We start from the raw sequence: 107577 nt of genomic DNA, 5'->3' as shown, positions 1-107577 counted from the left end.
GGGCAATCAACGTCGCACCGCAGCACTACTTCGTCCAGTGGGCGCAACAAAACATAATCACAACAAGCAGTTTCGAACAGAGTGCAACCACTTGCAGCACAGAATGATCGATGCCGTCGTCTGCACCGCCTCCGTCATCCCCTCGCAACGTCACTGCCACCGCAATCATCGACAATAAGCAAACGGCGCGCAGTCGAGTGGTTGATGAAAATTCATTAAAAGAGACGACGCGTAGCCAGCCACGAACAGACATCGCGACGAACTGGTACCCAGCGGACATCACCTCAATCGGAAGGCAAATTTGTGCAGTGAACGAAGCACCCAGACCGGAAGAACCAATCAAGTCAGTTTGGGTTTCCTAGTTGATACAGTAAACAATATTAAGTGTGCGGTGATTTGCCCTTTTCGGAAGCAAAAGTGTCCAAATCGGTTCCGGTGCGTGTAGTTCCTCAGTGGGTGATCTGTCATTAACGCAATCGCGCTGTTTGGAATTATCGTGGCAGGGCGGTCTACTTGGTGCAAGGTTCTAGAACCACTTGGACCTGTGTACGGTGCGCGACATTAAAAGTTTCCGCCTGTGCCGCTCGGTTTTACGTACGTGATAACGCACAAACAGTTTTGCTGAACGTGATCTTGGTGATTCCGATTGTCGATTGCAATCGATTCGGCTGTTGACTTAATTTCGATTCAAAGTAATAACCGCCGTACCGAAACCGCACGATGTGGAAGTTCATTGTCAGCGTGCTTATGCTAACCGTGCTCGTGGCGGCACAGGGAGATTGTAAGTAAACTTCTTTTTTTTTTGGTTCCGGTTTTCCGATTTTCCGCCTAAGGGCGCAATGAATCGATTAGCTTCAGGGTGGTTGGGTACGGTGAAGGTTCGCGGCAAAAATCCTACGCACCTTGGGTGTGAGCTATGTTGCTACTTATGACTCAGAACAAGGAAGTAAGGCAGTCAATTTTTAAAACTGCAATGAAGTTAGCAAGGAGCGTGATAGTCAAGGACTAGCTGAAGTGACTGTTACTCAATAGAGATTACGATATGCGATCTAACTGATCACGTGTGTTCTAGGACGATCGGTTTTTAGTATGACATTTAATCAGAAAAAATACTGAAAAATGGCATTGACACAGTTTCCAATAGTTCAAAGTAAATTTGGCAGTTGTGCTCCACGCTAATGGATTTTTTTGTTCAATATTGTCCTAGGCTTCGAACTGCAAAGATTTAGCAGTTTTTTGTCTGCCACCGGAATATTGTTGTTGAATAAATAACGTTATGCTTCGATGAGGAATAATTCAGCAGCTTCTATTTGTGGAAATGATGTGAATTCAAATGCAGTTTATAAAACGAAAATTGATCTTGCGCGTTTGATTTGGCAAGAGCTCGTCAGAAATTATTCTACTATTCGCTCAAGTGACAAATTAGTTTATTTTACATGTTTCTGTTGCTTAGTGGATCTTAAAAAATTTTCCAGTTATGCTTCAAGAATTTTTGACAAATCATTATAAATGTGTGTGACCTAGCGTTGTCCTGATGAAATGTGACACCTCTTCTGTTGGCCCGTTCTGAACGGTTCTGATAAAAACGATCGAGTTGCTGACAGTAGAGATCCAAATTTCGTGTTTGGCCATATGGAAGCCTTTATAATAAACTATTTTTTCTGGCCGTTAGCTGTCATTTGTGATTCTTATCCCCAGTCACATTCCGTTTAAGAAACTATTTGATTTCATTCCGTTTCGAAATCTTTTGTGGATTCGATCCAAATGATTATTTGTGGTCTTCAGTGTAGTACTTATACTTTTTTTTTGGTGCAGATTTGTGCAAATAAATTCTGAAAAATAGATCGAATCTTCTCTCTAATGGCTTTTTACTATTAACAAACTGTAGCTTACAATAGAACGCACCAAACAAAAGACAGCAAAAGAATTTGTTTAGTTCAAAATGTATCATTAACAACGAGTATAAATCTGAAATTTTTTGATCGACAGTGTATGAAATGTCGATTAGTACAGTTATCAATTGAAAAAATTGGGGTGCAAGTTGATTAAATCTTTGAGTAAATTAATAAGAAAATATTGAAACACAAACTTAACCTCTTAACCTCAAATCGATGAAACATTTGAAACAACTTGTATGCAATCAAGTGTTCTCTTTGTGTGGGTTACGTACCACATAAAAACACATAATTTCGAAAAGTCGCATAAAAATCCGCATAAACTTGAAAAGAAAAAACATGTTTTAAACCACCTGGTGGAGTTGTTATGCCTTTTCGATTAACATTTCTTTAGAAATCGATGCAAGTTCCGATAGAGTTTTTGACAATCTTTTTCCAGAGTCGAAACTCGGAGACCGTCACAGTTGTAAAAAGTTTTAGCGGCCATTCAAATAGCCAAGAATTAAAGTTTAAATAGTTATAAAATCTGCTTTGAAAATTTCGATCTTATCTGTGTTGTAAATTTTTTTACGATTAAACATTTTGACCAACATATAATAAGTTCAACGAAAAAACTATTGTTTGAATTAAAACTGGTTGATTAATCTCTCATGCACTATTTAGATTGAGTCAATTAAACGAAAAATGAGACGAAACGAAAACCTGTGCTCTTGTTACTGCTGTATAAGAAATTCAAGTTAAATCAGCAATAATACTTGTCAAGAGGCATAATGAAATATGGTTTGTGATTAGATTTTTATTATTATTTTCAATGTAATTACATTGTTTTTTGAAAACGTTGTAAGTTTTCGTTTTCTTTTTATTCACCCGTACGCTGTGAGCTTTGTTTACGAGGAAGTGGTGTTTTCTTCTTCCGTACCAGCGATGCGTTTGGTTTTGCATCGTTATTTTGTAAGACGGTTTGTCAGTTCTGACACTCATCGCTTTATAATTTCGGAACCGGAAGTCGGATCTGGATGAAATCGCACACTATCTTTTAAGACCATAGAAGCTTTAATTTGAATCAAGATTTGTGACAATCGGAATCACCGTTGCCGATAAACCACAGAGAGTTCCGTTTTTGGAGCTTTCGTAATCGAAAACTGGAGACTAGTAGTCCCAAAGTAGGTTTATATATTCATTGACTAACAAGATCTGCCCCGTTTCGCCATCACTTGTGCAAAAATACTCATTTTCCATTAAATAAAGATAAAATTTAAAGGACTGGTATATGATAAAGTCGGTTTTTCACAGTGATTGCATTCCATTTCGATATGAGAAAGGCATATATATTTGTCGCTAAATGTCTTAAAAATTCCTAAAACGTCAAGATCTGGACAAAATCTTTGAAAATGCATTACTTTGAAATTTAAGTTTGCATAAAAAGACTGCATAGCTTGAAAACTCATATTAAAAAAATTTCGCATAACTTTTAAAATTCGCACGAAAAGTCTGATAAAAATCACATAAAAAGAGGTTTGAGTGTACTACCACTGTAACTGTTGTGCTTAGATTATTCTGTGTGGTTTTACATATACTTTAGATTACTTAAATTTAGTCTTTGTACAGGGTGCTCCATATTTTATGTCTATATGGAAACCTGTTTCCAAAACATACTTGATGCTATCACTCGATTGGTAAATGTGAAAGTTATGCAGCGTTTACATACCGACATAAAAGATGGAGCACCCTGTATTTATACATTACTTTAGGAACTATCCAAACCATATAAAAAATGGATGTAAAAACCAACATGAGCTTTTGATTTGTGCATTTTTAGAAATGTAGAAGATACAGCTAAAACAATTCAAAGACTTTTGCTAAACTTCAAGAATGGGTTTCGTTGAATTGCACAGTGCTTTTCATCCCAATAGGTCTAAGTCGTATCTCATTTTACAACCTTTTCGGCTGTGAATTTCGTAGATTCCTCTCATAAAATTGAATTATTTGAATGTATTCTTGGACAAATTTGAGAACAGACACTCGACAGTTTTAAATTTGTTCACTCATGTTTTGTTATAATTGAAGATATATTTTTTCTAATTCAACATCTTGAATCGCTTCGTGACTTGCTATATTTATTGGATAAAACGGTTTCTTTGATCATCTATCAAGACTTTGGAATACAAAATTTTAGAAGACCAAAGTGAATAAAAACCATTGAAAACATGAAGAACCAGAAGTTTTAGAGTCTTGACAGTGAAATTTTGTTGTCAGATGGCAGACGCCTCCTGTCCGAGGGAACAAAAATACAAACTAATCGCAAATTTTCTCATTAAAAAATCTCCCAATGATGATATAGCTCTTGAGAATACTACAGTGGAAAAAAAACAGAAACTTGTAGAAGTAGGACAATTTTATCAACAATCCATTAATTAAAAAACGAGGAATGCGTCTTGCTTAACAACTGGCAGGAATCAATCTTGAATGTTTTTATACAAAATTTGAGTTCGCTGTTAAACATTTTTAGTTGAAATTTTTGTTCAGTTATACATTGAAAAATACATACACTGAGGTCTCTTTTTACGCGGGGGATACGTACTGCGTAAAAAGCCGTGCCAAATAAACCCGCGTGGCTTCGGAAATACGCGTTAAAAAAAATTCGTAGCTTCAGAAATCTACGTAGAAAAACAGCAAAACTAAAGATTTTGTTGATGCCAAATATCTTAGAAATGCATGAAACGTTGAGATATGGTGTAATCTCATTTTTTTTAAACAAAACTGGGACTTAGAAAATTTAAAACCGCGTAGCTTCGGAGGTCCGAGTAAAATTGAATAAACTTTTTTGAGTCAAAATGTCTTAAAAATGTCCAGCTAAGGTGAAATCTAAAAAAAAATTTTTGATCGAAAGTGTCAAAGAGACTTAAAAACAATTTCGGGATAACAAGTGTATCACAGCGTTTCGAAGACAAAACGAGAAAATCGCGCAACTTCGAAAATCCGTGTAAAAATAGCCGCATTAAAAATTCGCAAAAAACGCGTAATAAAAGATCTCATTGTAATCAGATGTCCCATATAACGCTGTCGGCTCGTAAATTAAGTTGTTCATTGAAGGAAGCTGTCGATTTTTCTGTAACCGACATGTTCCATGACTTTCGATGCCTTTGAGTTTTTAAATTCCTTAACCAGCAGGTTTAATCTTCGAATTAAAATCATAGCAATCAGAGCTCTATTTGTTTCTGCAAAAATATTGCTTATCCATGCCACCAAACAAATCTTTTGCATATCTTTGCTTTCCCATATTATAATATTGATTGATTATTAGTAGCTTCTGTCAGTTAAAAAGTGTTCACTACTATCCCATGCAGGAAATCGACATGTCAATAAAAACGATAATGTTTGATTTTCAATGCTACAAAAACGTCAAATATTCCTACCGCTACACGATGTATTCGTAGTTCCCCTAGCTGAATAGTGAAAATTGCATCATTTTTGCAAGTTTTCCAAAATTGTATGTCATCATTATTTTAATACTCACGTAAATCCTTTGCCCCAATTTTATTAGCTTTCCGCTCATCGATTTTCTCAAAGGAAGAAGAAACCCGACGCAACAAATGTTTTTGATTTTTGCTAGCATGAGTCTCAAAATTAAATGGATTGCAGCAACGATTTTTGTATTTTGAATTCATGTTTACACCGCGATCTTAACTGAAACGTTGCTAACAATAAACTGACAAAGTTAGGATTCGATCTGTGACGCGACATGTGTCGACAAGTTAAAGGTGCATTAGGCCGATCCGACCGATCCGAGCTCTCCGGCAGTGACTTTTTCTCTCCTTCGGCTATGGTTGAACTGGACATGCTCACAGCTGCATGTGCAGCTCAGCCATAGCCGAAGCAGAAAAATAGTCAACGCCGGAGATCTCGGATCGGTCGGATCAGCATAATGCGAATAGCCTTTTAAGCCCGTGTCCTTATTTGAAAGGTAAGGAAAAGACGCACATTTCATGTATTGGACGAATTTTTGTATTTTTATTAGATTTTACAGTATAGCCCGTTGAAAAAATGCTCTATTTTGAAAACGCGAAATTTCAAAAAATCATATCTCAAAAATTCCACGTACCATATTGAAATAAAAAATGGGTTAAATGAAAAAAATAAATTTGGGTGACTGATTTTGCGCGGAATGCCCGTTTAATAAAAGCGCATCTTTCATTTCTGTCTCAATATTTCTATTTTCAACCCGTCATGAATGGTTCAATATTGAATTTCATTTGGACTTTCGGTTCCGGAGCTATAGGGTATGTGGAAATTAGGTATAAAATATTCACTTAATTTTCTCGGGAGTGGCTTGACCGATTTTCACATACTGACACGGAACGACCGAAATTAGCTCTGCGCCTAATTCGTATTACTGTTTTCGAATTAGTTGATTTTAACAACAAAATTTTAAAAATAACTATAAAATTAGTTAAAATTGAGAGTTTACTTTGCTAAAAAAATCTCTTATTTTTAGAGAATGTGTTTAGTTGGCGAATATTCCGGACACAAACCAGCAATATTTCAATCCAACACGAAATTCTCATTGACAACTAATTTCGTTATTAAAATCAGAAACTTTGATTCTATTTATCTATCACCGTCATTACTGAAGGACAGTAGTGTCAAAGCAAAACAATCCATTAAAAAGCTAAAAGGGACAGTCTTGTTGAAACTGCTCGTAAATTGTTTAGATGTTTTTCGCATGTGTTACGATATATCCCTATATAAATTTCTAAACCGATATGTAAAAATTACGTAAACTGTTAGTGGAAAGTGTATTTATTCAGAATTTGTGCGCAGTTGAAGCGATTGTGGGTAATAATGTTTTTACGCGAAACAGTGAAGTGAGTTTCGAATGTTGCACTCTAATTGTACACGTCAAATGATGTTTTTTTGTATCTTCTCATTCCGGGCTACGCCGTCCGGTGTATACTTGTATTCGGTTTTTGTTTTCCGAGTGCTCAAAGTTTTCAGTGAGAGAGTCGATTTCGCGAAGTCGAATGAAGAAAACAGCGATTTAGAAGTAAAATTTTTCAAAAAGAAGTTTATGTTTCGCTTATGTCTTTTTCTTCAATACAACCTGGAAATATAGAAAAGATAACCGCGACTGACATTTTTTTCGGTAGTAGTGTGCCATCTAGTGACTAGTAGTGATTACGGTGTTAACGAGCGCCATATAGCTGCTAATTGCAAAAACCAATTCAACCATTTATGTTGGTTGAAAACAACGTTTTATTTCTCTAATTCAACTAAAAAATTAGTTGAATGGATATGAAGCGTGCCTTAGCTAAGAAATGACAGCACGTTTAATTGGTGAATTCAACTAAAAAAAATAGCCATTTCAACAAATATTTTATTATTATTAAGAGAATTAGAATTAAAAAATCTAAATTAGCAAAAGTAAGATTTTTTTAGTTGTCTCAAAAAATAACTAACTAAAATCAGAAAATCAACTAATTTTTTCGCCAAAATGCTAATTTCGATCTTTCCGTAGAGATTTAAACGAAAGGTCTTAAAATTATTTGAAAAATTTTAGAGTATTTAATCCAGATTCGAGTTCCGTTTCCGGAGCTAGAGTACGATAGGTGGAACATTTTCAATTTCATGAGTATTTTTCATAAACGATAGTAAAAACAAGTACGAATCCCATAAAACTGACTGATAAATTCTTCTAGTTGACAGAACTTATTAGTCTGTGGACATGTAAACTTGATTTGGCACTAACAGTTCCCCATTTCCTGTTTCTGAAGCACTGAAGGTAGTGAAGAAAACCTCCGAAAATAGAACTTACTTCGATTTCTCAGCGATGCTTGAACCGATTTTAACAAATCTTGATTTAAATTGAAGCTCATATTGTCCCAAAAACCAACTGTGAAATTTCATCCGGATGTGACTTCCGGTTCCGCAATTACGAGGCGATGAGTGTCAAAGCTTTCTAACTACTATATATAATGACGATACAAAAACAGTACGCACCGATAAGAGCTGGCACGAAAGAAGAAAACACAACTCGCCTTTACAAACAATGCACACAGCGATCTTTGTTCAATTTCGTACATGCCATAAAGAAAACGAAAACCAACATCAAACCTGATTACTTACTTACTTTCCTCAGATGAAGCGTGAGCGATTTTCTCAAACATAGATTCAAATAAAAGATCTTATGATTCCGTACAAAGCTTTGGAATTTCATTCGAATACAACTTTTGGTTCCGGTATTACAGGATGAAGAGCTATTATAAGCTGGGCTCGAAACTATTCCAACCGTTAGTCATTGTTAATAGACAGCCTATCAAACTAATTCCGGCTATCATGGCTCCCAACTTCCGATTCCGGAAGCATCGAGCATAGTGTTTAAATTCTTCAAAATAAAACTCAGACTATATATTTATAGATAGTTTGGTCGATTTTCATGAACTTGGGTTTAAGTAGAAGGTCTTATAATCTCAAATAAAATTCCGGCATTTAATCTGAATCCGACTTCCTGCTCCGGAGCTACTGGGTTAAGCATTAAAAATTGTATACCGCTACCTAATGCGACGAAGCAAAAGAGAGAAAATTTCTTTTCAATTTGTAGGTCATATTTGCTACTGGTGATACGAATCAACTTCGAATGCTACTGGTGATACGAATCAACGTCTTACGGTTTCATACTGAATTTGTTGTGGATTCTAGTTCCGTTTTCGGAACTATAGGGTTTTTTTTCATAAATTCTGCTAGATTCCGTTCGAAAAAACTTTCCTCTTACTATTCAATGAACAGTTGTTTTTAGAACTCCACAGTAATATTTATGATGCTATGAGTAATATGAGAAAGGCATCATTACACCACTAGGTTTTTTTTGTGAATAATTTTAATTCATTCTTATTAGACGTCAATTTTATCAAAACTGAAGAAGTTACAGCTGAAACGGTTTCTAGATATTTTCAAACATCAAATTTGTGATGAAAAATAATCATTTTAATCAACAGAATACGATTCAGCTCAAGAGCAAAATATTTGCTCAACGCAACTCTTCTTGGGATGATAGAACAAAAGATCGTCTTGGGATGTTTGGAAAGTAGTGCTCAAGACCTTCAAAGTTTCCTGATTTTGGTTGCATATCACAGTATCTGCAAGTATTATATAATTGCATATTTCATTCACAAAAAAAAACTGTTGTTGCATGTGTAAACTAGACGAAACGGCCCAACTAGTCGAATACCATAGCTCTGTTTTTATGTTTTTATTTCGAACTCAATATTTTCTCCACCCTTCCCGAAAGCCAGCCTTGAGTCTGGTTTGGATCTACATTTGTGCAAAATAAATGGTTTGTCGTACTGAAAATGAGTAAAAAGCTTCTCTCAGGTTGAAATATACGAGTACTTTGTATATGGAGTGCAGATTGTCACTTTTATACATGAAATCATATGGATACTGAGTACATATGTTTCAGTAATTCGTTATTCGAAAGAATTAAACTTATTTAATTTCAACTTTTCGTACTAAAGTCTAAAGTTGGCCAGGGTCTGGGCTCCACTAGGAGATTGATAGCACCTATTATCTTTCTCCGGACCAGCCTTGATGCCATGTGGAATCCGGCGGAGAAAAATTTATCCAAGAATAGATCCACTGTGTTCCTACTTCCATGTCGTAAAAGGCGACAAATGTAGGAGTTTCTTTTTCCCTTCAGTTATCAGATTTTTCCAACACTTCACATTAGATAACTATGATTTACTAAATTATCTCTTCCTTCAATTTCATTCAACTTATCAATTTCTGGTTAGCTTCTGAGAAAAGTTTTATTTGGTATTTTTTCTTCTTCCATGTTATTGCTTGTTTTTCACGGTTGAAAATTGAATGAAAAACTATTGCGGAGATCCGTGAATATTACAATGTTAATAACAGAGTTAACGTAAATACTTGTTTGTTTGATAAATTAATAGTTTTTTCTCGGTAGCCGGCTGCCCAGATCAACCAATATAACAAATTAACAACAAAAAATTAATTAAACAACCAAGACGCGCGTGAAATCTGTTGACCTTTGTTTGGTGATTTAAAATTATTTGATTTATAGATTATGTCACTACAGTGCATCAACTATTTTGTCTAAATCCTTGTTAATTTTGTAGCAGGCAGTTCCATTTTGAAAAAAATAGAGAAATTTTTATTCGTTACGCGAAAGTATTTCAATTTTTCCTTCAGTTTCCATGAATAAGATCTGTGAACCAAGACTTCCCGGGGGGACTTCAATATCGGGTGCTTTTGAAACGTCTACTCGGGAAGTCTTTGAGTTTCGTGGTGCATCCGAGCATCTTGAAACCGCAACATGTGGAGTGCGCAGTAGTATATACGGCCTCAAGAAACAACAAGTGTTGGACTAATATCCCTTCCCATCTCTTAGACGATCTACGTTCGGTGATGCCAACTTTACGGATCTATCCGTAGATCTGCGGATTTCTGCCTTTTCTACGGATCTACGGATGAACCTCTTGAAATCTACGGAATTTGCATTATTCCTCCAGATATCTACAGGAAATAATTAAATCTGGGGTTTTTATTCTGAAAACAGCCATTTGTCAAAATTCATTTTAAAGAAAGATTCTGGATGACTTGGCGCTCACTGGTAGTCAGTTTTTACAGTAATTGAAAACAAAATGTTTTATCTTCGTCTGGCTGATTTCAACACTTCAGAAATTACTCTCAAAAGCAGATGTTGACAAATGACTTATTGACCATTCTCCGGAAAAACACTTAAAATATTAGGAGTAGATGGGTAAAACGCACCCCCTAAGGAAATGTTGCTATATCTTAACTATAGAGAATAACACGGAAGAGTTTCACGCATGACTATCTTCCGTTATATCTGGAAGCCTGTCTTTATGGCTCAGAGCCCCATTTTACGTGCGGGGTCAATAAACGACATAAAAATAATTTTATGCAAATATATGAGTATGAGTACACTTGAAACAAAATCTACGAATTTCACCTCAGGAAAAAGTGGCATCACTGGACTTTCTATGATTGACGATGAAAGAAAAATATCAAAAAATGTCAAAAGTAAGTTGAAAAAAATAAGCAGAATTTATCCGATCTACTCATGCAACGCCTACTATTCCAGTTCATGGTGCATATCTAGTTTTTTTCAATAACTAGGGTAAGGGCTCCCTATTTCATCTCATTTGTAAGGACGTCGCCTTCAAACCCCGATTTAGCCACTAAAATCACTGTAACTATTTCATATTACTGCTTCATTCGCCTTGCTCTACGTTGAAAATTGATTCACATTTCTTGAAAATTCAACTAATATTTATAAAACAGCTAAAACACTAATGATGTTTTCACTACTCTGCTCCTAATTTCATCTCAATGGATTTTTATCCATCCTATCGTTGATCTTTTATTCATCCTATAAATTAGCAATGGCGACAGCAATCAAAACAAAATATTCCACTATTACACTCTCACCCGCATTCGCATGGCTGCCAGATGGCTGACTAAACGCTGCCAGCTGGAAAAATATGGCTTGCAGACATTCTGGTGACCGACTGCCTTACCGCTGCCAGATATACAACTCAAACGATACAACCGTACCCACCAGGATTTTTCCACATTATTATTATTGGTAAAAAATTTACTCGTTGAATTATCTAATTAATGGGGCAATGACTTACGGAGATCTAAAAAACTATATTTTAACGTCATTTTATTAGTGAAAACAGATAGAACAGATATGGACTTTCTATGCAAAGTAATACATATTTTCTATGAAAATACCTGGCATCTCTGTGCACAGCCGATGAAACACACGCACACTTCACAGCGTTATGTTGGCGTATAGAGGAATGAAATCAGTGCTACTAGATTTGCCACAATGGTTATTTCATTAGTATTTAACACGTTCTTTCTGGTAATATTCGAAGCAGAAACAGTTTTATCGAAATATTAATATCAATAATATAATTAAACTAATGTCACGGATACCAAAAACATACTTTTTGATGATAATTAGAAGAAGATAAACAATTTTTGTTTTGTAACATTATGAGATAACTTGGCAACTTTGCGAAACCAAATGAGATGAAAACAAAGCGCAATCAAGTGAACGAAGTGAAAAACTTTCATCTCATATTTTTGAAGACTTTTATTGCTTGTCGGGTAAATTTTGAAGTTTTTAATCGTTAACTAAACAAGTGGCAAGTGAACATAACTAATTATGAAGTCATCCAGCATTCAATGGTAGTGTAATTGTGCTAAATAGTGATCATGTTTTGAGACGAATCGATTAGTAGATATTCAGAAACATGACGAACTGTAAATCTTGAGACGAAAATGTGTCCTAAATTGAAAAGTGAGTTTATTTTATATGAAAAAAAACGATCACCGAAGAATTTAAAACCATTTCTTTCAATAGGAAAGTGTGACAATAGCTTTTCAAATCATTTTAAAACATTTCACAGTTTGCTTCCGGTAGGTTGTAAAATATTATTCATGTTTAAAGTTATGAGGTGAAGGGATGAGATGGATATAGGAGCTCAGATGAAATAGGGAGCCGTTGCCCTACATTTTGGAAGAAACTGAACTTCTGTCGGGACTGTCGAGTAAAGTAGGTCGTATTGTTTCAAGCATTCTAAAACAGTAGGCTATTCTAACAGAAAACAGCGGCAGCCAATGACCGAAGCAAATGCTGCTGAGACTGTCTACATTACGGCGCCTGTGCTGGGAACGATTGTCTGAGAAGAAACCACGGACAATTAATGTAAGACAAATCATTCGAGACACGTCTCCAAACGTCCCAACTAGACATTGATTAACGAACAACGTCTGCATCAATGGCTAACGGAAGGTACCAGGCATTATCGATGCAAAGCAGGAATATTGATACGATGTATTCTTTTTATGCTGCTCCAATACACAAGTTTTACGTCATTGAATTATAAGTCGAACGCATCACCCGCACCTTGCTGGGAGTATTGAATGGAACGACTAACTGCCTGTCAAATTGCACCAGTGTATTCAAAATATTCCATTACGTAGATTGCCCATGTTTTCCGTTTGTACAGTGCATTTAGAACATCCGATCTGCGTTGAACAAAATATGTGAATGCTCAATTTATTCTGTGTTCTTCTTACTAATAGCAGTTCACAGTCATAATTTACATCAAGATTATGATTACCTAGTTTCACTGAAGTAAAACAGAGAATCTAATTTGTTCATCGATAGGAAGCAAATTACGTTTCCAATAAAATTACTGAAATTAAAGTTCGATTCAAATAATACACTGACTTCATTCAACGTCATCATTAGTACAAGATTGATTGAATGCTTTCTGTTAAAACTGTTCATCCCTTTGACAGTTTGTAGAAAAATAGCTTAAAACTAACGGATGCCCGCCACCTGTTGACCTCTTCCGTAATCCATGATAGGAAGCAGTTTTTCACATCAAAGTCTTCGTGACGATCCGTTAATGATAATAGTTCCCAACTGAAGCTAAGGAGGGTTCAGTCAAATTAACCCTGCACTACTGCGGGCGATCAACCACAAAACACTTTTAGCACCTTTTTTCCACTTTATGCTCCTCCTGCCAGACAGTGCTGATATATTACTTAGGTTTCTCGATTTTGCAATTGTGGCAAACGGTCTGTCTGTGGCCAAGGAAATTTGTAGCGACGCGGAAAGACAGCAACAGTAGTGCAGTCATACAAACGAATTAAAGCAAATGTTGTACCAAATCTTACATAATAGAATACGGATCTATAGTGCTGAGTAATTGCTACTCGGTGCAAAATTGGTTGTATAATCACTCAGGGAAATAAACTCTACAACCAACAACCGACAGATGATGCTAATGAGGACTTCGATGGAATCGGATTGAATCCGGCACGTGACTAGACAGGAGATCAGAATTTGGGGATTTACAGTCGTTAATTCATCTATTTAATTAATTCAGCGCAACGACTGGTGCAGGAAGCTGGGGAAGGCGGGTACATTCCAGTTTTTTCTTCTTTGCTTTGCTGTTTGTCATCGTAGTTAAGTCACTTTTATAATATTCATACGAGAATCCGAAGCCTAATGTGTAACATATAATTTGGCACCTTGTTTCGCAGAACATAAAATAGCCTATCATGCCCCACTTACCCCTAGATCGTATTTTACATGATTGCAAATGCAAATCACCTCTCACCTTGCGGTTGATTCTTAATAGGGGCTTTTTCAGCACAGAACAGCTGAGCCGATCTGAGCAGCTAACCAATAAGAACTATCTACTATTAGGCGAATTACTTAACAGATAATATTCAAATGAACAATAGTGAGAACAATTCCCGGCGACCCTGACGACCCGCGTACGAGTTCTGTTATGACACAGACGCATTTTCTGACGAGTACTGTAGTTAGACATGAAGTTGTTTGTTTGTTTAGTTCCGGAAATCGAGCAACAACGGGCAGTAAAATATATTTGACCATTTTAATACAATCTACAATGATTGAAAATTTGCTTACTATGCGCAGAATCACAACAAACAAGCGTTTCAGCTCATCTTTGAGGTTAGGCTACACCCCCTCATTTTCCCTTCACGAGCTGATCCGAAGAATTCTCAATTAGAATTTGTTTTAATCGCAACGCAACAATCTAAGCTTAAGTTACATCCAGCATTGCACTTAATTCTATGGATTGCGGACACGCGTAGAGATTTGTGCGTCACTAACTATTGTCGCGCATTCAAATTAGTCGAACCATGAGAAAATGGAACTTTCCGTGGGCGTAGAAATGCGAACAGAATTGCTGTATGCATCATCTTGCTGGATTAATTTTCTTGATCGATAGCCATTATCGGGTATCTCGGAATGTCATTTCGGAACTTTTATATTGTGCCGGATCCGATCCACAATTTTAACTCGTCGCCATTTAAGTTGAAGAACAGTAAACTCACAAAAATTACTAGCTGAAAACATTGTCAAGAAATTACTCTATTTTTAGTAGACTTTAAGTAAGCTCCCAGCTTTTATTGATAAAAACTGATTACACATTTTCTTATCAAAAATTTTTATAAACCAAAAATACAATTTCCGTCAATTTATGAATTCTTTAAATTTATTACTCGCCTTTTAAGCCAAACAAAGAATTTTCGATTCTCTCAAATAAATTAATAAACGAGTGTATTAAGAGCGTCCTCCATCGATCAAAACAAGTAACAGCCGAATAATGCCAAATGAGGGTTATTCCAACATTTTCCATCGATGCCGCAACAATGGCCGAGCACTGTTGGAATGAAAACGGTTCTTATAATATATTGGTTCCGGAAATTGAAAAGTTACGTCGACATACTCAAGCAACCACAGTTACTGAAAACATCCACTTTCTTGTTGCTTAAGAGTGTGGTATTTTTGGCAACTTGAAAATACAGAACAAGTTCCGTGTGAACTGCCCAGATTGACGGTTCAATGCATAGGGCGCTGGTCTTACCAGCCAGTGATCATATGTTCGAACCACGACCTGAAAGGATTCTTAGTCAGTAGGATCGTAGTACTAACAAAGCAATGATCCTGTACGCTATGAATCGGGTGCAAAGTCTGTTAAAGCAGAAAGGACAAATACCACAAAAGGAATGTAATGCCAAGACATTTTTCCGTGTGAACTTTCTCGCTGATAAGGTCTATAATTATAGACGAAGTCTATTATATTTAAGAAGTGTATCGGAAATAAGCTATCTACAAATTTTTCTTCCAAATTATGATGAAAAATGATATTTTATTCAAAATAAAAATTTTTTTTTTTTAAATAACTATTTATTGGAATATGAGTTAAAATTAAATTATTAAGATTTAAATTGGGTGTTCAGCCACAAGTGGTGACTTTTCAGCCCTGTTATATATATATATGATTTGGTTATTACCATGAAGACATCATTTGCTTCCGCAATTCTAAGATTTTTGTGTAGGGAAAATTCTAAACCTACTTGTATTGTGTAATGGGGAAAAGGAACTTATATACTAACTTACTAACTAATACAGAGAGCGAATCGATTCAATTGAAGATTGCATCGATTTTTGTCGGAATTTGCTTATAATATTATGTGACATTACATCTAATGGTTCTATATTTGTGAGTCTGTGTAACTCATTTGTATTAAACCAGGGAGGACGCTTCAGAATCATTTTCAGAATTTTATTCTGAATCCTTTGAAGCGTTTTCTTCCTGGTGGAACAACAGCTTGACCAAATTGGTACCGCATAAAGCATGGCTGGTCTGAAAATTTGTTTATAAATTAACAATTTGTTTTTTAGACAGAGCTTAGAATTTCTGTTTATAAGAGGATATAAACATTTAATATATTTATTACACTTTGCCTGGATTCCTTCAATGTGATCCTTGAAAGTGAGTTTTTTGTCATACGTTAAACCTAAGTATTTAGCTTGATCAGACCATGTCAATTCCAAGCCATTCAATTTGAGAATGTGATTATTGTTTGGTTTAAGAAAAGAAGCTCTTGGCTTATGGGGAAAGATAATTAATTGCGTTTTTGCTGCATTTGGTTTAATTTTCCATTTTGACAGATAATCACTGAAAATATATAAACTTCTTTGTAGGCGACTGCAGATCACTCTTAAATTTCTACCTGTGGCTAATAGACTTGTGTCGTCACAGAATAGCGATTTCTGACAACCAACGGGTAGATTTGGAAGATCAGAAGTGAAAATATTATACAAGATTGGAGCTACACTCGAACCCTGCGGAACACCGGCTCGTACGGGTAGCAATTCAGATTTACAATTCTGATAGCTAACCTGAAGAGTACGATCAGTTAAATAATTTTGAATCATTTTGATCAAATAAATAGGAAACTGGAAATCAGACATTTTTGCTATTAAACCTTTGTGCCAAACACTGTCGAATGCTTTTTCTATGTCTAGAAGAGCAACTCCAGTGGATAACCCAGAAGATTTATTTGATTTTATCATGTTCGTTACTCTGACAAGTTGATGAGTAGTTGAATGTTCATGACGAAATCCAAACTGCTCTGGTAAAAAAATTGAATTCTCATTTATATGAGTCATCATTCTCAACAAGATAATTTTTTCAAAAAGTTTACTGATAGAAGAAAGTAAGCTAATTGGGCGATAACTTGATGTTTCTGCTGGGTTTTTATCAGGTTTTAGGATAGGAATTACTTTAGCGTTTTTCCATCTTTTTGGGAAGTAAGCTAATGAAAAACACTTGTTGAAAATTTTAACCAGGAGTCTCAAGGCAACATCGGGAAGATTTTTAGTAAGAATATTAAAAATTCCATCATTACCAGGAGCCTTCATGTTTTTGAGTTTCCTAATAATTGATTTAATTTCGTCAAAATTCGTCTCAATAATGTCATCGTGTGATAACACTTGGGTTGAAATATACTCATATTTCAGTGAGATTTCATTTTCAATAGGACTCACAACGTTTAAATTAAAATTGTGGACACTCTCGAACTGCTGAGCAAGTTTTTGAGCTTTTTCACCATTTGTAAGAAGTATTTGATTTCCTTCCTTGAGAGCAGGAATTGGTTTCTGAGGTTTCTTAAGAACCTTAGAAAGTTTCCAGAAAGGTTTAGAATATGGTTTAATTTGTTCAACTTCTTTAGCGAAATTTTCATTTCGCAAAAGAGTAAATCTATGTTTAATTTCTTTTTGTAAATCCTTAACTATGTTTTTCATAGCAGGATCACGAGAACGTTTATATTGTCGTCGACGAACATTCTTCAACCGAATGAGCAGTTGAAGATTGTCATCGATGATAGGAGAATTTAATTTAGTTTGAGCTTTGGGAACTGAAAGATTTCTAGCTTCGATAATATAATGATTCAAATTATCAATTGCTGTGTCGATGTCCGCAGAATTTTCTAAAATAGTTTCATGATCCACATGATTTTCAATGTGAGATCTGTAATACAACCAATTAGCTCTATGATAGTTGAAAATAGAACTAATTGGATTAATTATAGCTTCGTTGGAAAGTCTGAATGTTACAGGAAGATGATCTGAGACAAAGTCAGCATGAGTAATCGGTTCACTACAAATGTGACTTTGATCTGTTAGAACCAGATCAATTGTAGACGGGTTTTTCACGGAAGAGAAACAAGTAGGATTACTGGGATGAAGAACTGTGAAGTAACCAGCTGAGAGTTGATAATGAAGTATTTTACCATTACTGTTATTTTGCCTACAATTCCACTGGACATGCTTAGCATTTAAGTCCCCTATTACGAAAAATTTCGATCGATATCTTGTAAGTTTTTGCAAATCGCCTTTAAAGAAATTTAATTGTTCGCCGGTGCATTGGAATGGCAAATATGCTCCAGCGATGAAATAAATTCCATGAATGGTTTCAACTTCGATTCCCAAGCTTTCAATAACTTTAGTATTGAAAGAAGGTAAAATTCGATGTTTAATTTGCCGTTGGACAAAAATGGCAACTCCACCACCCATTCCAGTAAACCTGTCAAATCGATGAACCACATAATGTGGATTACTTTTCAATTTTACATTTGGTTTAAGAAAAGTTTCTGTCACAATGGCAATATGAATTTTGAGAAAATTATAAAATTCATCTTCACTCGATTTCAAAGGTCGAGCATTTCAATTTAAAATATTCAAATAATTATTTAACATCACTGTTAAATTTTAAATTCATTATAATATTATTTGCAAATTTCCATCCGATTTGAAATGCTTCAAAAAGTGATGAAGTTGAATTCATTTGGATGATCATTTGAAAAAGTTGATCTTGTAGGTAGATCATTTTATTTTCAGTTATACCTATTAATAAATTGTTTTCGTTAGAAGAAGAACTGCAAGGCGGTCCTGTGTTTTGATTATTTACATTAGAAGAAATAGGTGATAGATTTCTACCTAATATACCAGCATAACTGACATTAGAAGAAGATGATGACGAGGTCGATCTACCTGTCAATAAATTGTTTTCGTTAGAAGACGAATTGACAGGGGTACCTGTTTTTTGTTTCGAAGAAATCAGTGCCTTAGAAAAATTAGGCGTGGCATTTGTAACGGTTTTTTTGATTTTCAGGTATGTTCTGTAAATTTAAGGTCGTTGATTTGACTTGTTGTCGAAGCGAACGAGCGTTTAAAATTTTTTCCCTGACAGGACATTTCAAATAATTGGATTTATGATTTCCATTGCAATTTGAACATGAAAATTTATCAGTGGTTTCATTCATTGGACAAACGTCTTTCGAATGCGATTTACCACAATTCAAACACCGTATATCCATATGACAATTTTTGGTTCCATGACCGAACCCTTGGCAACGACGACATTGCGTTAAGTTTGCAATACGATTATGCCGTTTATAATGTTCCCAATGAATTTTAATGTGGGAAATGAAACGTACTTTTTCTAAAGTTTTCAAATTGTTTACATCACTTCGATTGAAGTGTATTAGGTAAAGTTCATGGGAAATTCCAGAGCGTGGTTTAGAAGTACCATTCGCTCTTTTTTCATAAGTATTACTTGGGAAGGGGCAAAACCAAGCAATTCTTTTAGTTCATTTTTAATTTCATCAATACTTTGATCATTTGATAATCCTTTCAAGACAGCCTTGAAGGGTCTGTCTGATTTTATATCATATGAATAAAATTTATGAAGTTTTTCGGACAAATATCGAATAAGACGTTCGTAATCTTCCAATCCATCCACCAAGACTCGACATTCTCCTCTTCGTCCGATTTGAAATGAGACTTTTACTTCCGGGAGAAAGGTAGAAAGCTCAGTACGGAATGCTTTGAAGTCGGAAATCATCACCGTCACTGGTGGCATAGATTGATGTTTCTTCCCAGAACGACAAGCGTCCATTTTGGGAATTTTTGAAGAATTTTCTTCTATGTCGCTACAATCGGATTCAGGAAGAATCTCGTAAATATTGTTAGACGGCATAGGATCAACGGAAGGGAAATCCGTCCGTTGTCTTTTATTTTTACATTCAGATTCTATAAGATCGTGAATGTTATTAGAAAAATGTTGAATAACGGATTGCGATTTATTCCGTATTGAATTATTTTTAGCCTTAGGCTTGTTGCCTTTCCGGTTGGACGCAGGCATTTTTTGAAATTAATGAAATTTTAAATTAAATTAACTAGGCTAAATTAGTCTTCGATTAGACACCTAGCTAGCCTTAAAAAAGGCTGATTAATTTCTTAGTCACTCTAATATCACTCTTTGTATCACTTAGTCACTCTAATATCACTCTTTGTATCACTTAGTCACTCTAATATCACTCTTTGTATCACTTATTCACTTAGTTAGTGATTCAGGTAGCCTTGAAAAAGACTGAAGCCTTGAATCAATGAAACTCTAGGTAGCCAGAAAAAAATTCCAGGAGCCAAGAGCTATACGCGTGCGGTGCGAACGACTGTTCAACACCGACTGTCAAAATAAAAATTGATTCTTTATTGTACGAGGTTAAACTTGAGCATAATGAAAATGATGAAATTTAGGTTATTCCTTCACGAATTTTCTAACTTTTGATCGAACGCTCTTCATCAAGTTCCGGACAAGTGTTGCATCGCATTTTTTGGACGCTTGAACCCAATTTTTTTGAACTCCTGCATGTTCCCAGCTGCCTTACCAGTCTTCTTGAAGACCCTCTTTATGATTGCCCAGTAACGTTCGATGGGTCGAAGCTGAGGGCAATTTGGTGGGTTGATATTTTTCTCAACGAAATGTATACCCTTTTCCGCAAGCTAATTGGTTTTGGCATAGTGAGCCGACGCTCAATCAAAACAGTGGAGGTGTACTATGCTTTTTATATAAAGGCAGCAATCTCTTCTGGAAACACTCAGATGGTTGACGTCAAACCACAGGAACATATTGCTTGCCATACCAGTACCTTTCGAACGAATTTCTCCACTTGAATCTACATGTCCGCATCGCTCACATCCTCCCCAACGACGACAGTAAAGTATTGTGGACCTGGAAGGGTTTTTGAGTCTCCCTTAACATAAGTCTCATCGTCCGTCAAAACGCTTCAAAAGACGCGAATACAATTTCCGGGCCCTTGTTGTTGCTCGCTTCTTCTGTTATACACTTTGTTTCGAGATTTTCTACTTCTTGTAGATCTTCAGGTGATTTCGCCTCTTGATACGCTGGATCATTCTGACACTCGTTCCTGCTTTTTTGGCCAAATCACGTATTGACCTTGATTTGTTCTTCATGATTATAGTTACCACTTTCTGGTCCAGTTTGGGGTTGGAAGATCCGGGTTTTCTGCCTCTTTCTGATATTTCATCCAAAGAATAGTGTTCCCCATACTTATTAATGATGGTTTTAACACTGGCATGATGAATTCCAAACCGCTTCGCCAATTTTCGCATAGTAATACCCTTCAGACTTAGCCATCCGTGTTTGTGTTTGTGATCTGAGTTTGTGAGAAATTGTAGTGATTTCCGGTTTTGAACACACGAGCACTTTTTTGGTACTTCTGAAACCAGGAACGATTTTCCGATATACTCAAAATCAACGTATTTGGTCATTAGCTAATACCTGCCTAATTGAAGAATTATACTGCTATTTGAATGTATTTGGCTTGATTTTTCCGTGTCAAGTATAAAAAAATTGTTATAATAAAAAAAAATAAAATAAAAATAAATAAAATTGTTATACCTGTAATTTCGGAACCGGAAGTCGTTCCCGGATGAAACTCGGTAAGATTATATGGGACTATAAGCTTATATAAATTGGATGCGTATGAGTGCACTTTCTTAATTTATTTGGCATATTTTACCCCCTAAATCCGAACCAGAAGTTAAAAAATATTATTATCCTACGCAGAAATAACAGGAGCGCATGATATCTCTACACCAATTCAAACGCTGCGCTTACTGTGTGTTCGAGACACGCAAAATCCTGCGCTCCTGTTGCTTCCATAAAACAAATTTATGCCAAATAGCTTTTTATAGCGATTTTGTTTTAGACTTTGTTAAGACGTAAAGCCGCCTTGAGCTAGTTTTAATATGATCAGTATCTAACGGGGAAACAGATTGGAAAACCGACATGCGAACACAATGATGTAATGAAAACCGCGAAAATGTTACCGCAGAGACGGGACTCGAACCCGTAGCTAACTCCTAACCGGGGAAATTGTTTTACCAATTAAACTACCCTGCATATGAAAACACATGAAGAGAAAGTCCAATTGATTGGACGAAACTAAGCATGCTTCGCTCTACTTAGCCACTACGGTATTCACTTACAGTCCCGTATCGACGGAAACAAATTCAACAGAAACACATACAATGATCACGAGTCTATTTCTACCCATCTGTTCTTGCCGCACGATACTGATTTGAGACTTTTGTTTTTGTCTATTTCGCTATCTACGGGATAACACACGATAGTTTCATCCATCGATTTAATGGATCTCCACTAGTGTGTGGTAGCAGCAGTGACGATTGTGTGATCTCAAACACAATGGTAAAGGTAGACAAACCTTTTATTGTCCTTCAACGATTTTGTTTTAGACTTTGTTAAGACGTAAAGCCGCCTTGAGCTAGTTTTAATATGATCAGTATCTAACGGGGAAACAGATTGCGGTAACATTTTCGTGGTTTTCATTACATCATTGTGTTCGCATGTCGGTTTTCCAAATAGCTACGGGTTCGAGTCCCGTCTCTGCGGTAACATTTTCGCGGTTTTCATTACATCATTGTGTTCGCATGTCGGTTTTCCAATCTGTTTCCCCGTTAGATACTGATCATATTAAAAGCTTTTTATAGGATTTTATTCAAACAGTGCATGAGTGTAAATCGACAAGCTGGAATTAAAACGAAGTTTTTTGTCGCTTTTATCACTATTTGATGTGGAATGTTTTTATCACTAATTTTACATTTGCGATTGCGTAATGAAAACTGTAAAATTTACGTTATTAATGTGATTACGATTATTTGTTTAAAACCATCAACCATGTCGTACCAAAACCGGTAGTTTGCCCATCTCAGGTGATAAAGAGTGCTAAAGAACCATTTCTGAAAGTTTACTGTAAATTTTCACCAATTTTAGTACCCGCCCGCATATAAATTGAGAGAGTACATTGTTTTACATTCTTCATTAAGTTTCCTTATCACCCATCATTATACTCTTGAAACAAATTAAATTTACGCTTCACGTAAATTTTAGCATGCCGAAATTTATTTCATGACACAATATTACATCATACATTACATCTATTAATATGTTAAAATAATTGTTGTGTCTGTATCGTTGTAAATTTCATCTATATTAACTGAGAAGTTGAAGATACGGCTTAATTTCACATGCTGTGAATTGTAAATTCAAGTCAATTACGACATTCCTTTTATGTGCATCTATAATTACGTAAATTTACACGATTTTTTCTAAGAGTGTAGATTCCCTATAGATACAAAATACAGTTTTTCATACTTAGGCATCCTACGCTCACCGAGAATGTCTAAAATAATCAAATTCAAACTGGGGCGAAATTTTGATTTCAGTTCCATCACACGTTTCGTGTTCCTTTTGGGTCCCATAGGAATAATGTAAGTTTTTAGTTCAGTCAATTAGTATTTTCGCATCCGAGGCTTGAAGTTTATTTGACTGAAGGTCACCCTACAGATTCAAAAATCAGTGCATGAAATATTTTCGTAGGAAATTTTACTTGGAAGAAAACCTTTGAAGATCACAAAACAATCCCTAAACATTCGTAAAAAAAAATTAAAGGAAAACCGAAACAAGGTGCGAACAATGACTTATTCCTCAATATATCTAGCACCACTGCTGCTAGTGGTCGTAAAATTATTTAACTATCCTTTTTATGCCATAACTTAGTATGAAGTATTATATTTAAGTGACAAACCATGGTCCAAAACTTATTGTAGAGACTCAATAAAGTCATGCGAATAATTTTTTTTGTATGCATAAAATAGCATCGTCAATATCTTCTAAACTAAATGTAATAGAGAGTGCATGTATTCGGAAAAGTTATTGGATTTGAGTTTATCTAAAACATTGTCGAAAAATCCAAAAACCTATTCCTTCTAATTAAAAAGTTATAGCATAATAAAATATAATCAAATCTGATCACGACCACTAGCAGCACTGGTGCTAGATATATTGAATTATTTGTCATTGTTTTGACTTTGTATCGGTTTCCTTTCAATAACTTTTTCTACAAATGTCGTACTGTTTGGCGGTCTTCGGAGGTTTGCTTCCTTGCTAAATTTGCTGCGAAAATAATAGGGTAACAGAGGTATTTTGGCCCACTTTAGGATTGATTTTATTTTGGCCCACTTTATAAAAATATCCACCAAATATTGTAATATCTTTAAAAACCCCTTCCGCAATTAGTAATTAAATGTGATTAGCTTCAAATTGATGTAAAATGAGTTACCTAACATCGATAAAATCCGATGAAATCGATAAAGTTTGTTAGGTGGGCCAAAATATATGAGATGGCCAGAATACCTCTGTTACCCTACATGCACTTATTTTTGGAGTTTATAGGTTTATCTCTAGCCGATTTTTTTTCGTTAAAAGTCAATTTCCCCAAACAAACTGTGCGAAAATATAGTTCCATCGATCGGGCAAAAAATTTACATTTTTCCTATGGGATCCAAAAGAAACACGAATTGTTTGGTGGAGCGAGAAAAGAAACCTTTTCTTTTTTTTCTTCCATACAACACTGTTCAACCCTACTGACCACCCAACGTGCATCGAAAATATCACAATGATTTTTTCTCAGTTGCGATTTTATTCAGTGGAGATTTTTGTATTGACGAGAATTTAAATTGATACTGAAGAGAATAATTATAATTTATCGACGAAAATAGTAATTAAATCTTGTACGAATCATACCAGTATCAACTAAGCGTAGTGGGCAGTACATTGAGCTAAATTTCCTTTTTCATATTATATGATATTCTAATAATTTTGCACTATTAGCATTTCCAATGATAGCTACTTGGTGTATTCAACATCATGACAAATATATAAGATAATCTTATAAAACATAAAACTCTTCCTAATGTTATTTCTACAAGATTTTCATATAACGAATGAAATTTCTAGTCTGAGTCAAATTTATAGGAGCGCCTTATAACCATTACTAGATATCCACACAACACACATTGGAACAATTTATGAAGCGCATATTGTATTCACTTCACGAGTTTATATTGATAGGTTCATCTATACCATATGACTAGTTTTATAAAATTTTAATATGACTTTCGATGAAGGTCATTCCAGTTCTATATAGCATTTATATATAGATCAAATGATTGCCATTTGATTGAACAAGTGATGTGTATATGATTCATATTAAAAATACTGGGATTAAGGTGTTTAAGGAAATCAAAAACTACAATAACAATAATTGTCTTATCAAAAACTTATTGATATATTTTTCGTATATAAAGCGTTTCATAATAAAAATTTATTTTAACATTTCAACTACACTTACTTCTTTGAGACTGGCTGATTTCATCGGATATTTACTGTAACCAAACGATTCAGATGCACTACGAATAGCAGATAATCACAAACTACTACTTTTTTCGAGGATTTAAGCTATACTAGTGGTCAGCTCCGTAAAGAAGCACCTCCTAATATTTGCGGAGGAGAAGTGAGATCCCGAAACTAAAAATAAAAAATTTCAATACTCTTACTAGACAGAGTAATGAAACGTTCCGGATATTTATTTCATGCTCCGTTCGGTCGTATCCTTGAACGAAGTTGAATGAGCTGTCTTGTCAGTGATTTAAAATAACATTGAGAACTTCCCAAAAAACTGTGTGGATCATTCGATGAATATCGAGGATACAACTCTTTTTTAGTTTCAAGCCGCATGATTCACAATTATTCTTTCGTAAAAACAAACTCCTTTATATGTCTAAGCTTAAGAAAACAGTGCCTCTATTTTTCCTTGTTGCAGATTTTATGTACGATTCCAATAAAGGTAATAAGTTTTCACATAACTTTTATTAAATATAATCAGCATGCGATCTATAGAAAAATATAATGAATAATAACATTATATTGGCTTAAGTTTTAGCGACTTTTTGCATAACTTGTATATGGTATTCTTATCAATATCATAAAGATTATGAAGATATAAAATTTATTGAACATCATTTAGATTTTATGTAGAGTTCCATTAAATGTCATAAGTTATCATATGTCTTCTATGAAATATCATCTGCGTACGATTCATATGACACATCCAATGAATATAAATTATGTAAAGAGTGAGGTTTCATAAATACGTTTATTTCTTAAGGCAGTTTACATAAGTTTTTCTTCGCCGTAGCATCACTTTTACATAATATTCTTATCCTAATTTAATTCTAACATAGTCACAACGTTTTGCATTTATTAAAACATATTCTCTTATTACTTAAATATCATCTTAGGTAACTCGTCATTAATTATGAAATCTACTCGGAAATATTATTTGAACCAAACGATTAACTTCTATAAATTATAAAATAAGCTGTTATTTTCAGACATTTTGTTAATAATTTCATAAACTGTTTCGAGTTTGTTTGTATCATTATATAATTTTTATTCTAATTTAGCTATTGGTTGAACTCATGGACGCAGCTGGGATCAGAACTAAGTCTTAAAAGGGGCCTTTATTAAATTGAAACTCCAGTTTTCTTTATGAAATGATAAATAAGTTTCATGTATGAAAGGTCACGACAAGCAAGAATGTCTCGAACTGGGATATTGGATAGTCTACCTTGGGTACGCAAAGAATTTATTAGTTGAGATCTGACATCACGATACTCCACGCATGTCCAAACGACATGATCAATATCTCGATAACCTTCGCCACAAGCACAATGATTAGTCTCGGAGAGCCCAATTCGAAGGAGATGTGCATCTAACGTGTAGTGATTGGACATGAGTCTAGACATCACACGAATGAAATCTCTACTCACATCCAGTCCCCTGAACCATGCCTTTGTCGATATTTTCGGAATAATTGAGTGCATCCACCGACCCAGATCATCTTTATCCCAAGAAGCTTGCCAGCTGGCAAGTGTTCTTTGGCGAGACGAGCTATAGAATTCGTTGAAAGCAATTGGTCTCTCATAAATTTCACCCTCAATAGCACCACGTTTGGCTAAAATATCGGCTCTTTCATTGCCAGGAATGGAGCAATGAGCCGGGACCCAGACTATAGTGATTAGATAATTATTGTTCAATATGTCGTTCAGGCACTGTTTTATTTTGCCCAGGAAAAACGGTTCAGTCTTGCCAGTCATGTTTGAGCGAATGGCTTCAATTGCACTCAGACTATCTGTGAAGAGGAAATAATGGTTTGGAATTAATGTGACGATTACACTCAAACTATATTGAACTGCTGCTAGCTCTGCTATATAAACAGATGCAGGTTCTTGAAGCCTAAATGAGGCCGAAACATTATTGTTGAACATACCAAACCCTGTCGCTTCTTCAATTCGCGATCCGTCCGTGTAAAACATTTTCTCAGAGTCAATATGCCTGAACTTACTTGAAAATATTTTTGGGATTTCCGTCGAACGTAGATGATCCGGGATTCCACGCACTTCGCGCTGCATGGATGTATCGAAAAATAAAGTTGAGTCAGGGACATTTAGGAGGCTGACACGGATAGGAATATATCTTGAAGGGTTGATTTCCTGTGACATATGGTTAAAATATACTGTCATGAATTTTGTTTGAGATCGAAGCTCGACTAGTCGTTCGAAATTATTAATTACCATGGGATTCAGCACCTCACATCTTATTAGCAGGCGTGATGAAAGCTCCCAAAATCGATCTTTTAATGGAAGAACTCCCGCCAGAACTTCAAGACTCATTGTATGTGTCGAATGCATGCACCCTAAAGCAATTCGCAAACAACGATACTGAATTCGCTCCAGTTTGATAATATGAGAGTTTGCAGCGGAACGAAAGCAAACGCATCCATATTCCATCACTGAAAGTATCGTTGTCTGATACAATTTTATTAGATCTTCCGGATGAGCACCCCACCAAGATCCTGTTATTGTTCGAAGAAAATTTACTCTTTGTTGGCATTTTGTTATCAGAAACCTAATGTGTCCTCCCCACGTGCATTTGGAATCGAACCACACCCCGAGGTATTTAAAAGTTAAAACCTGTTGGATCATTCTTCCCATCATATGGAGCTGAAGCTGCGCGGGATCATGCTTTCTTGAAAAGACGACTAACTCTGTTTTCTCCGCAGAGAATTCGATACCAAGATGAACAGCCCAATCGGACAAGTTATCTAAGGTATCTTGCAATGGTTTATGCAGATCAATAGCTTTGGGTCCAGTAACTGAAACCACGCCATCATCTGCCAATTGTCTTAGTGTACATGGGGTTACTAGACAGCTGTCAATGTCATTTACGTAAAAATTATAGAGGAGCGGACTGAGGCATGAGCCTTGCGGGAGACCCATGTAACTATTTCTGAGTGTTGCCAAATCGCCATGTGAAAAATGCATGTGTTTCTCTGACAAAAGGTTGTGCAAATAATTATTTATAAGCGCTGGGAGTCCATTTTGGTGAAGCTTGTCTGAAAGAACATCAATGGAACTGAATCAAATGCTTTTTTAATGTCTAAAAATACAGATGCCATTTGTTGCTTTTGAGCGAAGGCAATTTGGATGTCAGACGAAAGTAATGCAAGGCAATCATTCGTCCCTTTATTTCTACGGAAGCCAAACTGAGTATCTGACAACAAACCGTTCGTCTCGACCCAAGTGTCGAGACGTCGTAGAATAATTTTTTCGAACAATTTTCTGATGCAGGACAACATCGCAATGGGTCTATATGAGTTGTGATTGGAAGCTGGTTTCCCCGGTTTTTGAATGGCGATAACTTTCACTTGTCTCCAGTCAGGTGGAACAATATTTTGCTCAAGAAACTTGTTGAACAATTCCAACAAACGTCTTTTTGCGAGGTTGGGCAGATTCTTCACCAAGTTGAATTTAATTCTGTCCAACCCTGGAGCGTTATTGTTACAAGACAAGAGTGCTATAGAAAATTCCATCATTGAAAATGGGTTATTAATAAAACCATTATTTGGAGGAGATTCCCGTATAATGCTCTGCGTAGGAACAGAATCTGGGCAAACTTTCCTAGCAAAGTCAAATATCCATCGGTTCGAGTATTCATCACTCTCATTGCCCACGGTACGATTCCTCATTCGTCTGGCCGTGTTCCAAAGAGTGCTCATTGAGGTATCTCTTGACAAACCTTCGACAAAATGTCTCCAATAGCTACATTTTTTGGCTCGAAGTATGCTCTTGTACTTGGTTTCTAAAACCATAAGTTTTTCAAAATTCTGAGGAGTTCCTCCTCCCCGTTTTAGAAACGTCTTGCAAGCATTTTGTTTTGCGAGTTTAGCCTCTGAGCACTCTTTGTCCCACCAGGGGTTGGGAGGCCTTCTGTTAGTCGTTGGCCCAGGAAAGCGTTTAGTTTGGGATTGTTCTGCTGCCTCCAGAATCGAACAAATGAGGAAGTCATATTCTTCAAGTGGAGGGAGCTCTTCCATTGAATTCAAAATACTAGAGATACTACTTTGGTATTTAATCCAGTCGATATTTTTTGTCAAATCATATGGAATACTAGCGGAAGTAGCAATGCAATTGCTACTGCTAATTGAGATGATGATTGGTAAATGATCGCTACCGTGTAAATCAGGCAGTATTTTCCAGGTGCAATCTAGTCGAATTGATGTTGAGCAAAGAGATAGATCTAATGCACTTGGGCGTGCAGGAGGTCTTGGGATCCGTGTAATGCTACCCATATTTAATACCGTCATGCTAAAATTGTCACAAATGTTTTGTATTAAAGATGATCTGCTATCATTGTAAACGGAACCCCACATCATTCCGTGCGAATTTAAATCCCCCAGAATCAATCGTGGTGCAGGAAGGGCTTCAACCATTTCATTAAGCTGTTGCTGTCCAACTTGTGCTTTTGGAGGAATATAAACCGAAGCTATGCAAATATCTTTGCCTTTAATGTTTATTTGGCAAGCAACAACTTCTATACTAGAAGTTGAAGGGATGTTTAATCTATAAAAGGAATAGCATTTCTTAATTCCCAAAAGCACTCCACCATACGGAGAGTCTCTATCGAGACGTATAATGTTAAAATCATTAAAATTTAAAGCTATGTTTGAAGTAAGCCATGTTTCGCATAAAGCAAATACATCACATTTTTGACTATGCAATAATATTTTAAATGAATCAAGTTTTGGCATGATGCTTCGACAATTCCACTGCAGGACAGTGATTGTATCATTTGCGACGGGTGATAAATTATCCATCAAAAGATACAAAACCTGAGACAATTGGCCATTGAGCTGATAACTGCTTCAAAAAGGTTCTAGCTATTGGAAGGAATGCCATTATGAGGGTCTTTAAGGGTTCAGATATATTGAATGCTGAGAAAATCCATTCAACAATTTCCGAAAACTTCAATAATCCTGTTGGTGGCTGTGAAATGGAGCCCACTGGATTATTATCTTTTTCTGTACTAGATCCTGGATTGGTTTGTGAATTTGACAAACCAGGAGGCACAGTCTTTGGTTTTGACTTTTTTTGTTTAACACGGGGATCTTTTTTTGAAGATGAAATTTTAGGTGTCTTTTTTGGTAATTTGGAAGAAGACTTCTTTCTCTTAACTGACCCTTGGGTAGTGATAAACGAATTACCTTCACTATTTTCGTCAGAGTCAGAGTCCTCTGGTTCCTCTAGATTTGAAAACCCGTTTTCGGTTTCCAAAGGGGGGACATCAATGACCGTTTTAAGCATTTCTGCATATGTGCGCTTAGACCGTGCTTTTAAAGAAAGCTTAATTTTGTCTTTGTGCACTTTAAATGCAGTGCATACTGAAATATCATCATGAGGACTATTCCCACAATAAATACATTTTTCAATTTCCTTGTTGCAATCATTATCTTTATGAGGCCCTTCACACTTAATACATTTTGGTTTATTACTACAGTAAGTAGCTGTGTGTCCGAATTTTTTGCAGTTCGTACAATTCATTACATTTGGAACAAAAAGCCGAACAGGGAGGCGAATTTTATCGACATAGACATGGGACGGCAACGCAGACCCGGCAAATGTCACTCGAAACGAGTCTGATGGGCGATAAACTTTTTTTTCCTCTTCATGAACTACTGAGTACAGTTGTTTGCACTCCAGTATTTTCACACCCTCAAGCATAGAGTTCTTGAAACGACCAACACCATGCTTGAGTAAATCATCTACCGAAAGACTCGCTTCGGTAACAACACCGTCAATTTCGACATCTTTGGAGGGTATGTAAACTTTATACTCTTTATTGAAATGTCCCGAAGAGACAATATCATTCGCGTGTTTCAAATTATTTACCACAACACGAATTTTATCGTTATTTACTTTTATGATCTCTTTGATTGAAGAGTATCGTGATGTCAAACCTTTATTAATTTGAAAAATGTTTAATGGCTTTGATATACGTCTAAAAAAGACTATCCAAGGCCCAGAAGAGCTCTCCTGATATTTTTTCGTTCGTGGGGGTATCGGATTCATGCTAGGATTTACGTCCATGGATTCATCCATTACATTAAAATTTTTAACTAAACTTTAAAATAAAATTTGAAACCAACACTACACAGTACTCAATCAAAAGGAAAAGAAAAAACTTCTACCTTGAAATTGTTGTCTATCTCCGTTGCACTGCCGTGTAGATCCTCGTTGCTCTAGATGTTCTTGTTGGATGTATCTGGACGTTGATACAATGCTGAAGCTCACTGTAGCGATAGAATATGATGTGATGCTACTGCTACCTGACATCCAGCACCACTCGAATTCCGATTTGCTTTCGTCTTCGCCAGCTGTAACCAGCGCAGGTCACCGGTGTATACCTGCGTGTTGTATGGCAGTGGAAAGACCGAGTTGTCTTGTCTCCTTCTTTCTTGTGCTCCGCACCGATATGCTTCTGCACCGAAGTGCCTTCGCACCGGTGTGCCTTTGCACTCTCCTGCTTCTATGTGCCTTTGCACTCTTCCTCTTCGATGTGCCTTTGCACTCTCCTGCTCAGCACTTGTGGCTGTATATTGCGGCCTGGGTAGAGTTTGGGAAACGCCCTTTGTTGTTTCCTTCACCAGCTTGGCCCAGCACTAGGGCTCTCTTATGCAGCACGACTATACGTTTTAACGGCTGCTGCCAACAGGTTTCTACCTGTAGTTCAACCGTTGTCGTATTTAACGCGTGTAAACCAACCAGCGTTATTAAACTGTACGCTTCTATACACAACCTTCTCGGTTGAACGGCTATTACTGAATGATGAGAGTGAGGTTTCATCGTATTTCAATATAAATTATATAACCTTCATCATGGTATCGTCTATTTAGATTTAACGTACACTTCAAATAAAGATTATAAATTTCCATATAACTTCTATAAATTATATTTCACATATGATTCATATGACAAATCTGATGAATATAAATAAAATTTTCATTTCAGTGTAGAGATGGTTGGATTAGCACTTTTTTCAAACCTAAGCTCGACCCGCACCCAATTGAAAGTAGAAAATCTTTTCAAAATACCCGTCGGGTTCAGGTTTGGATCGACCATCTCTAGTGGGCAGCATCGAAATATCGTTGGAAACTCTTCTTCCTTTCGATTATCTTTTAAGCTATATTTCTTTGGTTCCAAATTCGTCATCAAGTTTCGCTGACACAAAAAACCACTTGTGAACTTCGAGGTTCAGAGTTCTATGAAAGCTTGTTTCATGAATGAGGATCCCGGAAGTGGTATTTTAAGTCGTTGATTTTTTTTTGAAAATATCTTGAACTGGTTCTTTTACAAGTGATAATAAAATGAACTTTTTCTGATCATAATTTTCCTAACACTGATGAGGTCGAAAAGCGAGTTTACCTTCAATTAAATAACCCATTCATAGAACTAACTTTCGGCATACTGAGCTGGTCGGCAAAACAATCCTAGGGTTTTGTGGAAAACCATACAGTAACTTATGTTCGATTTATTATCACCTCAATATTAGTACCATGTACACTTTCCCAGATCTAGTGTGCTCGAATAGTGCACATTGTATTGTTAACAAAAAAATCACAGACGACTAAACGAAACCCCCTAAACATGCTATAGTCCGGTGTACTAAATATTAATATGCGCGTGTGACTGTTCATTACCCGCTAAACGAGCCCGGCACAGAATGCCTAATTAGAGAAACTACGGTATCTAGCAGCAATTTGAGAAGTGTTCTCACATTACCACCTAGTCCTTGACCGATGCACAGAAGCAGCTCATAAAAAAACGCATTATTTGATTGCGGTACTTAACGATGACAGTCAACAAAACTGGGCGGCTTGATATGTCTATTGTGTCTTTCTGGATAATTGAATAGCCGAACCATGCAAACTGCTGCGGTATGTTGCGTTAATTATGCAGCAATATACCAATTCCGGTTAATGTACTTAAAGCCAGCGCAGTACAGTTCACGGTTTCATAGTAGTTCACTGTTACTGATATTGCCGGGTCAGGGGTTATGCAGCTAAACTTGATTGTGGCGATTTGACGGCCACCGAAAATTATGGTTCATGTTCGTTTATTGCAATCGTTATCCGAAGGAAACTTTGACTATTTTATGCTATGTTGACGAATGCACCGAGTTAGTCATAAAATGACCCGGACTCGTATGTGCCATTATCATATCGTCATCGTCTTTATTACAAAGTTTGAGTACAACAATGTTGGAACATGGAAAAGATACGAGTGTAGTCTAGATTGTTTATTTTTATTCTTGTTGATTGAGATATGGTTCTAGTTAACCAATTAATATATTATGTTTCCAGTTAGCTAAAGCGGGTGGAACTGACAGCAATGGGGTGAGTTGGAGTTCTCTTCGATAAACTGGTCAACGTGCCAATAAAGTTTCTCTTGGCTGTAGTGGCGGCAAAATCCTACCAAAACTCTTCCGGGGCTTTTTGGGTGCTTTTTCGAACTCGGGTACTTTTTCTTATAGAGTTTCTAGTTCACGGAAATATTTTAGAATTTTGCACATGGAGATGCCACATTTGAATGGGTAATTTTAGCGAAAAAATCAAAATTGATATACGCTTAAAAATAGTGACATGCAAAAAAAATTTTTTGCTAGGATTTTCTTTCAAAAGATTAATTTCTTCTCACGTTCATGGCTTCACCGCATCAGGATGTAAGAATCTCATTCTTTCATTGAAAAAAATTAAAATTTTCGATATTTAGGTATAAAGAGTGTCTAAAATATGATCGCACGAAATAATTACACCACTAAACCTCTTTGGAAACCAAAACTACTATAGATTCGAGCACAAACAGGAACAAATTATTGGGAATCGTTTTCTGTCATTATCGATTCTAGAAGCTTCGCTTGAATATCGACACTGCACAGTGTATGATTTTCACTGAAAACCTAAAATCACTGAAATGGAGGGTACACGAAAGAAGGAACATCATTTTGAATCTACTAACAAAACGGCTGAAAAGTTCGTATCGTTTCTATGAGAGGGCGCCACTAGAATTAAATCCATACCATTTTCAGTTAGTACCAACCTTCAAAAGATACGTGTATAAATTTGACAGCTGTCTGATTATTAGTTTGTAATATCTCACAAAGCATTTTGAGTGAAGCTATTTTTGTTATTGTGAAAAAAATGGAAAAAAAGGAATTTCGTGTGTTGATGAAACACTACTTTTTGAAGAAAAAAAGTGCCGCCGATACCAAAAAATGGCTTGATGAGTGTTATCCAGACTCTGCACCGGGCGAAAGAACAATTCGTAAGTGGTTTGCAAAATTTCGTACTGGTCATATGAGCACCGAAGACGATGAACGCAGTGGACGTCCAAAAGAGGCTGTTACCGATGAAAACGTGAAAAAAATCCACAAAATGATTTTCAATGACCGTAAAGTGAAGTTGATCGAGATAGCTGACATTCTAAAGATATCAAAGGAACGTGTTGGACATATTATTCACGAATATTTGGATATGAGAAAGCTTTGTGCAAAATGGGTGCCGCGTGAGTTCACAATTGATCAAAAACAACAACGAATTGATGATTCTGAGCAGTGTTTGGAGCTGTTATATCAAAATAAAACCGATTTTTTTCGTCGATATATAACAATGGACGAAACATGGCTCCATCACTTCACTCCGGAGTCCAATCGACAGTCAGCTGAGTGGACTGCACGCGATGAACCGAACCCAAAGCGTGGAAAGACTCAACAATCGGCCGGTAAGGTTATGGCGTCTGTATTTTGGGATTCGCGTGGTATAATTTTCATCGACTACCTTGAAAAGGGAAAAACCATCAACAGTGACTATTATAAAGCGTTATTACAGCGTTTGAAAAACGAAATTTCAAAAAAACGGCCTCATTTGAAGAAGAAAAAAGTTTTGTTTCATCAAGACAATGCACCGTGTCACAAGTCGATGAAAACCATGCTGAAATTGAACGAATTGGGCTTCGAATTGCTCCCTCATCCACCGTATTCTCCAGATTTGGCCCCCAGTGACTTTTTCCTGTTCTCAGACCTCAAGAGAATGCTCGCTGGTAAAGCAATGAAGAGGTAATCGCTGAAACTGAGGCCTATTTTGAGGCAAAGGACAAATCGTACTACAAAAATGGTATCGAAAAGTTGGAAGATCGCTATAATCGCTGTATCCCCTCTGATGGCAATTATGTTGAATAATAAAAAAGAATTTTGGCAAAAAAATGTGTGTTTCTATTAAATGATACGAACTTTTCAGTCGAACTGTTAGTTTCCCTTATATCGTTTACTGGCCGTGGATCTCATTCTCGTAATTTGCTAGTAATACTCACTAAATAGAAATTTGTGAGATTGTGAGTATCGCTTCAAACGAAAGTGATTGCATCATCCAGTTTCTGGTCGTTTGCATTGGAGAAAAAGAAAACGAAAAGTGGACAACGATGGGGAACATTATACAAAATCAGCCGTTCTAATGGCTAATGACTATTAAGATTACTTTCTTTGCAAATCAAAGGTAAAAATCATCAGTTTAGTGCAAATCTGGGGTAATTCGATTAGCTTCGAGCACTTTTCGCTGTGCGAAATTCGCACCAAACGAATGCGAATAAAGCTGGTCGTTTGCGTGCGAGTTACGGAAAAAATACATAAGATCGACCCGAAAAATGAAAAATTATAATTCGAAATAAAGTAGTCACGCTTAAAATTCTATACGTTGGTATTTTTGTAGCCGTTCTTTGGAACTTTTGATCTATTATGTTCATTGTTCAGACAAGTGTGAAAAGTTCATCACAGACTTTCAAATTAAAACTCAACAATCCCAACAACAGGAGTTATTTACACACAGTAGTTTTCGCTGTTTGCAACGATAGTCATCTTTTAAAGCACCTAGCACTGCGCGATTCATATATGGAGGCTACGCTAGCTCTTTGAATTACTATGAATGCAAAATACATATTATAATATTTCAAATGAACAACGAATCCTTTCAGCGCAGGAAGATTTCTACTGGTCCCAAACATGTAAGCATGTGGATACTCGGTTTGATAGCTGGTGATCACGTTGGGAACTTGCGACACAAGCTGATTCACCATTGCGTTTCCGCCTGAAATTTCAAACCAGATTTTTCCAACATTCTTCGTACCGAGCGAGCGTAAACGGAGTAACTATTACAGGCCAGCCGCTGTATTCCCCGTCTAGGGTAGTCAACTTCGGTTGAGCAATCACAACAAATACGTCAACTTGATGCTCTTGAAATGTGTACTTGGTTGTGCGGTGTTCATGTCGTGATGAATCAATTCTTATGCCATGTGGACACACTAGCTAGTCCAGGTGACCGACCGGTCTGCGGTTCAGATTGGGAAACTGGTTTCGTCGGTGGGAGTAGACTCTGTTGCATTTAACCGGCTACATGACGTTGATGTTCTCTCGCTCAAGTAGCCTTGCCTATGTTTACTTGGCAAATGAAGGCCGGGCGTAGATCTCGGTGCGTACCGAGATTTCCCTCGCGCAGCTGATCACAGTTATCCGACAAAAACACAAAAACAAAAAGCTCACAGAGAAATGGCGACACACATCAAACAGCTAATGGTAATCGTTTACCACCCGAGGAGTGGTTGTTGAGTTTCAAGCGAGTAACGCTTTGAGAATGTAAAATTTTCCGCTGATATTTAAATGTTGGGATTTTCTGATTCAATCTGATTGAATGTCTTTTTATATTTCTCGTTTCAGCTTATACCTATGTGATGCAGTGCAAACGTTCGGATCCGGAGCTGATTTCATGTCTGAAGGCTTCCCTGCACCATTTGAGGCCGTACCTGGCCATGGGAATACCCGACATCAAGGTGAGATAATAAATGGGCGTCGCGGATAATAAATGTCGGTGTCGTGTTCGAAATTTAGCAATGCTATTTTAGGACGGGAATTTTCGATGCGGAACACATCTCAATTTTCGGTATGAAATCTCTTAAAATGTTTAGTAATGTGATCAGGTATCGAATGAAAAAGGTTTTTAGTTAAGCATTTTAGGAAAGTTAGTGAGCAAAAGCCAGAAAAAGGTTTTCGTTTTAATTTTATCACTTTTCACAAGAGCTCAATACCGCTCGATGGGTTGCAACTCCGGGCAGTTAGGTGGATTCGCCTCTTTCGGAAAAAAAACATGGATTACATTCGCTTTATACCATTCCAAAACATATTTGGCGTAATGAAAAGATGCAAAATTAGGCCAGAATAGCGAGGGAGTGTCATGGTAACAATCGCTTCTTTAGGTATCCTCCACGATATATTTCCTTGTTTACCGTTCCGGTAGTGATGAAGCATTGGCTTGCTTGACCACAGCTGCATATTGCCAGCCGAATCAAATATTTATTGGAAAACTTGGCCTTTTTCTTCGTTCTGGAATGCTTTTCTACACCTTCCCGTTGCATGCACGGAACGACCGAAATTAGCTCTGCGCCTAATTCGTATTACTGTTTTTGAATTAGTTGATTTTAACAACAAAATTTCCAAAATTACTATAAAATTAGTTAAAATGTAGAATTTACTGTGCTGAAAAAAACTCTTACTTTTAGAGAAAGTGTTTAGTTGGCGAATATTCTGGACACAAACCAGCAATATTTCAATCCAACACGAAATTCTCATTGACAACTAATTTCGTTATTAAAATCAGAAACTTTGATTCTATTTATCTATCATCGTCATTACTGAAGGACAGCAGTGTCAAAGCAAAACAATCTATTAAAAAGCTAAAAGGGACAGTCTTGTTGAAACTGCTCGCAAATTGTTTAGATGTTTTTCGCATGTGTTACGATATATCCCTATATAATTTTCTAAACCGATATGTAAAAATGACGTAAACTGTTAGTGGAAAGTGTATTTATTCAGAATTTGTGCGCAGTTAAAGCGATTGTGCGTAATAATGTTTTTACGCGAAACAGTGAAGTGAGTTTCGAATGTTGCACTCTAATTGTACACGTCAAATGATTTTTTTGTATCTTCTCATTCCGGGCTACGCCGTCCGGTGTACTACTTGTATTCGGTTTTTGTTTTCCGAGTGCTCAAAGTTTTCAGTGAGAGAGTCGATTTCGCGAAGTCGAATGAAGAAAACAGCGATTTAGAAGTAAAATTTTCAAAAAGAAGTTTATGTCTCGCTTATGTCTTTTTCTCCAATACAACATCGTATTTATACCTGCAAATATAGAAAAGATAACCGCGACTGAAATTTTTTTTCGGTAGTAGTGTGCCATCTAGTGGCTAGTAGTCATTACGGTGTTAACGAGCGCCATATAGCTGCTAATTGCAGAAACCAATTCAACCATTTATGTTGGTTGAAAACAACGTTTTATTTCTCTAATTCAACTAAAAAATTAGTTGAATGGATATGAAGCGTGCCTTAGCTAAGAAATGACAGCACGTTTCATTGGTGAATTCAACTAAAAAAATAGCCATTTCAAGAAATATTTTATTATTATTAAGAAAATTAGAATTAAAAAATCTAAATTAGCAAAAGTAAGATTTTTTTAGTTGTCTCAAAAAATAACTAACTAAAATCAGAAAATCAACTAATGTTTTCGCCAAAATGCTAATTTCGGTCTTTCCGTGTGGCAGTATAGAAAGATATTCCAGAAAAGCGGCTTAAAGTCTATCAGCACAAAATTTTCTTCGTCCATTATCACGCCGGAAAACTTGTGAGCACAGGTTTTCGCCGTCACATTCTGTTTATAATTACGATGCAATACAGTTTTCACCTTGAACGACTTCATACCTTGCGCAGTTGCCAAATGTGTATCGAAAAATTTTAGAACTTTATGGACAGTACTTCCAGGAAAACCAAGTTTTCTTACTGACAGATTCGGATTTTCATTGCGACCGCATACAATTGCTTTTCACACTTGCTCTTCTTACGACAACATCTTCGATCTTAAAGCTTGTAGTATCAGCAAAAAATTATTTCAAACATTGAACAGACATACATTCATAATGTTGCGTAATGTTTTACGCGTTGATGAAATATTTCCAGAGATATACGTATTTAGGGGTGCCAAGATGTTGTCGCGAACAAGCCTTAAATTGAACAAAATGAAACATTTATCCATACTTTTATATGGTATTCAGGTATATGAGCATCTGGTATTCAGGTATTATTTGGAATTTTGCTTACTAGGATTAGAACTTTTACCACACATATATACATGTTTAACATTTCTAAAATTCATAGCATCATTTTTTTTTAACAGCTTACTGCAAAAGTTTAAAGAGAATCAATTGAAAACAAAATATTGTTCATGAAAAGCAATACACTTATCCATACAATCGAGCCGATTTCGGAAGAATTTTTCTCGCTTCGATAAAATAATCTAAAAAAACATGCGTTTTTTGGGGCGCATCAATCGCTTCCTCATGATTCGATGTTTTTCGACCTATGGGAATAAGAAACTGAATAAACCATTACAAAACTCAGTTACAATAAAAATTTAAAAAAACATGATATCTAATATAAAGAAAGTGGGATTTTCAAATTTTATGTACGACCTCCGATGTCTGCTCCTGTCTGCGCTCTTCTATGGCGGTTCATTTGTCAGTTTATTCTAGTGTATAGTCCAAAGGACCTGACGCAAACTGCCAATGATCACCCCGCGGTGCCACAATGCCAAGTTAATTCAGCGCGGATGAAAATTCTGTGATTTTTTCGTGATTTTTTTTCTGAGAACTTCTCGCAAACAAATGGTTTTAAAACCATTCCGATTTGATGTTTCTACGATACTTCACTTCATCGGTGGCGATATAGCCGGAGTTTTGAAAAAAAATCAGACGAACGGCTACTTCTTTATCTTCTCCTTTTACTACTACTTCTAGTTGGCGTCACCTTACGTGAGATGACACCGATTGATGACACAGAAAAATCTCATTGTAATAATCGAGTAAGTAATCGAGTAATCGAATAATAACCCAGATAATCGAATAAATTTCAATCGATTAGTTTCAAAATTATACTCAATTGTTAAATAATCGAGTAATTCGAAATTTCCGACATCCCTACTTGCGCGAGCCACTTTTGTTAGATTTAGCTCGTCTTGAAACAGTCGACTTATGTTAACTCTCAGTCATGTATAGATTTTTCGTCTGTGACAGTCTTATAGATGTCATTTCCATTACCGAGATTTTTTCAACAACCGATGGGACAAATTAATGACCAGCCTATACTGACCATTTGCCAAATAGTGCGGTATCCAGCTCCAACAAATCTTTTTGTCGTACAAATATTCTTGCAGTACTGAATGTATGGGATCAGTAAATGAAACCAATACCCGAATATACCTTTCAAAATCAGGTCACGCTCAGTATCAATGTTTTCTGGCACAACAGCTAATTTTTGCGAAATTCGTACTGAAGACGACCACGAGTGAATTCGGAAAACCGTCCAAACATAAGAACTTTTTCGCAAAATTAGATTTTTTCGGTGAATTTGTTACTTCTTGGAAAAGATTTCGACTTTTTCGCTCAGTGCATAATTTTTTAGAGTATTCAATAGATTTGTAGGCCTTTTTTTTTTGGATTCCATTTTGTACAAATAACGAAATACAAGCTACACCGATTAGAAGAAAATGGACGCATTTTCACAAAAATTTAAGTTTTTGTTCGAGAACAACCGCTTCTATGAAATAGGTTTCGATTGGGGATTTTATTGATTTAGACATATAAAATCATTTTCTAGTGACAAATTGGCTTTTCTTTTTTCATCAAAAACGTAAACTTTTGGAAATTACTAAATACTATTTCAGCTGTGACTGTTTTTTTTTTTCAAAAGACACTAGTCACATTAATGTCAATTGAAATTGTCAATGTACATTAATATTTTACATCAATGTTTTTTAATCAAATCGAACGGAAATATCGATTGCATTTTTTTCTAACTATACTTTTTCGGTCACTTTTTGAATTCTTAAAAAATTGTTTTTCACTTTTTTCAGCGTGTAGATATTTTAGTGTCCAATCGATTTCCAGCCATTTAAACGTGGAATTCCATTCATGATGATAAATAACTGCTCCAACAGTCCATTGGCTCTTTACGTTCAGAAACTTTTTTTGAAATATGGAACACTTCCTTTATCATACGTTCGTTACAAGCACAACTACAAGTAGATTTATTTTTCTCCGATTTATCCGCAGCGTTTGACAAGATCAGTCATCACAAAACAGTCAGTCAGTTTTAGTCTCTAAGTTAAGTAGATTGGGATAAAACGGATCATCAAACGGAATTATTTTCAATAATATCAAACAGATTGCGGGATAATAGTGAAAATGGGAGACTGTACAACTTTACCATTCGCTGTTACCTCAGGAATTTCTCGAGGAAGTCACCTTGGACGATTTATATTTTTTCTCGATCTCGACGATCTAGGTTTTTCAATCAAGTATACGAAACAATCGTTCACCGATGACTTCAAACTTTAGCTGACACGGAATTCTTACAACAACAGTTGAATAATTTGACTGATAGGTGTAATATTAACAGAATGCTATATATATTCTCTTAGTCGCATACAGTCTGTGACCAAGTTCTGCTATAATATGTTTCAAACTGTTCTGAAACGCACATCATCTGTGACGGGCCTAAGGTGGCGTTTGGGATTCTAAATTGAGTTTTATGAATCACATTGATTTTACTATCTCAAAAGCTTCTAAGCTACTAGGAATCATTTTCCGCGTTACCAAAGAAATCGATGATGTTCATTCGTCCTCCGTCGTCTTCCTAAATTCAATTCAAACTGATCGGTTTTAATTTACTATCTGTCTGTCGTGATCCCGTGTTGGCAGTTCAATGCATAGGGCGCTGGTCTTACAAGCCAGTTGTCGTATGTTCGAGCCTCGATATGGTAGTATTCTTAGTGTCAGATAGAGATAGTTGGCTTTCGGGTATTTTACCCGAAACCCGACCCGTACCCGTACCCGACGGGTTTTTGTCGGGTACGGGTAATTTTTTTGTTTTTAATCGGGTACGGGTCGGATACGGGTAAACAATTTTACTGCTAACTCGGGTACGGGTTAAATTTTTTTGATCGATCTGTACTTCACATAAATATGTTTACACGTTGACGAGAATTTTTTTATTGCACAACAGTTCTTCCGAAAAATAAACAATTTAATTCAAGGGGTTTTGACATTCGCATCCAGGATCAAACCTGACAGCTGGCATCTTTTTCTAAAAAAAGAATTTCTTTTCTTCATTAAAAAAAATGATCACATCATAGTTACGTGAAAAGTTATGTGAATATTTTCCACCCTACAATTTTTTTAATAATATGATATAATAAGACACACTACCTTAGCTCTAAAATGACTGGTTTGACGGCGAATGATACCAGGTGGTCGAAGAGAAGAATGCAGCAAGGGCGAGGATCCTAGAGCGCTGCACAGGATGATTTCTAAGATTTGAAAGGAGGAGATTCCACCGCAGAGATCTATAATAGATTCTACCGAGATCTATAATAGAACTGAAACTGGAACAAACACATCTCCAGCAAGCCGTTTTAGTTTTGTTTATTCGAACAGTTCTACTGTCAAATTTAAAACTGCACGGAAAGATCGAAATTAGCATTTTGGCGAAAAAATTAGTTGATTTTCTGATTTTAGTTAGTTATTTTTTGAGACAACTGAAAAAATCTTACTTTTGCTAATTTAGATTTTTTAATTCTAATTCTCTTAATAATGATAAAGTATTTGTTGAAATGGCTATTTTTTTTAGTTGAATTCACCAATTAAACGTGCTGTCATTTCTTAGCTAAGGCACGCTTCATATCCATTCAACTAATTTTTTAGTTGAATTAGAGAAATAAAACGTTGTTTTCAACCAACATAAATGGTTGAATTGGTTTTTGCAATTAGCAGCTATATGGCGCTCGTTAACACCGTAATCACTACTAGTCACTAGATGGCACACTACTACCGAAAAAAATGTCAGTCGCGGTTATCTTTTCTATATTTCCAGGTTGTATTGAAGAAAAAGACATAAGCGAAACATAAACTTCTTTTTGAAAAATTTTACTTCTAAATCGCTGTTTTCTTCATTCGACTTCGCGAAATCGACTCTCTCACTGAAAACTTTGAGCACTCGGAAAACAAAAACCGAATACAAGTATACACCGGACGGCGTAGCCCGGAATGAGAAGATACAAAAAAACATCATTTGACGTGTACAATTAGAGTGCAACATTCGAAACTCACTTCACTGTTTCGCGTAAAAACATTATTACCCACAATCGCTTCAACTGCGCACAAATTCTGAATAAATACACTTTCCACTAACAGTTTACGTAATTTTTACATATCGGTTTAGAAATTTATATAGGGATATATCGTAACACATGCGAAAAACATCTAAACAATTTACGAGCAGTTTCAACAAGACTGTCCCTTTTAGCTTTTTAATGGATTGTTTTGCTTTGACACTACTGTCCTTCAGTAATGACGGTGATAGATAAATAGAATCAAAGTTTCTGATTTTAATAACGAAATTAGTTGTCAATGAGAATTTCGTGTTGGATTGAAATATTGCTGGTTTGTGTCCGGAATATTCGCCAACTAAACACATTCTCTAAAAATAAGAGATTTTTTTAGCAAAGTAAACTCTCAATTTTAACTAATTTTATAGTTATTTTTAAAATTTTGTTGTTAAAATCAACTAATTCGAAAACAGTAATACGAATTAGGCGCAGAGCTAATTTCGGTCGTTCCGTGTGATATACACTGCCGTTCCTTTTTTTGTTTTTTGTTTTGAAACACGAGTAAAACGATGCTGGTGCAGCCAGTTTTTCTTGATATAATTTCCGGATTCAAATTTCAAAACTGACATAAATCATGCATTTAGAACTGAAACACTCCTGAACATACCCTAACCGTAACACTGAAATATAGTTTTGCACATATTTAGTATTACAAATGATGGTTTTTAATTTTTTTTTTGTTTCATTTATAGAGGCTTTAACATTAATGTCATTCGCCTCATCGGGTCAGAAAAACTTTCTGACCCTATGTGCGGGGTTGGGAATCGAACCCAGGCGAGCTGCGTGAAAGGCATCGACTTACCCATCACGCTATACCCGTCCCCGGGGTGGTTTTTAATTCATAATACACCAAAACCTCCATTCACGTAATAATGGGGGGTTCGTAAATCGAACTATGACGTTATTTGGGATTTTCAACGTAAAAAAAGTTTTCCCAATGAATATGTCTTATTGCCACGGAGAACCCTTCGATCATAAAATTGCGATATCGCAGTTTTTGATTTTTGCGATAGTTGATTTAACTAATTTCTTTTTGATTCAACCAATATGGTTTCTGATTTGCATATATTCAAACAGTTGAAAAATATGTTGTCTTGAATGCTGTCAAATGCCGGAGACAGTTGAAAGCAAAACAATAATCGTAATGGAAAATCAACAACTTTTTTAGTTGAAATCTGCTCGCGTCGCTTCTAAATGTCAATGAAAACAACATCGATGGTTAAAGCGTTTGGTGAAATTGTGTTCATTCGATTTGAGAAATTTATGATAACAAGTGTTTATCTAACAGCGGTGTTGTGATAAAGTTAGTTTAAGATGAAAAAGATTTGGTGACAAATTAGAAAATGTTAATGAATGATCATCTCGTAATCTTTCAGGTATGCGCAAAAATTGTATGTTTCAAATTCGATCATTGATTTACTTCCAGCAGACTGTTTTACTTCCAGCTGTTTGATACCGATGATGATGTTCATGCATTAGCAATAAAACGCTTTTTGACATGAATTTAATTTATAAAAGTAACAGGAGCGAAGGGTTTCAAACACACAGAACGCGCTGCGATTGAATGGCGCGTTTGAATTGCCGTCGCAAAATTCCAATTCCCAGCGGTTGATGCACCCAAGCTCATATAAATTGACTAAAATTATCAGTGCATAACTTTAGTTCAACCGTTTGAAGGCATCATCTTTCAATACTTATTTTAGGTAAATTTAATAATTCCGCTAATTTACTCGCCCCTCCGGGCACTTTTGCTGATTAAAAACGTTTTTCTACATCAATCATTTCCGATCGAATCAGAAGTATTTTGTTAGAATTTAGATCTTTACTGATCTCGACTTGACATGATCATGATCATACATAAATCAAAATCACTTAGAGCTCAGATCAGTTCTGATTTCGTAATGATAATTTATTCCTTGATTAAGATCACTTGAAATCAGCAGTGATCGGTGGTTTCCCCAGCCCTAATGATATTACATGTCAATATAAAATACTGTTTATATTTTAACAACGATATTTATTTCATGAATCTCAACATACCGAACTTATTTCAAATAGATCATGACGTGTATCAGTAAGTATATTTTGATTATTTTCGCAAATCAATAACATTGTTCGAGTTGATTCAACTATTTGCAATGTCTAAAACAAAGAAAACCGATTTATTTTTCAACTAACAGAATTTTGTTTCAATAACAACACCAGTTATTTCAACTAAAATATTTGTTGAAATTGGAAGGTATGTGTCCTCACTAATTGACAGCATTTTTTTTTTAAACAGTTAAATTAGTTGTTTCAACCATCGTTTCTGCTAATCGAAAAACAAAAATGACAGTTTAGTTAAAACAACAATCGATTAGTTGTACCAAATTTTAACCAATCGAATTCAGAAAATCAACTAATATTCTGGTTGAAATGGGATCGCGGGTGGTTCTGATGGATATGTATAATATAATGGATAATTTTGGAACGAAAATTAACAGTATTTGCAGGAAAAGGATGTTCTAAGTTGCATCAATATCCAAGATGACGACTTCCGGTTAATCGATATTCGTTACAAACCCTCTGAATATGGGTATTTTCGGAACAGTAGTACATGGCGGAAAACGATGTTTAAGGTGGTTCCGAAACCAAAATGGTGGCTTCAGGTTAATTACTATTCTTTAAAAACCCTTACAATTTGTGTCGATATAATTCTATTTACTCGAATACCTCCACAATTTGCAAACAAGTGCCCTAAATAAAGCAAAATTCTGGCTATAAAGAACTGGAGCAGATGGCAGGAATGCCATTCTGGAATTCGGAATCACCACAAACGTCATTTTCCTACATTTACTTATCTAATCCGTTCCGGAAATTTTCATAAAAACCAAAAACCGCTGCCATTTCGCAATGGTTCAGAATCTGTCAATTTTTATGGCTGCGTCCTGTTGTTTACACTTTTCTCTAACCACTTGTGCAGTTGTTTATTTGTTTTCATTAGTTTTTTTTCGAAATGCGTGGACTTTCAACAGAACAACGTCGAAAAATTATGTACAAATGGTGCACAGAATGCGGGCTGTCACTGAGAAAGATAGCAAAAATGGAAGGAGTAAGTGAAAAAGCCGTGCGAAATGCAATAAGGAAGTTCAGTGAGGATAACACTTTTGTGGATAAACCGAAAACGAGTCGAAAAAAAAGGTCCTGCTAACCCTCAGTTGGATAAACGTATACTGAAGGCCTTCGAGCTAAAGAAGAAGGTTTCAGTTCGGGATGTGGCCAAAAAAGTGGGCACTTCGAAGTCAAATGTTTTTCGTGTTAAAAAACGTTTGAATCTTCGAACCTATAAGAAGCAGAAACAACCAAAACGTAGTCCGAAACAAGAAGCATCGATCAGGCCGAGGGTTCGAAAGCTGTACAATACGATTTTTGCTGGAAATTTGAACTGCATAATCATGGACGACGAAACCTACGTAAAACTCGATTACAAATCCTTGCCGGGACCACAATATTATAAGACGCGAGAAGGGCAAGTTTTGAACCAGTCCGAGACATCGATTGAAGTCGAAAAATTGGTAAGAAAGCTATGGTCTGGCAAGCAATTTGTAGCTGCGGTAAGATTTCGAAACCCTTGATCACCACTGCTTCAATGAACAGCAAAATATACATCAAGGAATGTTTACAAAAACGACTTCTACCCATGATTTGATGCCACAAGGATCATGTTGTCAACGGTAGAATGGTATATTACCAAAAATGTCATTACCGCATTACCGCATTACCGAAGGCACATCTTAGGAAACATGTCTCGGCAGCCGAAACCATTCAACAGTTCGAAAAAGATTGGACAAAAGTGTCAAAACTTGTCGCCAAGAAGTCTGTACGGAATTTAATGAGGAACGTTCGCAAGAAGGTGCGCCAGCTAGTCTACAATGGCTAAGTAGCAAATGTTGAGAATAATATTCTGTTGTTGTAGTCTAATATTATCAGTACATCGAATAAAATTTGACTATCTAACACTTGTGAATTATTTACAGCGAAATCAAAGTGCGTCCATACTTTCTGGGACAGTCTTCATTGTAGTAATTTCCGTGGAATCTAAACGGGCCGGGAATTATTTTCATTGTATGTCAAAACCTCTTATTTGGGTTATTTGGGATTTGGTTCGCAAATAAAGACTACGTTATTTGAGATTTTGTTCGTAAACAGAGCTACGTAAAAAGTGGTAACGTAAAAAAAGTTTACGTAAACGGAGGTTTGGGTAAAATTAACGGAGAACAGACAATAGGTTGAAATTTGGTTAAGTGTACAACTATTTCACGATTTAACTAAATTAAGTCCAAATAACAGTGATATAATAAAAAATCATAAAACAAAACGTACTATTCTATGTGCTATTATATGTACTATTAATATTCCGATTGTGCAGAAATAATTGGGTGAGAACTCTGCTGGAATATAGCTATTTAGGCATTATACTAAAAAACAAACAGAAATAAGCCGGTGTGTTGATCGACGATCAAAAATTTCAGTAAACACCGCGCCGCAGCCAACCGGTTAGCGATGCTCGTTTATTTTTCTGACGGCTTGACATTTATCTCCCATTTCGCGTGATTTCTTAGTTTCTACCCGAACCCGTCCCCAAGGTGACGGCCAGTAGGGCATCTGACCTCTTCATTATTTGCAGCCAGATCGGGGTGTGTGTGTGTGTTCACGGGCAGGGATCTCTACTGAAGATGGTAGTCGTACGAAGTAATCGAAAATCACTCTCCCGCTGCAAGGTCAAAGCAAAAGTTTTGGTTTGGGTTGAATTTGGTTTCGTGTTTTGTTTTGCTAACCTCCACAGCTGGAATGGAGATAGGACCGAGATTTTCTGATTTCGGATCAGCAAGTTGTGCATGTGATGATGAATGAAATGCAGACAGGGTCAGTAGGTTCATTTGCCATGTGGCGGCTGACTGGTTTGTTTAGCCAGTTGAAGAAGGTGATGCAGCTGGTTGTGTTTTAAATGCTAATATCTCCGCCATCAACCACCGGCAGTACGAACCGCTTTCGACCAAAATTTGCCAGAAGTTCACTGCCAATGTCATTGATGGAATGATTAACCCTCACGGTTACTCTGTGAGATACAGATCCAATGACTTCAGGCAAGTGGTGGTGTATTAATTGCCACCGGTTAGCCGGCTTCATTAGCATACATATGAGCTTTCATTATCAATTGACGCATTTGATGCATGGGAGTATTTTATGTTTCGAGGCGAACTAAAGATTTCTGCGCTGGTTGCTAATGAGCTCGTTGTTCATTTTTTTGTTTTCAATCATTCTACCGAAAATATATAGTAAACAAAGTTTGTTTCAAAATACAAACAAACGAAAATCCCATCAGGTAGCATAAATGCAATCGTCCAAAAATGAATGGAAATCATGTTTTGTTTGGTGGTGTGATACGTTTAATGGATTGCATAACATAATCAGTCAGATGTCCGGCCCTTTCATAATAACGTCGGTCATAAAATTTCAGCTAACGTTTTATTGTCACAGTCTAAATTGTCATGATAAACAAGGGCCACTCAAACATAGTTTTTGTGGATAACAAGTTCGAGCACTTTTGTGTTTTGTTTGTTTGATTTAATAGCGACTTGAACCGTTTTAAACATTTACCGTTTCGTGTTTTCTTTTGAAAGATGGGTTGATGAAATTTGGAAAGCTAACAAAAGATAAGATTTCAATCTACAAACATTTATATTTTTAATTCAAGAGAGTGGGTTAAAATCGTCCGGATTTAATAGAATTCGCTTGACAAAGTGCTCTAGAGGAACAATTTTTCTCTACCCCATCGAACGATGGGAAGCGATGAGTAGAAGCGTGTTTACAGTTGTGACTGCTAGTAGAGATATGAGGCCACACAACTGACAAAAGTAAATGCAATATACAGGAAAACTAAAGAAATTGTGTGTGTTTGGAGTAAAAGCGTCAGCGGTTTAACACATTTAGTGGCTAACTTAAGTAGTAGCATTGTTTTAAACCAGAAAAGTCGAGCTGAAGGGATGGTTAAGTAGACACTATCAGTTCACTCTCACATCTCATCCAAGTCAGTCGATAAAACAAAACCGCTTACGTTCGGGACAGAAGAAACCAAGTACAGTATTGTGCAGTGAACAATAGAACGACCTCGAAATGAGTGAACCAAACGAACAAAAGCTACTGCCGACACGAAAGAATACAATTGTTGTTGACTCCAGGCAGTGCACACCTTTGATACGAGAACTTGAAGGTTTGCTTAAGAAGCAAATGCAATTTGACATTAAACGTGTGCATTTACTTCAATGCAATAAGACAAATAATGTTGTTTAGATCCAGTTTTATAAAGAGTTGGATGCAATTCAATTCGCAAAAGACAATAACAATGTGCACTATGTGGAGCACAAGAACATTAAATACAACATTCCAATATATATGGAAGATAGTGCTATAGAAGTGCGTGTGCATGATCTTTCCCCAGCGTCATCGATCCTCTCTATCGAAAAAGAATAGTGGAAGAACTTTTTCCCCGGTATTCTAAATGGCGTACGTTTGTTACGCATTCGCTTGAAGAGGCCTATACCTGCTTATGTAACTTTCGGTCAGGATACAAGAATCCCGTGAAAATCACTTGTTACCTATGACAATCAGATGGCCACATGTCAATATTGCCAAAAAGCTGTTCACTACGGTATGCCACGTGATAAACTGGACAAGGAGACAACAATACAAAAGGACAACGGTGCTTCCTTCACACCAACCCCAAGCAACACCAGTACACCTGTGACAGTCACCATAAACAGGGAAGTATCCCCTTCAACGAAACCATCCAAGGTAACCTCTATAGAACAAAGTACACCAGCTGCAGTTAACAGCTGCTCCAACCAACCAGTAACTGCAAACAATGTACAACAAGGCGCATCTACAGCAACTAGCAACGAAATCAACAACAATACCACGGCAATGGATGACGAGACGAACCACGAACAAAGTGCCCCTCAAGCATCGCAGGAGGGAAATGGAAGCTCCTCTCCCCCTAAAAAAAGGGTGACAACGAGATCCAATACAAAAAAATTTTTAAATTAAAAACTCAGCTCAAGCGGCCACGTAAAGCTTGTCCGCAAATAGGTCTGAATAAAAATATCGTTTATAAAAAAAATAGATACTATAGAGCAGTGGTTCCTACAGCCCACTAGTGGGCATTAGCTCATTTTCAGTGGGTGGTAAACTCAAAATTGTTAACAGGTGGGCAATGAGTCGCAATTAGTGGGTTTCGATACTTAAAAATCTTTCTGAGAAAGGCCCTGAGTAAAATGTATCCATGACAAGTTTATATAGACATGTGTGTAATATATCATTGCGAAAAACAATTCCATTACTAACTATCAGTTGGAAAAATGATGTGATTAGTGCGTATTCAATTCTTGTGAGATTTGTGAGAAAGAAAAGGAAAGTAAGAAGATGAAAATTTAAGTGCTATTACGACCAAGAATTGGTCAAATAAGGATGAGTGTAAATGTAAATTAGTAATTCATTTTTTGTCTATATTCCAAATTCAATTCATACAAAATACAGAAAAAAGTCCAGGTTCAGAGTCCAGATGGTCAGAATGACTTTCAGAATTCGAGTCCAAAATCTCCTGAGGTCAGACCCGAAATTCCGATTCATGTTCGGAATTCACGTCCAGAATCTTGCTTCCCGGTTCAGATCCATAATTTCTGTCAGGAATTCAGTTCCAGAATCTAGACTTGGGTTCAGAACTCATGTTCAAAACACACGAAATCGTATGTATTACCGTCAGGAGTTCTGGTCTATATATAATCCAGGTCCAAAATGCAGGCCTAGAATTCGGATCCCGATTTTCGCTCAAGAATCCAGCTCCATGCTCTGAAACTAGGTCCAGAATTCAAGTGCAGAATTCAGGTGAAGAGTCAAGGTTGAGAATCTAGTTTTAGGCTCAAAAACTCTGTCACTAGCTGATTCGGGGTCAAAATTCTGGCCAACAACTAAATTAAATTCCAGAATCCAGATGCAGAATTCAGGTTTACGTAAAAAATCTCTGTCAATAATTTTGGTCCAGAATCTGAGTCCAATTTCAAAATTCATATCCGTAGATCCAGAATTGAGGTCCAGCATACCGTTCCAGAACTCAGATCCAGACTAAAAATTTCGATCCAGAATCGAAGTCCCGATTTTAGGTTCAGAGGTTTGGTCAAATTAGTAAATTCAAGTACAGTTTCTGAGTTTCAATTATAGTACCGAATCCTACTCCAGAATTCAGAGCTTGATTTAGAACTCAGATCCAGAAACCAGGTCCTTAATCACGCTTCAAAATTATGACCCAGAATCCAAATCCAGAGTTATGTTTCTGAATCCAGCTTCAGGTACAAAATTTAAAATCAGGATCATGTTCCAGGTTCACGATTCTGGTGCATTCCCAGTATCTCTGCCAATTTTTTTGAGTAGAAATCTTGTTTGGGATTTTGAATTCTCAGAATCCTGCTCCATATTTAGACCCAAAACCTCCAACGGGAGTTCAAGCCTAGAAATCAGGTCTAGAATCCAAATCCATACTCAGTATCCAAGTGTAGATTTCTGGCTCAGGTTCAGAATCTCTGTCAGAATTCTGTTTCAAAAATCATGTCAAGATTCAGTATTCAGATCCAGAAACCTTGTCGGATATCTAAATACAGGTCAATCTCTGTCAATAATTTAGGTTCAAGTTAAGAATTAAGGAATCCTAGAGAACTCAGGTCCAGAATCCAATCCAGACTCACAGCCCAAGTGAAAAGTTTAGTTTCGGAAACTCTGTCAGCAGTTCAGAAAACAGTATTCCAAGTCTAGAATCCAGATCCATGTTTCGAATATAAGTACTGAATTCTGCCTCATGTTCAGAATTCATATTCGGACAATGAATCTCTTTCAAGAATCCAGGTTCAGATTCAGTATTCTGATCCAGAAATCTTGTTCGATAGTTCAGTATTCTAATCCAGTGTTCAGGACCAGAATCCAAATCAATACATCGCTTAGTTACTACTGGGTAAGAGGACTTACGAGTTTTTTCTAACAATCATAGAACCAAATACCAACAAATGTAGAAAAACAGTCATGCACATCTTTATCACCAAAACATAACTTTTGTCGTAATTTCACCTGTGGGTAGTCGCAAATAAACTGTTTGACTTTGACTTTTTAAGCGAGCTCTTCAAAAAATCATAGTGATGTCTACATACGCCACAAGAACGCCACGTCCAATGCAGAACTTTTCTCCATTACTCAACGAAAAGACAGTCTGAAACTATGACCGATAAAATGAAAACAATGATATCTAAAAACTAGCGTCATAAGCTTTCAGAGACAGTTATAAATCCGTCCGCAACCTTCTCCAATCCGGGGAAAACGTTCTGCCAACTGAACTACTGTGGATGTGATAATACACAAAGCGGAAGACTTCCGGCTAGAAAAGAATTTGGTATTTGTTCTGACTGTGCACGGTCGGTTAAGTTCACATTTTAGTTGGTCACCTGTGATCCAATTTCGCACTCAAAAACTTCATTCCTCTACCAGTCGATCTTTCTTTATTTCTCCAATTGAGCAATGATATGTGAGGTTTTGTTGTTGTTTTGTTTATCCAATGTTCGAACGATAGGGTCTTGAATTAACAATTAATTTCTACCGCGTTGGGATTGGGAATGAAATTATTTAAATAATATAGTTTGGGAACCACTGCTATAGAGAAATTCCAGAAATTAACAGTAGCAAATGTGTCAAAGTCAGAATCGACTTGTTCCTGTTTAGATGGAGCTTTACACATATCTTCATCTTGCATGGACGGAGAAACCAAGAGGTCACTGAGCCGACTTCAACCATTTTTGGCTTGTTCAAAAGCTACTATCAGATCCAACATTCAAATATCTGACACTTCCGGTTCTGGAGATATAATTGTAAAAGCGACGTAACCGACAAGCTCCGTTCGTTTGAGATGGCTCAACCGATTTAAACAATCTTAAGATCGATATAAAACTACTATCAATACATTGACCAAGTTGGAAAGACAAATGGCAGAATTTCATGACAAATGGCAGAATTTCGGAGATATAAAGGTATAAGTGACGTAAGCGACAAAAGGCATTTTAAAATATTCAAATCAGCCTTATTTTTCAAAGCTCCCAGTTCTTCGAGTAAGTGTTCTGTTAAATTGAACAATGCTTTGGTACGTTGCGTATAAGGAGAGGGCCTTAAACACTTTGGAAAACCATGTTTTACTTCTTTTATTATTTTGAGCTGGTTTGGTGTAAAGTCTCGCTATAACCACTATTTTACGGTGTAATCTGCAGGATCTACAGCTCCACAATAATTATCATACTTTTTTTGATTTCGGGAGGGGCCAGTGTCCCTTAACCTCCTCCCACCCCCTCTAGGTACGTGCTTGCCCGAAATGAGTTAAATGTGACATTCTGTTAGCAGGTGCGACTGCCAAGCAGTTGTGTGCTTCTGTGGCTCAGTCGCTTAACAGACGTGGTTCTCGGTTCAAGTCGCGGCGCTCACTATCAGTATTCATTTTTTTTATTTAAATGAATTTCATGTTATGGAATTTTGAACACAATATTAAATGTTCTTCCACGTAAATTTGCGTGAACTGCGTCGCTCCATTTATGTGCATCTAATAAGATGTAAAATCACAGGGGCTTTTCGAAGTGTGTATATTGAAGAAGCCAAATGAATAACAAACTCTCAGAAAGATGATTTTTTGGAAAACGATACGCTCAGAGTCAGAACTTTAACCTGTGTTCTTATGCAATCTGTGCATACGCGCTTCCAATTTCCGTCATTCTGTAGTAGACACAGTTTAAGATTTTGAGCACTCAAAATTCTGTATTTCTGGATGAAACCTTCCATTTGAATCCATTATATCATTTGTGAAAATCGGTCTAGTCATCTCAGGTAAATCTATGTGCGTTATGTTTTAGAATTTGAAGACGCTGCTTTTGGAACCGAAAAACTGGTAAAGTCAAGTTTGTGTCAAACACGAACTATTTTGGGATTATATTTGTTTTCTTTAAAAGCGATGCTTGTTTAAACGGCGCAAATCAACGAAAAAATTAAATGACTTCCATTTTTAATTTTAAAAATAATTTTAAAAATTTTAGAAATATTTTATTATTAAATTTAGTTTTCGGATATCTCCGGTGAACGGCCGCAACGATATAAATTAAATTAATTTTCGGAATTCTTGAAAAAGTTTTCAGCTTTTTTCTACAGTGTATATGTTATTAGGAGTTCCTAATCAATTTCCTGCAACTTCTTCTTGGACTCCATTTTCGTACAATCTACAGTTTCAGAGCTACCACGGTTTGAAGAAAGTGCATGCCGAAAAACATACGCCCTTTTTAATAATCAGTCTTGAGTCTTTATCCGTGCGAAACAAATGTTTTGTCATACTGAGTTGTCGTTTGCTGTCGTTTGTCGTTTTTGTCATACTCAGTTGTCGTTTGCTGGAAAATATGAAAAAACAGAAAATATCATTAGGCAGTTTTCCGATGTAAGGTTTCGCTTCGACTAAACAAGCATTTTAACCGTGTAAAACATATAATAGTCGGTTGCTAATTAGTAATTAACCTTTAGTAGTGCTAATGTATCTATTTATTGTACCGGAATCATTGCAAATTATGTTCCTCAGGTGCATTGTGAAGAAGAAGAATATATCAGTACATTTAGAAATATCACAATGTTTTTAGGAGGGCATATTATAACACTTTACCCTACTGCGTAATAATTATTCTATTCTTTCATGAACACGAGATAGCAGGGCTTGAAAATTGAAGCAACGAACATGAACAAAAACGTTTCACCAATACACCAATATTATAAAAGAAAATATATGATTTTTTGAAAATATTAGACCCTACGGGCTCCCTTGAGTAATAAATTGTTCCATTAACTATATAAACAAAACACTTTAAACGCGTTTTTCTCGAAAGCAGATTTTGAAAGTCAATCAAACAAAAACGTTGGGGTCTAGAAAAACTTCTACTGAACACCGCAATTCGTGATTTTTTAGAAGCGTCCTCAAAAATACCTCTTCATCAACTCATATCACCCCCCCTCCTCAAGTGTACGAACTCACTTGGTATTTACTTTATAAGTCAAAGCACAATAAATTAAAACCTTATTTCACATGAGTTTATCGATCACAAAGAAAATATTGATACAATAAATTGCGCAAACGGATTGCGTCATCGATGAAATTCATAAAGTATGCTATACATAATTTTGCCTAGATGGCTGATCATTCCATATAGTAACCCGCATTCGATCATGTAATTTTATCCTTGGCTCAGTGATTGCCGGCCGGCATTATGCTTCGGCTACTACACCGCCGATACGGAAATTGAGTTGTTTTCATGTTCTAACTAGACTCAATAACGATCGTCCAGTTTTCGCTCACCTACAAAAGCGTCACAATTGAATATCTAGATGCATAAACCTTGAAACTGTTTCCGCTGCCAACTTAGAATAGGAAACTTATTAAAACGATTCCTTTTTTCTTCTATTTCAGCTCCCACCCGTCGAACCGTTCGTCATGGATCAGCTGTCACTTCAGCTAACCGGTGGACCGCAAGGTTACAGGATTAATTTGAAAAACATGGAAGTATTTGGCGCTAGTAACTTCACCGTTAAAACTATCAAGTATGTATGGCACCCGGGACTGGCTTTGGGTCTATTGAGAAGGTGTTAATGTTTGTTTTTTTTTTGTTTGTTTTGTGGCGCAGATTGAGTGATGGCGACAAGCCGTTCGAAGCCAGACTCACCATTCCGAAGCTGATAATCAACGCGAAGTACACCTCCAGCGGGGTGCTCATTATCATTCCCGCCAGCGGTGCGGGTGATTTCGATGCCGTTTTCGGTGAGTGTTAATGTGTTTTGATGTTATGATAAGCGAGGGTTTGCTTGGATTTACGTGAAACGATGCAGGAAATCAGTTTTGAAAACCCATAATAAAATAATTAAGACTTTGCTGGAGTTTAATGATACTACCCGTGTTGCAACATTATATTTTTTTTCATATGGAAGTTGGTATTAGCGAAAATGGCTCACAACAACAATAGAAAAACGATCAAAGGAACAACAATGAAAAGAACAAAGATGTGATCATTGAACCAACCGGGCTTTTCAGTCGCTACTAATTTGCTATGAGGACCTTTATCTACATGTTCACATCTAAACGTCAGTTCGATCTTAGCATTTTTTTCCAGAATGAATAGTGCGAAGGCCTTGCAATTCGAAGTAGTATTTTGTGTCTTAAAAGTCTAAAATGTCCCAAGCGGCTACTGTTCAACACATGTATAGATTATAGGTGGGTGAATGTCGGTGGCGATTCAATTCGCGGTTCGCTTCGGTTAACATCGAAGTCGAATATGATAAACTCAAAATCATTCCGCAGGTTACAAAAATTTACATCCGGAAAGACATTAACAGTAACCAGTAACGAACTCAAGACTGCGAACAAGAATTAAGATGAAAAGAAAACTATTTTCACTTACAACTATACTTTTGACAACAACGAAAACTGACGATGAAGCGATGGTTGACAAGATAAGCGACTATCATAAAGTTTCGCGGTCCAATAATAAAAAAAGTTTTTTTTTTGATTTGGCGAAAAATTGATCTCGGCTCAATCGTACTTGAGAACATTGAGTACTTCAATAAAGTTTTTAACAAATAATAGGATAAGATGGTGTCATTGAAAATTGAAGTCTCTGCTTATAGTTGAACCAACTGACAAAACATGGCTTTAGATTTAAAAAAATAGATCATACAGCGAATCGTTACAGATGAAAATCAAACTTTGATGAAACTACATTGAAGATAGACCGCAGGCACCGTTAGCACTGTGTGAGCGAAGCTACAGATTCCTGCGTAGAGCTCGTGATTGAGCATTTGTGTTGATCTCGGGTCAATCGAATCTTTTAATAAAAAAATCAGTAACTGTCATAGCACGAGATAAATCTCGTTGAACTTACAATGTGTCAATCCCAATGTTAACATAGCTCGATCTTCATACTTCGGCAGCTGTTGTGAATCAACCCAGAGCACCTAACAGAGTTCAAGCCTAAAAAATCTGCATTCTATCGATTCAATCCGATTAACACCATTGAGGCAAGGAGTGTATCGAAAATAAGCTATCCACAAATTTTTCTTTCAAATTATGATAAAAAAACGATATTTTATTCAAACTAAACATTGATCCTTTATTGTGCGAGGTTAAACTTGAGCATAATGAAAACCGAATGAAATTTAGGTTATTCCTTTACGAAAATTCGAACTTTTGATCGAACGCTCTTCATCAAGTTCCGGACAAGTGCATTTTTCCAGCTGCCTTACCAGTCTTCTTGAAGACCCTCTTCACGATTGCCCAGTAACGTTCTATGGGGGCAATTTGGTGGATTGATATTTTTCTCAATGAAATTTATACCCTTTTCCGCAAGCCAATTAAGAGTGATTTTTGCATTTTAGATTTCTGCATTCATAGTTCCAGTAGTGTAAAAAATGGTTGACTTCAAACCACAGGAACATATTGATTGCCATACCAGAACCTTTCGACCGAACCTGTCCGCATCGCCCACATCCTCCGCATCGCCCACATCCTCCGCATCGCCCACATCCTCCCCAACGACGACAGTAAAGTATTGTGGACCTGGATTCGTTTTTGAGTCCTCCTTTACATCGTCTCATCGTCTATCAAAACGCATGCATCCGGACACTGCAAAAGACGCGAATAAAACTTCCGGGCCCTTGTTGCTGCTGGCTTCTTCTGTTCTACACATTGTTTCGAGATTTTCGGCTTCTTGTAGGTCTTTAGAGGATTTCGCCTCTTGATACGCTGGATCATTCCGACACTCGCTTCTGCTTTTTTGGCCAAATCACGTATTGACATTGATTTGTTCTTCATGATTAGAGATACCACTTTCTGGTCCAGTTTCGGGTTGGAAGAACCGGGTTTTCTGCCTCTTCCTGGTAGCACATCCAAAGAATAGTGTTCCCCAAACTTATTAATGATGGTTTTAACACTGGCATGATGAATTCCAACCTCTTCGCCAATTTTTACATAGTAATACCTTTCTTATTTAGCCATGTGACCAGAACCTTAATTTTCACTTCCTTTTCAATACGCGACATTTCAACCACACAAACAAGTAGAATTTCGACGCAGAGAATTTCAACCACACAAACAAGTAAACTGTGATCTGAGTAAAAAAACCATAACAAATACATGCGTACAACACAAATGTATGTGGATAGCTTATTTACGATACTCTCCTTAGTAAGGGTTCCATGTTACTGAGAAATAGTAAAGTATTGAGCCCACTAGTGAACAGTACACAGTTTTTCGACAGTAAATATCCCGTAAACGTCTTGAACTTTGTCACATGTTATTCTTTGTATCGAAGTATCACCAATACTGTAGTCAAATCGAACATATTTTTTTATCGTGTCCAGCAGTAATGATCGAATATTTGTAGGGTTAACTACTACCAATTCATTGAACTACGTTTCTTTACCGATTGATAAACTAGAAAAACGACAGCAAATCGATGCGACGTATTTTGATTTTTCTAAAGCATTGTACCGGGTTCCTCATCAGTTCGCTGTGGAAAAATTTAGGCGAGGTGGATTTCCTGATTGGTTAACCGATTGCGGTCTTCCGTAACGTTACTTCGGGTGTACCCCAAGGAAGCCATCTCGGTCCACTTCTTTTCGTGTTATTCGTGAACGATCTTTACACGCGTTGTGGATTGCGGTGCTCTACAAATGGGCATTGACTGAATCTTAGATTGGTGCAATAGAAACGGCAGGACAGAAAACGTTAAGCAATGTAATGCGATACCTTTCTCATGGGCACAGTCTCTAATTATATTCGAAAACTCAATGATGATGGCTTCAGTTGAGCGAGTATCGTTCTCGATTTCAAGCTTCGTTTCATCGAGCAGTTTTCATTCTTTACTACAAAGGTCTATGCAGTTTTGAGACGACGAGTATATCCTCAAGACAGTTTATATCACACTGGTATGAAGTATTCTTGAGTATGGAGTTATAATTTGGCTAATTTTTTACCTGCTAATTGATAACTTCGATTGCCCATACTACTGGTAAGATTTAGTTTAACGTTCCGGAAGCCATATCTACATATTTATCTTCTGTAAATATGTTTTGAAAATCGGGTTTTTTTTGCAGACTTTCGTTCAAAATTTACAGACTTTTCAAATTGTCGCGACCATTTTTTTTTTTGCTCGCCAAGTCAGTTTAGCGTATCATTAGAGAAATTGTTGCCAGCAAGGCATACTTACTGACAGCAGATTTTTTTCGGCTCTTGCAACTCTGTCTGAAGATATTTGAAAATTTTAACTAGTACAAAATTCAGTTGTAAAATTCAGGTTCGGAATCCAAATCAAGAAATTTGGTCATAAATTTAGTTCTAGAATTATAGAAATAAATCATTTTCAGAGTCCAGGTTCCGAATTTAGTTATATAAATGAATTCTAAACTTGAATTCCGAACCGTTATAAAGGAACTGAATTCAGTTCCAGAACCTAGCTCCAGAACACAAGTTCCAACTTTGGTTCTAGCATGCAAGTTCTGAATTCTGGAAATAAATTCTCAAACAGAATTTAGGAACTTTATTCTGAATCTTAACTCTGGAACTGGTTAAGAAGTCAATTCTAAAATTAAGGTTCGAAGTTCAGATCTAACATTGAGTTCCAGAAACCAGATCGAAAATTCAATTTTGTTCATAATTTAAAATCCCAAATCAAAATTCTGGACTCGAATCCTGAAAATAAATTAAGAAACTAAAATCAGTTCCAAAATCTGAACTGGTCTGCTGGTTGCAGGCGACTACTCACCATGACATCCGAAATGCATGCTTGTGGGGAAAACATAAAAATTGATAATTTTTTACACTGAATATTCTAACGAAGAATCCGGCCTGTTTGCAATGAATAGATTAATATTTTGTCCCTACTGCGCAAATTTGCTGCCCTTCGCGAAGGGGCTGAAATTCATGCAGCAAACTGTTCCTGCAACTAGAAGAGGTAGGACTCGCCTAAACAACAGGCGACGCCAGCAGCAAGATCTTGGCCAGCAGCAGCAATCGAACCAGCGGGAGAAGGAGAAGGTTGGCGAGAAGAAGCTGCCGAACCGCAGAAGAAGCGCTATTTAAAATACAGAAATAAAGATAAAAGTGAAAAAAAACAGCGAATGAGAGCTACGATCTGAGCGTTTGAAGATATAGAGCCTGAAGTTTGGTTGCTACTGATGCTGGTGGAAGATTCTCACCATGACACGTCCAGTACCATCTAATGCACTAGAATATATTAATGATTTTCGTTTGAAGTTTGCCATTTATACTCGTCCTGTAGAACATCGGGACAGATATGTGCCTACCTTAAAACCGTCGGCTCGGGTACGAGAAAGGTAAGCAAGCGTGATGCGTTCTCCTCATTGTTTCCAAAAGTTTGTGAAAACTTAGTTTTTGATTTATTTATTGTTATCTCACAATATTGGCAATTTAATCATTAATAATTGCTACGTTTAGCACAACTCGAGATAGTTCTACCCATTCTTTCACCACAAGGTGAATTTTGTAAAGGCGCCTCATAGAGAAGTAGGACGTATTTATGGTCAAAATTAAAAGATGCTCCCACCTTGATTTTCGCAAGTAAAAGTGGCTGAGTTACACAACTGTATAGCTCATTTGATATCAAAAGTGTCAGTGCAATGAGTTATGCTACAGAACATATCTTTATTATCTATTGAATGCTGAAAACGTGAAAATGTTTATTTTTCTTTCCGTTTCATTTTAAACTCGTCAGTGAAGAGCAGTTCAAATTGAACTACTCAGTGCAAACTTAAACAGTTCAACTTGACCCGCTAAGTAGACGTAAAGCTAATGCTATTTGCAAAACACTTATTAATTGACACCGAAGTGCCATGTCTTTGCTGACGTGCCGAACGAAAACATTATTTTCGGCTAATCCTGGCTGATTCAGGTATGGTCATTTATGGGTTAGGTTTTTTATCCATGATCTGTTTAGATTCGATCTGATGTTACGTTTTAGCTTCCAAATGAGTCTATGATTGTCAAAATCTGGTGAGCCATCATTATTCCATGCACTTTGTCGGTTACGTCATTTATAAAATTGTTTTACAAGAACGAACTGTTTGAACATAATCTGTGACCATATCATAGCTTTCAATCGAACTGAAGTTTATTGGAATCGGCTACATTACTCTTGCGATTTTCTCTTCGGAACCAGAAGCTTTTACCACGAACCATGAAACTTCTAAAAAGTCATATGAAAGGGCATAGACCCTGCCCCTCTGTTAAAGCGACCCTGGTCAAAGAAATAAGTGTTTAGTTACTCAAATAAACCCAATATTAAATATTTCACATTTTTCCATTTTCCTGCCGTACCCTGTAGGTTTGAGTTGTCCAAAAGAGTATCTTCAAAATGTTTTCCCTCTTTAACCATTTTTTTTCTCATTCTCAGATGGAGTCACCGCCGATGTAAAGGGCCGCGTGTCGTTCAACGAGAAACCAACTGGAACCCATATGCGGGTGGAAACGCTCGATCTGAATCTATCGATCAAGAAGCCCCGGTTGAGCGTTTCGAAGATCTTCAACAACAACCGTATTTTGAGTATGGAAAAATGCTGAGGATAGAATACTGCGAAACATTGCGTTTACTTTGTTCTTTCTGTGCTAGTCCCAAAGCCCCGATACTGATATGTGATGTTTTCTATTTCAGCCGAAGCCACCAATCTGTTCCTGAAGGAAAATGGCAACGAAGTGCTGCGAGCCCTGCAACCTCAGCTGCAGAAAAAGCTGTCGGCCGAATTCCTCAGTATCTCCCACCAGCTGATGGATAACGTACCTCTCAGCGCGTTCCTCATCGATTAAAATCGATTTTTTTTCTCGTAAGGTTCTATTCCGCATGTATGTTGGACACGATCATTAGATTTTGGTGTTTTGTTATACATTGTCTTGCCGATAGCTGAACAAATTTGTGAATTTGTGTATCATGAATATTATAGGGATACTCATTAATCGTTGAACGAATCGTACATAAGAATGAATTATATGAATGAATTTTTCCGGTACTAGTGAAAACAAAGAAAATATATATTGTAGATAATCGTGTAAGCATAAAAAAAAATAATTTGTTAAAATCTGAGGTCTCCGCAAAGGCAGACTAGAGTTAGTACGTTGGCCTTGTTTCAAGTTGATCATCAGGCGTCAATAAAATATAATGTTTTTCAAATAGGTCTTCTAAGTACCTGGAATTGTGATCACCTATGTACAACACTAATGAAAAACTTCGCTGAGTTGAAATTCGAACCTATGACGGCAGCTGCATTTGAGCGTAGTTTTATATGATTGTAATAAATATATGTTTTGTGATAAAAACCATCGCAGTTAATTGACTATATCACATCCAAAATAGAACTCGCATTAGATAAATTAAAATATAAACTAATAACCTTACAGTCCAGTGAACAATATTAAAAATTTTCAAACTTTTGCTTCTAGAAAGACAACAGACTCATTCATGAATCTTTCAGTGATCCAACAATTATTGCATCGCTGCTTTTTTTCAAATTTGCAGATATTAGATTATTTATTCGAAGGTTTTAAGATAATTTAGGTAAACATTGCTATAATATTCATCCCATTAGTAAACTCTCGATGTTGTTTCGTGGATTGCCCGACTTCCAATCCGTGAATTGTGATAAAATCGGAAACAAAGATCTGAGTTTCGGCTCTTGAAACCAGTTACACAGAGGCCCTTATTCTGCGAGTCGAGTGAGGTGACTCGACAAATCTCACCTCACTGTCACGTGACAGTAGTCACCCTATTCTAGGAGTCGACTCGGGTGACGAAAGAGGTTCATTCCAAGGTGAGTGAGAAGATGTACCTTAAGCGACAAACGATTCATTTCTCAAACGTCAAAACAATTGAAATGACGTCGAATCGAAGAATCGCCTGTTGTGAAGTGAATACATTGTTTATTTCGATTGAAACTTATTCAATGAAAATCTTCATATTTTTGCAGGGTTTGTTATTTGCATGCGTTATTCTAATATAAGAAATAATCTGAGTGCACTAATATAACAAATACGCTAGTGCATGCTCGCGATAAATATTCCAGCATCGAAAATGATTTGGAACTCAGTTGAAATTTGCCTAATGGGCCGTGGAAGCCGCTGATAGTTCCTGCCAAATTATATTTGATTAGTTTCCTTCAGGAATTTGGTTACGATGGCCGGTACACTCGATTTTACTACGTGTTTCGATAAACTGATAGCCGGTGACGCTGTGAAAAATTAAAAGAGCAAATTGTTGCAAAACACAACCGCACTAATTAGCGTTTCAAGTTGATTGTCGTATGTTGGTGAAGTACGCTTCTGATGATGGCCAGGTGGTGTGTACGATATGATTTTGCTTGCAATTTGTGGTAATGCACTATTACCAAATATTACATTACAAACTAACATTACATCATATGTGAATAGACCCGAGAAGAGAGAAATATATATGGCTGTACGAGTAACCGTGTGTACGTATGTTTGATTCGTCCGAAGATAAATACAACATATGGCGACGAGGATGGTTATTTATCGGTTCCTAATATAGCAGTATTGTCGCAGTATTCTCATTGGTGAGTATAACAATATAGAAAACAAATATTTCGAAGGTGATAGCCATAATTCCTCGAGCTAAAAGGTTGGCATACTTGATCGGCACTTTTCCGATAGCAATGGCGTCTCGTTTTGAGACCGAAGAAAACAAAAAAAAAAAGAAGAAAAAAACAGAGAATGTCTAAACAAATAACCATGAAAATGGTGAATCTGCGACGAAAGCAGATGGCTACTCCGGCAGGACAGGAGCGGGCTACTCCGGCAGGAAAGGAGCGGGCTACCCCGGCAGGTCAGGGGTTGATTACCTCGGCAGGAAAGAGGTTAGAAAAATGAACTTGAGAGCACCGCGGCAGGTCAGCGGTCGAATTTTCTCTGGTCATTGATAAACGTGCAGTGCTATCAGATGTACTGGTTTATCGGGTTTTGTATCGATTTAGTTGCGTGCTGATAAATATTTAATTTGAAATTGATGATTACACTTGAGAAATAATCTGGCATCACTGTTGAATGAATCGAGAAAAACAAAACAGAAAAACGTCACATGAGGTTTTTTCTTCTTCTTCTTTTCAAGATTTTTTCGCTGGTTTGTAGACGATACGATATTATTGAAAAATTCTCTTTGGAAGGAGATTGACGGAAACGAGGATGGAACAAATGCGGAGTCTTGCGAGTTTGCCACCGTTTACGCATAATAATGTGCCAATCTCGGATAGGCGGAATAAATGGCTCACATGGAAACGAGCTTTTGAAATTTGGCTTCGCGCTGTTAAAGTCACAGCACCGGTAGAAAAAAGGACATGCTATTGGCACAAGGAGGATTAGAGCTCCAAGAGATTTTCTTTAATATTCCGGGAGCTGATGTGGAGGGTGACGAAGAAAATGGTATCGATCCTTTTGCAGTTGCTGTAGAGAAATTAGACGAATACTTTGCACCCCAGCGTCACGAGGCACATGAGCGGTACGTGTTTTGGGGAACTAAACCAGAACCGGGTGAAAGTTTGGTAAAGTTTTTGATGAGAGCTCGAACATTTGCGGAGAGATGCAACTTTGGGAAGACATCCGCTGAAAGTACATCGATCGCAGTTGTAGATAAGATGCTTCAATTTGTGCCAACTGCACTGCGTGAAAAGATGCTTCAGGAGAAATCTATCACGTTGGATGACGTAGTCAGACAAGTGAATGCTTACGAAACCAGCCGTTCCGCTAGTGAACAGATAAGTGGAAAGTCAATTCTGCAGCAGGCTGTCGGAACTGAAGAGAACGTTCAGTTCGTTCGGAAGACCTGCAAGTACTGTGGAAGATCTCACGGACCGAATCAGGAATGTTCCGCACGGGACAAAACATGCTCTGTCTGCGGCAAACGAGGCCACTTTCATGCTGTTTGTTATTCGCGGAATAGGAATAATTCTCCAGCAAACAAATCGACAGTTCGACCTGGTAAGCAATCTGAGAAAAGGAATTTCAACCAAGCGTTTTCATCTGGAGCGAGATCATCTAATCAAGATAACAATCGAACCTAACAGATCTACTGGGAGGCCGCAACGGGTGATTCGTAAACCAGATAAGTTTAAGGACTGCGTTATGGAGTATTAGATGGAATCCTTCTACATTGAAAGGGAGATGTGGTAATGCACTATTACCAAATATTACATTACAAACTAACATTACATCATATGTGAATAGACCCGAGGAGAGAGAAATATATATGGCTGTACGAGTAACCGTGTGTACGTATGTTTGATTCGTCCGAAGTTAAATACAACACAATTAAATATTAGTGCTGACAGATCAAGCGGGAGTTGTAACCGCCAAAAGTAGCAAATTCGATAAGTTAAATGCAGGTATTATTTAAGTTTACATGAAAAACTTCAGCCCAACTGTCTGAAAGTGATTTACAGAAAAAAAGATTGCTTCATGTATTTTACACTAACATAAAAATCTACTAGATTCGGAAAGGTGAACGAACTTATGAATGATATAGGGCACAGCCGAACATCATTCGGTTAGACGAAATAATACTAATGGTCTTGATATTAATAATCATCGAAAAGTATTCCAAAATTATTTATGAATAAAATGATAAGATCGTGTAGTAACACAGTGTACTGTTAAATTGAATCTAGATCAAAATGGTTTTTGATTCACAAATAAAAAATCACATTAGGACTCAATTTGCATGAATACTTTTGAATTGATTTCCACAAAAGTTGGATATAATGAAAAGTCTCATGGTTCAATATAGCCTGCTTTTGTATCGCATCCGGATCTATGTTCCGTTCTGAAATACAATGTAAAAAAAGTACTTTTTAATCTTAATATATCAATATCAAAGTACACCTAGTTTGGCTTCTATGCGTCGTTTTGATGTGTGTGTCCAAATCTCACTATTGTGACTTTGAGAAAATTGAGTGACAATATTTGTCACACACAGACATTTGCTCAGATCTTCGAGCTAAATCGAATGGTATATGGAATTCGGTTGAAAGGCCCATTTTTACATTGATTGTATAGCCCTTAAATATGTGAGAAAGGTAAAAACTATAAACCTGTAACCGCATCATTTTCACCAGTTACTAAGTTATTCCGTACGTTATTACGCCATATAAAGTTCACATAAAACAGTTGATGAGTAACACGAGTTGTTTTTTAATGACTAAGAGTCAAAGACGAAACGTAAAAATAATAGAAACGGTTATGTGCCCTAGCACAAAATTTGGCTAACCCCTAAATGACAGTCAAATATGTTATTTGACTTGATTTAGTAGATTTAGGCAAGCGATTCCGATCGAGCGCATATTTTGAGAATAGCTAAAAAGATTAACTATTTCGGTTTTTCTGCCTTAAAAAACAATTAAATCCTTTTCCGTACATCATTTACCTTTTATAGCAGAAATTTTGAAAATATCGATTTTTCGTTTTATATTTCTGCTGTCACTTAACTCACAGGTATCGACTCTAAAACTCACCTCCGGTGACTTTTGTCACCCAGATTCGACTGCAGGAATACGATGAGAGTTTATCCTGGGGCCTTTTATCACTTCATTCGACTGCCAGAATCGCGTGACTCGGGTGACTCCACTTATCTCACCTCACTCGACTCGCAGAATAAGAGCCAGAATCTATCAAGCTTTTATTGGGACGTGAAAATTTAAAGCGAATGCATAAGCTTCCTCAATATATCGAACAGAAAGAGTAGATCTCCTTCTAATAAACGGTTAAAGTATATCAAATTAATAATGAAGCTGCGATAAGGTGGTAGTGAGCTCGCATCGTCCGCGTCCCTTGTCGTTATTTTTTTGGCATTAAAAATGCCTTACTCTTCATTATATGGGGCCGGGTGTCAATTAAAAGTTTCAAAAATAGTCCGTAACCTTTTTGTGTCATAATTTTGAACGTTAATAACTCGTTCATTTGTTGATGGATTATTATAATTTCACAACCAATCGATTCGGAAACTTTTAACTTAAACATGTATGACGACGTCTTTTCAGTAATTCAATAGCATACTATTGAAAAAATGGTTGGAATCGACCTATGTTTTCATCTACCAATCCCTGTTGTACAAAATGACGTCAACTTCTTGTTCGGCATAGGAGGCTTTGCGTCATGCATAAATAACACCGCATCGTTATGCGTAGTATGAATAGAAATCTATAAATATAGGCTGCACAATATTTCTTTGCCTAGTTGATGTTTGACTGTGAATGAAACAAGTAGCTCGTCCAGTGAGCTGATGACTGGATTGTATATGCGTTCACTTGCTGGATTGTCGCTTTTGCATTATGTGTTGGTGAAATTTCCTTCTATCAGCGCAACACCGTTTTCGCTTGAGTATCTTATAAATCATCAGTATTGAAGAACCGAATCAGCGCGGTGATTCTTTTGAAATATCCCATGTATTTAGCAAATTTTTGGTCGATTTTGCCATTAAAATGCTTACTCTTCGCTACACGAGGCTGGGTGTCAATTTAAAACATGCAAAACCAATCGCGTGACATTTTTCTGTCATAATTTTGAACGCTTATAACTCAGTCATTTATTGATGGATTTATATAATTCAACAACAAATCAATTCGGAAACATATAATTTAAACTTATGAGATAACATCATTTGAATATTTAAATTGCATATTATTGAAAATTGGTTTGAATTGAGCATTTTATTTTGGTTCTCTGGTAACTATCAGGCCAATTCAGAATTATCGGCGATAGATTTTCGGATCTAATTTGCAGCGCTTGTTCCTCGATGATTTGTTAATGGATTTTCCTAATTTAAGTGATTCCAAAACTTCAATATTGTAAACTTTAAAATGTTTAAATTGGCCAACGGATCGGTTTGCATGCTTAAATCTCCATTCCCATACGAATAAAACGTGACAATGTGACTGAACAAGTTGTTGTTCCACCAGGAATTAAACGCTTCAAAAGATTCAAAATTAAATTCTGAAACTTATCTAAAAGCGGTCTCCTCGGTTTAGTAGTATAAATGAGTTCCACAGGCTCACATGTACAGTACAATTAGATGCAATATCTTATAGTATCAAAGATAAACTCAAGGTAAGTTTACCTGCGATTTTACATGTATCGTTTGAATAGGAACCCTCGTAGAATTTGGTTAACCGCCAGTTTCAGTTTAATTATTATTTGCTTCAAAACAATAAGCGTCTGATGGCTACACGCGTTGTAACTATGACAATGTTCATTCATGTGTTAATAACATCAAGTTACAATATGAACAAAATTTCTGAATTTTGTTGCGTATCCATTCCGTATATTCCTAATATGCCAAAGCGAAAATCAATGTAAGTAACTAAATATTTTATGCGGATTGTTTCACATGTTTTCTTCCTCGTATTGTTGCCATATTATTTACCGACACTTTCCGAAGATTGTCGACGATTTTGAAGAAGGATTAATAAAATTACACTATTACTGAGTGTAAACTCCAACACAATATTTTTCGTTAAAATATATAAAATCTTCTCTTGTATCGATTAACTGTTTATAAAATAATAAATTTGCACGTTTCTCGAAAATTATAATCATAAAATAAAATAGTTTTATTTGTTCAGGTTCAAATCTTTAGGTTGTTTGAATCTAAACTTGAGATTTCGAGTAACTTTGAATTCATCATAATTGACTTCTAGTTAAAGGACGTTATTCAAAAACTTAGCAATGTAAAAATTTGTGGAAAGGGATCAAAATTGAATAGAATCAATTATCAAGAAAGAATCTAATTGTCAATTTTTTCATTCGCTAACACTCTAAGCGCTTAAACTAGAGCAAGTTTGTAATTAGTCAATTGAATAAGTTTTTAGTTTAGTGTATCATCATCATTATCATCTTTATTTTCGTATTTATTATGGGAACCCTAGAAACATTTCATTTTTAATGTTATTGTGCTCGGTCGTGTCTTGAATACAACCCTATAATTTTTTTGTCAAGTTGCGATTCGACTGCCATGTTATCGTTTCTCATCAGTTCCTCTCATTGCAAAATTAAAATGTGTTGTAATTTTATCATCTATAACATATTTTATGTAGTCCACTAGGAAATTGTTAGTACTTAGAAAAAATATTAAATTAAACTACAAAAATCAACAATCGCGAAGATTCGTTAATATTACAATGTTAATAACAGAGATAAAAAAGCGCTATATTAAATAAATGTAACTCCTAACTCTTGATAAACGATAGAAAAGGTTGCGTATCCTACTTCAGATTTAAAGAATCCAAATTAATTTTTTTATCTTGGTAGCCGGCTGCCCAGATCAACCAATATAACCAATTAACCATTTTCGGGGTACATAGTAATAAAATAGTGGAAATAATAAACAATGCCCGGGTTGGTGGTTCAATGCATAGGGTGCTGGTCTTACAAGCCAGTTGTCGTATGTTCGAACCTCGGAAGGATTCTTAGTGTCAGTAGGATCGTAGTACTAGCCATGCAATGATTATGTACGCTATGAATTGGCTGCGAAGTCAGATGAAACAGAAAGGCCAAATTCCACGGAAGGAATGTAATGCCAGGGCTTTGCTTTTAAATAATAAACAATCAAGACGCGCGTAGTGCCCTGCCACAAACTTATAGGTTCAAAAGAAAAGTCTTACAGTTTCATACTGAATTCCTTAATTTGGTGTAGATACTACTTTCGGTTCCGGAACTACAGGGTAAACAGGATTTGTAGAGTTTTCCTATTTCTATTCAATAAACAGTTGTTTTTGCGAATTTCACGGTTATATTTATGATGTAATGAGTAATATGAGAAAGGCATCATTACACCACTAGGTGTATTAAAATTGGTTTATTCCTTCTTAATTGCATCGTCACTTTGATGGTATGCTATTTTTAACACTCTTTATCCTGTAATTCCGAAACCGGAAGCTGGATCTGGAGAAAATTCAGGAATTCTGTATGAGACCATAAAACTTTTCATTTGGAACTAAGCTTTATGATAAGCAGTAGATCTGAGAAAAGTGTTTGGAGTTTGTGATAACTATTTCCGGAGCGCGAATGTAACTATTAATTAGTTCGTCTGTATGTGTATAATCATCATTCAATGTGATATGTGTTTTAGTTTTTCCGCATCCGCCGTACTCCGAAGATGAACAGTTTCCTGGTCATACTTACAGAAATATGGATATCTATTATTGATTATGAGAATATGTTCGAATTTTGTTTATTGTACCAAAGTGTGTTGTAATGTTATAACCACGTTTACACTAACATTTCACATAATGATTTAAACTTTTAAAGCTAAATCCCATTCTTGCCTGCCGTGCTTATTGCGGTTGATCGTAATCAAACCAACATTTGGTGGAATACTTAGCTCTCCAGTATAAAGGCATATCAATCATCTCATTTCGTGATGTTAAATGGAGCTTTAGAAAATATGCATGTAAAATGTTCAATCTGTCCAGTCACCGATTTATTCTATCCATCCTCCGAAACGATAACACTACATGATCCTAGTGACAGAAGAATTTCTAGCAAATGTCTAGCACTCCAGAGAAAGACGTATTCCAGCCACGTCATACCAAACTGTAAAAACTCGATGAATGGCTGAAATCAGATTCAAGCAATCAAAATATGAGTGATGTGAGAAATTTGTCGTACAAACCGTCACCAAAAACACTACGAAATAGATAAATTTGTCTGCAAAATACAGCACAATTGCTCCTGTTGAAATCAAAACGAACAAAGCCGCAATTGTAAGGAATTCAATTAATCGAACCGCCACTGGCATATTGTACTAATTTGATTAAAAGGATTTCAACGACATTGTCGTTTTGAACTTCATGACTACTAGATAGCAAAAGAAAATATTTCGCTGCAAAATGTACAAAGATGTTCATTGTTCGTTGTGTATGGCACCAAACTAGTGTGTGTGTGCGACTAATAATACCTTTAATTTGAAGCTGAACATGGGAAAATGAGTCCAGATGTCTTAGAAAAAATTGAGTAAATATTTTTGTCACACATGCAGTATCTTTTTGTCCAGGACCGGTGAAATAGGTGGGTACGGTGGGTAGTACTACCCACCCGAATGCAGGATTATCTTGATCATGGAATACTGGATGGACGAGCTCAACACCTTCCATCATCAACCCCAATACACTAAACGAACAGGGTTACCAAAATTATCAAAGAATTAATTTCGAAAATTCGTAGATACAAATAAGTTTGTGCGGAACACAAAAGACTGGTGCCTCAATATTCAAAACAATTAAATAATATAAAATAACCTGATTCGTACAGTCTTTGAAGCTAATTGTATTCTTCTTTTTACAGGTTTTTAGTTTCCTTTACAAAAGCGGATAAAAGTTCAACAAAAGATTCGAATTATGAAAATGATTGGAGTAAGCAAAGTTTTGGCATTACATTCCTTTCTGTTTCTACAGACTTTGCATCAATGGATGGCTGATACAACGATCCTACTGACACTAAGAATACTTCCAGGTCGGGGCTCGATCATAAGACAACTAGTTTGTAAGACCAGCGCATTGAACCGCCAAATCGGACCTGAAATGATAGGAGTACAACGAGTTAAATGGGCTAATTGCGTGCACTTGGATCGCTCGAGTTTTCTAAGTAATATAGATCAATTTTAATAGATCGTATTTGGTTTGCTTCAAGATTGGTAATCATAATTCTTTTTTAGATTCAGTTCTAGGTGAAAGCTCAAGTGAAGATACGAATTATGAAAATAATTGGAGTGAAACTGTTTAACATGACTTGATTTAAACATTTCTGCGGGCGCTAACTTGTTTTTAGTGAACAGTAAAGTCTAAGTGGTCAATAGGTGGACAATAAGCATAAAATAGTGAGCATTCCCATTAAATCTATCTGACAAAGGGTAAAAGTAAATGTTTTTATGACATTTTTTCATTTCAAGAAAACATTGCTTAATCCCGTTCAGGATCAAGCCAACATATTTATTGCAAATATGATGTTAATATTAAATCCCTCAATTCTTGTGAGATTTATAAGAAAGACAATAAAAATGTGAATTAAAAAATTGAATTAATTGGTGTTATGATCAAAAGTTTTTCAAGCATGATTCGAATCATGTCTGTATTCTAAGTTCAATTCACGCTTTCTTGTTAACAAATGCGATTATGCGGACCATTCGTTTAACTCTTTACTGCAAGTTTTGTACTGCATCCTCGGTAACTTCACACACCAGAGTAACTACATCTTGTCATTTTTTTGAACTGCAACTCACTGACAACAGTCTGTCGCTTCTTCTTGAGTTTGCACTTGTCAATGTTTTTATATTGGGCGTCTTGGGAGCAGTGATGGCCCAGCACACGAGCCAGCTCTTATACAATCCGTGTGCTGTACCTTTTCAAAAAAAACGCACACGAAGTCTGAAGCACACGCTCGTGTGCCGTGTTGCTACTAGATCGAGAGTCGTATGCTTCGAAGAACCAGCTCGCGATGCTGGCTCATCTGCTGGCTCATGAGCTAGAATGAGGAGCTAGCTCGTGAGCTGAGTTGAGTGTCCGTTTTTGGCATTAAAAATGCCTTACTCTTCACTATACGGGGCCGGGTGTCAATTAAAAGTTTCAAAAATAGCCGCGTAACCTTTTTGTGTCATAATTTTGAACGTTAATAACTCGGTCATTTGTTGATGGATTGTTATAATTTAACAACCAATCGATTCGGAAACTTTTAACTTAAACATTTATGACGACGTCGTTTCAGTATTTCAATAGCATACTATTGAAAAAATGGTTGGAATCGACCTATGTTTTCATCCACCAATCCCTGCTTTACAAAATGACGTCAACTTCTTGTTCGGCATAGGAGGCTTTGCGTCATGCATAAAAAACACCGCATCGTTCTGCGTAGTATGAAGAGAAATCTATAAATATAGGCTGCACAATATTTCTTTGCCTAGTTGATGTTTGACTGTGAATGAAACAAGTAGCGCGTCCAGTGAGCTGATGATTTAATTGTATATGCGTTCACTTGCTGGATTGTCGCTTTTGTATTATGCGTTGGTGAAACTTCCTGCTGTCTGCACAACACCGCTTCGTGTTCGCTTGAATATCTTATATATCATCTGGCTATTGAAGAACCGAATCAGCGTGGTTATCGGTTCTTTTGAAACATCCCATGTATTTAGCAAATTGTTGGTCGATTTTGCCATTAAAAATGCCTTACACTTCGCTTCCCGAGGCTGGGTGTCAAATTAAAACATGCAAAACTAATCGCGTAACATTTTTCTGCCATAATTTTGAACGCTCATACCTCAGTCATTTGTTGATGGATTTATATAATTCAACAACCAATCGATTCGGAAACATTTAACTTAAACTTATGAGAAAACGTCATTTGAATATTTCAATTGCATTCCATTGAAAAATTCATTTGAATTGAGTATTTTATTTTGGTTCTCTGGTAACTATCAGGCTAATTTAGTATTATCGGCAATAGATCTAATTCGGATCTAATTTGCAGTGCTTGTTCCTCGATGATTTGTTGATGGATTTTCCTCATTTAAATGATTCCAAAGCTTCAATATTGTAAGCTTAAAAATGTTTTAATTTGTCAACGGATCGGTTTGCATACTTAAATCTCCATTCCCATACAAACAAAACGGTGGCGCGAAAATGGATTCAGTATAAAGTTGTGTTATTATGATAATCATAGAAACTTCTTCTTCATTATATGTGACTGAACAAGTTGTTGTCCCACCAGGTATTAAACGCTTCAAAAGATTCAAAATTAAATTCTGAAACTTCTAAAAGCGGCCTCCTCGGTTTGGTAGTATAAATGAGTTCCACAGGCTCACATATACAGTACAATTAGATGCAATATCATAGAGTATCAAAGATAAACTAAAGGTAAGTTTACTTGCGATTTTACATGTATCGTTTGAATAGCAACCCTCGTAGAATTTGGTTAACCGCCAGTTTCAGTTCAATTATTATTTGCTTCAAAACACGCGTTGTAACTATGACAATGTTCATTCATGTGTTAATAACATCAAGTTACAATATGAACAATATTTCTGAATTTTGTTGCGTATCCATTTGGTATATTCCTAATATGCCAAAGCGAAAATCAATGTAAGTAACTAAATATTTTATGCGGACTGTTTCACATTTTTCTTCCTCGTATTGTTGCCATATTATTTACTGACACTTTCCGAAGATTATCGACGATTTTGAAGAAGGATTAATAAAATTACACTATTACTGAGCTTACTGGTACAACATTTTTCGTTAAAATAAATAAAATCTTCTCTTGGATCGATTAACTGTTTATAAAATTAATAAGTTTGTACGTTTCTCGAAGATTATTGTCATAAAATAAAACAGTTTCATTTGTTCAGGATTAAATCTTTAGGTTGTTTGTATCTAAAATTGAGCTTTCAAGTTACTTTGAATTCTAGTTAAAGGACGTTATTCAAAATCTTAACAATGTAAAAAATTGTGGAAAGGGATCAAAATTGAATATAATTAATTATCAAGAAAGAATCTAATTGTCAATTTTATCATTCGCCAATTATCTAAGCACTTAAACTAGAGCAAGTTTGTAATTAGTCAATTGAAAAAGTTTTTAGTTTAGTGTATCATCATCTCTTTATTTTTGTATATATTATGAAGACCCTAGAAACGTTCCATTTTTAATGTTATTGTGCTCGGTCGTGTCTTGAATACAACCCTCTAATTTTTTATTGAACAATACATATAATTTAATTTTTAAGCACACAATGTCCGCTCTTGTATTGTCTCTTGTCAGTAGGTGGACTAAACTAATAGCACACGCTCATGAGTCTGGTTTGAAAAGCACAGCACACGAGTTTAATAGGCACACACTGCAGGTATAGAGCAGCTCGTGTGCTGAGCTCGGACATCACTGCTTGGGAGGAGGGATGATTTCCTTGAGCAAGACGATATTCGTGGAATACCGTTCTATGATGCCACGATGACAAATCCAGCCAAAATAGAACAGAGCACATAACATATTATTGTTCATGAAGCTTTTCAGAATCCGATAGTCTTGATGTAGGTTTCATCTTGATCCGACTTAATTTAACTCATCTTTACATTTCGTCTTCGACTCGTCAATGCAGAACAGTTTAAATTGAGCTGCTTAGTGCATAATTGAACAGTTCATTTTGAACCGCTAAGCAGAGGTTAAGTTAAGCCCATATTTGGGAAACACTCAATTTGAACTGTTTGGCACTGACGACTCGAAGTCGAAACGTAAAGGATAGTGAAATCGGTTATGTGGTTATATTATCGCACGACTAGGAGCTATCATTTAACTGTTAGACGACAGTCCTGCAAGTTTTTTAATTCGATGCACGGTTGTAGATGACATTCCCAGCTTGTATGCGAAATCATGGATGGAGATGTTTGGGTTTCGCTTAAAACAGACGACCATTCTTTCCGACAATTTCGTGACATTCGGCATTTGATTTCAACCCCTCTCGATTCAGTCTTCCTGGCAATCGACACACGTTATCCGAATACTTTTATTACATTAGCAACAGTTAGTTTGTCACATTTATCAATGTAGACTATATCGCGTGCGAGTAGTTTGGAATTTGGCGGTGGACGAGCAAAATTTGGACACATTGTTACTCTTGACTCGATGCCATTTTAACAACCGAGAAGTAAATATCAAAATTAAACTGCAGACACGATGTTTATTAAGGTCGAAAGCGACATAACGTACTTTAAGCACGTAAGCCAACGTAAGCCGAAGGCCGCGAGTGCGCCGGCCACTGCGGGGGAGCAGCGCCCCCGCAGAAATCACCTCTGTCTAGTTGCGGGCGTTTGCCCGGATTACCCAAAGCTAGGAGCTATCCTTCAGTTAGGTACAAACGAGCGGTAGCGAGGTCGGACAGCAGGTCATTAAAAACGATGAGGCGTAGCTGCATTAGACCTTAAAAAATTTCAGTAAATAAAAACAATTTCCATTAAGCAATGTTCATCTGTTATACCAAATGACTGTTATGCCAAATGACCATTATGCCAAATGACCATTATGCCAAATGACAATTATGCCAAATGACTATTATGCCAAATAACCATTATGCCAAATAACTTTTATGCCAAACGGCGGCATAACGGCATAACGGTATTATGCCAAATGACTGTTACGCCAAATGACCATTATGCAAAATGACCATTATGCCAAATGACCATTATGCCAAATGACCATTATGCCAAATAACCATTATGCCAAATAACTTTTATGCCAAACGGCGTTATGCCAAACGGCGTTATGCCAAACGGTATTATGCCAAACGACTTTATGCCAAACGTGGTAGCCCCGTTTAAACGCAATATGGGATGTCGGAAGTTGACAGCTAACGGAAGTCCCTTTTCGTTAATATGTGAAGATAAATGGTAATAAAAATTTTCATTTATAAATCGATTACGAAGTCAAAATTATCAAACGTTCGCACCAAGGAATTAGCAAGTGAGGTGATTTGTAAATCTAAATTACTGACGGTTTGTTGTTTTTTCGGATGATGTGGAATTAGTTTAGCTATACTCTGCACACCCATTGTTTAGCTTTGATACTTTGCCCAACGATAAAGTTGACTGAAATATAAATGACAAAATGAAAATGACGAGATACGAAACCTAGCAACACCAATTCTCAAAGATATTCCTTAATTCGCAACCTTCTCCGGTCCGGGGATATCGTTCTACCAATTGAACTACTCTGGATGTGATGAAAGATAACTTAGAAGACTCCCCAGTAAATAAGAGCTGTGATCTGACAGTACACGGCCGAGTAGTTCAAATATTAGTCTCAAGTGCCACACGCGAACACTTATGAAGTCAATTTCCCATCGAATGTCTTTTTGATTTTCCGGCTGGGCAATGATACCTTATGATCAAAAAAGAACCGGAATTTTCATTTTAAAATTCCTGCGCTTGTCCGATCGGTGAACTTTTATTCTCTCAACGTTGGCAACACTTTTATACACATTCTGTCAAATTTTAACGCTTATCGTACGATTAGTTTTTGTTTGGCGTCTATACAAAGGAGTTGAAAAATTTTCGTGTGGCAAGGTATATTAGATTTTGATAGGTCGCTTTTGTCGTTTATTTTGCTTACTTGGAAAAGAACTAGCATTTTTACCATTGCTCTCCCTTTTACATTCGAAACTCCAGTTAACTACAAAAAGTGGACGAATAATGAATGTAAAGTAGGCATTCGACTAAAAAACCACTGATTTAAACAGATAGTCGAATTTATACAGAACATTGAACAGTTCTGGTTAACCATTATCGTCCGAAAACCCAACTGGAAATTTATTTGAGATGATAATTTTTGGTAAAACAGGATAGTGTTATTTGTGGTACTCCATTTGTTCGAGTTATTCCCATGTCTGGTAAACCTCTGGTTAAATTTGTTCAGAGTTTCCCAGTTAGGCTTCGGAGTAAAGCCAGGAAAAAGAGATATTAGAGTAAAATGACCATGACAATGAATTTTGCGGCTACTCTAACTACAATAAATCGATTCTACTATCATTTTTTGCATAAGAAAAACATACCTAGATTTTATTTTTGAATTTCTATAAAATTATTTAATAAAGTCTCGTCTATGATTATTTTTTGCATTGTTTCGAAGCTAAATGTTTCCTTCAACATCTCGATAAATTTGGTATTTGTTCGTTGTCACCTTATTTAGTATGCTGTAGACTAAAAAAGCATTAATACCTCAACTACAACCCTGCTCCAAGTTTGCTTCGTCGAATGGCAGACGGTCGGAAAGGTTTCATACTGCTGTTCAGTGTGAATTGCTACGTCGGCTAACCACCCGGACCTTTTTAGTCATCATTCAGGAGATATCCATGCACAAACCTTCGCAAAAGCGCTGCTCAAAAAACCACGCAACCTTGACCGGCGTCAATGTTGGCCGTTTATCATAAAAAGCTCTCCAGGGCTACCGCATTTCTTCCGTCCGTCCGTCTGATCAAAGAAGAAAGTCTTTCGCGGTCGGGCCACGGACTGTGAAAAATATAAAACCATCGCCATTCGCTCATTTCTCCAGCATTCGTTAGTCGGAGTTCGATTGGATTGGACCTTTCTCTTGCAACAAACCTATTGACAAAAGACTGCAGAGATTACGCACTGACGTGGATTAACTCATCAAGAACACAACAACCCGTGGTAGAAGAGGAAGTGTAAGTGTTTGGTAATTAGAGCTTGTATAGCTGTCAGTGGTACGCGGCGGCGGCGGTGGTATTGATGACGTTGTTGAGAAAGGGCAAAAATTCGCCCCGTAATCTATGTGCCGTTGGAGTGCCGCGAAAAAGTACCGTTCGCTCGAAACGGTTGATTATGTGAAGTTCGATCATGCCTAGAATCGCGATTTGAGGTGACGGCAATGCATGATAAGTTGAGTGTTTTGATTGATTTCACGGTGTCAGGAGAATTGGCAGCCGTCGAAATGTTCAGGTCAGACGACGGACGGAAGTAAACAACAAAAGTGAAATGTGAAATTTTCATAGCATAGCGTTTTTGCAACTAATTTGGGGGGAATGCCGCGATGGCAGTGAAAAGTAATTATTACAGGAAAGCAGTCGGAAGTCAGTCGGCGCTGGTCGGTGTTAATTGATTGTGGCACTAATGTAGATTGGTAACGCAGCGGCACGGCTCCGTGGGCACACAGCAGTAGTGTACCACGAATAAGGTCTTTTCTTGTTTCCTTTCCGATCGCCTGTTGATCAATTGATCGGCTGGAAGACGCCGAATGGTTTGTTGTGTATTTGGGTTGAGTGCTTTGTAGGACAGTGATGGTGGTTGCGCAACTGCGAACTAAGTGGGTGATTTCAAAAACAAAATAGTACCGTTGTTTGTATTTATATTCAAAAATTGAATAGTGTCATATAAACACGCTAACTGGGTTGGTACTTGAAGATTATGATAGTGAATCTTGTTATAAGGTTTGATGAATTTACTTTTGTAAAGATTTTATTACTTTTACTGGCTGTATGCGAAACCGACAATAACTGGAGATTTAACTGAACATGGTTGAATCGTGAGATTATGAACAACATAACGACCACTTTGTTGTAAAGTTAAAGCGCACATTGAATAACAAGCTCAATTTTTCTACTTCCTGCTGCGACTAGTTAGGATTTACTGATGATAATGTAACTGTCAAAATCTAAACAATATGTCCGTATAAATGTTTTGGAAGTTTCCTCTATAAATGTTACCGAAAGAAGCGGCTCCTTGTTATCAATGGTGTACATGGAAAACTCATCAATCACAACATATTAATGTGGCAATTGTTGATAAAAAATTCAAGATTATGTTATTGGGATAGTTATATTTCTGATATTGTATTATTGATAAAAGAAAAATACCAATCTGTTTTACTGATAAATCGTATAATTCAGTTGATCGGATGTTTGTAGGATAAGTTACCTGACAATAATAATTTTTAAAATAAATCTACATTGTTTTGCACCTCTTTAAGCAAAAACAAATTATTCATGTTTTGGCTGATTACTATTTTGTAAAAGGTATGGAATCATTCAGCCATTACTCGAAATGATTATTATGTTACTGATATAGAAAAAGACTAATGCGAATCAGTAAAGTCTTCAATTATCTGTAATTCCAGTTCTAGGCATCGATTTTTCTATATAGCTATAGATGAATCCGTTCTCCGTACTTTGGAGAAGCCGCAAATTTCAAAATCAACGTTCGTAGTCACGAAGAAACTTTCAATTACTGTCATGAGTGTCGGATAGAATACTCCACCAGATGCAATGATATTTCCAAGATTCTTATGCACAGTGACGTAACTTTACCGAACTATAACATCGGATCGTCAAATCTAACTTGTTATCTGAAGATTGACTTTGAATCTATGTGATTCCGGTCTTATTACGCATTAAGCATTATGTCACGTATTGTAAATATAGTATTAACTTTACGTTACACAAACCGGCACCCATGAGGTACTAAAACCCCTAAAATGGCAAGTCTAAGCGTCATATTTCTCAGGGTGCTTTATTTCACTTAACTTGATACTTACTTTAAAGTCAAAGTCTTGACATTACATTCCTTTGGTGGAATTTTGCCTTTCTGTTTCAACAGACTTCGCAGCCGATTCTTAGTGTACAGAATCATTACATGGCTAGTACTATGGATCCTACTGACACTAAGAATCCTTCCAGGTCGGGGCTCGTACAAACGACAACTGGCTTGTAAGACCAGCGTCCTATGCATTGAACCGCCAACCCGGGACATTTTGATACTTACTTACCTCATTTTAATTGCTAAAACTGTGCAATAAAAAACGCCTATCCGAGTACTAAGCAAACCAATAATCTATACTTCCATCTCTAAAACAATATACTAGAGTTGTCGAACAGATCTACACATCTTTCTCAAAAGCATCCGAATAATTTATAGTTTTGTTTTGCATCTGGAAATTATTATTTCGAATATTAAAGGACTTTTGTATATAAAACTAAAAGAAGGCGACTTTACAAAGGAACTTGTAAAGTGGAATTTGAATTATCATTTCATCATTTTGATTTCATTTGTATTTGGATTGTTATAAAATACTCTTAGAAATGATATAGAATGAGCCCCGAGGCTACACGCGACCAAGCAGTTGGTAGAAAAAATAGAACCTTTTTCGGATTTTTCTCGATACCACGTTTTATCAAATGGGTGTCATTCGTATTCTAAAGCTACTGCACGGATCAACATGAACCAAACGGTATTTCACTCGTTAGATATATCTTTATGGTCGGAACTACAAGCAAAAATATTTATTGTTATTTAAAAAAGTTATTAGCAATTAAAAGTTCACAAAAAGAGTCGAAAATCCAATAATGGCCATCATTTTGTTTTTTCTTGATATCATTTTTTTCGTGATAGCTCCGCTCATACCCAATACATATTATCAAACTGCTTAGCTTTTTGCTTTTCGATCATTTGCTACCAAGAAATGATGTCACCCACTAAAAAAGCAGCTGCTAACAGAGCCACCATATTGAGAAAAATAAAAGATTCTTCTATTAAGTTTATTTGTAAAAAGTATAATTATGAAATATTGTTTAAACAATAAGTGGAATATGAAAAAAAACACTTTCTTTAGATTTGAGCTATGTCTCTATGTTTATGTATATATATATATATATATATATATATATATATATATATATATATATATATATATATATATATATATATATATATATATATATATATATATATATATATGTTTATGTATATATATATATATATATATATATATATATATATATATATATATATATATATATATATATATATATATATATATATATATATATATATATATATATATATATATATATATATGTGTGTATGTGTCAAATATTGTTACTCATTTTTCTCGGGGATGACATGATCGATGTTCACAAACTCAAATAAAAGGTCTACTAGTCCCATAGATTGCTATTGAATTTCATCCGGATCCGAGTTTCAGTTCTGGAACTAAAGGGCAAAGTGAGTTTGAAATTGCACACTGCTATTCAGAGCGACGATGCAAAAAAGGGTAAAATTCTTCTTGATTTGTAGGCTATATTAGTTATTTACTAAATAAACCCAATCGAAACTTCAAGATGTTCTACAATTGTTTTAGAATGTTTATTTTTCATGCATACGTTTATTTCTTAAGGCAATTTACATAAGTTTTTCTTCGCCGTAGTATCACTTTTACCTAGAATTCTTATTTAATATAATACTAATATAATCACAACGATTTGAGTTTAATAAAACATATTCCTCTTATTTTTCAAATATCACATTATTTGAACCAAACGATTAACTAAAATTAAAAAAAAGCTGAAATTTGTATACATTTTGTTGATGATTTCATAACCTATTTCGAGTTTGTTTGTATCAGCACATCATTTTTAATAAAATTTTGCTATTAGATGAACTAATAGACGCAGTAGCAGCCAGAACTAAGACTCAAAAGGGTCAATTAATAAATTGAAACTTCAATTGTCTTTATGAAATTATAAAGAAGTTTCATGTAAGAAAGGTCACGACAAGCAAGAATGTCGCGAACTGGGACATTGGATAGTCTACCTTGGGTACGCAAGGAATTTATTAGTTAAGATCTGACATCACGATACTCCACGCATGTTCAAACGACACACGGGCAAAATTCCGATTCAAGAAATGAGCAAAACGAATCATGATTTGGGGAAAATAGTATATTTTCATGTTATGATAATACACCATGATTAAAAGTTCTCGGATCATGATCCATTTGGACTGATTTCGTTGAAATTTGGCGTAACGCATTTGACGTTGTTGGGTATAACTTCAGGCGTGTTTCTGCTACGATGGTAATCTTTGCAACATAAATTCAGGCGTTATGTTTGAAAATATGAAAATTTATATATGAATTAAAGGGAATGGTGTGAAAGTGTGTGGCGTATTGTTTATCCGGTTTCAACTAATGTCTCAAATAATGTACATTTGAATAGTAAAACAGTGAAAAGCACAACGAATTTCTTTCAATCTGAAGCATCAACAATTCAAATATATTTTGAACAACCACGTCACCTAAAATAAAGTGTTTACTTGCGTTCGTTGCTCCAGATTTGATTTTTTGTTTCAGAATTTGGAAAACATAAACCAACTGCATGAAAATACACGTGTGAATCAAACCTCTAAAAAAGATATTGAATTCTTGCAAATACCGCGGATCGATTTTTCCTTTTTTGTTTTCAAAACATCGTTTGCAAAATCGTCTTATTTGAAATATTTAGGCGAATCAATACAGCTTGTGTTCTTATATCTATAAAACAAATTAATCAAACTGGTTGAACAAAAAAAAATCTAATTTTCATTGGATGCACGGAACGACCGAAATTAGCTCTGCGCCTAATTCGTATTACTGTTTTTGAATTAGTTGATTTTAACAACAAAATTTTCAAAATAACTATAAAATTAGTTAAAATTGAGAATTTACTTTGCTGAAAAAACTCTTATTTTTAGAGAATGTGTTTAGTTGGCGAATATCCTGGACATAAACCAGCAATATTTCAATCCAACACGAAATTCTCATTGACAACAAATTTTGTTATTAAAATCAGAAAATTTGTTTCTATTTATCTATCACCATCATTACTGAAGGACAGCACAAAAAAACCAAAACTGAAATGGGTATTATTAACAAGTTTATTAGCCAAAAACTCATGAGAAGTGTCAAAGCAAAACAATCCATTAAAAAGCTAAAAAGGACAGTCTTATTGAAACTGCTTGAACATTGTTTTGATGTTTTTCGCATGTGTTCGATATATCTTTATTTAAATTTCTAAACCGATATGTAAAAATGTCGTAAACTGTTAGTGGAAATCGTATTTATTCAGAATTTGTGCGCACTTGAAGCGATTGTGCGTAATAATGTTTTTACGCGGAACAGTGAAGTGAATTTCGAATGTTTCACTCTAATTGTGATGAAGTTTTTTTGTATCTTCAAACCTTCCGAGCTGCGCCGTCCGGTGTACTATTTGTATTCGGTTTTTGTTTTCCGAGTGCTCAAAGTTTTCAGTGAGAATGAAGAAAACAGTGATTTAGAAGAAAAAAAATTCAAAAAGATGTTTACGTTTCGTTTATGTCTTTTTCTCCAACACAACATCGTATTTAGACCTGCCAATATAGAAAAGACAACCGCGTCTGAATTTTTTTCGGCAGTAGTGTGTCATCTAGTGGCTAGTAGTCATTAAGGTGTTACCGTTTCGGTGACAGGGCGCCATATAGCTGCAGATTGCAGAAGCCAATTCAACCATTCATATTGGTTGAAAACAACATTATATTTCTTTAATTCAACTAAAAAATTAGTTGACTGGATACGAAGTGTGCCTTAGCTAAGAAATGACAGTACGTTTAATTTGTGAATTCAACTAAAAAAAATAGTCATTTCAACAAATATTTTATTATTATTAAGGGAATGAGAATAAAAAATCTAAATCAGCAAAAGTAAGATTTTTTTAGTTCTCTCAAAAAATAACTAACTAAAATCAGCAAATCAACTAAATTTTTCGCGAAAATGCTGATTTCGGTCGTTCCGTGTGGTGTTCCTAATTTACAGTCGAAATTATTTTTCGGTTTACGTTATCTCTCGGAATATTATTTTAACAACAACAGTCACATCGAATATGTAAGAATACATTCAGATATATTCATACAAAATGTAAAACTTATAATGTCATTTTTCGGTTCATTATCTATATGTTGTCAATTCTCTGTCAGCCGGTGAGTAAACCAACACAATTATAAAATGAATATGCCTCAGGATCGAGCAAAAATTTTCAGTAGTTCATGCTTTTCAATGTCTGCTTTTTGTCTTACCATTAATCTATTAAACAATCCATCACATCACTTAAGGCAGAGGGTTCAAAGTGATATCCGGATAGAAAATTGGAGTTACGAATTTTAAAAGAAATACATTCCTGAAGTAACGCATTTTCGGACCATGATTAGTTTTCATGGGAGAAGACTTTTTGCTCATGATTTCATGAGAAGTTAAAATTATTGGTTTCATGGTTTTCTAATCATGACAACAGTAACGGATTTCTTTCCGTGCATGATCAATATCGCGATAGGCTTCGTCACAAGCACAATGATTAGTCTCGGAAAGTTAAATTCGAAGGAGATGTCCATCTAACGTGTAGTGATTGGACATGAGTCTGAACATCACACGAATGAAGTCTCTACTCACATCCAGTCCCCTGAACCATGTCTTTGTCGATATTTTAGGAATAATTGAGTGCATCCACCGACCCAGATCATCTTTATCCCAAGAAGCTTGCCAGCTGGCATGTGTTCTTTGGCGAGAAAGCAATCGGTCTCTCATAAATTTCACCCTCAATAGCACCACGTTTGGCTAAAATATCGGCTCTTTCATTGCCTGGAATGGAGCAATGAGCCGGGACCCAAACTATTGCGATTTGATAATTATTATTCAAAATGTCGTTCAGGCACTGTTTTATTTTGCCCAAAAAAAACGGTTCATTATTGCCAGCAACGTTTGAGTGAATGGCATCAATTGCACTCAGACTATCTGTGAAGAGAAAATAATGGTGGAGATAATGTGGCGATTACACTCAAACTATAATGAACTTCTGCTAACTCTGCTATATAAACAGATGCATGTTTCAAGAACCTAAATGAAGCCGAAACATTATTGTTGAATATACCAAACCCAGTAGCCTCTTCAATTCGTGATCCGTCCGTGTAAAATATTTTCTCAGAGTCAATATGCCTGAACTTAATTGTAAATATTTTTGGGATTTCCATCAAGCGTAGGTGTTCCGGGATTCCACGCACTTCACGCTGCATGAATGAGTCGAAAAATAACGTTGAATCCGGAACATTTAGGAAGCTGTCACGGATAGGAATATATCTTGAAGGGTCGATTTCCTGTGACATGTGGTTAAAATATACTGTCATGAATCTTGTTGGAGATTGAAGCTTAACTAGCCTTTCGAAGTTATTAATAACCAGTGGATTCAGTTCTTCACATCTTCTCAGCAGTCGCGATGAAAGCTCCCAAAAACGATCTTTCAATGGAAGAACTCCCGCCAGAACTTCAAGACTCATTGTATGTGTCGAATGCATGCAATTCGCAAACAACCGTACTGAATTCGCTCCAGTTTGATAATATGAGAGTTTACAGCGGAACGAAAACAAACGCATCCATATTCCATCACTGAAAGTATCGTTGTCATCATCTGCCAATTGTCTTAGTGTGCATGGGGTTACTAGACAGCTGTCAATGTCATTCACGTAAAAAATATAGAGGAGCGGACTGAGGCATGAGCCTTGCGGGAGACCCATCTAGCTAAATCTGAATGTTGCTAAATCGCCATGTGCAAATTTGCATTTCTCTGACAAAAGGTTGTGCTATTTGCTATTATTTATAATTGCTGGAAGTCCATGTTGATGGAGCTAGTCTGAAAGAACATCAATGGAAACTGAATCAAATGCTCCTTTAATGTCTAAAAATACAGATGCCTTTTGTTGTTTTTGAGCGAAGGCAATTTGGATGTCAGACGAAAGATATGCAAGGCAATCATTCGTCCCTTTATTTCTACGGAAACCAAACTGAGTATCTATGGGTCTATATGAGTTGTGATTAGAAACCTTTTTTTCTCCGGCGTTTGAATGACGATAACTTTCACTTGCATCCAGTCAGGTGGAACAATAATTTACTCAAGAAACTTGTTGAACAATTCCAACAAACGTCTTTTTGCGAGGTCGGGCAGATTCTTCACCAAGTTGAATTTAATTCTGTCCAACCCAGGAGCGTTATTGTTACAAGACATGAGTGCTATGGAAAATTCCATCATTGAAAAGGGGCTATCAAGTTTTAGAATTGTTGTTTATGTTAGATATGTTAAGGAAGATTTTTAAATATATTAAAATCGGTTGTGCAAGCTATCACTGTTAAGCTTTACAATACCATACCTTTAAGTACATTTAGAACAATTGTGCCGCAAATCATCAACTTGGTCATATTTCACTAGCAGTTATAGAAGTTATGTAAAAATTTTCACATCGTCATGTAAAACGGGAGTGTGCAACTTATCAAAAAAATTTCCAAACGGCTGTCATAACTGTATCGGACACAATATACGTCAAAATTTCTATACATCTCTTGTGGAAGAAAAATTAGCGAAATGATGCTCTCCGCAAGGAAAAAAATGATAAACCGAATTAAGAACCTTGTTGTAAAATATATGTTTCTGCTGAGTCCGCATAGTTTTGGCTGCTTGATGAGTTTTTAGGTCAGTGTATGCAGTGTGCAGTTCAGTCTTAGAATATCAATGATATAAAATTCAAAACTTGCAAAAAAGTTGTTTCCTGTTATTTAGATAACATAAGTCAATGCGCTTGAAAATATGTTGCACAATACAGAAAAATTGCGTTGCATGCAGAAAAAAATCGGAAGAATCGTCTCTCTTCTAATTATGTTGCTCCAGCGAAGTTCACTGTGCACCAATGGTATGTCGACTGTCATACAAAATATATTAATCACTCATAATTGTACGAAAATTCACTTCCTTGTAACGTTCAGTGTCAAACCCATTGTTTCCTAAACATACATTATCAACCTAAAAGGTCATACAGAAAGTTAGTGGAGGCAAGACAATGTATTTATTTATGTTGAAGCACGTGGTTCATAAACAAGACAACAAAATATGTATAAAGTAACATGATTCTGTCAGTTGATGTATAGGAAATGGCAGTTCAACTGACGTCGCTCGGCAACGTTGCTGCGCTGGACTGTCCAGTGAATAGAGGATTAGTGCTGCAGCGACAATAACACAACAGTTACTAGAATAGTAATATAAACTAACTTGATAAATTGCACAATCAGTAGAAAAATACAGGACAGCAACTTAACATGCTACTTGGAGAATCGTCTCGGCTATACTGTTTCCCAGTTCCCGGAAATACCGGAAATAGTGCTCAACAATTCTAAAACGAAATTCGCTCAATTTTCTTAGAGATGGTTCGACCAATTTTCACAAATTTTGGGATCAAATGAAAGGTCCTATAGTCTCATAGGTTACACTTTGATCTTAGCCTTTAGGCCGAGAAGCGATATAGTCTCATAGGTTGCTATTGAAATTCATCCGGATCCGACTTCCAGTCCTGGAGCTATAGGGTAGAGTGTGTATCAAATTTCAAACCGTCATTTAGTGCGACGATGCAAATTAGGAAAAATTCTTATTAATTTAACATGACTGTTTACAAATTGAGAAGGTTATGTTATTTTATACCCAAAGAAAGTTTCTAATTTTATTCAAGTTTTAAAAAAATTCCTAACATAATCTTGTAGTGATATTTTTGAAAATATAAGTAATATGAGAAAGGCAACATTACACCACTAAGTGGGGTTAAAAACAGGTTTTTCGATTCTGATTTTTAACAAGCATTTAACTATTTATTTTTATTTTGCACAATCAACCATTTCCGAGTTGCAATGGTTTCATCTTTTTAATGTCATTCATTTCACCCTGGCAATGGTTTCAAAAAAGTGCTGGTAAAAATAAATTCACCCTGTTTAAAAATTCGTTCTTTAATTTAATTGAATATCCTACCGTTCAAAACTAATAGCTCGCTTCACTGAAGACGTGTGCAATGCATTTGTGGAATCTCTTATATCTTTACAGACACTCTTTATGACCGAGTGTGCTTTGAATCTGTCTATCGTTGAAAAAAATATTTATAACGATTTGTTTTTTTTAGTCTTGTTATGACAAACATCTTGAGCTAGCCTTAGGCTTCATCTCAGCTTGGATCGAGAAAAACAGATTGGAAATTAAACATCAAACTGAAAATTTGGCGGAAAGTTATTTCATATCATAATTTCAGTTTTTTTTTTCAAGCTCGTCAGAGTCTGATAAAATAAAATTTATCTATTAATAGTGAAGCCCTGTTACTTATATAAAGTCATAAATAACTATAATTTAAATTTTTAAGATTCGTTGGTCGTATTGTAAGTTCGGCTGCCGGACAGCTTCTTCTGGGCCGGGCTAGTGGTAAGCTTATGTCTGGGATAAAATTGCGATTTAGGAAATGCAAATTGAATATTCTAGCTCAAACAGTAATAGCTCGTAATTCATATTATTTACGCGATATTAAGTCAACATATGTTTTTGTTTATTTCCTGTAGCACGGTGTAATCACAGAAAAAAACAGTCGAAACCTTAGCCAATCAATTAGGCGACTTCTCTAGCCTCAACGAATCAGTTGATAATTTGCTTCCTCCAGCTAATCGAGGCCGAGACAGACGGCCGAACATCATCGCCGACTCTCGTCTGATATTGGAACCGTTCGGTGACGGAAGAGTGCCAAGGATTGACACGATAGTGCCACGATAATGCGTTCTTTGACCCCTGCTACGATGTTGCTGCTGTTGCTGTCCCTGGTTGGCAGTTTATTTCACCTGACGAACGGACAAGATCTGCGTAAGTATCGTCTAACGGGGAGGGCCCCAGTAACTTAATTGCAAACCATTGAATTAGAAGCGTGTCGCACGGTCAACTCTCTCTCTAGATTTTGCAACGTTGATAGAGAGCGAGAGATTTGCGATGTCGTTTGTTGCAATTCTTCACGGTCAAGTTTTACTTCTGTTCAGCGGAAATTGCGGGTCTGTTGAAATGTGTTTTATTTTTATTTATGTTTTTTTTCTGTGTGTGATTAGCATATTACATGCACCGCTGCTCACGAGATGATCCGGAAGTGAACGAATGTCTAAAATATTCGGCCAACAAACTGGCCAGACATCTTAGGGAAGGAGGCATTCCAGAAATCGGAATTGTTGATGTAAGTTGTTTGTTACACAAATTTCTAACACGCATTATTTCTAGCAGAATGACGAATGACCTAAAAGTAAATCATGTGCGAAGATATGTGACCAACTTTTTTGTGTGTAGCTAAAATGTATTTTCTTAACTCCAACAACGACCGTGGCAACCGAAAAGTGGCACACTTAGTCGATAGCCGATTAAACGTGACTGACAGACGGGTTCCTTTGTTGTTTTTTAAAAAACAAAGTAAAATAATTCAAATAAGTTGCAGACAGTTGAAGAATACCAATTAGACTTAACACCATTGGATTCATTCCAACCGATTGAACGAATTGAACGAATCGAACGGAACACTTTAACTGAAACCGTGATTTGTGGTTCTGTTTTCCCGCACAGGTGGAACCGGTTATCGTGGATGAGATCACTATCGCACTCGGCAGCGGACCCGATGGGTATCGAGCTTCCTTCAAGAACATCGAAGCCTTTGGAGTTAGCAATCTGACCGTGATGAATGTTCGTTCCGATATCGACACTTTGCAGATGCAGATGACTTTCGAAATTCCGAAAATCAAAGCCCGAGCCCAGTACAAATCTTCCGGTGTTCTACTGTTGCTGCAAGCTTCCGGTTCCGGGGATTACTGGGGCGAGTACGGTTAGTTGGGTTAACATTGAATCAATCGATTACTTCGCAGAGAAAAAGACTAATTTCAACTGTTCCGATTCCAGACGGAGTCAAAGCAAAGATATACTTCAAGGCTTCACCGTACCAAGGGGACGATGGACTTACCTACATGAACGTGGACCAAGCCAAAATGGACTTCAGTGTGAAGGATATCAAAATGGGAGTGGAAAACGACTCCAACCAGAACCCAATCATTCGTAAGTTTGTTGAACAGCTCGCACCCGACGAGAGTGCGGTGTTCGTCACTTGCAACAGTCATTGAAATCACTTCACGTGTTGCCATCGTACTTGCAGATGCCGCAATGAACTTGTTCATCAACTCGAACGCACAGGAGCTGCTGAGGGAGATGAAACCACAGTTGCGGGTGAAACTGACCGAGCATCTGCACTCTTTCATGCAGCAAATCTTCGACAGAATACCACTGGAATATTGGCTCGACTGAGCTAATTGAGCGCGCGTCGTCGGCTCGACTATTATTTTTAACCATCTAGCTAGTAGAGACGATTGTTCGGTATTCAAATATTTCTCAACTTGAATCTCATCCGTTTATTTATGATCGTGATAAATTTGGCATTTATGTACCTACTTGCCGTTCGACGCGGAACTTCACAACAAAGAGAATGTTTGTCATTTTCAGTTTGCGACGCACATTCCGGGTCCGGTAGCGATTGACGCAATTATTTGCGAATTTTACAGGAAATTAAGTGATTGAAAATAAATATTGATCCTAGTAGCCCTCGCTTTCTGTGTTTTCTGATATCACAGGTTTTTCCTTTCAAAACGGTCGGACGGACGGCCGTCCGACTATGCAGAATGAGTTTGTCAACGATGTCGTTTTACCGGTTTTAGGCATTGTGAGTTTCTGCAGTATTGCAGCTAATGGATTCTACATGGAGTTCTGGACAATGTGCAGTTTCAGTCCATCTGTCTGGTGAATCAATCGAGTTGTACGTTTCCGGCAATGATAACCAAATGAGACACAGTTGATTGAATTGACGTTCTCAATCGTGACCAGTTTGCAGTTTACTTTACTGTTTTATTGAAGCTGGGTAACCACAACAGCGTAGTGGTTGCTTGTTCAATAATGTCAGAAGTTGGAATAAGGTTGTGCATTGTGCTGTCATACAGTCTTGGATTACCTGGAATGGTATAGGATAGTAGAACAGCTGTAAAAAAAATGTATTTCGAATTAATCATTTTTTTGTATCTTTCGTCTACGTTTGGTCAGTGTTTAAAGCGCTATTCACACTAGTCCGTAACGTATCCGGAACAGGACCGCAATATGTCGAAATTTATTTGTAAAACATTCTCACCATACCGTGCACTTTCCGTGTCGCTGCCGTTGCTATTAGTAACTTACACAATCGTTGCATTTGATGTTTTTCTGTTCCTCACGAAAATGGCACATTTTTCCAACGAAGAATTGACCGTAATTGCAATTGCTCTGAATGACGAAGATTTAAAAACAAAGAAAAAGGAGATTTGGGTGCACGAACTTTGGCGAAAAAGAGCAGGGTGAATGACCAGATCTAGACATATTTCCGAATGTCAGATGCCCGTTTCAACTCGCTGTTCAGTAAAATTCATCCGTATCTTATGTCGATTTCGATTGAGAAAACTGATACTCACCCAGGGTAGTTTCATCAAACAAACACTTTTCACGAAACTGTGTTGATTTCGCACTTAGCAACAGGGGTTTGAGTAAAACTGATTTAAAAAACCAGGTTCGAAACTGACTCGATTTTCAGTTCAACAACGTTGAAACTAGGTTCGAAACTGGCTTCAAACAAACGGTTTGACAGCAGTTAGAGTGGGAACTGGGTTAGGTTTGGCATCAAGCGAAAACGACATTAAGAAGCATGACACTACATTCCGATTAGCAGTGACTCTTCGAGAGAGGCTGGCAGTTTGTTTAACATATTTTTATTGATTTGTAAACAAGATTTCAAGATTTCATGTTAACAAGATAAATATCAAGAAAACTCCAACCAAAAATTGTATAACGATCATTGAGATGGCTTATAGTTTGTGTTCGTCTCATGATTTCAGATATTTAGCAACAGGAGATACGTAAAAACCATAGCATAGTTACAGACTTGGGGCTGTCTAGTAGATTGTTCAAAAGATATGTCGTAATTACCGAAAAATAAATCGACGATGCAATGCCGAAACCAATAGAAGATATGTGAAAGAAGATTGTGAACGATTTTTGTGGAATTTCCCGCTGTGTCTTGGAGCCTTGGATGGAAAGTATGTGACAATTCAAGTACCTGCCGATACCCGGTGGATTTTGTCGACCCGCATCGGTCCGATCATCGGCCCGATTATCGGACCGATTGAGCACGATATGGGGCCGATCGTAGCGCTTCGATCGGCCCGTAATCGGACAATTCTGCACCATTTGCATCAACCGCGTCGTCCTAAGAAAGCTTTATTTTTACATTATGTATCGCTAGAGAAACAGAGCGAAGGAATATCAACCAAGGCATTTTCAAGCCGACGTCTTCCCGATAGGGTGTGAAATAGTGTTAAACATTCTTTTGTTTCGATCATAGAGGCTTTAACCTTAAGGTCATTCGCCTCTTAGGGCCAGAAAAACTCTGGCCCTATGTTCGAAGTTGAAAATCCAACCCCGATATATCCCATCATCTGCGTATCAGACATCCGCTCTCTGCTTTGGTATTTCTTCACTCTTTTGTTCTATCGATGCACTATGTAAGCTTGAAACGCAGTCAAAAGCTTTCTTGCACGATGCGTCCGATGCTCGGATTTACTGGGTAGTGTCTTTGAGTCAACGCATGCTTTGACCGTGCTTCGGACGTGTGTCGACACAGACGCGAGTACGACACGGTCTAGTGAGAATATTCACTTGGAGCTGCATTAAACAAATTTGAAGCGTAACCCGGACGGGATCCGGTCCAGTTCCGTTCCGGATACGTCACGGCCTAGTGTGGATAGCGCTTAAATCACATAACTTATAGGTTATATATGGGGCATTCCACACAAAATCAGCCACCAAATTTTTTTTTTATTGTCTAACTATTTTTTTCCGGCTAAGAACTCAAAAATATTCAATACGTATTTTTTTATTTCAATATGATACGTGAAATTTTCGAAAAATGAATTTTTTAACGTTCTAAAAAAAGCCTTTTTCCAGAAACCTACACTGACAAATCTAATAAGGGTGCAAAAATTCACCTAAGTCATGAAATGTACGTCTATTCCTTAACTTTCAATTAGACGATTAAAAAATAACACTATTGTTTATTTAATGAAAAAATTTGAAACTAATAAGCAAATTTCAAATTTGGACCCAATTTTTAATCTTGTTTTTTGTTGAAAAGAAGAGCTTAGAGCAGTGATTTTTTCAACCACGACCCGCACGCGCGGAGCGTACCGCAGCGCGACTTGATCGTACTTGTGCAGTTTTCAATTCCTTAACATTCCGACTACCAAGGCGTCATGCACAAATTACGTCACGCTAAACTTAGATAAATTTAATCCCCCCTTGTCACGTTAGTCACAAATTTTGAAACCTCCTCTAAATAATTACGTAACAACTTTCATAACCTCCCAAACAGTTAAAATTCCTTTTTTTGCCTTTCTCATATAGAAAGGCTTACAATCACTGCAAAAACCGACTTTTGAACCGAAGCCCGAAGGCCGAATGTCATATACCATTCGACTCTGCTCGACGAGCTGAGCAAATGTACGTGTGTGAGTGACAAATATTGTCACTCACTTTTCTTGGAGATGGCTGGTTTCGGAGATAAGGTGCTCAGTATGAAAAAGTCAATTTCAAGAATTCTTTACTCATAAGCCACCTTTTTATATTGGCTAGTGATTCTCTAGTTTGCAGACCATGAGACTCTGTAACCAAATAAACCATTGATAGTCCCATAAATGATTCGCTAAATTTTATCCTAGTCTGACTACCGGCACTTTTTTTCCCCACATTCAAATCGTCATAGAGAACCGTAAATAAATTTGTAGTTCATGATAGAGTATGGTTGAATGAACCGAATGTCACTATGCCGATATCCAGCTTTCGGTTCCGGAAGTACAGGCAATAAGAATCAAATACTCACATATGATTGAATAGATTTTCAGTAACTTAAATTCAAATGTAGTGTATCAATGTAGTAGTATTATGCAACAGAAATCTTCAAAATTGTTTTTTGAACTTTTTTAAATTGTAGTATTTCGGGGCATTTCTGCTGTAATATACAGGAGAAAATGAAAATGAGAAAGACATCATTACACCACTAGGTGGATTAAAACAGGTTTTAAATTTTTGTATTGGTACAATGATGCTTTTCAGTTTATTTATTTATTTGGTGCACACTAAGATTCAATTCCTTTGTTCGGTAATATTTTTGACGAGAACTTTCGGTAATCTATAGAAATAACCGATATTTCGGTACATGGGTTTTATTTTACAACAATCTTGCAAATTTTCACCGAACGATCAGTTTAACGTAAATTTTCATTACAGAATTCTGTATTAGATATACAATTGATATGGTAAACTTGAATAGTCGCCGAATACGGTAAAAATCATACTGTCCGTTTGGTAAAGTTATCTTCCAATAACCGAACTTCTGTGAAAACTGATTGTCATGCAACTAACTGTCAAACAGTATTCAGTAAGTGTCTTTTTACTAAGCAAACGAAAAAAATGTTGAAGGGTTCATGGAAAGTTTTTAAGACATTAGAGCCACTAAGAGCTTTTTGTTTACTTAGAGGCAGAAAATAATCTTGTTTCACTTGTCCACTTGCTGAAAACACAAATCGTTCAAGGGTAATTTTTGATGGACTCGACGGATTGTGCAGTGTTTTGGAAGGCGCTCATAATTCCGGTCAGTCGGAGCATCTGACACTTTTTAAATTTCTCGTGGAATAAAACCATTTTCTTCATTCGTTTTGGTGAATATGTGTTGTTTTTTGAAATCCGAAAATCCAGAATTTCAACAAGAGGAAAACAAACAAACAAAAATTACCGAACAATCTGTTAGATCCATTTGGTTTACAGTTTACGGTAGTTGTTTGACAGTTCAGCAATTACCGAACGATCGGTAATCAATTCCGAACGTTCAGCTGTTGAAAATTCGGTAACAAATTACCGAATACTGCGAAATTTTCTAAGTGTGTGCAGGTAAAAGTCCATTGGAGTTAGTTTCTGTCAAAGTACCTCTCCAAAAGGCATAAAACTACCTCATCTTTTGAATCAATATTACAATCAATACAATGATACATTTTCCTTAAATTTAGTTCTCCAGAATCCATAGTCGGATTTTTATAAAAAAAAAAACTATAGCAGTGATTGCACTACCTCATATACAACCTTTCAATTGAGGGGGTTTGGGTCCAATAGGTTATTAATAATAGTACCTACTATAATTCCCCGGTTAGTTCCAACCTAGAGGCCGTATGGAATCCGGCGACAAAAATATGGAATTTGAATTTCGTAGGGGAGAGAAATGTCAAATTCGTGTGCGCCTTGGCATGATATGTTCAATGTGATGCCGTGCGATGGCGTAGTCTGGTTTAATCGAAATATTGGATGAGTGCAAATCAACCAGCTGGATAAAAAATAAATCTTGTTATCAATATTCAGGATGGAATATTTTTTCATTGAATTTCAATTACGTATTGCTAAGGCTTGTTGAGAGCTTGAAAAAAACACATGTTTCCAGTACAGCAAAACCTTCATTTAAACAACATTCAAGAGCCAGTCATCAATCTGTTGACGAAAGCTGAATATCTAATCTTCAGCTCTATCTAGTCCAGTGAAGATAGTTTCTTGCTATGAATTATGGGGTTAGACAATTTGCAATTTACCTGTTTTTCAATTTTTGTTTCTCTCATGAATCCAATACTACACACCAAAAAAAACTAAATTTTACAGTTGACTTAATCCCTCATACTATGTAATTCATAAAGACCTAATTGGTCAAATGACGGAAAATTTCATTTTTAATGACCTAATGTTAGATTAGCTTGAATTTTACTGGTTTCGACTGTAACTTGCATTCTGTTAGCAGGTGCGACTGTATGAATTTAAATGCACCTTCTATTAGCCAAGCAGTTGTCTGCTTCTGTGGCTCAGTCGATTAACAGACGTGCTTTGCGATCCAATGGTTCTCGGTTCAAGTCGCGGTGCTTGCTATCCAGTATTCACTTTTTTATTTCATGTTATGGAATTTTGAACACAATATTAAATGTTCTTCCACGTAAATTTGCGTGAACTGCGACGCTCCATTTATGTGCATCTAATAAGATTTTAAATCACAGGGTTTTTTCGAAGTGTGTAGTATTCGTGTAAAAAATGAATAAAAACTCGATTATTAATGTATCAATGACATTTCGCCATATATTTAATGTATATTAATGGAGAAATCGAAAAAAGGAAATATTAATTTCGAGGAAGTGAGTTTGCGTGCTGTTTACAAATCTGGAAGATGTTTAATGCGATTCAAAATGCAGCTTGTCAGCCCAGGTTACATAATTACGATTTGTTGTGCATTCCAAGTAGTAGAGATGGTCGGGCTTCGGGTATTTGTTTTTCCGGTTCCGGGACTTTTTTAGAGTTTGGTTGGGATATGGGTAAAGATTTTTATTTTTGTCGTGAATACGACTTACTTTACTATGGGGTGCCTTTTCAAAATTTACCCTCTTAGAGAGTGATAAGTTTTTGATCGTGAATATCTCTTGTTGTATCTAACAAATCGACATAATTTGTGCTACATGCCATCGGAAATATGATCACAATTTTATGATAAAATTTTCAGTTGCGTGACATATTCTCAAATAATTCAAAATTAAACTTTTCTGAAATGTTTGGTATAAACGATTATCAAAGAGAGAGGGGACGGGTATAGCGTGATGGGATAGTCGATGCCTATCACGCAGCCCACCTGGATTCGATTCCCAACCCCGCACATAGGGCCAGAAAGATTTTCTGGTCCGAAGAGGCGAATGACCTATCTGCTGCTGTACAACAAATCGTTTGAGCAAAATGTTCCGAACAGTGCTTAATATCGTAGTGAGTTGCACAATTTGGTCCTTCTGAAAGGCAGGAATGAATCCCGTACAGCATTCTGATAGTTTCTACAAATCCAAAATGAAATAATCGACATTTAAATTCTATATGCTGCTATTTTTATAGCCGTTAGGACCGCCCATTAGTGAAAAAGCTACAAACGAAATCACGTAAAAAGAAAGCTCTTAGCCAAAATTGGATCAGTTTAGATTCTATCGCCCCTGCGAGCAGATGTATTTTATGTCGTTTGCAAAGCTAGTTTCGCTCCCGACAAGAGCGATTACGTCACAGCTGCCAGTCGTTTGCATTGGTGAAAAAAAACGAAAAGAGAACAACGGTGGAGAACATCACACAAAATCAGCCGTTCTAATGGCTCTAAAAGTTTTCTAAAGAACTCGACGTGAACATTTCAAAAGGGCCTTAGAACAATTGACAGATTCTCTTTGTTTACTTTCTCTTTCGATTATATCTGCGTTATTACGCAATTGTTCGTTACATGTATGATACTATTACAAAGCTGGAGATATTTTCTTTCATGCTATATGCAAATTTGGTAAGTGAACGTGAAAGTTTAGGTGTTGTTAACAGAAGAGAAAGTAAACAAAGAGAATCTCCCATTGGTTTATTTGCTCTTATGAAATGTTCACGTCGAACTATTATAATTTCTTCTTCGCAAATCGAAGGTAAATATCCTCAGTTTAGTGCTAATCTAGAACAGTTTGATTAGATATGTGCACTTTCCGCAGTAATCGAGATCAAGTGAAGCCTTCTTTGTTTTTGCGAAAAATGTGAAAAGGGGGAATGCTTGCATAATTCATACAATTGATCAATTAATTGATATTTGGAAGTGTTAAGGAACATGTCAGTTGTTTTCGTATTCACGACATCCAGTTATGTCTCTGACATTACCCACCCGCCCTTTTTTTATCGGATACGGGTCGGGTTCGGGTTTGAAAAAAAAATGATCTCGGGTTCCGGTCGGGTACGGGTAAAAGTTTTTTTAGTTTTTGATCGAGTACGGGTTGGGTTCGGTTTTGAAAAAATGCTTACCCGACCATTTCTAATGTGGAGGCTGTAATTGCAGCAAATGGAAACACGATTGATGATTAACATAGTTCAAGACTCTGAGAAACATTCTCCCCATTTTAATGAACAACAAAAATCAAATATCTAATGAAAGTGTGTAAGTAATCAGCTTTGGTTATTTATAGCGTGTACAAAATTGAACAAAGTCCATTGTGTGCCTTGTTTGTAAAGGCGAGCTGTATATTTTTCTTCCGTGCCAGCTCGTACCGGTGCATACTAGTTTAGTATCGTCATTTTATACAATGGTTTGAAAGCTTCGACAATAATCACCCTGTAATTGCGGAGTCGGAAGTCAGATCCGGATAAAATATCACAGTGGCTTTTGAGACAGTACGGCCTTCAAATTGAATTAAGATTTGTGAAAATCGGTTTATGCAATCGAAGTGACTTCTACTTTTAAAGTTTTTTTTCGCTACTTTCGGTGCTTGCAAAGCAAGAGATGGAGAACTATTAGTGCCGAATCAAGTTTATATGCCCAAAATCTAATAAGTTCTGCAAGCTAGAAGAATTTATCAGTCAGTTTTACGGGATTTGTTCTTGTTTTTGCCATTGTTGGTGACAAAATACCCATGATATTGAAAATTTTCCACTTATCGCCTTCTAGTTCCGAGACCGGATGTCGAATCTGAAAATAATGTTTTCGAATAGTTTGGATAATTTAGGGACCTTAGACACCAGGTTATGGGATTTTAAGACATTTCATTTACAGACATTTGCTCAGTTCGTCGAGCTGAATGGTATGGTATATAACATTCGCCCCGGCGGGCCTCGGTTGAAAAGTCGGTTTTCGTAGTGATTGCATAAACTTTCTATATGAGAAAGACAATAAATAAATAAAGAATGCCTCCAGAAGTGCCTGGTGCTCATCTTCTGGTCCCATTACAATGATACTCAGTTTTGGCCGGATCTGGCATCGTGCCATTGCGCCAATCCGGAGATAGAGTGATACGAAGCCAACAATGTTGTTTTCGTACCGTAGCCTCATTCGGTATCCGTCAAACTTATCAGAACTTCGTATGTTAGAAAAATTCTGGGAGATTTTGAAAGACAAGTGATCTCTAAAAATGTCCCGGAAGCCATAAATCCAAAGTGTTGACATTTACCCTCGGAGAGACGGTCGAATAAACCAACTATATAGCAATAGTTAATATGCATTTATTTATTGGATGATAGTTTCAAAAATATCCGACTTAAACTGAGTATTTTGTGATCATTTTTGTTAGTAGAATTATTTTAGAGTACAGCACATACGTGAATTTTCAAATCTATGCGATTCTATGCTAATTTTGGCTTAGGCGAATGACCATAAACGAAAAAAAAAATAAACAAACAAATTTTGGAAGTTTGTTCTGCAGATTTTTTTTATTATTTTAGTATGTATCTTCCGCATTAAGCAGACTTCCATGTACAAAAAATGTTTCAAACGAAATGTTTTTTTTTGTTCAAAAAATTGCTTCCATTCTTCTGAAAAGAAGGACTAGAATAAAAAAAAAACTAACTGATGATTCTCCTTTTTGATAATGAAAGAATGCTTATGCAAAATTTCAGCCAAAATAAAATTGAATAAAAATCACCATCGAATTCAAATGGAATCAATAAGTAGCATATTTATGATATTATCTGACACCAAAAAGAAATATATTGAAATGCGCATCAAGTTGCTATAATTTGCAATGATGATAATGAAAACCACGCCAATGTAAGAGTTTTCTTACGTCACTACATCGCAGAAACACTCGAATAGCTGTAATTTAGTAATCAAATTCATTTCCGTTCCGGTGCGTTTTTTTTTCCTAATGTGACAAAGTAATTATAAAGGACTGAGCCGAACCACGATCAGCGCATAGCATTCCGACTACACATTTTGAGTGTTTGTGCATATTCAATGCATCAAGTTGCTAATTAATCGAACCACTAACCATGAATTTTCAATATCGGTGCATAAGTCAGCTGTGTCATTCGGACAAGCCCTCCGAGATTTCTACATTCACGAGTTGTGATGACCTCTGATTAGGATTTTCACCAAGCGAAGATGAGTTTGACCCACGGTGACCGGTTTGTCAAGGTTTTTGTGACAAACCAATTTTTTTGAACATGAAGAATGTCTAACAGAAAAACCTGTCATTAAGTCATGTTTACCAGTTTAGTCCGATCATGATCGATCTACGACGAAATAAAACCGGGCAAACAACTTTCCCAGGAAGGCTGATTCCGAGCCAAATCAGGTACCAAAAATTGCGAACACTTCTGGAAACCGGAACAACTGCTGCATGTCCCAGTGTCTTCGGTTGTACCTAGGCGCTAATGCCAGCGAGCCGATCGATCAGTCGCATGGCATAGCCGTAGCATAGCATAGCATAGTGCACACACCGCTGCCGGATCGGTTGAAATATGCACGCGGTTTCTCGTCCCCCGACGCCACACTCCACACAACCCGGTCGGTGCATAACGCCGCACCTGCCCTTGTTAAATGTATATAAACTTATGTTTCCAAGATTACAACATTCAGTTGATTTTTGAAATTCTCGCCACTTATTTTCGATGTCATTTGCGAAAACGACACCGGACTGATCGAACGTTTCGATGTGCGCCGAGATTAAGTCAAATCTATATACGAAACTGCAGTAGGCTAAAGACGACGCGTCGCCATAGCGTTCGTGTGAGCAGGAGCGGCGACAGGCGCGAGCGAGAGGTTGCACCGTGTGACATTCTCCGCAAAACCGAACCGAAGCACTTATGTACTGCTAGAGGCTATAGAGACCACTAAACGCCAGAAGAAAATCTCGGCCGGCTGGAGCTGCAAATCAAGCAAGTCTCGTTTGGAAATTTACACCCAATCGTTCTGCTTAGTCTGTTCTGATCGGTCGAGAAGTACGGGCCGTGGATCGCGCGTGAGTCTCGTCTTGAATTGCGAAAGAAGAACCAACCACATACTCAACCAGTGTCAGTTGACCGAGTTGCCGAAAATAAAAAAAAAGGTGAGCCACCCACCCAGGTGAATAGGGATATTACAGGAAACAGGTCTTGGTCCCTGCCGTGGCCAATGTCAAGTTCGGTGCTCAGTGAATGCTGTCAGGAAACGAAAAGAAAACAGAAAATGGGACACGAATTTCTTGCGAAACCGTTGAGAAGCACCCCGTAAAACGCGAGTGAATAATTATTACAAACGATCGTTGGTGAAAGGACTATTCGGGGCTGAGCTGAAGAACAAAAAAAAATCTTATCTATTGGAGAGCGCGCGAACCTTGGAAAACTAAACGAGCGGCATTCCTTCGGTTTTGGTAATGTGAGGTAGAAAAAAAAATTGGCTCAAGTCCTTCTCTGGGCATGTCTTCGGAACGGGTGTGCCGTCGATTGCACCGGATAGTTTGGTGTCAATACGAGCTTTCGTTTCAGCTTGCGGTTTGTGATTCGGCTGATGAAAACCGAACGTAATGAGAGAATTTTTTTTCATCAGCATGCTATTTCTAGAACTGTGGTACACTTGAATGGTTTCAGAAACGAAAATATCTCCAATTCATTCGTTGTGACCGTTCATTGATTTGGCAGCTCGTATTCAAAGTTTTCTAATCAGTCATTGGGAATAAAATGAATTGCATTTTTTTAATTTATACCTACTGATTGTGGAAGTGCTTCTAAAAGAACAGTATAACTGCAGTAACTAATGAGCAAAGTAATTAACTTGGTCTTACAGCTTTGAGCAGGACCGGAGCTTAGATTTCAAACGTAATCAATTTACTTCCACTGACCTTAATAGAAATACGTACTTCACTTACTTTAAATGTCTGTTTATGTTTCAACACTGTGACTTTTTAGCCGTATGATTTACGGTATTTGGTTTTTATCATTAAGACAGTATTTACATCCGTAGTTCTTATTAGTGGCTTTCTCGGTCTAACATGTAAGGCAGACGATAAATTTGTTAAATTGTCCGACGTTTCGGCCGTTTTTGATGGCCTTTTTCAAGTAGAACGTAAAATTTGGGTGTACGAAATTTTAAGAATGAAATGAAATTGGATACTTCGAAACTATTTTCTTATGAGAAAATAAGAACGACGTTTAGAAAAGACGAGAAAGTGATAGCACAGATGTTTATGAATAATCCTGTCTAGCACCTACGGGAAGTCAAGATTGTATTCGCCAGAAAATAAGATTATTCATGTCAACATGGTCAGGTGATGTTTACAACAAGTCATACTGCGATATCGTTCTACAATTCAAAACCTTTGCTTGAATCATTTAGTACTCAGGTACTCAGGGTTGGGAAAATCAAGATAAAAAAATCGTCCAATTGAGATCACTGCCGAAGAAGATCGTTTGTGATCTTTACCAATAAATATCACTACTGATGTGATCTTTTTAAGATCAGTTGATCAGTGATCTATAAATCACATCGATCAAAATCGGTACTGATCTTTCGTCGCACAAAATCGGTAGTGATTTTGAGCTAAAATGATTCTTGATTCAAGTGAGATAAATCATTGGATGATTTGATCAGCTCTGATAGTTATGGAAGAAACTCACATATGATCAGGATCAGACATTGATCTACGTCTGAAATCGTTGGTCCTGGGGAGTGTGAAAAACTTGAAGAATAATCTTTTATTGGGGGAGAGTGTTCGGTTACCGGCACCCTTTTCTTTTAAGCTTATAACTTCTAACTAAGTGCACATTATGCGGACATTTATACATCAATGGAAAGCAAAAGTCCCTAGCTAACAACTGAATAGGAAACTAAGTGGATCAATCGATTGAAAAAAAAATTATTATCAATTTAGTAAAGTGATAAATTTTGGCCATTTCAAAATAGGTGTTCGGCTACCGGCACTCCAAGAAAATTCACAAAAAATGGAAAAATATACGTAAAAACTGCAATTATTCTTCAAATTATTATTCAAAGAAAAAACGGAATCAAGGCGATTTTCGGAGGCGTTTTGAACAAAAGTCTTCATTGTCTGATGGTGACTTCGCCTTGGCTCTCTTGGCCGAAGATTTGTATGGTGCCGCCTTTGGTGTTGATTTGGTCGGTCTTCCACCGGCTTCGCAGAATTGAATACGTTGCTGCAGTCGAATTAATTGGCTTTTATCCACTAAGCAAAGCATTATTCAGTGCATTAAAGTTAATTTTTCTTGACTTTGAAGATTTGTTTGGAGTCGCCATGGTTAACAGAATTAGAGAACCAAAGTTTTATATGACGAATGTATTGAAGCTGTCAATTTGTCACTAAGAAATTTGATAATTTACAGACAAATTTGCAGACTTGGCATCTCTGTATATCACTAACAATTTTTCACGATTTGTCGAAAAAATGGGGTACCGGTAACTAAACACCTTGGGGGTAGACATGACGAAAAAAAACTTCGGTTGCGAAAATTTAGATAGCATCCGGTATTAAATCAAGAAATAGATCGATTTCTCCTCATAAACATTCAATCCACTCACCTTTTCGATTGATGCTTTTCAATTTATAATACTATGAAAAAAGTCATGAATACCTTTGTGTTGATTTTCACGCAATTAAAATTTGTTTTGAGCGCAGCAAAGAGTACAAGCGTCTGTTTGTTTTGGCATTCGGCACAAAAAGAACGTGCTGCTATTGCACACACGTCACATTGGTCGGAATGACGCTATCTGCTGTCTGTCAAAAGTTACGGTGGGATGCCGGCCACCGAACACTGCCGACAAAGGAACATCTTCCCCTATTCAAATACATTTATTTTTATAAAAGCATCGTTTTTTTCTAAATTGTAAAACAGTTTTTCTTCGGGAAACTGTTTCATTTATCATCTCTCCAACTTTATAAAACATTTATTAGTTTCCTTGTAACTTAACGTTTTTTGTGATATAAAATTTAAAAAAAATCGTTCGGTAAAATAACTGAGAATTTTGAAAAATAAACTTTATTATTGATTTCACGAAAATTTGAAGATTTTTTTTTCAGTGTATATTTTTTTCGAAAGTTCAATTGATTACCTCCAACTTCTGCTTAGACATATTTTTTTTCATGTTGATTTCTAATTATAATTGTTTCAAATTAATGTGACTAAAACACATACACCCTTTTCAAAAATAAGTCTTGAGTGAAAAAAATCTTAAGACCAGTGAAAAATACTTCATTTACTATACCGATCACAAATGTAAAGTCTCATGCATATCCAAAGGGGTCGTTCCAGAATTTTGCCATTCCTGGACGATTTGGTGTGGAATTGCTCATAAGTTCTCGTTTGGTGCATCCCCTGTTCGATTTCGCAAACGGTTGTTTGATCCGCACTAAAATAAATACTAAATTACTAGAAATGAATGCTAGATAAAGTTCTATGAAAAAAATTAGTTTGGATCGCAATCACATTGATATTGCTATTTTGACAGCATTCACTACGCAGTACGCAATGCAAAATTAGAAAGAAAAATTTCGCGTTACATAGTGATTATAACGACAAATCACTCAGTTTTGCTTCCAGCTGGTTAACGCTATTTGACATGAATTTTATTTATAGAAGTAATAGGAGAGCAGGGTTTGGCAGTATTAAACACACAACAAGCGCAACGTTTGAAAGACAAATTTGAAGTGGCGTAGTAAAATCCTGCAAACCTGTTACTTCTGTGCATGACTTGCTTTGTGATTGAACAGGTTTTTACTATAATTATAAATATTATTATAGTATATGCGATAGTTTTTTTCACTACAATCGAGGACAATAACTCTTAATCTATTAATCACAATACATGTGTTAATATTATTTGCTAGTTTTATTGATATTAATCCGCCAACATGGTATTTGAGTCCTCCTTTACATAAGTCTCATTGTCAATCAAAACGCATGCATCCGGACACTGCAAAAAACGCGAAAACTATTTCCGGGCCCATCGCTGCTGCTCGCTTCTTCTGTTATACACTTTCTTTCAAGATTTTCTGCTTCTTGTAGTTCTTCAGGTGATTTCGCCTCTTGATACGCTTTATCATTCCGACACTCGTTCCTGCTTTTTTAGCCAAATCACGTATTGACATTGATTTGTTCTTCCTGATAAGAGATACCACTTTCTGGTCTAGTTTTCGAGTTGAAAGAACCGGGTTTTCTGGCTCTTCCTGGTAGCTCATCCAAAGAATAGTGTTCCCTAAACTTATTAATGATGGTTTTACCACTGGCATGATGAATTCCAAACCGCTTCGCCAATTTTCGCATAGTAATACCCTTCTCACTTAGCCATGTATCCAGAACCTTAATTTCAACTTCCTTTTCAATACGCGACATTTTGAAAACGCAGAATTTCAACCGCACAAACAAGTAAACAAACGAAAGCTGACAACCAAACGCACAGCATGCTGTGATCTGAGCATAAAAAAACCATCACAAATACACGCGTACAACACAAATGTATGTGGATAGCTTATTTTCGATACACTCCTTATAGTATACCATTGAAAAATTCGTTCGAATTGATCTACGTTTTCACGAGCCATTCACTGTTTGCTATAATAATGTCATCCACGACCGTTCTGGGCAGAACGAACTATCACACTAAAATGAATCTATGAATATATGCGTCGACCAGGGTCTGTAGTTTTTAGGAGAAAAATCTGTAAATCTGTATCGGGGGTTCAACAATCTGTATTGAAAATCTGTATATGACAATAATAAGAAATCGATTGTGCTTCGTCTTTGGAACCCAACATTAAAGCCACCAAAACATTTTTTCATCTGAGTTTTGTGATGTTGTAGATAAATAAACGTTTGAAATGATTTTTCCGCTTCGTTTATTGAATATAATGTATTTGCCAATCTTTCTTTTTTGCCATTTTATCAGAAGAAATTTTTGAAAGCATAGGGAATTACACTAATTGCAAGAAAAAGTCAACATAGAAAAATCTTCAATAGCAGACCATTTGTTATATTTTATATAAGTTTCACCCTCTTTTTGGAATCAACATAAAATAAGGCTGGTTTTACTTCGAGAAAAAGCAGTACAGGTTATAATTCAGTTTTTAAATCGCGCTCTAAAAAATCTGTAGAATCTGTATTTCTGTCCGAAAATCTGTAATCTGCACATTCAGAATCTTGGTCACAAATTTATCTGAAAAATCTTTAAAATACAGATTAATCTGTATATCTGGTAACCCTGGCGCCGACACATTACTTAGCTGAGTAAACGGTTGACTGTAAGCGAAGCAAGCAGTTTGACCGTAGAGCGAGTGGATGACGAAACTAAAAGTTACATTCATTGGCTTGTTGGATGGTCGCTTTTGCACTGATTGCGGTGTGTGGATGTTATTTTCCGTCTGCTGCCCACCGTGTTCGCTTGAGTATATTGAAAACCAATTAGATACTGATTTTGAACTAGTAGGCCAATTTACAACTATCGGCGATAGATTTTTCGGACCTAATTTGAATCGCTTGTATCTCGGTGATTTTTTGATGGATTTGCCACATTCAACTTGATTCGTAACCCTTACTTCAGTATCGTACGCTTAAAAATGGATTGATTTGTCGATGTGGTCGTGTTCATACTGTG

The 107577-nt window shown here is 36.5% G+C and overlaps 3 protein-coding genes across 3 annotated transcripts in view; all 3 read left to right on the top strand.

Annotated features, from left to right (window-relative positions):
* The first annotated feature begins 224 nt into the window (after positions 1-224).
* On the top strand, positions 225-63193 carry LOC131428172 (uncharacterized). Its single transcript, XM_058591888.1, has 6 exons — positions 225-781; positions 37175-37287; positions 56285-56415; positions 56499-56632; positions 62277-62426; positions 62535-63193. Exons 1-6 carry the CDS (start codon positions 721-723, stop codon positions 62684-62686), a joined length of 741 nt encoding a protein of 246 aa, XP_058447871.1. The 5' UTR covers positions 225-720; the 3' UTR covers positions 62687-63193.
* A 15754-nt stretch (positions 63194-78947) lies between these two features.
* Positions 78948-91670, top strand: LOC131432205 (uncharacterized). Its single transcript, XM_058598339.1, has 6 exons — positions 78948-79091; positions 89618-89912; positions 90149-90270; positions 90651-90906; positions 90981-91133; positions 91231-91670. Exons 2-6 carry the CDS (start codon positions 89825-89827, stop codon positions 91377-91379), a joined length of 768 nt encoding a protein of 255 aa, XP_058454322.1. The 5' UTR covers positions 78948-79091; positions 89618-89824; the 3' UTR covers positions 91380-91670.
* A 9942-nt stretch (positions 91671-101612) lies between these two features.
* Positions 101613-107577, top strand: part of LOC131431464 (protein takeout) — a 25353-nt gene continuing 19388 nt past the window's right edge. The window contains exon 1 of the mRNA XM_058597192.1: positions 101613-102043. The gene's annotated coding sequence lies outside the window, so the exon portion shown is untranslated. The remainder of the gene's footprint in view (positions 102044-107577) is intronic.

The sequence above is a fragment of the Malaya genurostris genome, chromosome 2 (assembly GCF_030247185.1).
Source record: "Malaya genurostris strain Urasoe2022 chromosome 2, Malgen_1.1, whole genome shotgun sequence".
NCBI classification, from domain to species: domain Eukaryota; kingdom Metazoa; phylum Arthropoda; class Insecta; order Diptera; family Culicidae; genus Malaya; species Malaya genurostris.
The sequence above is the reverse complement of the archived record's forward strand: the minus strand, read 5'-3'. Positions and strand labels throughout refer to the sequence as shown.

What these genes read in the sequence shown, in the direction of transcription:
- LOC131428172 (XM_058591888.1), top strand. Translation starts at nt 721, where the DNA reads ATGTGGAAGTTCATTGTCAGCGTGCTTATGCTAACCGTGCTCGTGGCG. An exon ending in TGGGAATACCCGACATCAAG is followed by an intron (nt 37,288 to 56,284) that starts GTGAGATAATAA and finishes CTTCTATTTCAG; the next exon opens with CTCCCACCCGTCGAACCGTT. An exon ending in TGATTTCGATGCCGTTTTCG is followed by an intron (nt 56,633 to 62,276) that starts GTGAGTGTTAAT and finishes TCTCATTCTCAG; the next exon opens with ATGGAGTCACCGCCGATGTA.
- LOC131432205 (XM_058598339.1), top strand. Translation starts at nt 89,825, where the DNA reads ATGCGTTCTTTGACCCCTGCTACGATGTTGCTGCTGTTGCTGTCCCTG. An exon ending in GACGAACGGACAAGATCTGC is followed by an intron (nt 89,913 to 90,148) that starts GTAAGTATCGTC and finishes GTGTGTGATTAG; the next exon opens with CATATTACATGCACCGCTGC. An exon ending in CAGAAATCGGAATTGTTGAT is followed by an intron (nt 90,271 to 90,650) that starts GTAAGTTGTTTG and finishes TTTCCCGCACAG; the next exon opens with GTGGAACCGGTTATCGTGGA.